Below are 144179 nucleotides of genomic sequence, written 5' to 3'. Positions count from 1 at the left end.
CTTCAAATCGCATTTGGAGACGTTTTAGACCATTTTGTGATTTTCGAAAAAACTTGTTAACATAAAAACACCAAAGTGCTTAGAATAGCTTCAAATCGCATTTGGAGACATTTTAGACCATTTTGTGATTTTCGAAAAAAGTTGTTAACATAAAAACATCAAATTGTACAGAAAAGCTTCAAATCGCATTTAGAGACGTTTTAGACCATTTTGTGATTTTCAAAAAAACTTGTTAACATAAAAACACCAAAGTGCTTAGAATAGCTTCAAATCGCATTTGGAGACGTTTTAGACAATTTTGTGATTTTCAAAAAACTTGGTTACACAAAAACATCAAAGTGCTTGAAATCACATTAGAAACCGTTTTAGACCATTTTGAGCATTTCGATAAAACATTTCACACAAAAACATCAAAGAGCACAAAGTAGCTTAATATCGTATTTAAAAACGTTTTTGACCATTTTGAGCATTTCGACAGAAAATTTTCACACAAAACATCAAAGTGTACAGAATAGCTTCAAATCGCATTTGGAAACGTTTTAGACCATTTTGTGATTTTCGAAAAAACTTGTTAACATAAAAGCATCAAAGTGTACAGAATAGCTTCAAATCGCATTTGTAGACGTTTTAGACCATTTTGTGATTTTCGAAAAAAGTTGTTAACATAAAAACATCAAATTGTACAGAAAAGCTTCAAATCGCATTTAGAGACGTTTTAGACCATTTTGTGATTTTCAAAAAAACTTGTTAACATAAAAACACCAAAGTGCTTAGAATAGCTTCAAATCGCATTTGGAGACGTTTTAGACAATTTTGTGATTTTCAAAAAACTTGGTTACACAAAAACATCAAAGTGCTTGAAATCACATTAGAAACCGTTTTAGACCATTTTGAGCATTTCGATAAAACATTTCACACAAAAACATCAAAGAGCACAAAGTAGCTTAATATCGTATTTAAAAACGTTTTTGACCATTTTGAGCATTTCGACAGAAAATTTTCACACAAAACATCAAAGTGTACAGAATAGCTTCAAATCGCATTTGGAAACGTTTTAGACCATTTTGTGATTTTCGAAAAAACTTGTTAACATAAAAGCATCAAAGTGTACAGAATAGCTTCAAATCGCATTTGTAGACGTTTTAGACCATTTTGTGATTTTCGAAAAAACTTGTTAACATAAAAACATCAAAGTGTACAGAATAGCTTCAAATCGCATTTGGAGACGTTTTAGACCATTTTGTGATTTTCGAAAAAACTTGTTAACATAAAAACACCAAAGTGTACAGAAAAGCTTCAAATCGCTATTGGAGACGTTTTAGACCATTTTGTGATTTTCGAAAAAAATTGTTTCCATAAAAACACCAAAGTGCTTAGAATAGCTTCAAATCGCATTTGGAGACATTTTAGACCATTTTGTGATTTTCGAAAAAAGTTGTTAAACATAAAAACATTAAAGTGTACAGAAAAGCTTAAAATTGCATTTAGAGACGTTTTAGACCATTTTGTGATTTTCAAAAAAACTTGTTAACATAAAAACATCAAAGTGTACAGAATAGCTTCAAATCGCATTTGGAGACGTTTTAGACAATTTTGTGATTTTCGAAAAACTTGGTTACACAAAAACATCAAAGTGCTTGAAATCACATTAGAAACCGTTTTAGACCATTTTGAGCATTTCGATAAAACATTTCACACAAAAACATCAAAGAGCACAAAGTAGCTTAATATCGTATTTAAAAACGTTTTTGACCATTTTGAGCATTTCGACAGAAAATTTTCACACAAAACATCAAAGTGTACAGAATAGCTTCAAATCGCATTTGGAAACGTTTTAGACCATTTTGTGATTTTCGAAAAAACTTGTTAACATAAAAACATCAAAGTGTACAGATTAGCTTCAAATCGCATTTGGAGACGTTTTAGACCATTTTGTGATTTTCGAAAAAACTTGTTAACATAAAAACACCAAAGTGTACAGAAAAGCTTCAAATCGCTATTGGAGACGTTTTAGACCATTTTGTGATTTTCGAAAAAAATTGTTTCCATAAAAACACCAAAGTGCTTAGAATAGCTTCAAATCGCATTTGGAGACATTTTAGACCATTTTGTGATTTTCGAAAAAAGTTGTTAAACATAAAAACATTAAAGTGTACAGAAAAGCTTCAAATCGCATTTAGAGACGTTTTAGACCATTTTGTGATTTTCAAAAAAACTTGTTAACATAAAAACACCAAAGTGCTTAGAATAGCTTCAAATCGCATTTGTAGACGTTTTAGACCATTTTGTGATTTTCGAAAAAACTTGTTAACCTAAAAACACCAAAGTGCTTTAAATAGCTTCAAATCGCATTTACAGACATTTTAGACCCTTTTGTGATTTTCGAAAAAACTTGGTTACACAAAAACACAAAAGTGCTTAAAATAGCTTTAAATCGCATTTGGAGATGTTTTAGACCATTTTGTGATTTTCGAAAAAACTTGTTAACATAAAAACACCAAAGTGTACAGAATAGCTTTAAATCGCATTTGGAGATGTTTTAGACCATTTTGTGATTTTCTAAAAAACTTGTTAACATAAAAACATCAAAGTGTACAGAATAGCTTCAAATCGCATTTGGAGACGTTTTAGACAATTTTGTGATTTTCGAAAAACTTGTTAACACAAAAACACCAAAGTGCTTAAAATAGCTTCAAATCACATTTGGAGACATTTTAGACCCTTTTGTGATTTTCAAAAAAAACTTGGTTACACAAAAGCACCTAAGTGCTTAAAATAGCTTCAAATCGCATTTGGAGACGTTTTAGACCATTTTGTGATTTTCGAAAAAACTAGTTAACATAAAAACATCAAAGTGCTTAAAATCACATTAGAAATCGTTTTAGACCATTTTGAGCATTTTGCTAAAACTTTTCACAAAAAAACATCAAAGAGTACAAAATAGCTTAATATCGTGTTTAAAAACGTTTTAGACCATTTTGAGCATTTCGAAAAACTTGTTAACACAAAAACACCAAAGTGCTTAAAATAGCTTCAAATCGCATTTGGAGACGTTTTAGACCATTTTGTGAGTTTCGAAAAAATTTGTTTAAATAAAAACACCAATGTGCTAAGAATAGTTTCAAATCGCATTTGCAGACGTTTTAGACCATTTTGTGATTTTCGAAAAAACTTGTTAACATAAAAACACAAAAGTGCTTAGAATAGCTTCAAATTGCATTTGTAGACGTTTTAGACCATTTTGTGATTTTCGAAAAAACTTAACATAAAAACATCAAAGTGTACAGAATAGCTTCAAATCGCATTTGGAGACGTTTTAGACCATTTTGTGATTTTCGAAAAAACTTGTTAACATAAAAACACCAAAGTGTAAAGAAAAGCTTCAAATCGCTATTGGAGACGTTTTAGACCATTTTGTGATTTTTGAAAAAAATTGTTTCCATAAATACACCAAAGTGCTTAGAATAGCTTCAAATCGCATTTGGAGACATTTTAGACCATTTTGTGATTTTCGAAAAAAGTTGTTAACATAAAAACATCAAAGTGTACAGAATAGCTTAAAATCGCTATTGGAGACGTTTTAGACCATTTTGTGATTTTCGAAAAAACTTGTTAACATAAAAACATCAAAGTGCTTAGAATAGCTTCAAATCGCATTTGGAGACATTTTAGACCATTTTGTGATTTTCGAAAAAAGTTGTTAACATAAAAACATCAAAGTGTACAGAAAAGCTTCAAATCGCATTTAGAGACGTTTTAGACCATTTTGTGATTTTCAAAAAAACTTGTTAACATAAAAACACCAAAGTGCTTAGAATAGCTTAAAATCGCATTTGGAGACGTTTTAGACCATTTTATGATTTTCGAAAAACTTGTTAACATAAAAACATCAAAGTGTACAGAATAGCTTCAAATCGCATTTGGAGACGTTTTAGACAATTTTGTGATTTTCGAAAAACTTGGTTACACAAAAACATCAAAGTGCTTGAAATCACATTAGAAACCGTTTTAGACCATTTTGAGCATTTCGATAAAACATTTCACACAAAAACATCAAAGAGCACAAAGTAGCTTAATATCGTATTTAAAAACGTTTTTGACCATTTTGAGCATTTCGACAGAAAATTTTCACACAAAACATCAAAGTGTACAGAATAGCTTCAAATCGCATTTGGAAACGTTTTAGACCATTTTGTGATTTTTGAAAAAACTTGTTAACATAAAAGCATCAAAGTGTACAGTATAGCTTCAAATCGCATTTGTAGACGTTTTAGACCACTTTGTGATTTTCGAAAAAACTTGTTAACATAAAAACATCAAAGTGTACAGAATAGCTTCAAATCGCATTTGGAGACGTTTTAGACCATTTTGTGATTTTCGAAAAAACTTGTTAACATAAAAACACCAAAGTGTACAGAAAAGCTTCAAATCGCTATTGGAGACGTTTTAGACCATTTTGTGATTTTCGAAAAAAATTGTTTCCATAAAAACACCAAAGTGTACAGAAAAGCTTCAAATCGCATTTAGAGACGTTTTAGACCATTTTGTGATTTTCAAAAAAACTTGTTAACATAAAAACACCAAAGTGCTTAGAATAGCTTAAAATCGCATTTGGAGACGTTTTAGACCATTTTGTGATTTTCGAAAAACTTGTTAACATAAAAACATCAAAGTGTACAGAATAGCTTCAAATCGCATTTGGAGACGTTTTAGACAATTTTGTGATTTTCGAAAAACTTGGTTACACAAAAACATCAAAGTGCTTGAAATCACATTAGAAACCGTTTTAGACCATTTTGAGCATTTCGATAAAACATTTCACACAAAAACATCAAAGAGCACAAAGTAGCTTAATATCGTATTTAAAAACGTTTTTGACCATTTTGAGCATTTCGACAGAAAATTTTCACACAAAACATCAAAGTGTACAGAATAGCTTCAAATCGCATTTGGAAACGTTTTAGACCATTTTGAGCATTTCGAAAAACTTGTTAACACAAAAACACCAAAGTGCTTAAAATAGCTTCAAATCGCATTTGGAGACGTTTTAGACCATTTTGTGAGTTTCGAAAAAATTTGTTTAAATAAAAACACCAATGTGCTAAGAATAGTTTAAAATCGCATTTGCAGACGTTTTAGACCATTTTGTGATTTTCGAAAAAAACTTGTTAACATAAAAACACAAAAGTGCTTAGAATAGCTTCAAATTGCATTTGTAGACGTTTTAGACCATTTTGTGATCTTCGAAAAAACTTGTTAACATAAAAACATCAAAGTGTACAGAATAGCTTCAAATCGCATTTGGAGACGTTTTAGACCATTTTGTGATTTTCGAAAAAACTTGTTAACATAAAAACACCAAAGTGTAAAGAAAAGCTTCAAATCGCATTTTGAAACGTTTTAGACCATTTTGTGATTTTCGAAAAAACTTGTTAACATAAAAACATCAAAGTGTACAGATTAGCTTCAAATCGCATTTGGAGACGTTTTAGACCATTTTGTGATTTTCGAAAAAACTTGTTAACATAAAAACACCAAAGTGTACAGAAAAGCTTCAAATCGCTATTGGAGACGTTTTAGACCATTTTGTGATTTTCGAAAAAAATTGTTTCCATAAAAACACCAAAGTGCTTAGAATAGCTTCAAATCGCATTTGGAGACATTTTAGACCATTTTGTGATTTTCGAAAAAAGTTGTTAACATAAAAACATCAAAGTGTACAGAAAAGCTTCAAATCGCATTTAGAGACGTTTTAGACCATTTTGTGATTTTCAAAAAAACTTGTTAACATAAAAACACCAAAGTGCTTAGAATAGCTTAAAATCGCATTTGGAGACGTTTTAGACCATTTTGTGATTTTCGAAAAACTTGTTAACATAAAAACATCAAAGTGTACAGAATAGCTTAAAATCGCTATTGGAGACGTTTTAGACCATTTTGTGATTTTCGAAAAAACTTGTTAACATAAAAACATCAAAGTGCTTAGAATAGCTTCAAATCGCATTTGGAGAAAATTTAGACCATTTTGTGATTTTCGAAAAAAGTTGTTAACATAAAAACATTAAAGTGTACAGAAAAGCTTCAAATCGCATTTAGAGACGTTTTAGACCATTTTGTGATTTTCGAAAAACTTGTTAACATAAAAACATCAAAGTGTACAGAATAGCTTCAAATCGCATTTGGAGACGTTTTAGACCATTTTGTGATTTTCGAAAAACTTGTTAACATAAAAACATCAAAGTGTACAGAATAGCTTCAAATCGCATTTGGAGACGTTTTAGACAATTTTGTGATTTTCGAAAAACTTGGTTACACAAAAACATCAAAGTGCTTGAAATCACATTAGAAACCGTTTTAGACCATTTTGAGCATTTCGATAAAACATTTCACACAAAAACATCAAAGAGCACAAAGTAGCTTAATATCGTATTTAAAAACGTTTTTGACCATTTTGAGCATTTCGAAAGAAAATTTTCACACAAAACATCAAAGTGTACAGAATAGCTTCAAATCGCATTTGGAAACGTTTTAGACCATTTTGTGATTTTCGAAAAACTTGTTAACATAAAAACATCAAAGTGTACAGAATAGCTTCAAATCGCATTTGGAGACGTTTTAGACCATTTTGTGATTTTCGAAAAACTTGTTAACATAAAAACATCAAAGTGTACAGAATAGCTTCAAATCGCATTTGGAGACGTTTTAGACAATTTTGTGATTTTCGAAAAACTTGGTTACACAAAAACATCAAAGTGCTTGAAATCACATTAGAAACCGTTTTAGACCATTTTGAGCATTTCGATAAAACATTTCACACAAAAACATCAAAGAGCACAAAGTAGCTTAATATCGTATTTAAAAACGTTTTTGACCATTTTGAGCATTTCGAAAGAAAATTTTCACACAAAACATCAAAGTGTACAGAATAGCTTCAAATCGCATTTGGAAACGTTTTAGACCATTTTGTGATTTTCGAAAAACTTGTTAACACAAAAACACCAAAGTGCTTAAAATAGCTTCAAATCGCATTTGGAGACGTTTTAGACCATTTTGTGATTTTCGAAAAAACTTGTTAACATAAAAACACAAAAGTGCTTTAAATAGCTTCAAATCGCATTTACAGACATTTTAGACCCTTTTGTGATTTTCGAAAAAACTTGTTAACCTAAAAACACCAAAGTGCTTTAAATAGCTTCAAATAGCATTTACAGACATTTTAGACCCTTTTGTGATTTTCGAAAAAACTTGTTAACATAAAAACATCAAAGTGTACAGATTAGCTTCAAATCGCATTTGTAGACGTTTTAGACCATTTTGTGATTTTCGAAAAAACTTGCTAACATAAAAACATCAAAGTGTACAGAATAGCTTCAAATCACATTTGGAGACGTTTTAGACCATTTTGTGATTTTCGAAAAAAATTGTTTCCATAAAAACACCAAAGTGCTTAGAATAGCTTCAAATCGCATTTGGAGACATTTTAGACCATTTTGTGATTTTCGAAAAAACTTGTTAACATAAAAACATCAAAATGTACAGAAAAGCTTCAAATCTCATTTAGAGACGTTTTAGACCATTTTGTGATTTCAAAAAAACTTGTTAACATAAAAACACCAAAGTGCTTAGAATAGCTTAAAATCGCATTTGGAGACGTTTTAGACCATTTTGTGATTTTCGAAAAACTTGTTAACATAAAAACATCAAAGAGTACAGAATAGCTTCAAATCGCATTTGGAGACGTTTTAGACAATTTTGTGATTTTCGAAAAACTTGGTTACACAAAAACATCAAAGTGCTTGAAATCACATTAGAAACCGTTTTAGACCATTTTGAGCATTTCGATAAAACATTTCACACAAAAACATCAAAGAGCACAAAGTAGCTTAATATCGTATTTAAAAACGTTTTTGACCATTTTGAGCATTTCGACAGAAAATTTTCACACAAAACATCAAAGTGTACAGAATAGCTTCAAATCGCATTTGGAAACGTTTTAGACCATTTTGAGCATTTCGAAAAACTTGTTAACACAAAAACACCAAAGTGCTTAAAATAGCTTCAAATCGCATTTGGAGACGTTTTAGACCATTTTGTGATTTTCGAAAAAACTTGTTAACATAAAAACACCAAAGTGCTTAAAATAGCTTTAAATCGCATTTGGAGATGTTTTAGACCATTTTGTGATTTTCTAAAAAACTTGTTAACATAAAAACATCAAAGTGTACAGAATAGCTTCAAATCGCATTTGGAGACGTTTTAGACAATTTGGTGATTTCCGAAAAACTTGTTAACACAAAAACACCAAAGTGCTTAAAATAGCTTCAAATCACATTTGGAGACATTTTAGACCCTTTTGTGATTTTCAAAAAAACTTGGTTACACAAAAGCACCTAAGTGCTTAAAATAGCTTCAAATCGCATTTGGAGACGTTTTAGACCATTTGGTGATTTTCGAAAAAACTAGTTAACATAAAAACATCAAAGTGCTTAAAATCACATTAGAAATCGTTTTAGACCATTTTGAGCATTTTGATAAAACTTTTCACAAAAAAACATCAAAGAGCACAAAATAGCTTAATATCGTGTTTAAAAACGTTTTAGACCATTTTGAGCATTTCGAAAAACTTGTTAACACAAAAACACCAAAGTGCTTAAAATAGCTTCAAATCGCATTTGGAGACGTTTTAGACCATTTTGTGAGTTTCGAAAAAATTTGTTTAAATAAAAACACCAATGTGCTAAGAATAGTTTAAAATCGCATTTGCAGACGTTTTAGACCATTTTGTGATTTTCGAAAAAAACTTGTTAACATAAAAACACAAAAGTGTTTAGAATAGCTTCAAATTGCATTTGTAGACGTTTTAGACCATTTTGTGATCTTCGAAAAAACTTGTTAACATAAAAACATCAAAGTGTACAGAATAGCTTCAAATCGCATTTGGAGACGTTTTAGACCATTTTGTGATTTTCGAAAAAACTTGTTAACATAAAAACACCAAAGTGTAAAGAAAAGCTTCAAATCGCATTTTGAAACGTTTTAGACCATTTTGTGATTTTCGAAAAAACTTATTAACATAAAAACATCAAAGTGTACAGATTAGCTTCAAATCGCATTTGGAGACGTTTTAGACCATTTTGTGATTTTCGAAAAAACTTGTTAACATAAAAACACCAAAGTGTACAGAAAAGCTTCAAATCGCTATTGGAGACGTTTTAGACCATTTTGTGATTTTCGAAAAAAATTGTTTCCATAAAAACACCAAAGTGCTTAGAATAGCTTCAAATCGCATTTGGAGACATTTTAGACCATTTTGTGATTTTCGAAAAAAGTTGTTAACATAAAAACATCAAAGTGTACAGAAAAGCTTCAAATCGCATTTAGAGACGTTTTAGACCATTTTGTGATTTTCAAAAAAACTTGTTAACATAAAAACACCAAAGTGCTTAGAATAGCTTAAAATCGCATTTGGAGACGTTTTAGACCATTTTGTGATTTTCGAAAAACTTGTTAACATAAAAACATCAAAGTGTACAGAATAGCTTAAAATCGCTATTGGAGACGTTTTAGACCATTTTGTGATTTTCGAAAAAACTTGTTAACATAAAAACATCAAAGTGCTTAGAATAGCTTCAAATCGCATTTGGAGAAAATTTAGACCATTTTGTGATTTTCGAAAAAAGTTAACATAAAAACATTAAAGTGTACAGAAAAGCTTCAAATCGCATTTAGAGACGTTTTAGACCATTTTGTGATTTTCGAAAAACTTGTTAACATAAAAACATCAAAGTGTACAGAATAGCTTCAAATCGCATTTGGAGACGTTTTAGACCATTTTGTGATTTTCGAAAAACTTGTTAACATAAAAACATCAAAGTGTACAGAATAGCTTCAAATCGCATTTGGAGACGTTTTAGACAATTTTGTGATTTTCGAAAAACTTGGTTACACAAAAACATCAAAGTGCTTGAAATCACATTAGAAACCGTTTTAGACCATTTTGAGCATTTCGATAAAACATTTCACACAAAAACATCAAAGAGCACAAAGTAGCTTAATATCGTATTTAAAAACGTTTTTGACCATTTTGAGCATTTCGAAAGAAAATTTTCACACAAAACATCAAAGTGTACAGAATAGCTTCAAATCGCATTTGGAAACGTTTTAGACCATTTTGTGATTTTCGAAAAACTTGTTAACACAAAAACACCAAAGTGCTTAAAATAGCTTCAAATCGCATTTGGAGACGTTTTAGACCATTTTGTGATTTTCGAAAAAACTTGTTAACATAAAAACACAAAAGTGCTTAGAATAGCTTCAAATCGCATTTGTAGACGTTTTAGACCATTTTGTGATTTTCGAAAAAACTTGTTAATCTAAAAACACCAAAGTGCTTTAAATAGCTTCAAATCGCATTTACAGACATTTTAGACCCTTTTGTGATTTTCGAAAAAACTTGTTAACATAAAAACATCAAAGTGTACAGATTAGCTTCAAATCGCATTTGTAGACGTTTTAGACCATTTTGTGATTTTCGAAAAAACTTGCTAACATAAAAACATCAAAGTGTACAGAATAGCTTCAAATCACATTTGGAGACGTTTTAGACGATTTTGTGATTTTCGAAAAAAATTGTTTCCATAAAAACACCAAAGTGCTTAGAATAGCTTCAAATCGCATTTGGAGACATTTTAGACCATTTTGTGATTTTCGAAAAAACTTGTTAACATAAAAACACAAAAGTGCTTAGAATAGCTTCAAATCGCATTTGTAGACGTTTTAGACCATTTTGTGATTTTCGAAAAAACTTGGTAACATAAAAACATCAAAGTGCTTAGAATAGCTTCAAATCGCATTTACAGACATTTTAGACCCTTTTGTGATTTTCGAAAAAAGTTGTTAACATAAAAACATCAAAGTGTACAGAAAAGCTTCAAATCGCATTTAGAGACGTTTTAGACCATTTTGTGATTTTCGAAAAAACTTGTTAACATAAAAACATCAAAGTTTACAGAATAGCTTCAAATCGCATTTGGAGACGTTTTAGACCATTTTGTGATTTTCGAAAAACTTGTTAACATAAAAACATCAAAGTGTACAGAATAGCTTCAAATCGCATTTGGAGACGTTTTAGACAATTTTGTGATTTTCGAAAAAAATTGTTTCCATAAAAACACCAAAGTGCTTAGAATAGCTTCAAATCGCATTTGGAGACATTTTAGACCATTTTGTGATTTTCGAAAAAACTTGTTAACATAAAAACATCAAAATGTACAGAAAAGCTTCAAATCTCATTTAGAGACGTTTTAGACCATTTTGTGATTTCAAAAAAACTTGTTAACATAAAAACACCAAAGTGCTTAGAATAGCTTAAAATCGCATTTGGAGACGTTTTAGACCATTTTGTGATTTTCGAAAAACTTGTTAACATAAAAACATCAAAGAGTACAGAATAGCTTCAAATCGCATTTGGAGACGTTTTAGACAATTTTGTGATTTTCGAAAAACTTGGTTACACAAAAACATCAAAGTGCTTGAAATCACATTAGAAACCGTTTTAGACCATTTTGAGCATTTCGATAAAACATTTCACACAAAAACATCAAAGAGCACAAAGTAGCTTAATATCGTATTTAAAAACGTTTTTGACCATTTTGAGCATTTCGACAGAAAATTTTCACACAAAACATCAAAGTGTACAGAATAGCTTCAAATCGCATTTGGAAACGTTTTAGACCATTTTGAGCATTTCGAAAAACTTGTTAACACAAAAACACCAAAGTGCTTAAAATAGCTTCAAATCGCATTTGGAGACGTTTTAGACCATTTTGTGATTTTCGAAAAAACTTGTTAACATAAAAACACCAAAGTGCTTAAAATAGCTTTAAATCGCATTTGGAGATGTTTTAGACCATTTTGTGATTTTCTAAAAAACTTGTTAACATAAAAACATCAAAGTGTACAGAATAGCTTCAAATCGCATTTGGAGACGTTTTAGACAATTTGGTGATTTCCGAAAAACTTGTTAACACAAAAACACCAAAGTGCTTAAAATAGCTTCAAATCACATTTGGAGACATTTTAGACCCTTTTGTGATTTTCAAAAAAACTTGGTTACACAAAAGCACTTAAGTGCTTAAAATAGCTTCAAATCGCATTTGGAGACGTTTTAGACCATTTTGTGATTTTCGAAAAAACTAGTTAACATAAAAACATCAAAGTGCTTAAAATCACATTAGAAATCGTTTTAGACCATTTTGAGCATTTTGCTAAAACTTTTCACAAAAAAACACCAAAGAGCACAAAATAGCTTAATATCGTGTTTAAAAACGTTTTAGACCATTTTGAGCATTTCGAAAAACTTGTTAACACAAAAACACCAAAGTGCTTAAAATAGCTTCAAATCGCATTTGGAGACGTTTTAGACCATTTTGTGAGTTTCGAAAAAATTTGTTTAAATAAAAACACCCATGTGCTAAGAATAGTTTAAAATCGCATTTGCAGACGTTTTAGACCATTTTGTGATTTTCGAAAAAACTTGTTAACATAAAAACACAAAAGTGCTTAGAATAGCTTCAAATTGCATTTGTAGACGTTTTAGACCATTTTGTGATCTTCGAAAAAACTTGTTAACATAAAAACATCAAAGTGTACAGAATAGCTTCAAATCGCATTTGGAGACGTTTTAGACCATTTTGTGATTTTCGAAAAAACTTGTTAACATAAAAACACCAAAGTGTAAAGAAAAGCTTCAAATCGCATTTGGAAACGTTTTAGACCATTTTGTGATTTTCGAAAAAACTTGTTAACATAAAAACATCAAAGTGTACAGATTAGCTTCAAATCGCATTTGGAGACGTTTTAGACCATTTTGTGATTTTCGAAAAAACTTGTTAACATAAAAACACCAAAGTGTACAGAAAAGCTTCAAATCGCTATTGGAGACGTTTTAGACCATTTTGTGATTTTCGAAAAAAATTGTTTCCATAAAAACACCAAAGTGCTTAGAATAGCTTCAAATCGCATTTGGAGACATTTTAGACCATTTTGTGATTTTCGAAAAAAGTTGTTAACATAAAAACATCAAAGTGTACAGAAAAGCTTCAAATCGCATTTAGAGACGTTTTAGACCATTTTGTGATTTTCAAAAAAACTTGTTAACATAAAAACACCAAAGTGCTTAGAATAGCTTAAAATCGCATTTGGAGACGTTTTAGACCATTTTGTGATTTTCGAAAAACTTGTTAACATAAAAACATCAAAGTGTACAGAATAGCTTAAAATCGCTATTGGAGACGTTTTAGACCATTTTGTGATTTTCGAAAAAACTTGGTAACATAAAAACATCAAAGTGCTTAGAATAGCTTCAAATCGCATTTGGAGACATTTTAGACCATTTTGTGATTTTCGAAAAAAGTTGTTAACATAAAAACATCAAAGTGTACAGAAAAGTTTCAAATCGCATTTAGAGACGTTTTAGACCATTTTGTGATTTTCGAAAAACTTGTTAACATAAAAACATCAAAGTGTACAGAATAGCTTCAAATCGCATTTGGAGACGTTTTAGACCATTTTGTGATTTTCGAAAAACTTGTTAACATAAAAACATCAAAGTGTACAGAATAGCTTCAAATCGCATTTGGAGACGTTTTAGATAATTTTGTGATTTTCGAAAAACTTGGTTACACAAAAACATCAAAGTGCTTGAAATCACATTAGAAACCGTTTTAGACCATTTTGAGCATTTCGATAAAACATTTCACACAAAAACATCAAAGAGCACAAAGTAGCTTAATATCGTATTTAAAAACGTTTTTGACCATTTTGAGCATTTCGAAAGAAAATTTTCACACAAAACATCAAAGTGTACAGAATAGCTTCAAATCGCATTTGGAAACGTTTTAGACCATTTTGTGATTTTCGAAAAACTTGTTAACACAAAAACACCAAAGTGCTTAAAATAGCTTCAAATCGCATTTGGAGACGTTTTAGACCATTTTGTGATTTTCGAAAAAACTTGTTAACATAAAAACACAAAAGTGCTTAGAATAGCTTCAAATCGCATTTGGAGACATTTTAGACCATTTTGTGATTTTCGAAAAAAGTTGTTAACATAAAAACATCAAAGTGTACAGAAAAGCTTCAAATCGCATTTAGAGACGTTTTAGACCATTTTGTGATTTTCAAAAAAACTTGTTAACATAAAAACACCAAAGTGCTTAGAATAGCTTAAAATCGCATTTGGAGACGTTTTAGACCATTTTGTGATTTTCGAAAAACTTGTTAACATAAAAACATCAAAGTGTACAGAATAGCTTAAAATCGCTATTGGAGACGTTTTAGACCATTTTGTGATTTTCGAAAAAACTTGTTAACATAAAAACATCAAAGTGCTTAGAATAGCTTCAAATCGCATTTGGAGACATTTTAGACCATTTTGTGATTTTCGAAAAAAGTTGTTAACATAAAAACATTAAAGTGTACAGAAAAGCTTCAAATCACATTTAGAGACGTTTTAGACCATTTTGTGATTTTCGAAGAACTTGTTAACATAAAAACATCAAAGTGTACAGAATAGCTTCAAATCGCATTTGGAGACGTTTTAGACCATTTTGTGATTTTCGAAAAACTTGTTAACATAAAAACATCAAAGTGTACAGAATAGCTTCAAATCGCATTTGGAGACGTTTTAGACAATTTTGTGATTTTCGAAAAACTTGGTTACACAAAAACATCAAAGTGCTTGAAATCACATTAGAAACCGTTTTAGACCATTTTGAGCATTTCGATAAAACATTTCACACAAAAACATCAAAGAGCACAAAGTAGCTTAATATCGTATTTAAAAACGTTTTTGACCATTTTGAGCATTTCGAAAGAAAATTTTCACACAAAACATCAAAGTGTACAGAATAGCTTCAAATCGCATTTGGAAACGTTTTAGACCATTTTGTGATTTTCGAAAAACTTGTTAACACAAAAACACCAAAGTGCTTAAAATAGCTTCAAATCGCATTTGGAGACGTTTTAGACCATTTTGTGATTTTCGAAAAAACTTGTTAACATAAAAACACAAAAGTGCTTAGAATAGCTTCAAATCGCATTTGTAGACGTTTTAGACCATTTTGTGATTTTCGAAAAAACTTGTTAATCTAAAAACACCAAAGTGCTTTAAATAGCTTCAAATCGCATTTACAGACATTTTAGACCCTTTTGTGATTTTCGAAAAAACTTGTTAACATAAAAACATCAAAGTGTACAGATTAGCTTCAAATCGCATTTGTAGACGTTTTAGACCATTTTGTGATTTTCGAAAAAACTTGCTAACATAAAAACATCAAAGTGTACAGAATAGCTTCAAATCACATTTGGAGACGTTTTAGACCATTTTGTGATTTTCGAAAAAAATTGTTTCCATAAAAACACCAAAGTGCTTAGAATAGCTTCAAATCGCATTTGGAGACATTTTAGACCATTTTGTGATTTTCGAAAAAACTTGTTAACATAAAAACACAAAAGTGCTTAGAATAGCTTCAAATCGCATTTGTAGACGTTTTAGACCATTTTGTGATTTTCGAAAAAACTTGTTAACCTAAAAACACCAAAGTGCTTTAAATAGCTTCAAATCGCATTTACAGACATTTTAGACCCTTTTGTGATTTTCGAAAAAACTTGTTAACATAAAAACATCAAAGTGTACAGATTAGCTTCAAATCGCATTTGTAGACGTTTTAGACCATTTTGTAATTTTCGAAAAAACTTGCTAACATAAAAACATCAAAGTGTACAGAATAGCTTCAAATCACATTTGGAGACGTTTTAGACCATTTTGTGATTTTCGAAAAAAATTGTTTCCATAAAAACACCAAAGTGCTTAGAATAGCTTCAAATCGCATTTGGAGACATTTTAGACCATTTTGTGATTTTCGAAAAAACTTGTTAACATAAAAACATCAAAATGTACAGAAAAGCTTCAAATCTCATTTAGAGACGTTTTAGACCATTTTGTGATTTCAAAAAAACTTGTTAACATAAAAACACCAAAGTGCTTAGAATAGCTTAAAATCGCATTTGGAGACGTTTTAGACCATTTTGTGATTTTCGAAAAACTTGTTAACATAAAAACATCAAAGAGTACAGAATAGCTTCAAATCGCATTTGGAGACGTTTTAGACAATTTTGTGATTTTCGAAAAACTTGGTTACACAAAAACATCAAAGTGCTTGAAATCACATTAGAAACCGTTTTAGACCATTTTGAGCATTTCGATAAAACATTTCACACAAAAACATCAAAGAGCACAAAGTAGCTTAATATCGTTTTTAAAAACGTTTTTGACCATTTTGAGCATTTCGACAGAAAATTTTCACACAAAACATCAAAGTGTACAGAATAGCTTCAAATCGCATTTGGAAACGTTTTAGACCATTTTGAGCATTTCGAAAAACTTGTTAACACAAAAACACCCAAGTGCTTAAAATAGCTTCAAATCGCATTTGGAGACGTTTTAGACCATTTTGTGATTTTCGAAAAAACTTGTTAACATAAAAACACCAAAGTGCTTAAAATAGCTTTAAATCGCATTTGGAGATGTTTTAGACCATTTTGTGATTTTCTAAAAAACTTGTTAACATAAAAACATCAAAGTGTACAGAATAGCTTCAAATCGCATTTGGAGACGTTTTAGACAATTTGGTGATTTCCGAAAAACTTGTTAACACAAAAACACCAAAGTGCTTAAAATAGCTTCAAATCACATTTGGAGACATTTTAGACCCTTTTGTGATTTTCAAAAAAACTTGGTTACACAAAAGCACTTAAGTGCTTAAAATAGCTTCAAATCGCATTTGGAGACGTTTTAGACCATTTTGTGATTTTCGAAAAAACTAGTTAACATAAAAACATCAAAGTGCTTAAAATCACATTAGAAATCGTTTTAGACCATTTTGAGCATTTTGCTAAAACTTTTCACAAAAAAACACCAAAGAGCACAAAATAGCTTAATATCGTGTTTAAAAACGTTTTAGACCATTTTGAGCATTTCGAAAAACTTGTTAACACAAAAACACCAAAGTGCTTAAAATAGCTTCAAATCGCATTTGGAGACGTTTTAGACCATTTTGTGAGTTTCGAAAAAATTTGTTTAAATAAAAACACCCATGTGCTAAGAATAGTTTAAAATCGCATTTGCAGACGTTTTAGACCATTTTGTGATTTTCGAAAAAACTTGTTAACATAAAAACACAAAAGTGCTTAGAATAGCTTCAAATTGCATTTGTAGACGTTTTAGACCATTTTGTGATCTTCGAAAAAACTTGTTAACATAAAAACATCAAAGTGTACAGAATAGCTTCAAATCGCATTTGGAGACGTTTTAGACCATTTTGTGATTTTCGAAAAAACTTGTTAACATAAAAACACCAAAGTGTAAAGAAAAGCTTCAAATCGCATTTGGAAACGTTTTAGACCATTTTGTGATTTTCGAAAAAACTTGTTAACATAAAAACATCAAAGTGTACAGATTAGCTTCAAATCGCATTTGGAGACGTTTTAGACCATTTTGTGATTTTCGAAAAAACTTGTTAACATAAAAACACCAAAGTGTACAGAAAAGCTTCAAATCGCTATTGGAGACGTTTTAGACCATTTTGTGATTTTCGAAAAAAATTGTTTCCATAAAAACACCAAAGTGCTTAGAATAGCTTCAAATCGCATTTGGAGACATTTTAGACCATTTTGTGATTTTCGAAAAAAGTTGTTAACATAAAAACATCAAAGTGTACAGAAAAGCTTCAAATCGCATTTAGAGACGTTTTAGACCATTTTGTGATTTTCAAAAAAACTTGTTAACATAAAAACACCAAAGTGCTTAGAATAGCTTAAAATCGCATTTGGAGACGTTTTAGACCATTTTGTGATTTTCGAAAAACTTGTTAACATAAAAACATCAAAGTGTACAGAATAGCTTAAAATCGCTATTGGAGACGTTTTAGACCATTTTGTGATTTTCGAAAAAACTTGGTAACATAAAAACATCAAAGTGCTTAGAATAGCTTCAAATCGCATTTGGAGACATTTTAGACCATTTTGTGATTTTCGAAAAAAGTTGTTAACATAAAAACATCAAAGTGTACAGAAAAGTTTCAAATCGCATTTAGAGACGTTTTAGACCATTTTGTGATTTTCGAAAAACTTGTTAACATAAAAACATCAAAGTGTACAGAATAGCTTCAAATCGCATTTGGAGACGTTTTAGACCATTTTGTGATTTTCGAAAAACTTGTTAACATAAAAACATCAAAGTGTACAGAATAGCTTCAAATCGCATTTGGAGACGTTTTAGATAATTTTGTGATTTTCGAAAAACTTGGTTACACAAAAACATCAAAGTGCTTGAAATCACATTAGAAACCGTTTTAGACCATTTTGAGCATTTCGATAAAACATTTCACACAAAAACATCAAAGAGCACAAAGTAGCTTAATATCGTATTTAAAAACGTTTTTGACCATTTTGAGCATTTCGAAAGAAAATTTTCACACAAAACATCAAAGTGTACAGAATAGCTTCAAATCGCATTTGGAAACGTTTTAGACCATTTTGTGATTTTCGAAAAACTTGTTAACACAAAAACACCAAAGTGCTTAAAATAGCTTCAAATCGCATTTGGAGACGTTTTAGACCATTTTGTGATTTTCGAAAAAACTTGTTAACATAAAAACACAAAAGTGCTTAGAATAGCTTCAAATCGCATTTGGAGACATTTTAGACCATTTTGTGATTTTCGAAAAAAGTTGTTAACATAAAAACATCAAAGTGTACAGAAAAGCTTCAAATCGCATTTAGAGACGTTTTAGACCATTTTGTGATTTTCAAAAAAACTTGTTAACATAAAAACACCAAAGTGCTTAGAATAGCTTAAAATCGCATTTGGAGACGTTTTAGACCATTTTGTGATTTTCGAAAAACTTGTTAACATAAAAACATCAAAGTGTACAGAATAGCTTAAAATCGCTATTGGAGACGTTTTAGACCATTTTGTGATTTTCGAAAAAACTTGTTAACATAAAAACATCAAAGTGCTTAGAATAGCTTCAAATCGCATTTGGAGACATTTTAGACCATTTTGTGATTTTCGAAAAAAGTTGTTAACATAAAAACATTAAAGTGTACAGAAAAGCTTCAAATCACATTTAGAGACGTTTTAGACCATTTTGTGATTTTCGAAGAACTTGTTAACATAAAAACATCAAAGTGTACAGAATAGCTTCAAATCGCATTTGGAGACGTTTTAGACCATTTTGTGATTTTCGAAAAACTTGTTAACATAAAAACATCAAAGTGTACAGAATAGCTTCAAATCGCATTTGGAGACGTTTTAGACAATTTTGTGATTTTCGAAAAACTTGGTTACACAAAAACATCAAAGTGCTTGAAATCACATTAGAAACCGTTTTAGACCATTTTGAGCATTTCGATAAAACATTTCACACAAAAACATCAAAGAGCACAAAGTAGCTTAATATCGTATTTAAAAACGTTTTTGACCATTTTGAGCATTTCGAAAGAAAATTTTCACACAAAACATCAAAGTGTACAGAATAGCTTCAAATCGCATTTGGAAACGTTTTAGACCATTTTGTGATTTTCGAAAAACTTGTTAACACAAAAACACCAAAGTGCTTAAAATAGCTTCAAATCGCATTTGGAGACGTTTTAGACCATTTTGTGATTTTCGAAAAAACTTGTTAACATAAAAACACAAAAGTGCTTAGAATAGCTTCAAATCGCATTTGTAGACGTTTTAGACCATTTTGTGATTTTCGAAAAAACTTGTTAATCTAAAAACACCAAAGTGCTTTAAATAGCTTCAAATCGCATTTACAGACATTTTAGACCCTTTTGTGATTTTCGAAAAAACTTGTTAACATAAAAACATCAAAGTGTACAGATTAGCTTCAAATCGCATTTGTAGACGTTTTAGACCATTTTGTGATTTTCGAAAAAACTTGCTAACATAAAAACATCAAAGTGTACAGAATAGCTTCAAATCACATTTGGAGACGTTTTAGACCATTTTGTGATTTTCGAAAAAAATTGTTTCCATAAAAACACCAAAGTGCTTAGAATAGCTTCAAATCGCATTTGGAGACATTTTAGACCATTTTGTGATTTTCGAAAAAACTTGTTAACATAAAAACACAAAAGTGCTTAGAATAGCTTCAAATCGCATTTGTAGACGTTTTAGACCATTTTGTGATTTTCGAAAAAACTTGTTAACCTAAAAACACCAAAGTGCTTTAAATAGCTTCAAATCGCATTTACAGACATTTTAGACCCTTTTGTGATTTTCGAAAAAACTTGTTAACATAAAAACATCAAAGTGTACAGATTAGCTTCAAATCGCATTTGTAGACGTTTTAGACCATTTTGTAATTTTCGAAAAAACTTGCTAACATAAAAACATCAAAGTGTACAGAATAGCTTCAAATCACATTTGGAGACGTTTTAGACCATTTTGTGATTTTCGAAAAAAATTGTTTCCATAAAAACACCAAAGTGCTTAGAATAGCTTCAAATCGCATTTGGAGACATTTTAGACCATTTTGTGATTTTCGAAAAAACTTGTTAACATAAAAACATCAAAATGTACAGAAAAGCTTCAAATCTCATTTAGAGACGTTTTAGACCATTTTGTGATTTCAAAAAAACTTGTTAACATAAAAACACCAAAGTGCTTAGAATAGCTTAAAATCGCATTTGGAGACGTTTTAGACCATTTTGTGATTTTCGAAAAACTTGTTAACATAAAAACATCAAAGAGTACAGAATAGCTTCAAATCGCATTTGGAGACGTTTTAGACAATTTTGTGATTTTCGAAAAACTTGGTTACACAAAAACATCAAAGTGCTTGAAATCACATTAGAAACCGTTTTAGACCATTTTGAGCATTTCGATAAAACATTTCACACAAAAACATCAAAGAGCACAAAGTAGCTTAATATCGTTTTTAAAAACGTTTTTGACCATTTTGAGCATTTCGACAGAAAATTTTCACACAAAACATCAAAGTGTACAGAATAGCTTCAAATCGCATTTGGAAACGTTTTAGACCATTTTGAGCATTTCGAAAAACTTGTTAACACAAAAACACCCAAGTGCTTAAAATAGCTTCAAATCGCATTTGGAGACGTTTTAGACCATTTTGTGATTTTCGAAAAAACTTGTTAACATAAAAACACCAAAGTGCTTAAAATAGCTTTAAATCGCATTTGGAGATGTTTTAGACCATTTTGTGATTTTCTAAAAAACTTGTTAACATAAAAACATCAAAGTGTACAGAATAGCTTCAAATCGCATTTGGAGACGTTTTAGACAATTTTGTGATTTCCGAAAAACTTGTTAACACAAAAACACCAAAGTGCTTAAAATAGCTTCAAATCACATTTGGAGACATTTTAGACCCTTTTGTGATTTTCAAAAAAACTTGGTTACACAAAAGCACCTAAGTGCTTAAAATAGCTTCAAATCGCATTTGGAGACGTTTTAGACCATTTTGTGATTTTCGAAAAAACTAGTTAACATAAAAACATCAAAGTGCTTAAAATCACATTAGAAATCGTTTTAGACCATTTTGAGCATTTTGCTAAAACTTTTCACAAAAAAACACCAAAGAGCACAAAATAGCTTAATATCGTGTTTAAAAACGTTTTAGACCATTTTGAGCATTTCGAAAAACTTGTTAACACAAAAACACCAAAGTGCTTAAAATAGCTTCAAATCGCATTTGGAGACGTTTTAGACCATTTTGTGAGTTTCGAAAAAATTTGTTTAAATAAAAACACCAATGTGCTAAGAATAGTTTAAAATCGCATTTGCAGACGTTTTAGACCATTTTGTGATTTTCGAAAAAACTTGTTAACATAAAAACACAAAAGTGCTTAGAATAGCTTCAAATTGCATTTGTAGACGTTTTAGACCATTTTGTGATCTTCGAAAAAACTTGTTAACATAAAAACATCAAAGTGTACAGAATAGCTTCAAATCGCATTTGGAGACGTTTTAGACCATTTTGTGATTTTCGAAAAAACTTGTTAACATAAAAACACCAAAGTGTAAAGAAAAGCTTCAAATCGCATTTGGAAACGTTTTAGACCATTTTGTGATTTTCGAAAAAACTTGTTAACATAAAAACATCAAAGTGTACAGATTAGCTTCAAATCGCATTTGGAGACGTTTTAGACCATTTTGTGATTTTCGAAAAAACTTGTTAACATAAAAACACCAAAGTGTACAGAAAAGCTTCAAATCGCTATTGGAGACGTTTTAGACCATTTTGTGATTTTCGAAAAAAATTGTTTCCATAAAAACACCAAAGTGCTTAGAATAGCTTCAAATCGCATTTGGAGACATTTTAGACCATTTTGTGATTTTCGAAAAAAGTTGTTAACATAAAAACATCAAAGTGTACAGAAAAGCTTCAAATCGCATTTAGAGACGTTTTAGACCATTTTGTGATTTTCAAAAAAACTTGTTAACATAAAAACACCAAAGTGCTTAGAATAGCTTAAAATCGCATTTGGAGACGTTTTAGACCATTTTGTGATTTTCGAAAAACTTGTTAACATAAAAACATCAAAGTGTACAGAATAGCTTAAAATCGCTATTGGAGACATTTTAGACCATTTTGTGATTTTCGAAAAAACTTGGTAACATAAAAACATCAAAGTGCTTAGAATAGCTTCAAATCGCATTTGGAGACATTTTAGACCATTTTGTGATTTTCGAAAAAAGTTGTTAACATAAAAACATCAAAGTGTACAGAAAAGCTTCAAATCGCATTTAGAGACGTTTTAGACCATTTTGTGATTTTCGAAAAACTTGTTAACATAAAAACATCAAAGTGTACAGAATAGCTTCAAATCGCATTTGGAGACGTTTTAGACCATTTTGTGATTTTCGAAAAACTTGTTAACATAAAAACATCAAAGTGTACAGAATAGCTTCAAATCGCATTTGGAGACGTTTTAGACAATTTTGTGATTTTCGAAAAACTTGGTTACACAAAAACATCAAAGTGCTTGAAATCACATTAGAAACCGTTTTAGACCATTTTGAGCATTTCGATAAAACATTTCACACAAAAACATCAAAGAGCACAAAGTAGCTTAATATCGTATTTAAAAACGTTTTTGACCATTTTGAGCATTTCGAAAGAAAATTTTCACACAAAACATCAAAGTGTACAGAATAGCTTCAAATCGCATTTGGAAACGTTTTAGACCATTTTGTGATTTTCGAAAAACTTGTTAACACAAAAACACCAAAGTGCTTAAAATAGCTTCAAATCGCATTTGGAGACGTTTTAGACCATTTTGTGATTTTCGAAAAAACTTGTTAACATAAAAACACAAAAGTGCTTAGAATAGCTTCAAATCGCATTTGTAGACGTTTTAGACCATTTTGTGATTTTCGAAAAAACTTGTTAATCTAAAAACACCAAAGTGCTTTAAATAGCTTCAAATCGCATTTACAGACATTTTAGACCCTTTTGTGATTTTCGAAAAAACTTGTTAACATAAAAACATCAAAGTGTACAGATTAGCTTCAAATCGCATTTGTAGACGTTTTAGACCATTTTGTGATTTTCGAAAAAACTTGCTAACATAAAAACATCAAAGTGTACAGAATAGCTTCAAATCACATTTGGAGACGTTTTAGACCATTTTGTGATTTTCGAAAAAAATTGTTTCCATAAAAACACCAAAGTGCTTAGAATAGCTTCAAATCGCATTTGGAGACATTTTAGACCATTTTGTGATTTTCGAAAAAACTTGTTAACATAAAAACACAAAAGTGCTTAGAATAGCTTCAAATCGCATTTGTAGACGTTTTAGACCATTTTGTGATTTTCGAAAAAACTTGTTAACCTAAAAACACCAAAGTGCTTTAAATAGCTTCAAATCGCATTTACAGACATTTTAGACCCTTTTGTGATTTTCGAAAAAACTTGTTAACATAAAAACATCAAAGTGTACAGATTAGCTTCAAATCGCATTTGTAGACGTTTTAGACCATTTTGTAATTTTCGAAAAAACTTGCTAACATAAAAACATCAAAGTGTACAGAATAGCTTCAAATCACATTTGGAGACGTTTTAGACCATTTTGTGATTTTCGAAAAAAATTGTTTCCATAAAAACACCAAAGTGCTTAGAATAGCTTCAAATCGCATTTGGAGACATTTTAGACCATTTTGTGATTTTCGAAAAAACTTGTTAACATAAAAACATCAAAATGTACAGAAAAGCTTCAAATCTCATTTAGAGACGTTTTAGACCATTTTGTGATTTCAAAAAAACTTGTTAACATAAAAACACCAAAGTGCTTAGAATAGCTTAAAATCGCATTTGGAGACGTTTTAGACCATTTTGTGATTTTCGAAAAACTTGTTAACATAAAAACATCAAAGAGTACAGAATAGCTTCAAATCGCATTTGGAGACGTTTTAGACAATTTTGTGATTTTCGAAAAACTTGGTTACACAAAAACATCAAAGTGCTTGAAATCACATTAGAAACCGTTTTAGACCATTTTGAGCATTTCGATAAAACATTTCACACAAAAACATCAAAGAGCACAAAGTAGCTTAATATCGTTTTTAAAAACGTTTTTGACCATTTTGAGCATTTCGACAGAAAATTTTCACACAAAACATCAAAGTGTACAGAATAGCTTCAAATCGCATTTGGAAACGTTTTAGACCATTTTGAGCATTTCGAAAAACTTGTTAACACAAAAACACCCAAGTGCTTAAAATAGCTTCAAATCGCATTTGGAGACGTTTTAGACCATTTTGTGATTTTCGAAAAAACTTGTTAACATAAAAACACCAAAGTGCTTAAAATAGCTTTAAATCGCATTTGGAGATGTTTTAGACCATTTTGTGATTTTCTAAAAAACTTGTTAACATAAAAACATCAAAGTGTACAGAATAGCTTCAAATCGCATTTGGAGACGTTTTAGACAATTTTGTGATTTCCGAAAAACTTGTTAACACAAAAACACCAAAGTGCTTAAAATAGCTTCAAATCACATTTGGAGACATTTTAGACCCTTTTGTGATTTTCAAAAAAACTTGGTTACACAAAAGCACCTAAGTGCTTAAAATAGCTTCAAATCGCATTTGGAGACGTTTTAGACCATTTTGTGATTTTCGAAAAAACTAGTTAACATAAAAACATCAAAGTGCTTAAAATCACATTAGAAATCGTTTTAGACCATTTTGAGCATTTTGCTAAAACTTTTCACAAAAAAACACCAAAGAGCACAAAATAGCTTAATATCGTGTTTAAAAACGTTTTAGACCATTTTGAGCATTTCGAAAAACTTGTTAACACAAAAACACCAAAGTGCTTAAAATAGCTTCAAATCGCATTTGGAGACGTTTTAGACCATTTTGTGAGTTTCGAAAAAATTTGTTTAAATAAAAACACCAATGTGCTAAGAATAGTTTAAAATCGCATTTGCAGACGTTTTAGACCATTTTGTGATTTAAAAAAAACTTGTTAACATAAAAACACCAAAGTGCTTAGAATAGCTTAAAATCGCATTTGGAGACGTTTTAGACCATTTTGTGATTTTCGAAAAACTTGTTAACATAAAAACATCAAAGAGTACAGAATAGCTTCAAATCGCATTTGGAGACGTTTTAGACAATTTTGTGATTTTCGAAAAACTTGGTTACACAAAAACATCAAAGTGCTTGAAATCACATTAGAAACCGTTTTAGACCATTTTGAGCATTTCGATAAAACATTTCACACAAAAACATCAAAGAGCACAAAGTAGCTTAATATCGTTTTTAAAAACGTTTTTGACCATTTTGAGCATTTCGACAGAAAATTTTCACACAAAACATCAAAGTGTACAGAATAGCTTCAAATCGCATTTGGAAACGTTTTAGACCATTTTGAGCATTTCGAAAAACTTGTTAACACAAAAACACCCAAGTGCTTAAAATAGCTTCAAATCGCATTTGGAGACGTTTTAGACCATTTTGTGATTTTCGAAAAAACTTGTTAACATAAAAACACCAAAGTGCTTAAAATAGCTTTAAATCGCATTTGGAGATGTTTTAGACCATTTTGTGATTTTCTAAAAAACTTGTTAACATAAAAACATCAAAGTGTACAGAATAGCTTCAAATCGCATTTGGAGACGTTTTAGACAATTTTGTGATTTCCGAAAAACTTGTTAACACAAAAACACCAAAGTGCTTAAAATAGCTTCAAATCACATTTGGAGACATTTTAGACCCTTTTGTGATTTTCAAAAAAACTTGGTTACACAAAAGCACCTAAGTGCTTAAAATAGCTTCAAATCGCATTTGGAGACGTTTTAGACCATTTTGTGATTTTCGAAAAAACTAGTTAACATAAAAACATCAAAGTGCTTAAAATCACATTAGAAATCGTTTTAGACCATTTTGAGCATTTTGCTAAAACTTTTCACAAAAAAACACCAAAGAGCACAAAATAGCTTAATATCGTGTTTAAAAACGTTTTAGACCATTTTGAGCATTTCGAAAAACTTGTTAACACAAAAACACCAAAGTGCTTAAAATAGCTTCAAATCGCATTTGGAGACGTTTTAGACCATTTTGTGAGTTTCGAAAAAATTTGTTTAAATAAAAACACCAATGTGCTAAGAATAGTTTAAAATCGCATTTGCAGACGTTTTAGACCATTTTGTGATTTTCGAAAAAACTTGTTAACATAAAAACACAAAAGTGCTTAGAATAGCTTCAAATTGCATTTGTAGACGTTTTAGACCATTTTGTGATCTTCGAAAAAACTTGTTAACATAAAAACATCAAAGTGTACAGAATAGCTTCAAATCGCATTTGGAGACGTTTTAGACCATTTTGTGATTTTCGAAAAAACTTGTTAACATAAAAACACCAAAGTGTAAAGAAAAGCTTCAAATCGCATTTGGAAACGTTTTAGACCATTTTGTGATTTTCGAAAAAACTTGTTAACATAAAAACATCAAAGTGTACAGATTAGCTTCAAATCGCATTTGGAGACGTTTTAGACCATTTTGTGATTTTCGAAAAAACTTGTTAACATAAAAACACCAAAGTGTACAGAAAAGCTTCAAATCGCTATTGGAGACGTTTTAGACCATTTTGTGATTTTCGAAAAAAATTGTTTCCATAAAAACACCAAAGTGCTTAGAATAGCTTCAAATCGCATTTGGAGACATTTTAGACCATTTTGTGATTTTCGAAAAAAGTTGTTAACATAAAAACATCAAAGTGTACAGAAAAGCTTCAAATCGCATTTAGAGACGTTTTAGACCATTTTGTGATTTTCAAAAAAACTTGTTAACATAAAAACACCAAAAGTGCTTAGAATAGCTTAAAATCGCATTTGGAGACGTTTTAGACCATTTTGTGATTTTCGAAAAACTTGTTAACATAAAAACATCAAAGTGTACAGAATAGCTTAAAATCGCTATTGGAGACATTTTAGACCATTTTGTGATTTTCGAAAAAACTTGGTAACATAAAAACATCAAAGTGCTTAGAATAGCTTCAAATCGCATTTGGAGACATTTTAGCCCATTTTGTGATTTTCGAAAAAAGTTGTTAACATAAAAACATCAAAGTGTACAGAAAAGCTTCAAATCGCATTTAGAGACGTTTTAGACCATTTTGTGATTTTCGAAAAACTTGTTAACATAAAAACATCAAAGTGTACAGAATAGCTTCAAATCGCATTTGGAGACGTTTTAGACCATTTTGTGATTTTCGAAAAACTTGTTAACATAAAAACATCAAAGTGTACAGAATAGCTTCAAATCGCAATTGGAGACGTTTTAGACAATTTTGTGATTTTCGAAAAACTTGGTTACACAAAAACATCAAAGTGCTTGAAATCACATTAGAAACCGTTTTAGACCATTTTGAGCATTTCGATAAAACATTTCACACAAAAACATCAAAGAGCACAAAGTAGCTTAATATCGTATTTAAAAACGTTTTTGACCATTTTGAGCATTTACACAAAACATCAAAGTGTACAGAATAGCTTCAAATCGCATTTGGAAACGTTTTAGACCATTTTGTGATTTTCGAAAAACTTGTTAACACAAAAACACAAAAGTGCTTAAAATAGCTTTAAATCGCATTTGGAGACGTTTTAGACCATTTTGTGATTTTCGAAAAAACTTGTTAACATAAAAACACCAAAGTGTACAGAATAGCTTCAAATCGCATTTGGAGACGTTTTAGACAATTTTGTGATTTTCGAAAAACTTGGTTACACAAAAACATCAAAGTGCTTGAAATCACATTAGAAACCGTTTTAAACCATTTTGAGCATTTCGATAAAACATTTCACACAAAAACATCAAAGAGCACAAAGTAGCTTAATATCGTATTTAAAAACGTTTTTGACCATTTTGAGCATTTCGACAGAAAATTTTCACACAAAACATCAAAGTGTACAGAATAGCTTCAAATCGCATTTGGAAACGTTTTAGACCATTTTGAGCATTTCGAAAAACTTGTTAACACAAAAACACCAAAGTGCTTAAAATAGCTTCAAATCGCATTTGCAGACGTTTTAGACCATTTTGTTATTTTCGAAAAAACTTGTTAACATAAAAACACAAAAGTGCTTAGAATAGCTTCAAATCGCATTTGTAGACGTTTTAGACCATTTTGTGATTTTCGAAAAAACTTGTTAACATAAAAACATCAAAGTGTACAGAAAAGCTTCAAATCGCATTTGGAGACATTTTAGACCATTTTGTGATTTTTGAAAAAACTTGTTAACATAAAAACACCAAAGTGTACAGAAAAGCTTCAAATCGCTATTGGAGACGTTTTAGACCATTTTCTGATTTTCGAAAAAAATTGTTTCCATAAAAACACCAAAGTGCTTAGAATAGCTTCAAATCGCATTTGGAGACATTTTAGACCATTTTGTGATTTTCGAAAAAAGTTGTTAACATAAAAACATCAAAGTGTACAGAAAAGCTTCAAATCGCATTTAGAGACGTTTTAGACCATTTTGTGATTTTCAAAAAAACTTGTTAACATAAAAACACCAAAGTGCTTAGAATAGCTTAAAATCGCATTTGGAGACGTTTTAGACCATTTTGTGATTTTCGAAAAACTTGTTAACATAAAAACATCAAAGTGTACAGAATAGCTTAAAATCGCTATTGGAGACGTTTTAGACCATTTTGTGATTTTCGAAAAAACTTGTTAACATAAAAACACCAAAGTGTAAAGAAAAGCTTCAAATCGCATTTGGAAACGTTTTAGACCATTTTGTGATTTTCGAAAAAACTTGTTAACATAAAAACATCAAAGTGTACAGATTAGCTTCAAATCGCATTTGGAGACGTTTTAGACCATTTTGTGATTTTCGAAAAAACTTGTTAACATAAAAACACCAAAGTGTACAGAAAAGCTTCAAATCGCTATTGGAGACGTTTTAGACCATTTTGTGATTTTCGAAAAAAATTGTTTCCATAAAAACACCAAAGTGCTTAGAATAGCTTCAAATCGCATTTGGAGACATTTTAGACCATTTTGTGATTTTCGAAAAAAGTTGTTAACATAAAAACATCAAAGTGTACAGAAAAGCTTCAAATCGCATTTAGAGACGTTTTAGACCATTTTGTGATTTTCAAAAAAACTTGTTAACATAAAAACACCAAAGTGCTTAGAATAGCTTAAAATCGCATTTGGAGACGTTTTAGACCATTTTGTGATTTTCGAAAAACTTGTTAACATAAAAACATCAAAGTGTACAGAATAGCTTAAAATCGCTATTAGAGACATTTTAGACCATTTTGTGATTTTCGAAAAAACTTGGTAACATAAAAACACCAAAGTGCTTAAAATAGCTTCAAATCGCATTTGGAGACGTTTTAGACCATTTTGTGATTTTCGAAAAAACTTGTTAACATAAAAACACAAAAGTGCTTAGAATAGCTTCAAATCGCATTTGTAGACGTTTTAGACCATTTTGTGATTTTCGAAAAAACTTGTTAATCTAAAAACACCAAAGTGCTTTAAATAGCTTCAAATCGCATTTACAGACATTTTAGACCCTTTTGTGATTTTCGAAAAAACTTGTTAACATAAAAACATCAAAGTGTACAGATTAGCTTCAAATCGCATTTGTAGACGTTTTAGACCATTTTGTGATTTTCGAAAAAACTTGCTAACATAAAAACATCAAAGTGTACAGAATAGCTTCAAATCACATTTGGAGACGTTTTAGACCATTTTGTGATTTTCGAAAAAAATTGTTTCCATAAAAACACCAAAGTGCTTAGAATAGCTTCAAATCGCATTTGGAGACATTTTAGACCATTTTGTGATTTTCGAAAAAACTTGTTAACATAAAAACACAAAAGTGCTTAGAATAGCTTCAAATCGCATTTGTAGACGTTTTAGACCATTTTGTGATTTTCGAAAAAACTTGTTAACCTAAAAACACCAAAGTGCTTTAAATAGCTTCAAATCGCATTTACAGACATTTTAGACCCTTTTGTGATTTTCGAAAAAACTTGTTAACATAAAAACATCAAAGTGTACCGATTAGCTTCAAATCGCATTTGTAGACGTTTTAGACCATTTTGTGATTTTCGAAAAAACTTGCTAACATAAAAACATCAAAGTGTACAGAATAGCTTCAAATCACATTTGGAGACGTTTTAGACCATTTTGTGATTTTCGAAAAAAATTGTTTCCATAAAAACACCAAAGTGCTTAGAATAGCTTCAAATCGCATTTGGAGACATTTTAGACCATTTTGTGATTTTCGAAAAAACTTGTTAACATAAAAACATCAAAATGTACAGAAAAGCTTCAAATCTCATTTAGAGACGTTTTAGACCATTTTGTGATTTCAAAAAAACTTGTTAACATAAAAACACCAAAGTGCTTAGAATAGCTTAAAATCGCATTTGGAGACGTTTTAGACCATTTTGTGATTTTCGAAAAACTTGTTAACATAAAAACATCAAAGAGTACAGAATAGCTTCAAATCGCATTTGGAGACGTTTTAGACAATTTTGTGATTTTCGAAAAACTTGGTTACACAAAAACATCAAAGTGCTTGAAATCACATTAGAAACCGTTTTAGACCATTTTGAGCATTTCGATAAAACATTTCACACAAAAACATCAAAGAGCACAAAGTAGCTTAATATCGTATTTAAAAACGTTTTTGACCATTTTGAGCATTTCGACAGAAAATTTTCACACAAAACATCAAAGTGTACAGAATAGCTTCAAATCGCATTTGGAAACGTTTTAGACCATTTTGAGCATTTCGAAAAACTTGTTAACACAAAAACACCCAAGTGCTTAAAATAGCTTCAAATCGCATTTGGAGACGTTTTAGACCATTTTGTGATTTTCGAAAAAACTTGTTAACATAAAAACACCAAAGTGCTTAAAATAGCTTTAAATCGCATTTGGAGATGTTTTAGACCATTTTGTGATTTTCTAAAAAACTTGTTAACATAAAAACATCAAAGTGTACAGAATAGCTTCAAATCGCATTTGGAGACGTTTTAGACAATTTTGTGATTTCCGAAAAACTTGTTAACACAAAAACACCAAAGTGCTTAAAATAGCTTCAAATCACATTTGGAGACATTTTAGACCCTTTTGTGATTTTCTAAAAAACTTGGTTACACAAAAGCACCTAAGTGCTTAAAATAGCTTCAAATCGCATTTGGAGACGTTTTAGACCATTTTGTGATTTTCGAAAAAACTAGTTAACATAAAAACATCAAAGTGCTTAAAATCACATTAGAAATCGTTTTAGACCATTTTGAGCATTTTGCTAAAACTTTTCACAAAAAAACACCAAAGAGCACAAAATAGCTTCAAATCGCATTTGGAGACGTTTTAGACAATTTTGTGATTTTCGAAAAACTTGGTTACACAAAAACATCAAAGTGCTTAAAATAGCTTCAAATCGCATTTGGAGACGTTTTAGACCATTTTGTGAGTTTCGAAAAAATTTGTTTAAATAAAAACACCAATGTACTAAGAATAGTTTAAAATCGCATTTGCAGACGTTTTAGACCATTTTGTGATTTTCGAAAAAACTTGTTAACATAAAAACACAAAAGTGCTTAGAATAGCTTCAAATTGCATTTGTAGACGTTTTAGACCATTTTGTGATCTTCGAAAAAACTTGTTAACATAAAAACATCAAAGTGTACAGAATAGCTTCAAATCGCATTTGGAGACGTTTTAGACCATTTTGTGATTTTCGAAAAAACTTGTTAACATAAAAACATCAAAGTGTACAGATTAGCTTCAAATCGCATTTGGAGACGTTTTAGACCATTTTGTGATTTTCGAAAAAACTTGTTAACATAAAAACACCAAAGTGTACAGAAAAGCTTCAAATCGCTATTGGAGACGTTTTAGACCATTTTGTGATTTTCGAAAAAAATTGTTTCCATAAAAACACCAAAGTGCTTAGAATAGCTTCAAATCGCATTTGGAGACATTTTAGACCATTTTGTGATTTTCGAAAAAAGTTGTTAACATAAAAACATCAAAGTGTACAGAAAAGCTTCAAATCGCATTTAGAGACGTTTTAGACCATTTTGTGATTTTCAAAAAAACTTGTTAACATAAAAACACCAAAGTGCTTAGAATAGCTTAAAATCGCATTTGGAGACGTTTTAGACCATTTTGTGATTTTCGAAAAACTTGTTAACATAAAAACATCAAAGTGTACAGAATAGCTTAAAATCGCTATTGGAGACATTTTAGACCATTTTGTGATTTTCGAAAAAACTTGGTAACATAAAAACATCAAAGTGCTTAGAATAGCTTCAAATCGCATTTGGAGACATTTTAGACCATTTTGTGATTTTCGAAAAAAGTTGTTAACATAAAAACATCAAAGTGTACAGAAAAGCTTCAAATCGCATTTAGAGACGTTTTAGACCATTTTGTGATTTTCGAAAAACTTGTTAACATAAAAACATCAAAGTGTACAGAATAGCTTCAAATCGCATTTGGAGACGTTTTAGACCATTTTGTGATTTTCGAAAAACTTGTTAACATAAAAACATCAAAGTGTACAGAATAGCTTCAAATCGCATTTGGAGACGTTTTAGACAATTTTGTGATTTTCGAAAAACTTGGTTACACAAAAACATCAAAGTGCTTGAAATCACATTAGAAACCGTTTTAGACCATTTTGAGCATTTCGATAAAACATTTCACACAAAAACATCAAAGAGCACAAAGTAGCTTAATATCGTATTTAAAAACGTTTTTGACCATTTTGAGCATTTCGAAAGAAAATTTTCACACAAAACATCAAAGTGTACAGAATAGCTTCAAATCGCATTTGGAAACGTTTTAGACCATTTTGTGATTTTCGAAAAAACTTGTTAACATAAAAACATCAAAGTGTACAGAATAGCTTCAAATCGCATTTGTAGACGTTTTAGACCATTTTGTGATTTTCGAAAAAACTTGTTAACATAAAAACATCAAAGTGTACAGAATAGCTTCAAATCGCATTTGGAGACGTTTTAGACCATTTTGTGATTTTCGAAAAAACTTGTTAACATAAAAACACCAAAGTGCTTAGAATAGCTTCAAATCGCATTTGGAGACATTTTAGACCATTTTGTGATTTTCGAAAAAAGTTGTTAACATAAAAACATGAAAGTGTACAGAAAAGCTTCAAATCGCATTTAGAGACGTTTTAGACCATTTTGTGATTTTCAAAAAAACTTGTTAACATAAAAACACCAAAGTGCTTAGAATAGCTTAAAATCGCATTTGGAGACACGTTTTAGACCATTTTGTGATTTTCGAAAAACTTGTTAACATAAAAACATCAAAGTGTACAGAATAGCTTCAAATCGCATTTGGAGACGTTTTAGACAATTTTGTGATTTTCAAAAAACTTGGTTACACAAAAACATCAAAGTGCTTGAAATCACATTAGAAACCGTTTTAGACCATTTTGAGCATTTCGATAAAACATTTCACACAAAAACATCAAAGAGCACAAAGTAGCTTAATATCGTATTTAAAAACGTTTTTGACCATTTTGAGCATTTCGACAGAAAATTTTCACACAAAACATCAAAGTGTACAGAATAGCTTCAAATCGCATTTGGAAACGTTTTAGACCATTTTGTGATTTTCGAAAAAAATTGTTTCCATAAAAACACCAAAGTGCTTAGAATAGCTTCAAATCGCATTTGTAGACGTTTTAGACCATTTTGTGATTTTCGAAAAAACTTGTTAACATAAAAACATCAAAGTGTACAGAATAGCTTCAAATCGCATTTAGAGACGTTTTAGACCATTTTGTGATTTTCAAAAAAACTTGTTAACATAAAAACACCAAAGTGCTTAGAATAGCTTAAAATCGCATTTGGAGACGTTTTAGACCATTTTGTGATTTTCGAAAAACTTGTTAACATAAAAACATCAAAGTGTACAGAATAGCTTCAAATCGCATTTGGAGACGTTTTAGACAATTTTGTGATTTTCGAAAAACTTGGTTACACAAAAACATCAAAGTGCTTGAAATCACATTAGAAACCGTTTTAGACCATTTTGAGCATTTCGATAAAACATTTCACACAAAAACATCAAAGAGCACAAAGTAGCTTAATATCGTATTTAAAAACGTTTTTGACCATTTTGAGCATTTCGAAAGAAAATTTTCACACAAAACATCAAAGTGTACAGAATAGCTTCAAATCGCATTTGGAAACGTTTTAGACCATTTTGTGATTTTCGAAAAAACTTGTTAACATAAAAACATCAAAGTGTACAGAATAGCTTCAAATCGCATTTGTAGACGTTTTAGACCATTTTGTGATTTTCGAAAAAACTTGTTAACATAAAAACATCAAAGTGTACAGAATAGCTTCAAATCGCATTTGGAGACGTTTTAGACCATTTTGTGATTTTCGAAAAAACTTGTTAACATAAAAACACCAAAGTGCTTAGAATAGCTTCAAATCGCATTTGGAGACATTTTAGACCATTTTGTGATTTTCGAAAAAAGTTGTTAACATAAAAACATCAAAGTGTACAGAAAAGCTTCAAATCGCATTTAGAGACGTTTTAGACCATTTTGTGATTTTCGAAAAACTTGTTAACATAAAAACATCAAAGTGTACAGAATAGCTTCAAATCGCATTTGGAGACGTTTTAGACCATTTTGTGATTTTCGAAAAACTTGTTAACATAAAAACATCAAAGTGTACAGAATAGCTTCAAATCGCATTTGGAGACGTTTTAGACAATTTTGTGATTTTCGAAAAACTTGGTTACACAAAAACATCAAAGTGCTTGAAATCACATTAGAAACCGTTTTAGACCATTTTGAGCATTTCGATAAAACATTTCACACAAAAACATCAAAGAGCACAAAGTAGCTTAATATCGTATTTAAAAACGTTTTTGACCATTTTGAGCATTTCGACAGAAAATTTTCACACAAAACATCAAAGTGTACAGAATAGCTTCAAATCGCATTTGGAAACGTTTTAGACCATTTTGTGATTTTCGAAAAAACTTGTTAACATAAAAGCATCAAAGTGTACAGTATAGCTTCAAATCGCATTTGTAGACGTTTTAGACCATTTTGTGATTTTCGAAAAAACTTGTTAACATAAAAACATCAAAGTGTACAGAATAGCTTCAAATCACATTTGGAGACGTTTTAGACCATTTTGTGATTTTCGAAAAAAATTGTTTCCATAAAAACACCAAAGTGCTTAGAATAGCTTCAAATCGCATTTGGAGACATTTTAGACCATTTTGTGATTTTCGAAAAAACTTGTTAACATAAAAACATCAAAGTGTACAGAAAAGCTTCAAATCTCATTTAGAGACGTTTTAGACCATTTTGTGATTTTCAAAAAAACTTGTTAACATAAAAACACCAAAGTGCTTAGAATAGCTTAAAATCGCATTTGGAGACGTTTTAGACCATTTTGTGATTTTCGAAAAACTTGTTAAAATAAAAAAATCAAAGAGTACAGAATAGCTTCAAATCGCATTTGGAGACGTTTTAGACAATTTTGTGATTTTCGAAAAACTTGGTTACACAAAAACATCAAAGTGCTTGAAATCACATTAGAAACCGTTTTAGACCATTTTGAGCATTTCGATAAAACATTTCACACAAAAACATCAAAGAGCACAAAGTAGCTTAATATCGTATTTAAAAACGTTTTTGACCATTTTGAGCATTTCGACAGAAAATTTTCACACAAAACATCAAAGTGTACAGAATAGCTTCAAATCGCATTTGGAAACGTTTTAGACCATTTTGAGCATTTCGAAAAACTTGTTAACACAAAAACACCAAAGTGCTTAAAATAGCTTCAAATCGCATTTGGAGACGTTTTAGACCATTTTGTGATTTTCGAAAAAACTTGTTAACATAAAAACACCAAAGTGCTTAAAATAGCTTTAAATCGCATTTGGAGATGTTTTAGACCATTTTGTGATTTTCTAAAAAACTTGTTAACATAAAAACATCAAAGTGTACAGAATAGCTTCAAATCGCATTTGGAGACGTTTTAGACAATTTTGTGATTTCCGAAAAACTTGTTAACACAAAAACACCAAAGTGCTTAAAATAGCTTCAAATCACATTTGGAGACATTTTAGACCCTTTTGTGATTTTCAAAAAAACTTGGTTACACAAAAGCACCTAAGTGCTTAAAATAGCTTCAAATCGCATTTGGAGACGTTTTAGACCATTTGGTGATTTTCGAAAAAACTAGTTAACATAAAAACATCAAAGTGCTTAAAATCACATTAGAAATCGTTTTAGACCATTTTGAGCATTTTGCTAAAACTTTTCACAAAAAAACATCAAAGAGCACAAAATAGCTTAATATCGTGTTTAAAAACGTTTTAGACCATTTTGAGCATTTCGAAAAACTTGTTAACACAAAAACACCAAAGTGCTTAAAATAGCTTCAAATCGCATTTGGAGACGTTTTAGACCATTTTGTGAGTTTCGAAAAAATTTGTTTAAATAAAAACACCAATGTGCTAAGAATAGTTTAAAATCGCATTTGCAGACGTTTTAGACCATTTTGTGATTTTCGAAAAAAACTTGTTAACATAAAAACACAAAAGTGTTTAGAATAGCTTCAAATTGCATTTGTAGACGTTTTAGACCATTTTGTGATCTTCGAAAAAACTTGTTAACATAAAAACATCAAAGTGTACAGAATAGCTTCAAATCGCATTTGGAGACGTTTTAGACCATTTTGTGATTTTCGAAAAAACTTGTTAACATAAAAACACCAAAGTGTAAAGAAAAGCTTCAAATCGCATTTTGAAACGTTTTAGACCATTTTGTGATTTTCGAAAAAACTTATTAACATAAAAACATCAAAGTGTACAGATTAGCTTCAAATCGCATTTGGAGACGTTTTAGACCATTTTGTGATTTTCGAAAAAACTTGTTAACATAAAAACACCAAAGTGTACAGAAAAGCTTCAAATCGCTATTGGAGACGTTTTAGACCATTTTGTGATTTTCGAAAAAAATTGTTTCCATAAAAACACCAAAGTGCTTAGAATAGCTTCAAATCGCATTTGGAGACATTTTAGACCATTTTGTGATTTTCGAAAAAAGTTGTTAACATAAAAACATCAAAGTGTACAGAAAAGCTTCAAATCGCATTTAGAGACGTTTTAGACCATTTTGTGATTTTCAAAAAAACTTGTTAACATAAAAACACCAAAGTGCTTAGAATAGCTTAAAATCGCATTTGGAGACGTTTTAGACCATTTTGTGATTTTCGAAAAACTTGTTAACATAAAAACATCAAAGTGTACAGAATAGCTTAAAATCGCTATTGGAGACGTTTTAGACCATTTTGTGATTTTCGAAAAAACTTGTTAACATAAAAACATCAAAGTGCTTAGAATAGCTTCAAATCGCATTTGGAGAAAATTTAGACCATTTTGTGATTTTCGAAAAAAGTTAACATAAAAACATTAAAGTGTACAGAAAAGCTTCAAATCGCATTTAGAGACGTTTTAGACCATTTTGTGATTTTCGAAAAACTTGTTAACATAAAAACATCAAAGTGTACAGAATAGCTTCAAATCGCATTTGGAGACGTTTTAGACCATTTTGTGATTTTCGAAAAACTTGTTAACATAAAAACATCAAAGTGTACAGAATAGCTTCAAATCGCATTTGGAGACGTTTTAGACAATTTTGTGATTTTCGAAAAACTTGGTTACACAAAAACATCAAAGTGCTTGAAATCACATTAGAAACCGTTTTAGACCATTTTGTGCATTTCGATAAAACATTTCACACAAAAACATCAAAGAGCACAAAGTAGCTTAATATCGTATTTAAAAACGTTTTTGACCATTTTGAGCATTTCGAAAGAAAATTTTCACACAAAACATCAAAGTGTACAGAATAGCTTCAAATCGCATTTGGAAACGTTTTAGACCATTTTGTGATTTTCGAAAAACTTGTTAACACAAAAACACCAAAGTGCTTAAAATAGCTTCAAATCGCATTTGGAGACGTTTTAGACCATTTTGTGATTTTCGAAAAAACTTGTTAACATAAAAACACAAAAGTGCTTAGAATAGCTTCAAATCGCATTTGTAGACGTTTTAGACCATTTTGTGATTTTCGAAAAAACTTGTTAATCTAAAAACACCAAAGTGCTTTAAATAGCTTCAAATCGCATTTACAGACATTTTAGACCCTTTTGTGATTTTCGAAAAAACTTGTTAACATAAAAACATCAAAGTGTACAGATTAGCTTCAAATCGCATTTGTAGACGTTTTAGACCATTTTGTGATTTTCGAAAAAACTTGCTAACATAAAAACATCAAAGTGTACAGAATAGCTTCAAATCACATTTGGAGACGTTTTAGACCATTTTGTGATTTTCGAAAAAAATTGTTTCCATAAAAACACCAAAGTGCTTAGAATAGCTTCAAATCGCATTTGGAGACATTTTAGACCATTTTGTGATTTTCGAAAAAACTTGTTAACATAAAAACACAAAAGTGCTTAGAATAGCTTCAAATCGCATTTGTAGACGTTTTAGACCATTTTGTGATTTTCGAAAAAACTTGGTAACATAAAAACATCAAAGTGCTTAGAATAGCTTCAAATCGCATTTACAGACATTTTAGACCCTTTTGTGATTTTCGAAAAAAGTTGTTAACATAAAAACATCAAAGTGTACAGAAAAGCTTCAAATCGCATTTAGAGACGTTTTAGACCATTTTGTGATTTTCGAAAAAACTTGTTAACATAAAAACATCAAAGTTTACAGAATAGCTTCAAATCGCATTTGGAGACGTTTTAGACCATTTTGTGATTTTCGAAAAACTTGTTAACATAAAAACATCAAAGTGTACAGAATAGCTTCAAATCGCATTTGGAGACGTTTTAGACAATTTTGTGATTTTCGAAAAAAATTGTTTCCATAAAAACACCAAAGTGCTTAGAATAGCTTCAAATCGCATTTGGAGACATTTTAGACCATTTTGTGATTTTCGAAAAAACTTGTTAACATAAAAACATCAAAATGTACAGAAAAGCTTCAAATCTCATTTAGAGACGTTTTAGACCATTTTGTGATTTCAAAAAAACTTGTTAACATAAAAACACCAAAGTGCTTAGAATAGCTTAAAATCGCATTTGGAGACGTTTTAGACCATTTTGTGATTTTCGAAAAACTTGTTAACATAAAAACATCAAAGAGTACAGAATAGCTTCAAATCGCATTTGGAGACGTTTTAGACAATTTTGTGATTTTCGAAAAACTTGGTTACACAAAAACATCAAAGTGCTTGAAATCACATTAGAAACCGTTTTAGACCATTTTGAGCATTTCGATAAAACATTTCACACAAAAACATCAAAGAGCACAAAGTAGCTTAATATCGTATTTAAAAACGTTTTTGACCATTTTGAGCATTTCGACAGAAAATTTTCACACAAAACATCAAAGTGTACAGAATAGCTTCAAATCGCATTTGGAAACGTTTTAGACCATTTTGAGCATTTCGAAAAACTTGTTAACACAAAAACACCAAAGTGCTTAAAATAGCTTCAAATCGCATTTGGAGACGTTTTAGACCATTTTGTGATTTTCGAAAAAACTTGTTAACATAAAAACACCAAAGTGCTTAAAATAGCTTTAAATCGCATTTGGAGATGTTTTAGACCATTTTGTGATTTTCTAAAAAACTTGTTAACATAAAAACATCAAAGTGTACAGAATAGCTTCAAATCGCATTTGGAGACGTTTTAGACAATTTGGTGATTTCCGAAAAACTTGTTAACACAAAAACACCAAAGTGCTTAAAATAGCTTCAAATCACATTTGGAGACATTTTAGACCCTTTTGTGATTTTCAAAAAAACTTGGTTACACAAAAGCACTTAAGTGCTTAAAATAGCTTCAAATCGCATTTGGAGACGTTTTAGACCATTTTGTGATTTTCGAAAAAACTAGTTAACATAAAAACATCAAAGTGCTTAAAATCACATTAGAAATCGTTTTAGACCATTTTGAGCATTTTGCTAAAACTTTTCACAAAAAAACACCAAAGAGCACAAAATAGCTTAATATCGTGTTTAAAAACGTTTTAGACCATTTTGAGCATTTCGAAAAACTTGTTAACACAAAAACACCAAAGTGCTTAAAATAGCTTCAAATCGCATTTGGAGACGTTTTAGACCATTTTGTGAGTTTCGAAAAAATTTGTTTAAATAAAAACACCCATGTGCTAAGAATAGTTTAAAATCGCATTTGCAGACGTTTTAGACCATTTTGTGATTTTCGAAAAAACTTGTTAACATAAAAACACAAAAGTGCTTAGAATAGCTTCAAATTGCATTTGTAGACGTTTTAGACCATTTTGTGATCTTCGAAAAAACTTGTTAACATAAAAACATCAAAGTGTACAGAATAGCTTCAAATCGCATTTGGAGACGTTTTAGACCATTTTGTGATTTTCGAAAAAACTTGTTAACATAAAAACACCAAAGTGTAAAGAAAAGCTTCAAATCGCATTTGGAAACGTTTTAGACCATTTTGTGATTTTCGAAAAAACTTGTTAACATAAAAACATCAAAGTGTACAGATTAGCTTCAAATCGCATTTGGAGACGTTTTAGACCATTTTGTGATTTTCGAAAAAACTTGTTAACATAAAAACACCAAAGTGTACAGAAAAGCTTCAAATCGCTATTGGAGACGTTTTAGACCATTTTGTGATTTTCGAAAAAAATTGTTTCCATAAAAACACCAAAGTGCTTAGAATAGCTTCAAATCGCATTTGGAGACATTTTAGACCATTTTGTGATTTTCGAAAAAAGTTGTTAACATAAAAACATCAAAGTGTACAGAAAAGCTTCAAATCGCATTTAGAGACGTTTTAGACCATTTTGTGATTTTCAAAAAAACTTGTTAACATAAAAACACCAAAGTGCTTAGAATAGCTTAAAATCGCATTTGGAGACGTTTTAGACCATTTTGTGATTTTCGAAAAACTTGTTAACATAAAAACATCAAAGTGTACAGAATAGCTTAAAATCGCTATTGGAGACGTTTTAGACCATTTTGTGATTTTCGAAAAAACTTGGTAACATAAAAACATCAAAGTGCTTAGAATAGCTTCAAATCGCATTTGGAGACATTTTAGACCATTTTGTGATTTTCGAAAAAAGTTGTTAACATAAAAACATCAAAGTGTACAGAAAAGTTTCAAATCGCATTTAGAGACGTTTTAGACCATTTTGTGATTTTCGAAAAACTTGTTAACATAAAAACATCAAAGTGTACAGAATAGCTTCAAATCGCATTTGGAGACGTTTTAGACCATTTTGTGATTTTCGAAAAACTTGTTAACATAAAAACATCAAAGTGTACAGAATAGCTTCAAATCGCATTTGGAGACGTTTTAGATAATTTTGTGATTTTCGAAAAACTTGGTTACACAAAAACATCAAAGTGCTTGAAATCACATTAGAAACCGTTTTAGACCATTTTGAGCATTTCGATAAAACATTTCACACCAAAACATCAAAGAGCACAAAGTAGCTTAATATCGTATTTAAAAACGTTTTTGACCATTTTGAGCATTTCGAAAGAAAATTTTCACACAAAACATCAAAGTGTACAGAATAGCTTCAAATCGCATTTGGAAACGTTTTAGACCATTTTGTGATTTTCGAAAAACTTGTTAACACAAAAACACCAAAGTGCTTAAAATAGCTTCAAATCGCATTTGGAGACGTTTTAGACCATTTTGTGATTTTCGAAAAAACTTGTTAACATAAAAACACAAAAGTGCTTAGAATAGCTTCAAATCGCATTTGGAGACATTTTAGACCATTTTGTGATTTTCGAAAAAAGTTGTTAACATAAAAACATCAAAGTGTACAGAAAAGCTTCAAATCGCATTTAGAGACGTTTTAGACCATTTTGTGATTTTCAAAAAAACTTGTTAACATAAAAACACCAAAGTGCTTAGAATAGCTTAAAATCGCATTTGGAGACGTTTTAGACCATTTTGTGATTTTCGAAAAACTTGTTAACATAAAAACATCAAAGTGTACAGAATAGCTTAAAATCGCTATTGGAGACGTTTTAGACCATTTTGTGATTTTCGAAAAAACTTGTTAACATAAAAACATCAAAGTGCTTAGAATAGCTTCAAATCGCATTTGGAGACATTTTAGACCATTTTGTGATTTTCGAAAAAAGTTGTTAACATAAAAACATTAAAGTGTACAGAAAAGCTTCAAATCACATTTAGAGACGTTTTAGACCATTTTGTGATTTTCGAAGAACTTGTTAACATAAAAACATCAAAGTGTACAGAATAGCTTCAAATCGCATTTGGAGACGTTTTAGACCATTTTGTGATTTTCGAAAAACTTGTTAACATAAAAACATCAAAGTGTACAGAATAGCTTCAAATCGCATTTGGAGACGTTTTAGACAATTTTGTGATTTTCGAAAAACTTGGTTACACAAAAACATCAAAGTGCTTGAAATCACATTAGAAACCGTTTTAGACCATTTTGAGCATTTCGATAAAACATTTCACACAAAAACATCAAAGAGCACAAAGTAGCTTAATATCGTATTTAAAAACGTTTTTGACCATTTTGAGCATTTCGAAAGAAAATTTTCACACAAAACATCAAAGTGTACAGAATAGCTTCAAATCGCATTTGGAAACGTTTTAGACCATTTTGTGATTTTCGAAAAACTTGTTAACACAAAAACACCAAAGTGCTTAAAATAGCTTCAAATCGCATTTGGAGACGTTTTAGACCATTTTGTGATTTTCGAAAAAACTTGTTAACATAAAAACACAAAAGTGCTTAGAATAGCTTCAAATCGCATTTGTAGACGTTTTAGACCATTTTGTGATTTTCGAAAAAACTTGTTAATCTAAAAACACCAAAGTGCTTTAAATAGCTTCAAATCGCATTTACAGACATTTTAGACCCTTTTGTGATTTTCGAAAAAACTTGTTAACATAAAAACATCAAAGTGTACAGATTAGCTTCAAATCGCATTTGTAGACGTTTTAGACCATTTTGTGATTTTCGAAAAAACTTGCTAACATAAAAACATCAAAGTGTACAGAATAGCTTCAAATCACATTTGGAGACGTTTTAGACCATTTTGTGATTTTCGAAAAAAATTGTTTCCATAAAAACACCAAAGTGCTTAGAATAGCTTCAAATCGCATTTGGAGACATTTTAGACCATTTTGTGATTTTCGAAAAAACTTGTTAACATAAAAACACAAAAGTGCTTAGAATAGCTTCAAATCGCATTTGTAGACGTTTTAGACCATTTTGTGATTTTCGAAAAAACTTGTTAACCTAAAAACACCAAAGTGCTTTAAATAGCTTCAAATCGCATTTACAGACATTTTAGACCCTTTTGTGATTTTCGAAAAAACTTGTTAACATAAAAACATCAAAGTGTACAGATTAGCTTCAAATCGCATTTGTAGACGTTTTAGACCATTTTGTAATTTTCGAAAAAACTTGCTAACATAAAAACATCAAAGTGTACAGAATAGCTTCAAATCACATTTGGAGACGTTTTAGACCATTTTGTGATTTTCGAAAAAAATTGTTTCCATAAAAACACCAAAGTGCTTAGAATAGCTTCAAATCGCATTTGGAGACATTTTAGACCATTTTGTGATTTTCGAAAAAACTTGTTAACATAAAAACATCAAAATGTACAGAAAAGCTTCAAATCTCATTTAGAGACGTTTTAGACCATTTTGTGATTTCAAAAAAACTTGTTAACATAAAAACACCAAAGTGCTTAGAATAGCTTAAAATCGCATTTGGAGACGTTTTAGACCATTTTGTGATTTTCGAAAAACTTGTTAACATAAAAACATCAAAGAGTACAGAATAGCTTCAAATCGCATTTGGAGACGTTTTAGACAATTTTGTGATTTTCGAAAAACTTGGTTACACAAAAACATCAAAGTGCTTGAAATCACATTAGAAACCGTTTTAGACCATTTTGAGCATTTCGATAAAACATTTCACACAAAAACATCAAAGAGCACAAAGTAGCTTAATATCGTTTTTAAAAACGTTTTTGACCATTTTGAGCATTTCGACAGAAAATTTTCACACAAAACATCAAAGTGTACAGAATAGCTTCAAATCGCATTTGGAAACGTTTTAGACCATTTTGAGCATTTCGAAAAACTTGTTAACACAAAAACACCCAAGTGCTTAAAATAGCTTCAAATCGCATTTGGAGACGTTTTAGACCATTTTGTGATTTTCGAAAAAACTTGTTAACATAAAAACACCAAAGTGCTTAAAATAGCTTTAAATCGCATTTGGAGATGTTTTAGACCATTTTGTGATTTTCTAAAAAACTTGTTAACATAAAAACATCAAAGTGTACAGAATAGCTTCAAATCGCATTTGGAGACGTTTTAGACAATTTGGTGATTTCCGAAAAACTTGTTAACACAAAAACACCAAAGTGCTTAAAATAGCTTCAAATCACATTTGGAGACATTTTAGACCCTTTTGTGATTTTCAAAAAAACTTGGTTACACAAAAGCACTTAAGTGCTTAAAATAGCTTCAAATCGCATTTGGAGACGTTTTAGACCATTTTGTGATTTTCGAAAAAACTAGTTAACATAAAAACATCAAAGTGCTTAAAATCACATTAGAAATCGTTTTAGACCATTTTGAGCATTTTGCTAAAACTTTTCACAAAAAAACACCAAAGAGCACAAAATAGCTTAATATCGTGTTTAAAAACGTTTTAGACCATTTTGAGCATTTCGAAAAACTTGTTAACACAAAAACACCAAAGTGCTTAAAATAGCTTCAAATCGCATTTGGAGACGTTTTAGACCATTTTGTGAGTTTCGAAAAAATTTGTTTAAATAAAAACACCCATGTGCTAAGAATAGTTTAAAATCGCATTTGCAGACGTTTTAGACCATTTTGTGATTTTCGAAAAAACTTGTTAACATAAAAACACAAAAGTGCTTAGAATAGCTTCAAATTGCATTTGTAGACGTTTTAGACCATTTTGTGATCTTCGAAAAAACTTGTTAACATAAAAACATCAAAGTGTACAGAATAGCTTCAAATCGCATTTGGAGACGTTTTAGACCATTTTGTGATTTTCGAAAAAACTTGTTAACATAAAAACACCAAAGTGTAAAGAAAAGCTTCAAATCGCATTTGGAAACGTTTTAGACCATTTTGTGATTTTCGAAAAAACTTGTTAACATAAAAACATCAAAGTGTACAGATTAGCTTCAAATCGCATTTGGAGACGTTTTAGACCATTTTGTGATTTTCGAAAAAACTTGTTAACATAAAAACACCAAAGTGTACAGAAAAGCTTCAAATCGCTATTGGAGACGTTTTAGACCATTTTGTGATTTTCGAAAAAAATTGTTTCCATAAAAACACCAAAGTGCTTAGAATAGCTTCAAATCGCATTTGGAGACATTTTAGACCATTTTGTGATTTTCGAAAAAAGTTGTTAACATAAAAACATCAAAGTGTACAGAAAAGCTTCAAATCGCATTTAGAGACGTTTTAGACCATTTTGTGATTTTCAAAAAAACTTGTTAACATAAAAACACCAAAGTGCTTAGAATAGCTTAAAATCGCATTTGGAGACGTTTTAGACCATTTTGTGATTTTCGAAAAACTTGTTAACATAAAAACATCAAAGTGTACAGAATAGCTTAAAATCGCTATTGGAGACGTTTTAGACCATTTTGTGATTTTCGAAAAAACTTGGTAACATAAAAACATCAAAGTGCTTAGAATAGCTTCAAATCGCATTTGGAGACATTTTAGACCATTTTGTGATTTTCGAAAAAAGTTGTTAACATAAAAACATCAAAGTGTACAGAAAAGTTTCAAATCGCATTTAGAGACGTTTTAGACCATTTTGTGATTTTCGAAAAACTTGTTAACATAAAAACATCAAAGTGTACAGAATAGCTTCAAATCGCATTTGGAGACGTTTTAGACCATTTTGTGATTTTCGAAAAACTTGTTAACATAAAAACATCAAAGTGTACAGAATAGCTTCAAATCGCATTTGGAGACGTTTTAGATAATTTTGTGATTTTCGAAAAACTTGGTTACACAAAAACATCAAAGTGCTTGAAATCACATTAGAAACCGTTTTAGACCATTTTGAGCATTTCGATAAAACATTTCACACAAAAACATCAAAGAGCACAAAGTAGCTTAATATCGTATTTAAAAACGTTTTTGACCATTTTGAGCATTTCGAAAGAAAATTTTCACACAAAACATCAAAGTGTACAGAATAGCTTCAAATCGCATTTGGAAACGTTTTAGACCATTTTGTGATTTTCGAAAAACTTGTTAACACAAAAACACCAAAGTGCTTAAAATAGCTTCAAATCGCATTTGGAGACGTTTTAGACCATTTTGTGATTTTCGAAAAAACTTGTTAACATAAAAACACAAAAGTGCTTAGAATAGCTTCAAATCGCATTTGGAGACATTTTAGACCATTTTGTGATTTTCGAAAAAAGTTGTTAACATAAAAACATCAAAGTGTACAGAAAAGCTTCAAATCGCATTTAGAGACGTTTTAGACCATTTTGTGATTTTCAAAAAAACTTGTTAACATAAAAACACCAAAGTGCTTAGAATAGCTTAAAATCGCATTTGGAGACGTTTTAGACCATTTTGTGATTTTCGAAAAACTTGTTAACATAAAAACATCAAAGTGTACAGAATAGCTTAAAATCGCTATTGGAGACGTTTTAGACCATTTTGTGATTTTCGAAAAAACTTGTTAACATAAAAACATCAAAGTGCTTAGAATAGCTTCAAATCGCATTTGGAGACATTTTAGACCATTTTGTGATTTTCGAAAAAAGTTGTTAACATAAAAACATTAAAGTGTACAGAAAAGCTTCAAATCACATTTAGAGACGTTTTAGACCATTTTGTGATTTTCGAAGAACTTGTTAACATAAAAACATCAAAGTGTACAGAATAGCTTCAAATCGCATTTGGAGACGTTTTAGACCATTTTGTGATTTTCGAAAAACTTGTTAACATAAAAACATCAAAGTGTACAGAATAGCTTCAAATCGAATTTGGAGACGTTTTAGACAATTTTGTGATTTTCGAAAAACTTGGTTACACAAAAACATCAAAGTGCTTGAAATCACATTAGAAACCGTTTTAGACCATTTTGAGCATTTCGATAAAACATTTCACACAAAAACATCAAAGAGCACAAAGTAGCTTAATATCGTATTTAAAAACGTTTTTGACCATTTTGAGCATTTCGAAAGAAAATTTTCACACAAAACATCAAAGTGTACAGAATAGCTTCAAATCGCATTTGGAAACGTTTTAGACCATTTTGTGATTTTCGAAAAACTTGTTAACACAAAAACACCAAAGTGCTTAAAATAGCTTCAAATCGCATTTGGAGACGTTTTAGACCATTTTGTGATTTTCGAAAAAACTTGTTAACATAAAAACACAAAAGTGCTTAGAATAGCTTCAAATCGCATTTGTAGACGTTTTAGACCATTTTGTGATTTTCGAAAAAACTTGTTAATCTAAAAACACCAAAGTGCTTTAAATAGCTTCAAATCGCATTTACAGACATTTTAGACCCTTTTGTGATTTTCGAAAAAACTTGTTAACATAAAAACATCAAAGTGTACAGATTAGCTTCAAATCGCATTTGTAGACGTTTTAGACCATTTTGTGATTTTCGAAAAAACTTGCTAACATAAAAACATCAAAGTGTACAGAATAGCTTCAAATCACATTTGGAGACGTTTTAGACCATTTTGTGATTTTCGAAAAAAATTGTTTCCATAAAAACACCAAAGTGCTTAGAATAGCTTCAAATCGCATTTGGAGACATTTTAGACCATTTTGTGATTTTCGAAAAAACTTGTTAACATAAAAACACAAAAGTGCTTAGAATAGCTTCAAATCGCATTTGTAGACGTTTTAGACCATTTTGTGATTTTCGAAAAAACTTGTTAACCTAAAAACACCAAAGTGCTTTAAATAGCTTCAAATCGCATTTACAGACATTTTAGACCCTTTTGTGATTTTCGAAAAAACTTGTTAACATAAAAACATCAAAGTGTACAGATTAGCTTCAAATCGCATTTGTAGACGTTTTAGACCATTTTGTAATTTTCGAAAAAACTTGCTAACATAAAAACATCAAAGTGTACAGAATAGCTTCAAATCACATTTGGAGACGTTTTAGACCATTTTGTGATTTTCGAAAAAAATTGTTTCCATAAAAACACCAAAGTGCTTAGAATAGCTTCAAATCGCATTTGGAGACATTTTAGACCATTTTGTGATTTTCGAAAAAACTTGTTAACATAAAAACATCAAAATGTACAGAAAAGCTTCAAATCTCATTTAGAGACGTTTTAGACCATTTTGTGATTTCAAAAAAACTTGTTAACATAAAAACACCAAAGTGCTTAGAATAGCTTAAAATCGCATTTGGAGACGTTTTAGACCATTTTGTGATTTTCGAAAAACTTGTTAACATAAAAACATCAAAGAGTACAGAATAGCTTCAAATCGCATTTGGAGACGTTTTAGACAATTTTGTGATTTTCGAAAAACTTGGTTACACAAAAACATCAAAGTGCTTGAAATCACATTAGAAACCGTTTTAGACCATTTTGAGCATTTCGATAAAACATTTCACACAAAAACATCAAAGAGCACAAAGTAGCTTAATATCGTTTTTAAAAACGTTTTTGACCATTTTGAGCATTTCGACAGAAAATTTTCACACAAAACATCAAAGTGTACAGAATAGCTTCAAATCGCATTTGGAAACGTTTTAGACCATTTTGAGCATTTCGAAAAACTTGTTAACACAAAAACACCCAAGTGCTTAAAATAGCTTCAAATCGCATTTGGAGACGTTTTAGACCATTTTGTGATTTTCGAAAAAACTTGTTAACATAAAAACACCAAAGTGCTTAAAATAGCTTTAAATCGCATTTGGAGATGTTTTAGACCATTTTGTGATTTTCTAAAAAACTTGTTAACATAAAAACATCAAAGTGTACAGAATAGCTTCAAATCGCATTTGGAGACGTTTTAGACAATTTTGTGATTTCCGAAAAACTTGTTAACACAAAAACACCAAAGTGCTTAAAATAGCTTCAAATCACATTTGGAGACATTTTAGACCCTTTTGTGATTTTCAAAAAAACTTGGTTACACAAAAGCACCTAAGTGCTTAAAATAGCTTCAAATCGCATTTGGAGACGTTTTAGACCATTTTGTGATTTTCGAAAAAACTAGTTAACATAAAAACATCAAAGTGCTTAAAATCACATTAGAAATCGTTTTAGACCATTTTGAGCATTTTGCTAAAACTTTTCACAAAAAAACACCAAAGAGCACAAAATAGCTTAATATCGTGTTTAAAAACGTTTTAGACCATTTTGAGCATTTCGAAAAACTTGTTAACACAAAAACACCAAAGTGCTTAAAATAGCTTCAAATCGCATTTGGAGACGTTTTAGACCATTTTGTGAGTTTCGAAAAAATTTGTTTAAATAAAAACACCAATGTGCTAAGAATAGTTTAAAATCGCATTTGCAGACGTTTTAGACCATTTTGTGATTTTCGAAAAAACTTGTTAACATAAAAACACAAAAGTGCTTAGAATAGCTTCAAATTGCATTTGTAGACGTTTTAGACCATTTTGTGATCTTCGAAAAAACTTGTTAACATAAAAACATCAAAGTGTACAGAATAGCTTCAAATCGCATTTGGAGACGTTTTAGACCATTTTGTGATTTTCGAAAAAACTTGTTAACATAAAAACACCAAAGTGTAAAGAAAAGCTTCAAATCGCATTTGGAAACGTTTTAGACCATTTTGTGATTTTCGAAAAAACTTGTTAACATAAAAACATCAAAGTGTACAGATTAGCTTCAAATCGCATTTGGAGACGTTTTAGACCATTTTGTGATTTTCGAAAAAACTTGTTAACATAAAAACACCAAAGTGTACAGAAAAGCTTCAAATCGCTATTGGAGACGTTTTAGACCATTTTGTGATTTTCGAAAAAAATTGTTTCCATAAAAACACCAAAGTGCTTAGAATAGCTTCAAATCGCATTTGGAGACATTTTAGACCATTTTGTGATTTTCGAAAAAAGTTGTTAACATAAAAACATCAAAGTGTACAGAAAAGCTTCAAATCGCATTTAGAGACGTTTTAGACCATTTTGTGATTTTCAAAAAAACTTGTTAACATAAAAACACCAAAGTGCTTAGAATAGCTTAAAATCGCATTTGGAGACGTTTTAGACCATTTTGTGATTTTCGAAAAACTTGTTAACATAAAAACATCAAAGTGTACAGAATAGCTTAAAATCGCTATTGGAGACATTTTAGACCATTTTGTGATTTTCGAAAAAACTTGGTAACATAAAAACATCAAAGTGCTTAGAATAGCTTCAAATCGCATTTGGAGACATTTTAGACCATTTTGTGATTTTCGAAAAAAGTTGTTAACATAAAAACATCAAAGTGTACAGAAAAGCTTCAAATCGCATTTAGAGACGTTTTAGACCATTTTGTGATTTTCGAAAAACTTGTTAACATAAAAACATCAAAGTGTACAGAATAGCTTCAAATCGCATTTGGAGACGTTTTAGACCATTTTGTGATTTTCGAAAAACTTGTTAACATAAAAACATCAAAGTGTACAGAATAGCTTCAAATCGCATTTGGAGACGTTTTAGACAATTTTGTGATTTTCGAAAAACTTGGTTACACAAAAACATCAAAGTGCTTGAAATCACATTAGAAACCGTTTTAGACCATTTTGAGCATTTCGATAAAACATTTCACACAAAAACATCAAAGAGCACAAAGTAGCTTAATATCGTATTTAAAAACGTTTTTGACCATTTTGAGCATTTCGAAAGAAAATTTTCACACAAAACATCAAAGTGTACAGAATAGCTTCAAATCGCATTTGGAAACGTTTTAGACCATTTTGTGATTTTCGAAAAACTTGTTAACACAAAAACACCAAAGTGCTTAAAATAGCTTCAAATCGCATTTGGAGACGTTTTAGACCATTTTGTGATTTTCGAAAAAACTTGTTAACATAAAAACACAAAAGTGCTTAGAATAGCTTCAAATCGCATTTGTAGACGTTTTAGACCATTTTGTGATTTTCGAAAAAACTTGTTAATCTAAAAACACCAAAGTGCTTTAAATAGCTTCAAATCGCATTTACAGACATTTTAGACCCTTTTGTGATTTTCGAAAAAACTTGTTAACATAAAAACATCAAAGTGTACAGATTAGCTTCAAATCGCATTTGTAGACGTTTTAGACCATTTTGTGATTTTCGAAAAAACTTGCTAACATAAAAACATCAAAGTGTACAGAATAGCTTCAAATCACATTTGGAGACGTTTTAGACCATTTTGTGATTTTCGAAAAAAATTGTTTCCATAAAAACACCAAAGTGCTTAGAATAGCTTCAAATCGCATTTGGAGACATTTTAGACCATTTTGTGATTTTCGAAAAAACTTGTTAACATAAAAACACAAAAGTGCTTAGAATAGCTTCAAATCGCATTTGTAGACGTTTTAGACCATTTTGTGATTTTCGAAAAAACTTGTTAACCTAAAAACACCAAAGTGCTTTAAATAGCTTCAAATCGCATTTACAGACATTTTAGACCCTTTTGTGATTTTCGAAAAAACTTGTTAACATAAAAACATCAAAGTGTACAGATTGGCTTCAAATCGCATTTGTAGACGTTTTAGACCATTTTGTAATTTTCGAAAAAACTTGCTAACATAAAAACATCAAAGTGTACAGAATAGCTTCAAATCACATTTGGAGACGTTTTAGACCATTTTGTGATTTTCGAAAAAAATTGTTTCCATAAAAACACCAAAGTGCTTAGAATAGCTTCAAATCGCATTTGGAGACATTTTAGACCATTTTGTGATTTTCGAAAAAACTTGTTAACATAAAAACATCAAAATGTACAGAAAAGCTTCAAATCTCATTTAGAGACGTTTTAGACCATTTTGTGATTTCAAAAAAACTTGTTAACATAAAAACACCAAAGTGCTTAGAATAGCTTAAAATCGCATTTGGAGACGTTTTAGACCATTTTGTGATTTTCGAAAAACTTGTTAACATAAAAACATCAAAGAGTACAGAATAGCTTCAAATCGCATTTGGAGACGTTTTAGACAATTTTGTGATTTTCGAAAAACTTGGTTACACAAAAACATCAAAGTGCTTGAAATCACATTAGAAACCGTTTTAGACCATTTTGAGCATTTCGATAAAACATTTCACACAAAAACATCAAAGAGCACAAAGTAGCTTAATATCGTTTTTAAAAACGTTTTTGACCATTTTGAGCATTTCGACAGAAAATTTTCACACAAAACATCAAAGTGTACAGAATAGCTTCAAATCGCATTTGGAAACGTTTTAGACCATTTTGAGCATTTCGAAAAACTTGTTAACACAAAAACACCCAAGTGCTTAAAATAGCTTCAAATCGCATTTGGAGACGTTTTAGACCATTTTGTGATTTTCGAAAAAACTTGTTAACATAAAAACACCAAAGTGCTTAAAATAGCTTTAAATCGCATTTGGAGATGTTTTAGACCATTTTGTGATTTTCTAAAAAACTTGTTAACATAAAAACATCAAAGTGTACAGAATAGCTTCAAATCGCATTTGGAGACGTTTTAGACAATTTTGTGATTTCCGAAAAACTTGTTAACACAAAAACACCAAAGTGCTTAAAATAGCTTCAAATCACATTTGGAGACATTTTAGACCCTTTTGTGATTTTCAAAAAAACTTGGTTACACAAAAGCACCTAAGTGCTTAAAATAGCTTCAAATCGCATTTGGAGACGTTTTAGACCATTTTGTGATTTTCGAAAAAACTAGTTAACATAAAAACATCAAAGTGCTTAAAATCACATTAGAAATCGTTTTAGACCATTTTGAGCATTTTGCTAAAACTTTTCACAAAAAAACACCAAAGAGCACAAAATAGCTTAATATCGTGTTTAAAAACGTTTTAGACCATTTTGAGCATTTCGAAAAACTTGTTAACACAAAAACACCAAAGTGCTTAAAATAGCTTCAAATCGCATTTGGAGACGTTTTAGACCATTTTGTGAGTTTCGAAAAAATTTGTTTAAATAAAAACACCAATGTGCTAAGAATAGTTTAAAATCGCATTTGCAGACGTTTTAGACCATTTTGTGATTTTCGAAAAAACTTGTTAACATAAAAACACAAAAGTGCTTAGAATAGCTTCAAATTGCATTTGTAGACGTTTTAGACCATTTTGTGATCTTCGAAAAAACTTGTTAACATAAAAACATCAAAGTGTACAGAATAGCTTCAAATCGCATTTGGAGACGTTTTAGACCATTTTGTGATTTTCGAAAAAACTTGTTAACATAAAAACACCAAAGTGTAAAGAAAAGCTTCAAATCGCATTTGGAAACGTTTTAGACCATTTTGTGATTTTCGAAAAAACTTGTTAACATAAAAACATCAAAGTGTACAGATTAGCTTCAAATCGCATTTGGAGACGTTTTAGACCATTTTGTGATTTTCGAAAAAACTTGTTAACATAAAAACACCAAAGTGTACAGAAAAGCTTCAAATCGCTATTGGAGACGTTTTAGACCATTTTGTGATTTTCGAAAAAAATTGTTTCCATAAAAACACCAAAGTGCTTAGAATAGCTTCAAATCGCATTTGGAGACATTTTAGACCATTTTGTGATTTTCGAAAAAAGTTGTTAACATAAAAACATCAAAGTGTACAGAAAAGCTTCAAATCGCATTTAGAGACGTTTTAGACCATTTTGTGATTTTCAAAAAAACTTGTTAACATAAAAACACCAAAGTGCTTAGAATAGCTTAAAATCGCATTTGGAGACGTTTTAGACCATTTTGTGATTTTCGAAAAACTTGTTAACATAAAAACATCAAAGTGTACAGAATAGCTTAAAATCGCTATTGGAGACATTTTAGACCATTTTGTGATTTTCGAAAAAACTTGGTAACATAAAAACATCAAAGTGCTTAGAATAGCTTCAAATCGCATTTGGAGACATTTTAGACCATTTTGTGATTTTCGAAAAAAGTTGTTAACATAAAAACATCAAAGTGTACAGAAAAGCTTCAAATCGCATTTAGAGACGTTTTAGACCATTTTGTGATTTTCGAAAAACTTGTTAACATAAAAACATCAAAGTGTACAGAATAGCTTCAAATCGCATTTGGAGACGTTTTAGACCATTTTGTGATTTTCGAAAAACTTGTTAACATAAAAACATCAAAGTGTACAGAATAGCTTCAAATCGCATTTGGAGACGTTTTAGACAATTTTGTGATTTTCGAAAAACTTGGTTACACAAAAACATCAAAGTGCTTGAAATCACATTAGAAACCGTTTTAGACCATTTTGAGCATTTCGATAAAACATTTCACACAAAAACATCAAAGAGCACAAAGTAGCTTAATATCGTATTTAAAAACGTTTTTGACCATTTTGAGCATTTCGAAAGAAAATTTTCACACAAAACATCAAAGTGTACAGAATAGCTTCAAATCGCATTTGGAAACGTTTTAGACCATTTTGTGATTTTCGAAAAACTTGTTAACACAAAAACACCAAAGTGCTTAAAATAGCTTCAAATCGCATTTGGAGACGTTTTAGACCATTTTGTGATTTTCGAAAAAACTTGTTAACATAAAAACACAAAAGTGCTTAGAATAGCTTCAAATCGCATTTGTAGACGTTTTAGACCATTTTGTGATTTTCGAAAAAACTTGTTAATCTAAAAACACCAAAGTGCTTTAAATAGCTTCAAATCGCATTTACAGACATTTTAGACCCTTTTGTGATTTTCGAAAAAACTTGTTAACATAAAAACATCAAAGTGTACAGATTAGCTTCAAATCGCATTTGTAGACGTTTTAGACCATTTTGTGATTTTCGAAAAAACTTGCTAACATAAAAACATCAAAGTGTACAGAATAGCTTCAAATCACATTTGGAGACGTTTTAGACCATTTTGTGATTTTCGAAAAAAATTGTTTCCATAAAAACACCAAAGTGCTTAGAATAGCTTCAAATCGCATTTGGAGACATTTTAGACCATTTTGTGATTTTCGAAAAAACTTGTTAACATAAAAACACAAAAGTGCTTAGAATAGCTTCAAATCGCATTTGTAGACGTTTTAGACCATTTTGTGATTTTCGAAAAAACTTGTTAACCTAAAAACACCAAAGTGCTTTAAATAGCTTCAAATCGCATTTACAGACATTTTAGACCCTTTTGTGATTTTCGAAAAAACTTGTTAACATAAAAACATCAAAGTGTACAGATTAGCTTCAAATCGCATTTGTAGACGTTTTAGACCATTTTGTAATTTTCGAAAAAACTTGCTAACATAAAAACATCAAAGTGTACAGAATAGCTTCAAATCACATTTGGAGACGTTTTAGACCATTTTGTGATTTTCGAAAAAAATTGTTTCCATAAAAACACCAAAGTGCTTAGAATAGCTTCAAATCGCATTTGGAGACATTTTAGACCATTTTGTGATTTTCGAAAAAACTTGTTAACATAAAAACATCAAAATGTACAGAAAAGCTTCAAATCTCATTTAGAGACGTTTTAGACCATTTTGTGATTTCAAAAAAACTTGTTAACATAAAAACACCAAAGTGCTTAGAATAGCTTAAAATCGCATTTGGAGACGTTTTAGACCATTTTGTGATTTTCGAAAAACTTGTTAACATAAAAACATCAAAGAGTACAGAATAGCTTCAAATCGCATTTGGAGACGTTTTAGACAATTTTGTGATTTTCGAAAAACTTGGTTACACAAAAACATCAAAGTGCTTGAAATCACATTAGAAACCGTTTTAGACCATTTTGAGCATTTCGATAAAACATTTCACACAAAAACATCAAAGAGCACAAAGTAGCTTAATATCGTTTTTAAAAACGTTTTTGACCATTTTGAGCATTTCGACAGAAAATTTTCACACAAAACATCAAAGTGTACAGAATAGCTTCAAATCGCATTTGGAAACGTTTTAGACCATTTTGAGCATTTCGAAAAACTTGTTAACACAAAAACACCCAAGTGCTTAAAATAGCTTCAAATCGCATTTGGAGACGTTTTAGACCATTTTGTGATTTTCGAAAAAACTTGTTAACATAAAAACACCAAAGTGCTTAAAATAGCTTTAAATCGCATTTGGAGATGTTTTAGACCATTTTGTGATTTTCTAAAAAACTTGTTAACATAAAAACATCAAAGTGTACAGAATAGCTTCAAATCGCATTTGGAGACGTTTTAGACAATTTTGTGATTTCCGAAAAACTTGTTAACACAAAAACACCAAAGTGCTTAAAATAGCTTCAAATCACATTTGGAGACATTTTAGACCCTTTTGTGATTTTCAAAAAAACTTGGTTACACAAAAGCACCTAAGTGCTTAAAATAGCTTCAAATCGCATTTGGAGACGTTTTAGACCATTTTGTGATTTTCGAAAAAACTAGTTAACATAAAAACATCAAAGTGCTTAAAATCACATTAGAAATCGTTTTAGACCATTTTGAGCATTTTGCTAAAACTTTTCACAAAAAAACACCAAAGAGCACAAAATAGCTTAATATCGTGTTTAAAAACGTTTTAGACCATTTTGAGCATTTCGAAAAACTTGTTAACACAAAAACACCAAAGTGCTTAAAATAGCTTCAAATCGCATTTGGAGACGTTTTAGACCATTTTGTGAGTTTCGAAAAAATTTGTTTAAATAAAAACACCAATGTGCTAAGAATAGTTTAAAATCGCATTTGCAGACGTTTTAGACCATTTTGTGATTTCAAAAAAACTTGTTAACATAAAAACACCAAAGTGCTTAGAATAGCTTAAAATCGCATTTGGAGACGTTTTAGACCATTTTGTGATTTTCGAAAAACTTGTTAACATAAAAACATCAAAGAGTACAGAATAGCTTCAAATCGCATTTGGAGACGTTTTAGACAATTTTGTGATTTTCGAAAAACTTGGTTACACAAAAACATCAAAGTGCTTGAAATCACATTAGAAACCGTTTTAGACCATTTTGAGCATTTCGATAAAACATTTCACACAAAAACATCAAAGAGCACAAAGTAGCTTAATATCGTTTTTAAAAACGTTTTTGACCATTTTGAGCATTTCGACAGAAAATTTTCAAACAAAACATCAAAGTGTACAGAATAGCTTCAAATCGCATTTGGAAACGTTTTAGACCATTTTGAGCATTTCGAAAAACTTGTTAACACAAAAACACCCAAGTGCTTAAAATAGCTTCAAATCGCATTTGGAGACGTTTTAGACCATTTTGTGATTTTCGAAAAAACTTGTTAACATAAAAACACCAAAGTGCTTAAAATAGCTTTAAATCGCATTTGGAGATGTTTTAGACCATTTTGTGATTTTCTAAAAAACTTGTTAACATAAAAACATCAAAGTGTACAGAATAGCTTCAAATCGCATTTGGAGACGTTTTAGACAATTTTGTGATTTCCGAAAAACTTGTTAACACAAAAACACCAAAGTGCTTAAAATAGCTTCAAATCACATTTGGAGACATTTTAGACCCTTTTGTGATTTTCAAAAAAACTTGGTTACACAAAAGCACCTAAGTGCTTAAAATAGCTTCAAATCGCATTTGGAGACGTTTTAGACCATTTTGTGATTTTCGAAAAAACTAGTTAACATAAAAACATCAAAGTGCTTAAAATCACATTAGAAATCGTTTTAGACCATTTTGAGCATTTTGCTAAAACTTTTCACAAAAAAACACCAAAGAGCACAAAATAGCTTAATATCGTGTTTAAAAACGTTTTAGACCATTTTGAGCATTTCGAAAAACTTGTTAACACAAAAACACCAAAGTGCTTAAAATAGCTTCAAATCGCATTTGGAGACGTTTTAGACCATTTTGTGAGTTTCGAAAAAATTTGTTTAAATAAAAACACCAATGTGCTAAGAATAGTTTAAAATCGCATTTGCAGACGTTTTAGACCATTTTGTGATTTTCGAAAAAACTTGTTAACATAAAAACACAAAAGTGCTTAGAATAGCTTCAAATTGCATTTGTAGACGTTTTAGACCATTTTGTGATCTTCGAAAAAACTTGTTAACATAAAAACATCAAAGTGTACAGAATAGCTTCAAATCGCATTTGGAGACGTTTTAGACCATTTTGTGATTTTCGAAAAAACTTGTTAACATAAAAACACCAAAGTGTAAAGAAAAGCTTCAAATCGCATTTGGAAACGTTTTAGACCATTTTGTGATTTTCGAAAAAACTTGTTAACATAAAAACATCAAAGTGTACAGATTAGCTTCAAATCGCATTTGGAGACGTTTTAGACCATTTTGTGATTTTCGAAAAAACTTGTTAACATAAAAACACCAAAGTGTACAGAAAAGCTTCAAATCGCTATTGGAGACGTTTTAGACCATTTTGTGATTTTCGAAAAAAATTGTTTCCATAAAAACACCAAAGTGCTTAGAATAGCTTCAAATCGCATTTGGAGACATTTTAGACCATTTTGTGATTTTCGAAAAAACTTGTTAACATAAAAACACCAAAGTGCTTAGAATAGCTTAAAATCGCATTTGGAGACGTTTTAGACCATTTTGTGATTTTCGAAAAACTTGTTAACATAAAAACATCAAAGTGTACAGAATAGCTTAAAATCGCTATTGGAGACATTTTAGACCATTTTGTGATTTTCGAAAAAACTTGGTAACATAAAAACATCAAAGTGCTTAGAATAGCTTCAAATCGCATTTGGAGACATTTTAGACCATTTTGTGATTTTCGAAAAAAGTTGTTAACATAAAAACATCAAAGTGTACAGAAAAGCTTCAAATCGCATTTAGAGACGTTTTAGACCATTTTGTGATTTTCGAAAAACTTGTTAACATAAAAACATCAAAGTGTACAGAATAGCTTCAAATCGCATTTGGAGACGTTTTAGACCATTTTGTGATTTTCGAAAAACTTGTTAACATAAAAACATCAAAGTGTACAGAATAGCTTCAAATCGCATTTGGAGACGTTTTAGACAATTTTGTGATTTTCGAAAAACTTGGTTACACAAAAACATCAAAGTGCTTGAAATCACATTAGAAACCGTTTTAGACCATTTTGAGCATTTCGATAAAACATTTCACACAAAAACATCAAAGAGCACAAAGTAGCTTAATATCGTATTTAAAAACGTTTTTGACCATTTTGAGCATTTCGAAAGAAAATTTTCACACAAAACATCAAAGTGTACAGAATAGCTTCAAATCGCATTTGGAAACGTTTTAGACCATTTTGTGATTTTCGAAAAACTTGTTAACACAAAAACACAAAAGTGCTTAAAATAGCTTTAAATCGCATTTGGAGACGTTTTAGACCATTTTGTGATTTTCGAAAAAACTTGTTAACATAAAAACACCAAAGTGTAAAGAATAGCTTCAAATCGCATTTGGAGACGTTTTAGACAATTTTGTGATTTTCGAAAAACTTGGTTACACAAAAACATCAAAGTGCTTGAAATCACATTAGAAACCGTTTTAAACCATTTTGAGCATTTCGATAAAACATTTCACACAAAAACATCAAAGAGCACAAAGTAGCTTAATATCGTATTTAAAAACGTTTTTGACCATTTTGAGCATTTCGACAGAAAATTTTCACACAAAACATCAAAGTGTACAGAATAGCTTCAAATCGCATTTGGAAACGTTTTAGACCATTTTGAGCATTTCGAAAAACTTGTTAACACAAAAACACCAAAGTGCTTAAAATAGCTTCAAATCGCATTTGCAGACGTTTTAGACCATTTTGTTATTTTCGAAAAAACTTGTTAACATAAAAACACAAAAGTGCTTAGAATAGCTTCAAATCGCATTTGTAGACGTTTTAGACCATTTTGTGATTTTCGAAAAAACTTGTTAACATAAAAACATCAAAGTGTACAGAAAAGCTTCAAATCGCATTTGGAGACATTTTAGACCATTTTGTGATTTTTGAAAAAACTTGTTAACATAAAAACACCAAAGTGTACAGAAAAGCTTCAAATCGCTATTGGAGACGTTTTAGACCATTTTCTGATTTTCGAAAAAAATTGTTTCCATAAAAACACCAAAGTGCTTAGAATAGCTTCAAATCGCATTTGGAGACATTTTAGACCATTTTGTGATTTTCGAAAAAAGTTGTTAACATAAAAACATCAAAGTGTACAGAAAAGCTTCAAATCGCATTTAGAGACGTTTTAGACCATTTTGTGATTTTCAAAAAAACTTGTTAACATAAAAACACCAAAGTGCTTAGAATAGCTTAAAATCGCATTTGGAGACGTTTTAGACCATTTTGTGATTTTCGAAAAACTTGTTAACATAAAAACATCAAAGTGTACAGAATAGCTTCAAATCGCATTTGGAGACGTTTTAGACAATTTTGTGATTTTCGAAAATCTTGGTTACACAAAAACATAAAAGTTCTTGAAATCACATTAGAAACCGTTTTAGACCATTTTGAGCATTTCGATAAAACATTTCACAAAAAAACATCAAAGAGCACAAAGTAGCTTAATATCGTATTTAAAAACGTTTTTGACCATTTTGAGCATTTCGACAGAAAATTTTCACACAAAACATCAAAGTGTACAGAATAGCTTCAAATCGCATTTGGAAACGTTTTAGACCATTTTGTGATTTTCGAAAAAACTTGTTAACATAAAAACATCAAAGTGTACAGAATAGCTCCAAATCGCATTTGGAGACGTTTTAGACCATTTTGTGATTTTCGAAAAAACTTGTTAACATAAAAACATCAAAGTGTACAGAAAAGCTTCAAATCGCTATTGGAGACGTTTTAGACCATTTTGTGATTTTCGAAAAAAATTGTTTCCATAAAAACACCAAAGTGCTTAGAATAGCTTCAAATCGCATTTGGAGACATTTTAGACCATTTTGTGATTTTCGAAAAAAGTTGTTAACATAAAAACATCAAAGTGTACAGAAAAGTTTCAAATCGCATTTAGAGACGTTTTAGACCATTTTGTGATTTTCAAAAAAACTTGTTAACATAAAAACACAAAAGTGCTTAGAATAGCTTAAAATCGCATTAGAAACCGTTTTAGACCATTTTGAGCATTTCGATAAAACATTTCACACAAAAACATCAAAGAGCACAAAGTAGCTTAATATCGTATTTAAAAACGTTTTTGACCATTTTGAGCATTTCAAAAGAAAATTTTCACACAAAACATCAAAGTGTACAGAATAGCTTCAAATCGCATTTGGAGACGTTTTAGACCATTTTGTGATTTTCGAAAAAAATTGTTAACATAAAAACACCAAAGTGTACAGAAAAGCTTCAAATCGCTATTGGAGACGTTTTAGACCATTTTGTGATTTTCGAAAAAAATTGTTTCCATAAAGACACCAAAGTGCTTAGAATAGCTTCAAATCGCATTTGGAGACATTTTAGACCATTTTGTGATTTTCGAAAAAAGTTGTTAACATAAAAACATCAAAGTGTACAGAAAAGCTTCAAATCGCATTTAGAGACGTTTTAGACCATTTTGTGATTTTCAAAAAAACTTGTTAACATAAAAACACCAAAGTGCTTAGAATAGCTTAAAATCGCATTTGGAGACGTTTTAGACCATTTTGTGATTTTCGAAAAACTTGTTAACATAAAAACATCAAAGTGTACAGAATAGCTTCAAATCGCATTTGGAGACGTTTTAGACAATTTTGTGATTTTCGAAAAACTTGGTTACACAAAAACATCAAAGTGCTTGAAATCACATTAGAAACCGTTTTAGACCATTTTGAGCATTTTGATAAAACATTTCACACAAAAACATCAAAGAGCACAAAGTAGCTTAATATCGTATTTAAAAACGTTTTTGACCATTTTGAGCATTTCGACAGAAAATTTTCACACAAAACATCAAAGTGTACAGAATAGCTTCAAATCGCATTTGGAAACGTTTTAGACCATTTTGAGCATTTCGAAAAACTTGTTAACACAAAAACACCAAAGTGCTTAAAATAGCTTCAAATCGCATTTGGAGACGTTTTAGACCATTTTGTGATTTTCGAAAAAACTTGTTAACATAAAAACACCAAAGTGCTTAAAATAGCTTTAAATCGCATTTGGAGATGTTTTAGACCATTTTGTGATTTTCTAAAAAACTTGTTAACATAAAAACATCAAAGTGTACAGAATAGCTTCAAATCGCATTTGGAGACGTTTTAGACAATTTTGTGATTTTCGAAAAACTTGTTAACACAAAAACACCAAACTGCTTAAAATAGCTTCAAATCACATTTGGAGACATTTTAGACCCTTTTGTGATTTTCAAAAAAACTTGGTTACACAAAAGCACCTAAGTGCTTAAAATAGCTTCAAATCGCATTTGGAGACGTTTTAGACCATTTTGTGATTTTCAAAAAAACTAGTTAACATAAAAACATCAAAGTGCTTAAAATCACATTAGAAATCGTTTTAGACCATTTTGAGCATTTTGCTAAAACTTTTCACAAAAAAACATCAAAGAGCACAAAATAGCTTAATATCGTGTTTAAAAACGTTTTAGACCATTTTGAGCATTTCGAAAAACTTGTTAACACAAAAACACCAAAGTGCTTAAAATAGCTTCAAATCGCATTTGGAGACGTTTTAGACCATTTTGTGAGTTTCGAAAAAATTTGTTTAAATAAAAACACAAAAGTGCTTAGAATAGCTTCAAATCGCATTTGTAGACGTTTTAGACCATTTTGTGATTTTCGAAAAAACTTTTTAACATAAAAACACCAAAGTGCTTAGAATAGCTTCAAATCGCATTTGGAGACATTTTAGACCATTTTGTGATTTTCGAAAAAACTTGTTAACATAAAAACATCAAAGTGTACAGAAAAGCTTCAAATCGCATTTAGAGACGTTTTAGACCATTTTGTGATTTTCAAAAAAACTTGTTAACATAAAAACACCAAAGTGCTTAGAATAGCTTAAAATCGCATTTGGAGACGTTTTAGACCATTTTGTGATTTTCGAAAAACTTGTTAACATAAAAACATCAAAGAGTACAGAATAGCTTCAAATCGCATTTGGAGACGTTTTAGACAATTTTGTGATTTTCGAAAAACTTGGTTACACAAAAACATCAAAGTGCTTGAAATCACATTAGAAACCGTTTTAGACCATTTTGAGCATTTCGATAAAACATTTCAGACAAAAACATCAAAGAGCACAAAGTAGCTTAATATCGTATTTAAAAACGTTTTTGACCATTTTGAGCATTTCGACAGAAAATTTTCACACAAAACATCAAAGGGTACAGAATAGCTTCAAATCGCATTTGGAAACGTTTTAGACCATTTTGAGCATTTCGAAAAACTTGTTAACACAAAAACACCAAAGTGCTTAAAATAGCTTCAAATCGCATTTGGAGACGTTTTAGACCATTTTGTGATTTTCGAAAAAACATGTTAACATAAAAACACTAAAGTGCTTAAAATAGCTTTAAATCGCATTTGGAGATGTTTTAGACCATTTTGTGATTTTCTAAAAAACTTGTTAACATAAAAACATCAAAGTGTACAGAATAGCTTCAAATCGCATTTGGAGACGTTTTAGACAATTTTGTGATTTTCGAAAAACTTGTTAACACAAAAACACCAAAGTGCTTAAAATAGCTTCAAATCACATTTGGAGACATTTTAGACCCTTTTGTGATTTTCAAAAAAACTTGGTTACACAAAAGCACCTAAGTGCTTAAAATAGCTTCAAATCGCATTTGGAGACGTTTTAGACCATTTTGTGATTTTCGAAAAAACTAGTTAACATAAAAACATCAAAGTGCTTAAAATCACATTAGAAATCGTTTTAGACCATTTTGTGATTTTCGAAAAAACTTGTTAACATAAAAACACCAAAGTGTAAAGAAAAACTTGTTAACATAAAAACATCAAAGTGTACAGAATAGCTTCAAATCGCATTTGGAGACGTTTTGTGAGCTTAATATCGTGTTTAAAAACGTTTTAGACCATTTTGAGCATTTCGAAAAACTTGTTAACACAAAAACACTAAAGTGCTTAAAATAGCTTCAAATCGCATTTGGAGACGTTTTAGACCATTTTGTGAGTTTCGAAAAAATTTGTTTAAATAAAAACACCAATGTGCTAAGAATAGTTTCAAATCGCATTTGCAGACGTTTTAGACCATTTTGTGATTTTCGAAAAAACTTGTTAACATAAAAACACAAAAGTGCTTAGAATAGCTTCAAATCGCATTTGTAGACGTTTTAGACCATTTTGTGATTTTCGAAAAAACTTGTTAACATAAAAACATCAAAGTGTACAGAATAGCTTCAAATCGAATTTGGAGACGTTTTAGACAATTTTGTGATTTTCGAAAAAACTTAACATAAAAACACCAAAGTGTAAAGAAAAGCTTCAAATCACTATTGGAGACGTTTTAGACCATTTTGTGATTTTCGAAAAAAAATGTTTCCATAAAAACACCAAAGTGCTTAGAATAGCTTCAAATCGCATTTGGAGACATTTTAGACCATTTTGTGATTTTCGAAAAAACTTGTTAACATAAAAACATCAAAGTGTACAGAATAGCTTCAAATCGCATTTGGAGACGTTTTAGACCATTTTGTGATTTTCGAAAAAACTTGTTAACATAAAAACACCAAAGTGTAAAGAAAAGCTTCAAATCGCTATTGGAGACGTTTTAGACCATTTTGTGATTTTCGAAAAAAATTGTTTCCATAAAAACACCAAAGTGCTTAGAATAGCTTCAAATCGCATTTGGAGACATTTTAGACCATTTTGTGATTTTCGAAAAAACTTGTTAACATAAAAACATCAAAGTGTACAGAAAAGCTTCAAATCGCATTTAGAGACGTTTTAGACCATTTTGTGATTTTCAAAAAAACTTGTTAACATAAAAACACCAAAGTGCTTAGAATAGCTTAAAATCGCATTTGGAGACGTTTTAGACCATTTTGTGATTTTCGAAAAAAGTTGTTAACATAAAAACATCAAAGTGTACAGAAAAGCTTCAAATCGCATTTAGAGACGTTTTAGACCATTTTGTGATTTTCAAAAAAACTTGTTAACATAAAAACACAAAAGTGCTTAGAATAGCTTAAAATCGCATTAGAAACCGTTTTAGACCATTTTGAGCATTTCGATAAAACATTTCACACAAAAACATCAAAGAGCACAAAGTAGCTTAATATCGTATTTAAAAACGTTTTTGACCATTTTGAGCATTTCAAAAGAAAATTTTCACACAAAACATCAAAGTGTACAGAATAGCTTCAAATCGCATTTGGAAACGTTTTAGACCATTTTGTGATTTTCGAAAAAACTTGTTAACATAAAAACACCAAAGTGCTTAGAAAAACTTCAAATCGCATTTGGAGACGTTTTATACCATTTTGTGATTTTCGAAAAAACTTGTTAACATAAAAACACCAAAGTGCTTAGAATAGCTTCAAATCGCATTTGGAGACGTTTTAGACCATTTTGAGCATTTCGAAAAACTTGTTAACACAAAAACACCAAAGTGCTTAAAATAGCTTCAAATCGCATTTGGAGACGTTTTAGACCATTTTGTGATTTTCGAAAAAACTTGTTAACATAAAAACACAAAAGTGCTTAGAATAGCTTCAAATCGCATTTGTAGACGTTTTAGACCATTTTGTGATTTTCGAAAAAACTTGTTAACCTAAAAACACCAAAGTGCTTTAAATAGCTTCAAATCGCATTTACAGACATTTTAGACCCTTTTGTGATTTTCGAAAAAACTTGGTTACACAAAAACACAAAAGTGCTTAAAATAGCTTTAAATCGTATTTGGAGACGTTTTAGACCATTTTGTGATTTTCGAAAAAACTTGTTAACATAAAAACACCAAAGTGTACAGAATAGCTTCAAATCGCATTTGGAGACGTTTTAGACAATTTTGTGATTTTCGAAAAACTTGGTTACACAAAAACATCAAAGTGCTTGAAATCACATTAGAAACCGTTTTAGACCATTTTGAGCATTTCGATAAAACATTTCACACAAAAACATCAAAGAGCACAAAGTAGCTTAATATCGTATTTAAAAACGTTTTTGACCATTTTGAGCATTTCGACAGAAAATTTTCACACAAAACATCAAAGTGTACAGAATAGCTTCAAATCGCATTTGGAAACGTTTTAGACCATTTTGTGATTTTCGAAAAAACTTGTTAACATAAAAACATCAAAGTGTACAGAATAGCTTCAAATCGCATTTGGAGACGTTTTAGACCATTTTGTGATTTTCGAAAAAAATTGTTAACATAAAAACACCAAAGTGTACAGAAAAGCTTCAAATCGCTATTGGAGACGTTTTAGACCATTTTGTGATTTTCGAAAAAAATTGTTTCCATAAAGACACCAAAGTGCTTAGAATAGCTTCAAATCGCATTTGGAGACATTTTAGACCATTTTGTGATTTTCGAAAAAAGTTGTTAACATAAAAACATCAAAGTGTACAGAAAAGCTTCAAATCGCATTTAGAGACGTTTTAGACCATTTTGTGATTTTCAAAAAAACTTGTTAACATAAAAACACCAAAGTGCTTAGAATAGCTTAAAATCGCATTTGGAGACGTTTTAGACCATTTTGTGATTTTCGAAAAACTTGTTAACATAAAAACATCAAAGTGTACAGAATAGCTTCAAATCGCATTTGGAGACGTTTTAGACAATTTTGTGATTTTCGAAAAACTTGGTTACACAAAAACATCAAAGTGCTTGAAATCACATTAGAAACCGTTTTAGACCATTTTGAGCATTTTGATAAAACATTTCACACAAAAACATCAAAGAGCACAAAGTAGCTTAATATCGTATTTAAAAACGTTTTTGACCATTTTGAGCATTTCGACAGAAAATTTTCACACAAAACATCAAAGTGTACAGAATAGCTTCAAATCGCATTTGGAAACGTTTTAGACCATTTTGAGCATTTCGAAAAACTTGTTAACACAAAAACACCAAAGTGCTTAAAATAGCTTCAAATCGCATTTGGAGACGTTTTAGACCATTTTGTGATTTTCGAAAAAACTTGTTAACATAAAAACACCAAAGTGCTTAAAATAGCTTTAAATCGCATTTGGAGATGTTTTAGACCATTTTGTGATTTTCTAAAAAACTTGTTAACATAAAAACATCAAAGTGTACAGAATAGCTTCAAATCGCATTTGGAGACGTTTTAGACAATTTTGTGATTTTCGAAAAACTTGTTAACACAAAAACACCAAACTGCTTAAAATAGCTTCAAATCACATTTGGAGACATTTTAGACCCTTTTGTGATTTTCAAAAAAACTTGGTTACACAAAAGCACCTAAGTGCTTAAAATAGCTTCAAATCGCATTTGGAGACGTTTTAGACCATTTTGTGATTTTCGAAAAAACTAGTTAACATAAAAACATCAAAGTGCTTAAAATCACATTAGAAATCGTTTTAGACCATTTTGTGATTTTCGAAAAAACTTGTTAACATAAAAACACCAAAGTGTAAAGAAAAACTTGTTAACATAAAAACATCAAAGTGTACAGAATAGCTTCAAATCGCATTTGGAGACGTTTTGTGAGCTTAATATCGTGTTTAAAAACGTTTTAGACCATTTTGAGCATTTCGAAAAACTTGTTAACACAAAAACACTAAAGTGCTTAAAATAGCTTCAAATCGCATTTGGAGACGTTTTAGACCATTTTGTGAGTTTCGAAAAAATTTGTTTAAATAAAAACACCAATGTGCTAAGAATAGTTTCAAATCGCATTTGCAGACGTTTTAGACCATTTTGTGATTTTCGAAAAAACTTGTTAACATAAAAACACAAAAGTGCTTAGAATAGCTTCAAATCGCATTTGTAGACGTTTTAGACCATTTTGTGATTTTCGAAAAAACTTGTTAACATAAAAACATCAAAGTGTACAGAATAGCTTCAAATCGAATTTGGAGACGTTTTAGACCATTTTGTGATTTTCGAAAAAACTTAACATAAAAACACCAAAGTGTAAAGAAAAGCTTCAAATCACTATTGGAGACGTTTTAGACCATTTTGTGATTTTCGAAAAAAAATGTTTCCATAAAAACACCAAAGTGCTTAGAATAGCTTCAAATCGCATTTGGAGACATTTTAGACCATTTTGTGATTTTCGAAAAAACTTGTTAACATAAAAACATCAAAGTGTACAGAATAGCTTCAAATCGCATTTGGAGACGTTTTAGACCATTTTGTGATTTTCGAAAAAACTTGTTAACATAAAAACACCAAAGTGTAAAGAAAAGCTTCAAATCGCTATTGGAGACGTTTTAGACCATTTTGTGATTTTCGAAAAAAATTGTTTCCATAAAAACACCAAAGTGCTTAGAATAGCTTCAAATCGCATTTGGAGACATTTTAGACCATTTTGTGATTTTCGAAAAAACTTGTTAACATAAAAACATCAAAGTGTACAGAAAAGCTTCAAATCGCATTTAGAGACGTTTTAGACCATTTTGTGATTTTCAAAAAAACTTGTTAACATAAAAACACCAAAGTGCTTAGAATAGCTTAAAATCGCATTTGGAGACGTTTTAGACCATTTTGTGATTTTCGAAAAAAGTTGTTAACATAAAAACATCAAAGTGTACAGAAAAGCTTCAAATCGCATTTAGAGACGTTTTAGACCATTTTGTGATTTTCAAAAAAACTTGTTAACATAAAAACACAAAAGTGCTTAGAATAGCTTAAAATCGCATTAGAAACCGTTTTAGACCATTTTGAGCATTTCGATAAAACATTTCACACAAAAACATCAAAGAGCACAAAGTAGCTTAATATCGTATTTAAAAACGTTTTTGACCATTTTGAGCATTTCAAAAGAAAATTTTCACACAAAACATCAAAGTGTACAGAATAGCTTCAAATCGCATTTGGAAACGTTTTAGACCATTTTGTGATTTTCGAAAAAACTTGTTAACATAAAAACACCAAAGTGCTTAGAAAAACTTCAAATCGCATTTGGAGACGTTTTATACCATTTTGTGATTTTCGAAAAAACTTGTTAACATAAAAACACCAAAGTGCTTAGAATAGCTTCAAATCGCATTTGGAGACGTTTTAGACCATTTTGAGCATTTCGAAAAACTTGTTAACACAAAAACACCAAAGTGCTTAAAATAGCTTCAAATCGCATTTGGAGACGTTTTAGACCATTTTGTGATTTTCGAAAAAACTTGTTAACATAAAAACACAAAAGTGCTTAGAATAGCTTCAAATCGCATTTGTAGACGTTTTAGACCATTTTGTGATTTTCGAAAAAACTTGTTAACCTAAAAACACCAAAGTGCTTTAAATAGCTTCAAATCGCATTTACAGACATTTTAGACCCTTTTGTGATTTTCGAAAAAACTTGGTTACACAAAAACACAAAAGTGCTTAAAATAGCTTTAAATCGTATTTGGAGACGTTTTAGACCATTTTGTGATTTTCGAAAAAACTTGTTAACATAAAAACACCAAAGTGTACAGAATAGCTTCAAATCGCATTTGGAGACGTTTTAGACAATTTTGTGATTTTCGAAAAACTTGGTTACACAAAAACATCAAAGTGCTTGAAATCACATTAGAAACCGTTTTAGACCATTTTGAGCATTTCGATAAAACATTTCACACAAAAACATCAAAGAGCACAAAGTAGCTTAATATCGTATTTAAAAACGTTTTTGACCATTTTGAGCATTTCGACAGAAAATTTTCACACAAAACATCAAAGTGTACAGAATAGCTTCAAATCGCATTTGGAAACGTTTTAGACCATTTTGTGAATTTCGAAAAAACTTGTTAACATAAAAACATCAAAGTGTACAGAATAGCTTCAAATCGCATTTGGAGACGTTTTAGACCATTTTGTGATTTTCGAAAAAAATTGTTAACATAAAAACACCAAAGTGTACAGAAAAGCTTCAAATCGCTATTGGAGACGTTTTAGACCATTTTGTGATTTTCGAAAAAAATTGTTTCCATAAAGACACCAAAGTGCTTAAAATAGCTTCAAATCGCATTTGGAGACATTTTAGACCATTTTGTGATTTTCGAAAAAAGTTGTTAACATAAAAACATCAAAGTGTACAGAAAAGCTTCAAATCGCATTTAGAGACGTTTTAGACCATTTTGTGATTTTCAAAAAAACTTGTTAACATAAAAACACCAAAGTGCTTAGAATAGCTTAAAATCGCATTTGGAAACGTTTTAGACCATTTTGTGATTTTCGAAAAACTTGTTAACATAAAAACATCAAAGTGTACAGAATAGCTTCAAATCGCATTTGGAGACGTTTTAGACAATTTTGTGATTTTCGAAAAACTTGGTTACACAAAAACATCAAAGTGCTTGAAATCACATTAGAAACCGTTTTAGACCATTTTGAGCATTTTGATAAAACATTTCACACAAAAACATCAAAGAGCACAAAGTAGCTTAATATCGTATTTAAAAACGTTTTTGACCATTTTGAGCATTTCGACAGAAAATTTTCACACAAAACATCAAAGTGTACAGAATAGCTTCAAATCGCATTTGGAAACGTTTTAGACCATTTTGAGCATTTCGAAAAACTTGTTAACACAAAAACACCAAAGTGCTTAAAATAGCTTCAAATCGCATTTGGAGACGTTTTAGACCATTTTGTGATTTTCGAAAAAACTTGTTAACATAAAAACACCAAAGTGCTTAAAATAGCTTTAAATCGCATTTGGAGATGTTTTAGACCATTTTGTGATTTTCTAAAAAACTTGTTAACATAAAAACATCAAAGTGTACAGAATAGCTTCAAATCGCATTTGGAGACGTTTTAGACAATTTTGTGATTTTCAAAAAACTTGTTAACACAAAAACACCAAACTGCTTAAAATAGCTTCAAATCGCATTTGGAGACGTTTTAGACCATTTTGTGATTTTCGAAAAAACTAGTTAACATAAAAACATCAAAGTGCTTAAAATCACATTAGAAATCGTTTTAGACCATTTTGAGCATTTTGCTAAAACTTTTCACAAAAAAACATCAAAGAGCACAAAATAGCTTAATATCGTGTTTAAAAACGTTTTAGACCATTTTGAGCATTTCGAAAAACTTGTTAACACAAAAACACCAAAGTGCTTAAAATAGCTTCAAATCGCATTTGGAGACGTTTTAGACCATTTTGTGAGTTTCGAAAAAATTTGTTTAAATAAAAACACAAAAGTGCTTAGAATAGCTTCAAATCGCATTTGTAGACGTTTTAGACCATTTTGTGATTTTCGAAAAAACTTTTTAACATAAAAACACCAAAGTGCTTAGAATAGCTTCAAATCGCATTTGGAGACATTTTAGACCATTTTGTGATTTTCGAAAAAACTTGTTAACATAAAAACATCAAAGTGTACAGAAAAGCTTCAAATCGCATTTAGAGACGTTTTAGACCATTTTGTGATTTTCAAAAAAACTTGTTAACATAAAAACACCAAAGTGCTTAGAATAGCTTAAAATCGCATTTGGAGACGTTTTAGACCATTTTGTGATTTTCGAAAAACTTGTTAACATAAAAACATCAAAGAGTACAGAATAGCTTCAAATCGCATTTGGAGACGTTTTAGACAATTTTGTGATTTTCGAAAAACTTGGTTACACAAAAACATCAAAGTGCTTGAAATCACATTAGAAACCGTTTTAGACCATTTTGAGCATTTCGATAAAACATTTCAGACAAAAACATCGAAGAGCACAAAGTAGCTTAATATCGTATTTAAAAACGTTTTTGACCATTTTGAGCATTTCGACAGAAAATTTTCACACAAAACATCAAAGTGTACAGAATAGCTTCAAATCGCATTTGGAAACGTTTTAGACCATTTTGAGCATTTCGAAAAACTTGTTAACACAAAAACACCAAAGTGCTTAAAATAGCTTCAAATCGCATTTGGAGACGTTTTAGACCATTTTGTGATTTTCGAAAAAACATGTTAACATAAAAACACTAAAGTGCTTAAAATAGCTTTAAATCGCATTTGGAGATGTTTTAGACCATTTTGTGATTTTCTAAAAAACTTGTTAACATAAAAACATCAAAGTGTACAGAATAGCTTCAAATCGCATTTGGAGACGTTTTAGACCATTTTGTGATTTTCGAAAAAAATTGTTAACATAAAAACACCAAAGTGTACAGAAAAGCTTCAAATCGCTATTGGAGACGTTTTAGACCATTTTGTGATTTTCGAAAAAAATTGTTTCCATAAAGACACCAAAGTGCTTAGAATAGCTTCAAATCGCATTTGGAGACATTTTAGACCATTTTGTGATTTTCGAAAAAAGTTGTTAACATAAAAACATCAAAGTGTACAGAAAAGCTTCAAATCGCATTTAGAGACGTTTTAGACCATTTTGTGATTTTCAAAAAAACTTGTTAACATAAAAACACCAAAGTGCTTAGAATAGCTTAAAATCGCATTTGGAGACGTTTTAGACCATTTTGTGATTTTCGAAAAACTTGTTAACATAAAAACATCAAAGTGTACAGAATAGCTTCAAATCGCATTTGGAGACGTTTTAGACAATTTTGTGATTTTCGAAAAACTTGGTTACACAAAAACATCAAAGTGCTTGAAATCACATTAGAAACCGTTTTAGACCATTTTGAGCATTTTGATAAAACATTTCACACAAAAACATCAAAGAGCACAAAGTAGCTTAATATCGTATTTAAAAACGTTTTTGACCATTTTGAGCATTTCGACAGAAAATTTTCACACAAAACATCAAAGTGTACAGAATAGCTTCAAATCGCATTTGGAAACGTTTTAGACCATTTTGAGCATTTCGAAAAACTTGTTAACACAAAAACACCAAAGTGCTTAAAATAGCTTCAAATCGCATTTGGAGACGTTTTAGACCATTTTGTGATTTTCGAAAAAACTTGTTAACATAAAAACACCAAAGTGCTTAAAATAGCTTTAAATCGCATTTGGAGATGTTTTAGACCATTTTGTGATTTTCTAAAAAACTTGTTAACATAAAAACATCAAAGTGTACAGAATAGCTTCAAATCGCATTTGGAGACGTTTTAGACAATTTTGTGATTTTCGAAAAACTTGTTAACACAAAAACACCAAACTGCTTAAAATAGCTTCAAATCACATTTGGAGACATTTTAGACCCTTTTGTGATTTTCAAAAAAACTTGGTTACACAAAAGCACCTAAGTGCTTAAAATAGCTTCAAATCGCATTTGGAGACGTTTTAGACCATTTTGTGATTTTCGAAAAAACTAGTTAACATAAAAACATCAAAGTGCTTAAAATCACATTAGAAATCGTTTTAGACCATTTTGAGCATTTTGCTAAAACTTTTCACAAAAAAACATCAAAGAGCACAAAATAGCTTAATATCGTGTTTAAAAACGTTTTAGACCATTTTGAGCATTTCGAAAAACTTGTTAACACAAAAACACCAAAGTGCTTAAAATAGCTTCAAATCGCATTTGGAGACGTTTTAGACCATTTTGTGAGTTTCGAAAAAATTTGTTTAAATAAAAACACAAAAGTGCTTAGAATAGCTTCAAATCGCATTTGTAGACGTTTTAGACCATTTTGTGATTTTCGAAAAAACTTTTTAACATAAAAACACCAAAGTGCTTAGAATAGCTTCAAATCGCATTTGGAGACATTTTAGACCATTTTGTGATTTTCGAAAAAACTTGTTAACATAAAAACATCAAAGTGTACAGAAAATCTTCAAATCGCATTTAGAGACGTTTTAGACCATTTTGTGATTTTCAAAAAAACTTGTTAACATAAAAACACCAAAGTGCTTAGAATAGCTTAAAATCGCATTTGGAGACGTTTTAGACCATTTTGTGATTTTCGAAAAACTTGTTAACATAAAAACATCAAAGAGTACAGAATAGCTTCAAATCGCATTTGGAGACGTTTTAGACAATTTTGTGATTTTCGAAAAACTTGGTTACACAAAAACATCAAAGTGCTTGAAATCACATTAGAAACCGTTTTAGACCATTTTGAGCATTTCGATAAAACATTTCAGACAAAAACATCAAAGAGCACAAAGTAGCTTAATATCGTATTTAAAAACGTTTTTGACCATTTTGAGCATTTCGACAGAAAATTTTCACACAAAACATCAAAGTGTACAGAATAGCTTCAAATCGCATTTGGAAACGTTTTAGACCATTTTGAGCATTTCGAAAAACTTGTTAACACAAAAACACCAAAGTGCTTAAAATAGCTTCAAATCGCATTTGGAGACGTTTTAGACCATTTTGTGATTTTCGAAAAAACATGTTAACATAAAAACACTAAAGTGCTTAAAATAGCTTTAAATCGCATTTGGAGATGTTTTAGACCATTTTGTGATTTTCTAAAAAACTTGTTAACATAAAAACATCAAAGTGTACAGAATAGCTTCAAATCGCATTTGGAGACGTTTTAGACAATTTTGTGATTTTCGAAAAACTTGTTAACACAAAAACACCAAAGTGCTTAAAATAGCTTCAAATCACATTTGGAGACATTTTAGACCCTTTTGTGATTTTCAAAAAAACTTGGTTACACAAAAGCACCTAAGTGCTTAAAATAGCTTCAAATCGCATTTGGAGACGTTTTAGACCATTTTGTGATTTTCGAAAAAACTAGTTAACATAAAAACATCAAAGTGCTTAAAATCACATTAGAAATCGTTTTAGACCATTTTGTGATTTTCGAAAAAACTTGTTAACATAAAAACACCAAAGTGTAAAGAAAAACTTGTTAACATAAAAACATCAAAGTGTACAGAATAGCTTCAAATCGCATTTGGAGACGTTTTGTGAGCTTTATATCGTGTTTTAAAACGTTTTAGACCATTTTGAGCATTTCGAAAAACTTGTTAACACAAAAACACTAAAGTGCTTAAAATAGCTTCAAATCGCATTTGGAGACGTTTTAGACCATTTTGTGAGTTTCGAAAAAATTTGTTTCAAATAAAAACACCAATGTGCTAAGAATAGTTTCAAATCGCATTTGCAGACGTTTTAGACCATTTTGTGATTTTCGAAAAAACTTGTTAACATAAAAACACAAAAGTGCTTAGAATAGCTTCAAATCGCATTTGTAGACGTTTTTGACCATTTTGTGATTTTCGAAAAAACTTGTTAACATAAAAACATCAAAGTGTACAGAATAGCTTCAAATCGAATTTGGAGACGTTTTAGACCATTTTGTGATTTTCGAAAAAACTTAACATAAAAACACCAAAGTGTAAAGAAAAGCTTCAAATCACTATTGGAGACGTTTTAGACCATTTTGTGATTTTCGAAAAAAAATGTTTCCATAAAAACACCAAAGTGCTTAGAATAGCTTCAAATCGCATTTGGAGACATTTTAGACCATTTTGTGATTTTCGAAAAAACTTGTTAACATAAAAACATCAAAGTGTACAGAATAGCTTCAAATCGCATTTGGAGACGTTTTAGACCATTTTGTGATTTTCGAAAAAACTTGTTAACATAAAAACACCAAAGTGTAAAGAAAAGCTTCAAATCGCTATTGGAGACGTTTTAGACCATTTTGTGATTTTCGAAAAAAAATGTTTCCATAAAAACACCAAAGTGCTTAGAATAGCTTCAAATCGCATTTGGAGACATTTTAGACCATTTTGTGATTTTCGAAAAAAGTTGTTAACATAAAAACATCAAAGTGTACAGAAAAGCTTCAAATCGCATTTGGAGACGTTTTAGACCATTTTGTGAGTTTCGAAAAAATTTGTTTAAATAAAAACACCAATGGGCTAAGAATAGTTTCAAATCGCATTTGCAGACGTTTTAGACCATTTTGTGATTTTCGAAAAAACTTGTTAACATAAAAACACAAAAGTGCTTAGAATAGCTACAAATTGCATTTGTAGACGTTTTAGACCATTTTGTGATTTTCGAAAAAACTTGTTAACATAAAAACATCAAAGTGTACAGAATAGCTTCAAATCGCATTTGGAGACGTTTTAGACCATTTTGTGATTTTCGAAAAAACTTGTTAACATAAAAACACCAAAGTGTACAGAATAGCTTAAAATCGCTATTGGAGACGTTTTAGACCATTTTGTGATTTTCGAAAAAACTTGTTAACATAAAAACATCAAAGTGCTTAGAATAGCTTCAAATCGCATTTGGAGACATTTTAGACCATTTTGTGATTTTCGAAAAAAGTTGTTAACATAAAAACATCAAAGTGTACAGAAAAGCTTCAAATCGCATTTAGAGACGTTTTAGACCATTTTGTGATTTTCGAAAAACTTTATCAAAGTGCTTAAAATAGCTTAAAATCGCATTTGGAGACGTTTTAGACCATTTTGTGATTTTCGAAAAACTTGTTAACATAAAAACATCAAAGTGTACAGAATAGCTTCAAATCGCATTTGGAGACGTTTTAGACAATTTTGTGATTTTCGAAAAACTTGGTTACACAAAAACATCAAAGTGCTTGAAATCACATTAGAAACCGTTTTAGACCATTTTGAGCATTTCGATAAAACATTTCACACAAAAACATCAAAGAGCACAAAGTAGCTTAATATCGTATTTAAAAACGTTTTTGACCATTTTGAGCATTTCAAAAGAAAATTTTCACACAAAACATCAAAGTGTACAGAATAGCTTCAAATCGCGGTTGGAAACGTTTTAGACCATTTTGTGATTTTCGAAAAAACTTGTTAACATAAAAACACCAAAGTGCTTAGAATAGCTTCAAATCGCATTTGGAGACGTTTTATACCATTTTGTGATTTTCGAAAAAACTTGTTAACATAAAAACACCAAAGTGCTTAGAATAGCTTCAAATCGCATTTGGAGACGTTTTAGACCATTTTGAGCATTTCGAAAAACTTGTTAACACAAAAACACCAAAGTGCTTAAAATAGCTTCAAATCGCATTTGGAGACGTTTTAGACCATTTTGTGATTTTCGAAAAAACTTGTTAACATAAAAACATCAAAGTGTACAGAAAAGCTTCAAATCGCATTTAGAGACGTTTTAGACCATTTTGTGATTTTCAAAAAAACTTGTTAACATAAAAACACCAAAGTGCTTAGAATAGCTTAAAATCGCAGTTGGAGACGTTTTAGACCATTTTGTGATTTTCGAAAAACTTGTTAACATAAAAACATCAAAGTGTACAGAATAGCTTCAAATCGCATTTGGAGACGTTTTAGACAATTTTGTGATTTTCGAAAAACTTGGTTACACAAAAACATCAAAGTGCTTGAAATCACATTAGAAACCGTTTTAGACCATTTTGAGCATTTCGATAAAACATTTCACACAAAAACATCAAAGAGCACAAAGTAGCTTAATATCGTATTTAAAAACGTTTTTGACCATTTTGAGCATTTCAAAAGAAAATTTTCACACAAAACATCAAAGTGTACAGAATAGCTTCAAATCGCATTTGGAAACGTTTTAGACCATTTTGTGATTTTCGAAAAAACTTGTTAACATAAAAACACCAAAGTGCTTAGAATAGCTTCAAATCGCATTTGGAGACGTTTTATACCATTTTGTGATTTTCGAAAAAACTTGTTAACATAAAAACACCAAAGTGCTTAGAATAGCTTCAAATCGCATTTAGAGACGTTTTAGACCATTTTGTGCATTTCGAAAAACTTGTTAACACAAAAACACCAAAGTGCTTAAAATAGCTTCAAATCGCATTTGGAGACGTTTTAGACCATTTTGTGATTTTCGAAAAAACTTGTTAACATAAAAACACAAAAGTGCTTAGAATAACTTCAAATCGCATTTGTAGACGTTTTAGACCATTTTGTGATTTTCGAAAAAACTTGTTAACCTAAAAACACCAAAGTGCTTTAAATAGCTTCAAATCGCATTTACAGACATTTTAGACCCTTTTGTGATTTTCGAAAAAACTTGGTTACACAAAAACACAAAAGTGCTTAAAATAGCTTTAAATCGCATTTGGAGACGTTTTAGACCATTTTGTGATTTTCGAAAAAACTTGTTAACATAAAAACACCAAAGTGTACAGAATAGCTTCAAATCTCATTTGGAGACGTTTTAGACAATTTTGTGATTTTCGAAAAACTTGGTTACACAAAAACATCAAAGTGCTTGAAATCACATTAGAAACCGTTTTAGACCATTTTGAGCATTTCGATAAAACATTTCACACAAAAACATCAAAGAGCACAAAGTAGCTTAATATCGTATTTAAAAACGTTTTTGACCATTTTGAGCATTTCGACAGAAAATTTTCACACAAAACATCAAAGTGTACAGAATAGCTTCAAATCGCATTTGGAAACGTTTTAGACCATTTTGAGAATTTCGAAAAACTTGTTAACACAAAAACACCAAAGTGCTTAAAATAGCTTCAAATCGCATTTGGAGACGTTTTAGACCATTTTGTGATTTTCGAAAAAACATGTTAACATAAAAACACTAAAGTGCTTAAAATAGCTTTAAATCGCATTTGGAGATGTTTTAGACCATTTTGTGATTTTCTAAAAAACTTGTTAACATAAAAACATCAAAGTGTACAGAATAGCTTCAAATCGCATTTGGAGACGTTTTAGACAATTTTGTGATTTTCGAAAAACTTGTTAACACAAAAACACCAAAGTGCTTAAAATAGCTTCAAATCACATTTGGAGACATTTTAGACCCTTTTGTGATTTTCAAAAAAACTTGGTTACACAAAAGCACCTAAGTGCTTAAAATAGCTTCAAATCGCATTTGGAGACGTTTTAGACCATTTTGTGATTTTCGAAAAAACTAGTTAACATAAAAACATCAAAGTGCTTAAAATCACATTAGAAATCGTTTTAGACCATTTTGTGATTTTCGAAAAAACTTGTTAACATAAAAACACAAAAGTGCTTAGAATAGCTTCAAATCGCATTTGTAGACGTTTTAGACCATTTTGTGATTTTCGAAAAAACTTGTTAACCTAAAAACACCAAAGTGCTTTAAATAGCTTCAAATCGCATTTACAGACATTTTAGACCCCTTTGTGATTTTCGAAAAAACTTGGTTACACAAAAACACAAAAGTGCTTAAAATAGCTTTAAATCGTATTTGGAGACGTTTTAGACCATTTTGTGATTTTCGAAAAAACTTGTTAACATAAAAACACCAAAGTGTACAGAATAGCTTCAAATCGCATTTGGAGACGTTTTAGACAATTTTGTGATTTTCGAAAAACTTGGTTACACAAAAACATCAAAGTGCTTGAAATCACATTAGAAACCGTTTTAGACCATTTTGAGCATTTCGATAAAACATTTCACACAAAAACATCAAAGAGCACAAAGTAGCTTAATATCGTATTTAAAAACGTTTTTGACCATTTTGAGCATTTCGACAGAAAATTTTCACACAAAACATCAAAGTGTACAGAATAGCTTCAAATCGCATTTGGAAACGTTTTAGACCATTTTGTGATTTTCGAAAAAACTTGTTAACATAAAAACATCAAAGTGTACAGAATAGCTTAAAATCGCATTTGGAGACGTTTTAGACCATTTTGTGATTTTCGAAAAAAATTGTTAACATAAAAACACCAAAGTGTACAGAAAAGCTTCAAATCGCTATTGGAGACGTTTTAGACCATTTTGTGATTTTCGAAAAAAATTGTTTCCATAAAGACACCAAAGTGCTTAGAATAGCTTCAAATCGCATTTGGAGACATTTTAGACCATTTTGTGATTTTCGAAAAAAGTTGTTAACATAAAAACATCAAAGTGTACAGAAAAGCTTCAAATCGCATTTAGAGACGTTTTAGACCATTTTGTGATTTTCAAAAAAACTTGTTAACATAAAAACACCAAAGTGCTTAGAATAGCTTAAAATCGCATTTGGAGACGTTTTAGACCATTTTGTGATTTTCGAAAAACTTGTTAACATAAAAACATCAAAGTGTACAGAATAGCTTCAAATCGCATTTGGAGACGTTTTAGACAATTTTGTGATTTTCGAAAAACTTGGTTACACAAAAACATCAAAGTGCTTGAAATCACATTAGAAACCGTTTTAGACCATTTTGAGCATTTTGATAAAACATTTCACACAAAAACATCAAAGAGCACAAAGTAGCTTAATATCGTATTTAAAAACGTTTTTGACCATTTTGAGCATTTCGACAGAAAATTTTCACACAAAACATCAAAGTGTACAGAATAGCTTCAAATCGCATTTGGAAACGTTTTAGACCATTTTGAGCATTTCGAAAAACTTGTTAACACAAAAACACCAAAGTGCTTAAAATAGCTTCAAATCGCATTTGGAGACGTTTTAGACCATTTTGTGATTTTCGAAAAAACTTGTTAACATAAAAACACCAAAGTGCTTAAAATAGCTTTAAATCGCATTTGGAGATGTTTTAGACCATTTTGTGATTTTCTAAAAAACTTGTTAACATAAAAACATCAAAGTGTACAGAATAGCTTCAAATCGCATTTGGAGACGTTTTAGACAATTTTGTGATTTTCGAAAAACTTGTTAACACAAAAACACCAAACTGCTTAAAATAGCTTCAAATCACATTTGGAGACATTTTAGACCCTTTTGTGATTTTCAAAAAAACTTGGTTACACAAAAGCACCTAAGTGCTTAAAATAGCTTCAAATCGCATTTGGAGACGTTTTAGACCATTTTGTGATTTTCGAAAAAACTAGTTAACATAAAAACATCAAAGTGCTTAAAATCACATTAGAAATCGTTTTAGACCATTTTGAGCATTTTGCTAAAACTTTTCACAAAAAAACATCAAAGAGCACAAAATAGCTTAATATCGTGTTTAAAAACGTTTTAGACCATTTTGAGCATTTCGAAAAACTTGTTAACACAAAAACACCAAAGTGCTTAAAATAGCTTCAAATCGCATTTGGAGACGTTTTAGACCATTTTGTGAGTTTCGAAAAAATTTGTTTAAATAAAAACACAAAAGTGCTTAGAATAGCTTCAAATCGCATTTGTAGACGTTTTAGACCATTTTGTGATTTTCGAAAAAACTTTTTAACATAAAAACACCAAAGTGCTTAGAATAGCTTCAAATCGCATTTGGAGACATTTTAGACCATTTTGTGATTTTCGAAAAAACTTGTTAACATAAAAACATCAAAGTGTACAGAAAAGCTTCAAATCGCATTTAGAGACGTTTTAGACCATTTTGTGATTTTCAAAAAAACTTGTTAACATAAAAACACCAAAGTGCTTAGAATAGCTTAAAATCGCATTTGGAGACGTTTTAGACCATTTTGTGATTTTCGAAAAACTTGTTAACATAAAAACATCAAAGAGTACAGAATAGCTTCAAATCGCATTTGGAGACGTTTTAGACAATTTTGTGATTTTCGAAAAACTTGGTTACACAAAAACATCAAAGTGCTTGAAATCACATTAGAAACCGTTTTAGACCATTTTGAGCATTTCGATAAAACATTTCAGACAAAAACATCAAAGAGCACAAAGTAGCTTAATATCGTATTTAAAAACGTTTTTGACCATTTTGAGCATTTCGACAGAAAATTTTCACACAAAACATCAAAGTGTACAGAATAGCTTCAAATCGCATTTGGAAACGTTTTAGACCATTTTGAGCATTTCGAAAAACTTGTTAACACAAAAACACCAAAGTGCTTAAAATAGCTTCAAATCGCATTTGGAGACGTTTTAGACCATTTTGTGATTTTCGAAAAAACATGTTAACATAAAAACACTAAAGTGCTTAAAATAGCTTTAAATCGCATTTGGAGATGTTTTAGACCATTTTGTGATTTTCTAAAAAACTTGTTAACATAAAAACATCAAAGTGTACAGAATAGCTTCAAATCGCATTTGGAGACGTTTTAGACAATTTTGTGATTTTCGAAAAACTTGTTAACACAAAAACACCAAAGTGCTTAAAATAGCTTCAAATCACATTTGGAGACATTTTAGACCCTTTTGTGATTTTCAAAAAAACTTGGTTACACAAAAGCACCTAAGTGCTTAAAATAGCTTCAAATCGCATTTGGAGACGTTTTAGACCATTTTGTGATTTTCGAAAAAACTAGTTAACATAAAAACATCAAAGTGCTTAAAATCACATTAGAAATCGTTTTAGACCATTTTGTGATTTTCGAAAAAACTTGTTAACATAAAAACACCAAAGTGTAAAGAAAAACTTGTTAACATAAAAACATCAAAGTGTACAGAATAGCTTCAAATCGCATTTGGAGACGTTTTGTGAGCTTAATATCGTGTTTAAAAACGTTTTAGACCATTTTGAGCATTTCGAAAAACTTGTTAACACAAAAACACTAAAGTGCTTAAAATAGCTTCAAATCGCATTTGGAGACGTTTTAGACCATTTTGTGAGTTTCGAAAAAATTTGTTTAAATAAAAACACCAATGTGCTAAGAATAGTTTCAAATCGCATTTGCAGACGTTTTAGACCATTTTGTGATTTTCGAAAAAACTTGTTAACATAAAAACACAAAAGTGCTTAGAATAGCTTCAAATCGCATTTGTAGACGTTTTAGACCATTTTGTGATTTTCGAAAAAACTTGTTAACATAAAAACATCAAAGTGTACAGAATAGCTTCAAATCGAATTTGGAGACGTTTTAGACCATTTTGTGATTTTCGAAAAAACTTAACATAAAAACACCAAAGTGTAAAGAAAAGCTTCAAATCACTATTGGAGACGTTTTAGACCATTTTGTGATTTTCGAAAAAAAATGTTTCCATAAAAACACCAAAGTGCTTAGAATAGCTTCAAATCGCATTTGGAGACATTTTAGACCATTTTGTGATTTTCGAAAAAACTTGTTAACATAAAAACATCAAAGTGTACAGAATAGCTTCAAATCGCATTTGGAGACGTTTTAGACCATTTTGTGATTTTCGAAAAAACTTGTTAACATAAAAACACCAAAGTGTAAAGAAAAGCTTCAAATCGCTATTGGAGACGTTTTAGACCATTTTGTGATTTTCGAAAAAAATTGTTTCCATAAAAACACCAAAGTGCTTAGAATAGCTTCAAATCGCATTTGGAGACATTTTAGACCATTTTGTGATTTTCGAAAAAACTTGTTAACATAAAAACATCAAAGTGTACAGAAAAGCTTCAAATCGCATTTAGAGACGTTTTAGACCATTTTGTGATTTTCAAAAAAACTTGTTAACATAAAAACACCAAAGTGCTTAGAATAGCTTAAAATCGCAGTTGGAGACGTTTTAGACCATTTTGTGATTTTCGAAAAACTTGTTAACATAAAAACATCAAAGTGTACAGAATAGCTTCAAATCGCATTTGGAGACGTTTTAGACAATTTTGTGATTTTCGAAAAACTTGGTTACACAAAAACATCAAAGTGCTTGAAATCACATTAGAAACCGTTTTAGACCATTTTGAGCATTTCGATAAAACATTTCACACAAAAACATCAAAGAGCACAAAGTAGCTTAATATCGTATTTAAAAACGTTTTTGACCATTTTGAGCATTTCAAAAGAAAATTTTCACACAAAACATCAAAGTGTACAGAATAGCTTCAAATCGCATTTGGAAACGTTTTAGACCATTTTGTGATTTTCGAAAAAACTTGTTAACATAAAAACACCAAAGTGCTTAGAATAGCTTCAAATCGCATTTGGAGACGTTTTATACCATTTTGTGATTTTCGAAAAAACTTGTTAACATAAAAACACCAAAGTGCTTAGAATAGCTTCAAATCGCATTTGGAGACGTTTTAGACCATTTTGAGCATTTCGAAAAACTTGTTAACACAAAAACACCAAAGTGCTTAAAATAGCTTCAAATCGCATTTGGAGACGTTTTAGACCATTTTGTGATTTTCGAAAAAACTTGTTAACATAAAAACACAAAAGTGCTTAGAATAGCTTCAAATCGCATTTGTAGACGTTTTAGACCATTTTGTGATTTTCGAAAAAACTTGTTAACCTAAAAACACCAAAGTGCTTTAAATAGCTTCAAATCGCATTTACAGACATTTTAGACCCTTTTGTGATTTTCGAAAAAACTTGGTTACACAAAAACACAAAAGTGCTTAAAATAGCTTTAAATCGCATTTGGAGACGTTTTAGACCATTTTGTGATTTTCGAAAAAACTTGTTAACATAAAAACACCAAAGTGTACAGAATAGCTTCAAATCTCATTTGGAGACGTTTTAGACAATTTTGTGATTTTCGAAAAACTTGGTTACACAAAAACATCAAAGTGCTTGAAATCACATTAGAAACCGTTTTAGACCATTTTGAGCATTTCGATAAAACATTTCACACAAAAACATCAAAGAGCACAAAGTAGCTTAATATCGTATTTAAAAACGTTTTTGACCATTTTGAGCATTTCGACAGAAAATTTTCACACAAAACATCAAAGTGTACAGAATAGCTTTAAATCGCATTTGGAAACGTTTTAGACCATTTTATGATTTTCGAAAAAACTTGTTAACATAAAAACATCAAAGTGTACAGAATAGCTTCAAATCGCATTTGGAGACGTTTTAGACCATTTTGTGATTTTCGAAAAAAATTGTTAACATAAAAACACCAAAGTGTACAGAAAAGCTTCAAATCGCTATTGGAGACGTTTTAGACCATTTTGTGATTTTCGAAAAAAATTGTTTCCATAAAAACACCAAAGTGCTTAGAATAGCTTCAAATCGCATTTGGAGACATTTTAGACCATTTTGTGATTTTCGAAAAAAGTTGTTAACATAAAAACATCAAAGTGTACAGAAAAGCTTCAAATCGCATTTAGAGACGTTTTAGACCATTTTGTGATTTTCAAAAAAACTTGTTAACATAAAAACACCAAAGTGCTTAGAATAGCTTAAAATCGCATTTGGAAACGTTTTAGACCATTTTGTGATTTTCGAAAAACTTGTTAACATAAAAACATCAAAGTGTACAGAATAGCTTCAAATCGCATTTGGAGACGTTTTAGACAATTTTGTGATTTTCGAAAAACTTGGTTACACAAAAACATCAAAGTGCTTGAAATCACATTAGAAACCGTTTTAGACCATTTTGAGCATTTCGATAAAACATTTCACACAAAAACATCAAAGAGCACAAAGTAGCTTAATATCGTATTTAAAAACGTTTTTGACCATTTTGAGCATTTCGACAGAAAATTTTCACACAAAACATCAAAGTGTACAGAATAGCTTCAAATCGCATTTGGAGACGTTTTAGACCATTTTGTGATTTTCGAAAAAACTTAACATAAAAACACCAAAGTGTAAAGAAAAGCTTCAAATCACTATTGGAGACGTTTTAGACCATTTTGTGATTTTCGAAAAAAAATGTTTCCATAAAAACACCAAAGTGCTTAGAATAGCTTCAAATCGCATTTGGAGACATTTTAGACCATTTTGTGATTTTCGAAAAAACTTGTTAACATAAAAACATCAAAGTGTACAGAATAGCTTCAAATCGCATTTGGAGACGTTTTAGACCATTTTGTGATTTTCGAAAAAACTTGTTAACATAAAAACACCAAAGTGTAAAGAAAAGCTTCAAATCACTATTGGAGACGTTTTAGACCATTTTGTGATTTTCGAAAAAAATTGTTTCCATAAAAACACCAAAGTGCTTAGAATAGCTTCAAATCGCATTTGGAGACATTTTAGACCATTTTGTGATTTTCGAAAAAAGTTGTTAACATAAAAACATCAAAGTGTACAGAAAAGCTTCAAATCGCATTTAGAGACGTTTTAGACCATTTTGTGATTTTCGAAAAAACTTGTTAACATAAAAACACAAAAGTGCTTAGAATAGCTTCAAATCGCATTTGTAGACGTTTTAGACCATTTTGTGATTTTCGAAAAAACTTGTTAACCTAAAAACACCAAAGTGCTTTAAATAGCTTCAAATCGCATTTACAGACATTTTAGACCCTTTTGTGATTTTCGAAAAAACTTGGTTACACAAAAACACAAAAGTGCTTAAAATAGCTTTAAATCGCATTTGGAGACGTTTTAGACCATTTTGTGATTTTCGAAAAAACTTGTTAACATAAAAACACCAAAGTGTACAGAATAGCTTCAAATCTCATTTGGAGACGTTTTAGACAATTTTGTGATTTTCGAAAAACTTGGTTACACAAAAACATCAAAGTGCTTGAAATCACATTAGAAACCGTTTTAGACCATTTTGAGCATTTCGATAAAACATTTCACACAAAAACATCAAAGAGCACAAAGTAGCTTAATATCGTATTTAAAAACGTTTTTGACCATTTTGAGCATTTCGACAGAAAATTTTCACACAAAACATCAAAGTGTACAGAATAGCTTTAAATCGCATTTGGAAACGTTTTAGACCATTTTATGATTTTCGAAAAAACTTGTTAACATAAAAACATCAAAGTGTACAGAATAGCTTCAAATCGCATTTGGAGACGTTTTAGACCATTTTGTGATTTTCGAAAAAAATTGTTAACATAAAAACACCAAAGTGTACAGAAAAGCTTCAAATCGCTATTGGAGACGTTTTAGACCATTTTGTGATTTTCGAAAAAAATTGTTTCCATAAAAACACCAAAGTGCTTAGAATAGCTTCAAATCGCATTTGGAGACATTTTAGACCATTTTGTGATTTTCGAAAAAAGTTGTTAACATAAAAACATCAAAGTGTACAGAAAAGCTTCAAATCGCATTTAGAGACGTTTTAGACCATTTTGTGATTTTCAAAAAAACTTGTTAACATAAAAACACCAAAGTGCTTAGAATAGCTTAAAATCGCATTTGGAAACGTTTTAGACCATTTTGTGATTTTCGAAAAACTTGTTAACATAAAAACATCAAAGTGTACAGAATAGCTTCAAATCGCATTTGGAGACGTTTTAGACAATTTTGTGATTTTCGAAAAACTTGGTTACACAAAAACATCAAAGTGCTTGAAATCACATTAGAAACCGTTTTAGACCATTTTGAGCATTTCGATAAAACATTTCACACAAAAACATCAAAGAGCACAAAGTAGCTTAATATCGTATTTAAAAACGTTTTTGACCATTTTGAGCATTTCGACAGAAAATTTTCACACAAAACATCAAAGTGTACAGAATAGCTTCAAATCGCATTTGGAGACGTTTTAGACCATTTTGTGATTTTCGAAAAAACTTAACATAAAAACACCAAAGTGTAAAGAAAAGCTTCAAATCACTATTGGAGACGTTTTAGACCATTTTGTGATTTTCGAAAAAAAATGTTTCCATAAAAACACCAAAGTGCTTAGAATAGCTTCAAATCGCATTTGGAGACATTTTAGACCATTTTGTGATTTTCGAAAAAACTTGTTAACATAAAAACATCAAAGTGTACAGAATAGCTTCAAATCGCATTTGGAGACGTTTTAGACCATTTTGTGATTTTCGAAAAAACTTGTTAACATAAAAACACCAAAGTGTAAAGAAAAGCTTCAAATCGCTATTGGAGACGTTTTAGACCATTTTGTGATTTTCGAAAAAAATTGTTTCCATAAAAACACCAAAGTGCTTAGAATAGCTTCAAATCGCATTTGGAGACATTTTAGACCATTTTGTGATTTTCGAAAAAAGTTGTTAACATAAAAACATCAAAGTGTACAGAAAAGCTTCAAATCGCATTTAGAGACGTTTTAGACCATTTTGTGATTTTCAAAAAAACTTGTTAACATAAAAACACCAAAGTGCTTAGAATAGCTTAAAATCGCATTTGGAGACGTTTTAGACCATTTTGTGATTTTCGAAAAACTTGTTAACATAAAAACATCAAAGTGTACAGAATAGCTTCAAATCGCATTTGGAGACGTTTTAGACAATTTTGTGATTTTCGAAAAACTTGGTTACACAAAAACATCAAAGTGCTTGAAATCACATTAGAAACCGTTTTAGACCATTTTGAGCATTTCGATAAAACATTTCACACAAAAACATCAAAGAGCACAAAGTAGCTTAATATCGTATTTAAAAACGTTTTTGACCATTTTGAGCATTTCAAAAGAAAATTTTCACACAAAACATCAAAGTGTACAGAATAGCTTCAAATCGCATTTGGAAACGTTTTAGACCATTTTGAGCATTTCGAAAAACTTGTTAACACAAAAACACCAAAGTGCTTCAAATAGCTTCAAATCGCATTTGGAGACGTTTTAGACCATTTTGTGATTTTCGAAAAAACTTGTTAACATAAAAACACCAAAGTGCTTAAAATAGCTTTAAATCGCATTTGGAGATGTTTTAGACCATTTTGTGATTTTCTAAAAAACTTGTTAACATAAAAACATCAAAGTGTACAGAATAGCTTCAAATCGCATTTGGAGACGTTTTAGACAATTTTGTGATTTTCGAAAAACTTGTTAACACAAAAACACCAAAGTGCTTAAAATAGCTTCAAATCACATTTGGAGACATTTTAGACCCTTTTGTGATTTTCAAAAAAACTTGGTTACACAAAAGCACCTAAGTGCTTAAAATAGCTTCAAATCGCATTTGGAGACGTTTTAGACCATTTTGTGATTTTCGAAAAAACTAGTTAACATAAAAACATCAAAGTGCTTAAAATCACATTAGAAATCGTTTTAGACCATTTTGAGCATTTTGCTAAAACTTTTCACAAAAAAACATCAAAGAGCACAAAATAGCTTAATATCGTATTTAAAAACGTTTTAGACCATTTTGAGCATTTCGAAAAACTTGTTAACACAAAAACACTAAAGTGCTTAAAATAGCTTCAAATCGCATTTGGAGACGTTTTAGACCATTTTGTGAGTTTCGAAAAAATTTGTTTCAAATAAAAACACCAATGTGCTAAGAATAGTTTCAAATCGCATTTGCAGACGTTTTAGACCATTTTGTGATTTTCGAAAAAACTTGTTAACATAAAAACACAAAAGTGCTTAGAATAGCTTCAAATCGCATTTGTAGACGTTTTTGACCATTTTGTGATTTTCGAAAAAACTTGTTAACATAAAAACATCAAAGTGTACAGAATAGCTTCAAATCGAATTTGGAGACGTTTTAGACCATTTTGTGATTTTCGAAAAAACTTAACATAAAAACACCAAAGTGTAAAGAAAAGCTTCAAATCACTATTGGAGACGTTTTAGACCATTTTGTGATTTTCGAAAAAAAATGTTTCCATAAAAACACCAAAGGGCTTAGAATAGCTTCAAATCGCATTTGGAGACATTTTAGACCATTTTGTGATTTTCGAAAAAACTTGTTAACATAAAAACATCAAAGTGTACAGAATAGCTTCAAATCTCATTTGGAGACGTTTTAGACAATTTTGTGATTTTCGAAAAACTTGGTTACACAAAAACATCAAAGTGCTTGAAATCACATTAGAAACCGTTTTAGACCATTTTGAGCATTTCGATAAAACATTTCACACAAAAACATCAAAGAGCACAAAGCAGCTTAATATCGTATTTAAAAACGTTTTTGACCATTTTGAGCATTTCGACAGAAAATTTTCACACAAAACATCAAAGTGTACAGAATAGCTTTAAATCGCATTTGGAAACGTTTTAGACCATTTTATGATTTTCGAAAAACTTGTTAACACAAAAACACCAAAGTGCTTAAAATAGCTTCAAATCACATTTGGAGACATTTTAGACCCTTTTGTGATTTTCAAAAAAAATTGGTTACACAAAAGCACCTAAGTGCTTAAAATAGCTTCAAATCGCATTTGGAGACGTTTTAGACCATTTTGTGATTTTCGAAAAAACTAGTTAACATAAAAACATCAAAGTGCTTAAAATCACATTAGAAATCGTTTTAGACCATTTTGTGATTTTCGAAAAAACTTGTTAACATAAAAACACCAAAGTGTAAAGAAAAACTTATTAACATAAAAACATCAAAGTGTACAGAATAGCTTCAAATCGCATTTGGAGACGTTTTGTGAGCTTAATATCGTGTTTAAAAACGTTTTAGACCATTTTGAGCATTTCGAAAAACTTGTTAACACAAAAACACTAAAGTGCTTAAAATAGCTTCAAATCGCATTTGGAGACGTTTTAGACCATTTTGTGAGTTTCGAAAAAATTTGTTTAAATAAAAACACCAATGTGCTAAGAATAGTTTCAAATCGCATTTGCAGACGTTTTAGACCATTTTGTGATTTTCGAAAAAACTTGTTAACATAAAAACACAAAAGTGCTTAGAATAGCTTCAAATCGCATTTGTAAACGTTTTAGACCATTTTGTGATTTTCGAAAAAACTTGTTAACATAAAAACACCAAAGTGTAAAGAAAAGCTTCAAATCGCTATTGGAGACGTTTTAGACCATTTTGTGATTTTCGAAAAAAATTGTTTCCATAAAAACACCAAAGTGCTTAGAATAGCTTCAAATCGCATTTGGAGACATTTTAGACCATTTTGTGATTTTCGAAAAAACTTGTTAACATAAAAACATCAAAGTGTACAGAAAAGCTTCAAATCGCATTTAGAGACGTTTTAGACCATTTTGTGATTTTCAAAAAAACTTGTTAACATAAAAACACCAAAGTGCTTAGAATAGCTTAAAATCGCAGTTGGAAACGTTTTAGACCATTTTGTGATTTTCGAAAAACTTGTTAACATAAAAACATCAAAGTGTACAGAATAGCTTCAAATCGCATTTGGAGACGTTTTAGACAATTTTGTGATTTTCGAAAAACTTGGTTACACAAAAACATCAAAGTGCTTGAAATCACATTAGAAACCGTTTTAGACCATTTTGAGCATTTCGATAAAACATTTCACACAAAAACATCAAAGAGCACAAAGTAGCTTAATATCGTATTTAAAAACGTTTTTGACCATTTTGAGCATTTCAAAAGAAAATTTTCACACAAAACATCAAAGTGTACAGAATAGCTTCAAATCGCATTTGGAAACGTTTTAGACCATTTTGTGATTTTCGAAAAAACTTGTTAACATAAAAACACCAAAGTGCTTAGAATAGCTTCAAATCGCATTTGGAGACGTTTTATACCATTTTGTGATTTTCGAAAAAACTTGTTAACATAAAAACACCAAAGTGCTTAGAATAGCTTCAAATCGCATTTGGAGACGTTTTAGACCATTTTGAGCATTTCGAAAAACTTGTTAACACAAAAACACCAAAGTGCTTAAAATAGCTTCAAATCGCATTTGGAGACGTTTTAGACCATTTTGTGATTTTCGAAAAAACTTGTTAACATAAAAACACAAAAGTGCTTTAAATAGCTTCAAATCGCATTTACAGACATTTTAGACCCTTTTGTGATTTTCGAAAAAACTTGGTTACACAAAAACACAAAAGTGCTTAAAATAGCTTTAAATCGCATTTGGAGACGTTTTAGACCATTTTGTGATTTTCGAAAAAACTTGTTAACATAAAAACACCAAAGTGTACAGAATAGCTTCAAATCTCATTTGGAGACGTTTTAGACAATTTTGTGATTTTCGAAAAACTTGGTTACACAAAAACATCAAAGTGCTTGAAATCACATTAGAAACCGTTTTAGACCATTTTGAGCATTTCGATAAAACATTTCACACAAAAACATCAAAGAGCACAAAGCAGCTTAATATCGTATTTAAAAACGTTTTTGACCATTTTGAGCATTTCGACAGAAAATTTTCACACAAAACATCAAAGTGTACAGAATAGCTTTAAATCGCATTTGGAAACGTTTTAGACCATTTTATGATTTTCGAAAAAACTTGTTAACATAAAAACATCAAAGTGTACAGAATAGCTTCAAATCGCATTTGGAGACGTTTTAGACCATTTTGTGATTTTCGAAAAAAATTGTTAACATAAAAACACCAAAGTGTACAGAAAAGCTTCAAATCGCTATTGGAGACGTTTTAGACCATTTTGTGATTTTCGAAAAAAATTGTTTCCATAAAAACACCAAAGTGCTTAGAATAGCTTCAAATCGCATTTGGAGACATTTTAGACCATTTTGTGATTTTCGAAAAAAGTTGTTAACATAAAAACATCAAAGTGTACAGAAAAGCTTCAAATCGCATTTAGAGACGTTTTAGACCATTTTGTGATTTTCAAAAAAACTTGTTAACATAAAAACACCAAAGTGCTTAGAATAGCTTAAAATCGCATTTGGAAACGTTTTAGACCATTTTGTGATTTTCGAAAAACTTGTTAACATAAAAACATCAAAGTGTACAGAATAGCTTCAAATCGCATTTGGAGACGTTTTAGACAATTTTGTGATTTTCGAAAAACTTGGTTACACAAAAACATCAAAGTGCTTGAAATCACATTAGAAACCGTTTTAGACCATTTTGAGCATTTCGATAAAACATTTCACACAAAAACATCAAAGAGCACAAAGTAGCTTAATATCGTATTTAAAAACGTTTTTGACCATTTTGAGCATTTCAAAAGAAAATTTTCACACAAAACATCAAAGTGTACAGAATAGCTTCAAATCGCATTTGGAAACGTTTTAGACCATTTTGAGCATTTCGAAAAACTTGTTAACACAAAAACACCAAAGTGCTTAAAATAGCTTCAAATCGCATTTGGAGACGTTTTAGACCATTTTGTGATTTTCGAAAAAACTTGTTAACATAAAAACACCAAAGTGCTTAAAATAGCTTTAAATCGCATTTGGAGATGTTTTAGACCATTTTGTGATTTTCTAAAAAACTTGTTAACATAAAAACATCAAAGTGTACAGAATAGCTTCAAATCGCATTTGGAGACGTTTTAGACAATTTTGTGATTTTCGAAAAACTTGTTAACACAAAAACACCAAAGTGCTTAAAATAGCTTCAAATCACATTTGGAGACATTTTAGACCCTTTTGTGATTTTCAAAAAAACTTGGTTACACAAAAGCACCTAAGTGCTTAAAATAGCTTCAAATCGCATTTGGAGACGTTTTAGACCATTTTGTGATTTTCGAAAAAACTAGTTAACATAAAAACATCAAAGTGCTTAAAATCACATTAGAAATCGTTTTAGACCATTTTGAGCATTTTGCTAAAACTTTTCACAAAAAAACATCAAAGAGCACAAAATAGCTTAATATCGTATTTAAAAACGTTTTAGACCATTTTGAGCATTTCGAAAAACTTGTTAACACAAAAACACTAAAGTGCTTAAAATAGCTTCAAATCGCATTTGGAGACGTTTTAGACCATTTTGTGAGTTTCGAAAAAATTTGTTTCAAATAAAAACACCAATGTGCTAAGAATAGTTTCAAATCGCATTTGCAGACGTTTTAGACCATTTTGTGATTTTCGAAAAAACTTGTTAACATAAAAACACAAAAGTGCTTAGAATAGCTTCAAATCGCATTTGTAGACGTTTTTGACCATTTTGTGATTTTCGAAAAAACTTGTTAACATAAAAACATCAAAGTGTACAGAATAGCTTCAAATCGAATTTGGAGACGTTTTAGACCATTTTGTGATTTTCGAAAAAACTTAACATAAAAACACCAAAGTGTAAAGAAAAGCTTCAAATCACTATTGGAGACGTTTTAGACCATTTTGTGATTTTCGAAAAAAAATGTTTCCATAAAAACACCAAAGTGCTTAGAATAGCTTCAAATCGCATTTGGAGACATTTTAGACCATTTTGTGATTTTCGAAAAAACTTGTTAACATAAAAACATCAAAGTGTACAGAATAGCTTCAAATCGCATTTGGAGACGTTTTAGACCATTTTGTGATTTTCGAAAAAACTTGTTAACATAAAAACACCAAAGTGTAAAGAAAAGCTTCAAATCGCTGTTGGAGACGTTTTAGACCATTTTGTGATTTTCGAAAAAAATTGTTTCCATAAAAACACCAAAGTGCTTAGAATAGCTTCAAATCGCATTTGGAGACATTTTAGACCATTTTGTGATTTTCGAAAAAAGTTGTTAACATAAAAACATCAAAGTGTACAGAAAAGCTTCAAATCGCATTTAGAGACGTTTTAGACCATTTTGTGATTTTCAAAAAAACTTGTTAACATAAAAACACCAAAGTGCTTAGAATAGCTTAAAATCGCATTTGGAGACGTTTTAGACCATTTTGTGATTTTCGAAAAACTTGTTAACATAAAAACATCAAAGTGTACAGAATAGCTTCAAATCGCATTTGGAGACGTTTTAGACAATTTTGTGATTTTCGAAAAACTTGGTTACACAAAAACATCAAAGTGCTTGAAATCACATTAGAAACCGTTTTAGACCATTTTGAGCATTTCGATAAAACATTTCACACAAAAACATCAAAGAGCACAAAGTAGCTTAATATCGTATTTAAAAACGTTTTTGACCATTTTGAGCATTTCAAAAGAAAATTTTCACACAAAACATCAAAGTGTACAGAATAGCTTCAAATCGCATTTGGAAACGTTTTAGACCATTTTGAGCATTTCGAAAAACTTGTTAACACAAAAACACCAAAGTGCTTAAAATAGCTTCAAATCGCATTTGGAGACGTTTTAGACCATTTTGTGATTTTCGAAAAAACATGTTAACATAAAAACACTAAAGTGCTTAAAATAGCTTTAAATCGCATTTGGAGATGTTTTAGACCATTTTGTGATTTTCTAAAAAACTTGTTAACATAAAAACATCAAAGTGTACAGAATAGCTTCAAATCGCATTTGGAGACGTTTTAGACAATTTTGTGATTTTCGAAAAACTTGTTAACACAAAAACACCAAAGTGCTTAAAATAGCTTCAAATCACATTTGGAGACATTTTAGACCCTTTTGTGATTTTCAAAAAAACTTGGTTACACAAAAGCACCTAAGTGCTTAAAATAGCTTCAAATCGCATTTGGAGACGTTTTAGACCATTTTGTGATTTTCGAAAAAACTAGTTAACATAAAAACATCAAAGTGCTTAAAATCACATTAGAAATCGTTTTAGACCATTTTGAGCATTTTGCTAAAACTTTTCACAAAAAAACATCAAAGAGCACAAAATAGCTTAATATCGTATTTAAAAACGTTTTAGACCATTTTGAGCATTTCGAAAAACTTGTTAACACAAAAACACTAAAGTGCTTAAAATAGCTTCAAATCGCATTTGGAGACGTTTTAGACCATTTTGTGAGTTTCGAAAAAATTTGTTTCAAATAAAAACACCAATGTGCTAAGAATAGTTTCAAATCGCATTTGCAGACGTTTTAGACCATTTTGTGATTTTCGAAAAAACTTGTTAACATAAAAACACAAAAGTGCTTAGAATAGCTTCAAATCGCATTTGTAGACGTTTTTGACCATTTTGTGATTTTCGAAAAAACTTGTTAACATAAAAACATCAAAGTGTACAGAATAGCTTCAAATCGAATTTGGAGACGTTTTAGACCATTTTGTGATTTTCGAAAAAACTTAACATAAAAACACCAAAGTGTAAAGAAAAGCTTCAAATCACTATTGGAGACGTTTTAGACCATTTTGTGATTTTCGAAAAAAAATGTTTCCATAAAAACACCAAAGTGCTTAGAATAGCTTCAAATCGCATTTGGAGACATTTTAGACCATTTTGTGATTTTCGAAAAAACTTGTTAACATAAAAACATCAAAGTGTACAGAATAGCTTCAAATCGCATTTGGAGACGTTTTAGACCATTTTGTGATTTTCGAAAAAACTTGTTAACATAAAAACACCAAAGTGTAAAGAAAAGCTTCAAATCGCTATTGGAGACGTTTTAGACCATTTTGTGATTTTCGAAAAAAATTGTTTCCATAAAAACACCAAAGTGCTTAGAATAGCTTCAAATCGCATTTGGAGACATTTTAGACCATTTTGTGATTTTCGAAAAAAGTTGTTAACATAAAAACATCAAAGTGTACAGAAAAGCTTGAAATCGCATTTAGAGACGTTTTAGACCATTTTGTGATTTTCAAAAAAACTTGTTAACATAAAAACACCAAAGTGCTTAGAATAGCTTAAAATCGCATTTGGAGACGTTTTAGACCATTTTGTGATTTTCGAAAAACTTGTTAACATAAAAACATCAAAGTGTACAGAATAGCTTCAAATCGCATTTGGAGACGTTTTAGACAATTTTGTGATTTTCGAAAAACTTGGTTACACAAAAACATCAAAGTGCTTGAAATCACATTAGAAACCGTTTTAGACCATTTTGAGCATTTCGATAAAACATTTCACACAAAAACATCAAAGAGCACAAAGTAGCTTAATATCGTATTTAAAAACGTTTTTGACCATTTTGAGCATTTCAAAACAAAATTTTCACACAAAACATCAAAGTGTACAGAATAGCTTCAAATCGCATTTGGAAACATTTTAGACCATTTTGAGCATTTCGAAAAACTTGTTAACACAAAAACACCAAAGTGCTTAAAATAGCTTCAAATCGCATTTGGAGACGTTTTAGACCATTTTGTGATTTTCGAAAAAACTTGTTAACATAAAAACACCAAAGTGCTTAAAATAGCTTTAAATCGCATTTGGAGATGTTTTAGACCATTTTGTGATTTTCTAAAAAACTTGTTAACATAAAAACATCAAAGTGTACAGAATAGCTTCAAATCGCATTTGGAGACGTTTTAGACAATTTTGTGATTTTCGAAAAACTTGTTAACACAAAAACACCAAAGTGCTTAAAATAGCTTCAAATCACATTTGGAGACATTTTAGACCCTTTTGTGATTTTCAAAAAAACTTGGTTACACAAAAGCACCTAAGTGCTTAAAATAGCTTCAAATCGCATTTGGAGACGTTTTAGACCATTTTGTGATTTTCGAAAAAACTAGTTAACATAAAAACATCAAAGTGCTTAAAATCACATTAGAAATCGTTTTAGACCATTTTGAGCATTTTGCTAAAACTTTTCACAAAAAAACATCAAAGAGCACAAAATAGCTTAATATCGTATTTAAAAACGTTTTAGACCATTTTGAGCATTTCGAAAAACTTGTTAACACAAAAACACTAAAGTGCTTAAAATAGCTTCAAATCGCATTTGGAGACGTTTTAGACCATTTTGTGAGTTTCGAAAAAATTTGTTTCAAATAAAAACACCAATGTGCTAAGAATAGTTTCAAATCGCATTTGCAGACGTTTTAGACCATTTTGTGATTTTCGAAAAAACTTGTTAACATAAAAACACAAAAGTGCTTAGAATAGCTTCAAATCGCATTTGTAGACGTTTTTGACCATTTTGTGATTTTCGAAAAAACTTGTTAACATAAAAACATCAAAGTGTACAGAATAGCTTCAAATCGAATTTGGAGACGTTTTAGACCATTTTGTGATTTTCGAAAAAACTTAACATAAAAACACCAAAGTGTAAAGAAAAGCTTCAAATCACTATTGGAGACGTTTTAGACCATTTTGTGATTTTCGAAAAAAAATGTTTCCATAAAAACACCAAAGTGCTTAGAATAGCTTCAAATCGCATTTGGAGACATTTTAGACCATTTTGTGATTTTCGAAAAAACTTGTTAACATAAAAACATCAAAGTGTACAGAATAGCTTCAAATCGCATTTGGAGACGTTTTAGACCATTTTGTGATTTTCGAAAAAACTTGTTAACATAAAAACACCAAAGTGTAAAGAAAAGCTTCAAATCGCTATTGGAGACGTTTTAGACCATTTTGTGATTTTCGAAAAAAATTGTTTCCATAAAAACACCAAAGTGCTTAGAATAGCTTCAAATCGCATTTGGAGACATTTTAGACCATTTTGTGATTTTCGAAAAAAGTTGTTAACATAAAAACATCAAAGTGTACAGAAAAGCTTCAAATCGCATTTAGAGACGTTTTAGACCATTTTGTGATTTTCAAAAAAACTTGTTAACATAAAAACACCAAAGTGCTTAGAATAGCTTAAAATCGCATTTGGAGACGTTTTAGACCATTTTGTGATTTTCGAAAAACTTGTTAACATAAAAACATCAAAGTGTACAGAATAGCTTCAAATCGCATTTGGAGACGTTTTAGACAATTTTGTGATTTTCGAAAAACTTGGTTACACAAAAACATCAAAGTGCTTGAAATCACATTAGAAACCGTTTTAGACCATTTTGAGCATTTCGATAAAACATTTCACACAAAAACATCAAAGAGCACAAAGTAGCTTAATATCGTATTTAAAAACGTTTTTGACCATTTTGAGCATTTCGACAGAAAATTTTCACACAAAACATCAAAGTGTACAGAATAGCTTCAAATCGCATTTGGAAACGTTTTAGACCATTTTGTGATTTTCGAAAAAACTTGTTAACATAAAAGCATCAAAGTGTACAGAATAGCTTCAAATCGCATTTGTAGACGTTTTAGACCATTTTGTGATTTTCGAAAAAACTTGTTAACATAAAAACACCAAAGTGCTTAGAATAGCTTCAAATCGCATTTGGAGACGTTTTAGACCATTTTGAGCATTTCGAAAAACTTGTTAACACAAAAACACCAAAGTGCTTAAAATAGCTTCAAATCGCATTTGGAGACGTTTTAGACCATTTTGTGATTTTCGAAAAAACTTGTTAACATAAAAACACAAAAGTGCTTAGAATAGCTTCAAATCGCATTTGTAGACGTTTTAGACCATTTTGTGATTTTCGAAAAAACTTGTTAACCTAAAAACACCAAAGTGCTTTAAATAGCTTCAAATCGCATTTACAGACATTTTAGACCCTTTTGTGATTTTCGAAAAAACTTGGTTACACAAAAACACAAAAGTGCTTAAAATAGCTTTAAATCGCATTTGGAGACGTTTTAGACCATTTTGTGATTTTCGAAAAAACTTGTTAACATAAAAACACCAAAGTGTACAGAATAGCTTCAAATCTCATTTGGAGACGTTTTAGACAATTTTGTGATTTTCGAAAAACTTGGTTACACAAAAACATCAAAGTGCTTGAAATCACATTAGAAACCGTTTTAGACCATTTTGAGCATTTCGATAAAACATTTCACACAAAAACATCAAAGAGCACAAAGTAGCTTAATATCGTATTTAAAAACGTTTTTGACCATTTTGAGCATTTCGACAGAAAATTTTCACACAAAACATCAAAGTGTACAGAATAGCTTTAAATCGCATTTGGAAACGTTTTAGACCATTTTATGATTTTCGAAAAAACTTGTTAACATAAAAACATCAAAGTGTACAGAATAGCTTCAAATCGCATTTGGAGACGTTTTAGACCATTTTGTGATTTTCGAAAAAAATTGTTAACATAAAAACACCAAAGTGTACAGAAAAGCTTCAAATCGCTATTGGAGACGTTTTAGACCATTTTGTGATTTTCGAAAAAAATTGTTTCCATAAAAACACCAAAGTGCTTAGAATAGCTTCAAATCGCATTTGGAGACATTTTAGACCATTTTGTGATTTTCGAAAAAAGTTGTTAACATAAAAACATCAAAGTGTACAGAAAAGCTTCAAATCGCATTTAGAGACGTTTTAGACCATTTTGTGATTTTCAAAAAAACTTGTTAACATAAAAACACCAAAGTGCTTAGAATAGCTTAAAATCGCATTTGGAAACGTTTTAGACCATTTTGTGATTTTCGAAAAACTTGTTAACATAAAAACATCAAAGTGTACAGAATAGCTTCAAATCGCATTTGGAGACGTTTTAGACAATTTTGTGATTTTCGAAAAACTTGGTTACACAAAAACATCAAAGTGCTTGAAATCACATTAGAAACCGTTTTAGACCATTTTGAGCATTTCGATAAAACATTTCACACAAAAACATCAAAGAGCACAAAGTAGCTTAATATCGTATTTAAAAACGTTTTTGACCATTTTGAGCATTTCGACAGAAAATTTTCACACAAAACATCAAAGTGTACAGAATAGCTTCAAATCGCATTTGGAGACGTTTTAGACCATTTTGTGATTTTCGAAAAAACTTAACATAAAAACACCAAAGTGTAAAGAAAAGCTTCAAATCACTATTGGAGACGTTTTAGACCATTTTGTGATTTTCGAAAAAAAATGTTTCCATAAAAACACCAAAGTGCTTAGAATAGCTTCAAATCGCATTTGGAGACATTTTAGACCATTTTGTGATTTTCGAAAAAACTTGTTAACATAAAAACATCAAAGTGTACAGAATAGCTTCAAATCGCATTTGGAGACGTTTTAGACCATTTTGTGATTTTCGAAAAAACTTGTTAACATAAAAACACCAAAGTGTAAAGAAAAGCTTCAAATCGCTATTGGAGACGTTTTAGACCATTTTGTGATTTTCGAAAAAAATTGTTTCCATAAAAACACCAAAGTGCTTAGAATAGCTTCAAATCGCATTTGGAGACATTTTAGACCATTTTGTGATTTTCGAAAAAAGTTGTTAACATAAAAACATCAAAGTGTACAGAAAAGCTTCAAATCGCATTTAGAGACGTTTTAGACCATTTTGTGATTTTCAAAAAAACTTGTTAACATAAAAACACCAAAGTGCTTAGAATAGCTTAAAATCGCATTTGGAGACGTTTTAGACCATTTTGTGATTTTCGAAAAACTTGTTAACATAAAAACATCAAAGTGTACAGAATAGCTTCAAATCGCATTTGGAGACGTTTTAGACAATTTTGTGATTTTCGAAAAACTTGGTTACACAAAAACATCAAAGTGCTTGAAATCACATTAGAAACCGTTTTAGACCATTTTGAGCATTTCGATAAAACATTTCACACAAAAACATCAAAGAGCACAAAGTAGCTTAATATCGTATTTAAAAACGTTTTTGACCATTTTGAGCATTTCAAAAGAAAATTTTCACACAAAACATCAAAGTGTACAGAATAGCTTCAAATCGCATTTGGAAACGTTTTAGACCATTTTGAGCATTTCGAAAAACTTGTTAACACAAAAACACCAAAGTGCTTAAAATAGCTTCAAATCGCATTTGGAGACGTTTTAGACCATTTTGTGATTTTCGAAAAAACTTGTTAACATAAAAACACCAAAGTGCTTAAAATAGCTTTAAATCGCATTTGGAGATGTTTTAGACCATTTTGTGATTTTCTAAAAAACTTGTTAACATAAAAACATCAAAGTGTACAGAATAGCTTCAAATCGCATTTGGAGACGTTTTAGACAATTTTGTGATTTTCGAAAAACTTGTTAACACAAAAACACCAAAGTGCTTAAAATAGCTTCAAATCACATTTGGAGACATTTTAGACCCTTTTGTGATTTTCAAAAAAACTTGGTTACACAAAAGCACCTAAGTGCTTAAAATAGCTTCAAATCGCATTTGGAGACGTTTTAGACCATTTTGTGATTTTCGAAAAAACTAGTTAACATAAAAACATCAAAGTGCTTAAAATCACATTAGAAATCGTTTTAGACCATTTTGAGCATTTTGCTAAAACTTTTCACAAAAAAACATCAAAGAGCACAAAATAGCTTAATATCGTATTTAAAAACGTTTTAGACCATTTTGAGCATTTCGAAAAACTTGTTAACACAAAAACACTAAAGTGCTTAAAATAGCTTCAAATCGCATTTGGAGACGTTTTAGACCATTTTGTGAGTTTCGAAAAAATTTGTTTCAAATAAAAACACCAATGTGCTAAGAATAGTTTCAAATCGCATTTGCAGACGTTTTAGACCATTTTGTGATTTTCGAAAAAACTTGTTAACATAAAAACACAAAAGTGCTTAGAATAGCTTCAAATCGCATTTGTAGACGTTTTTGACCATTTTGTGATTTTCGAAAAAACTTGTTAACATAAAAACATCAAAGTGTACAGAATAGCTTCAAATCGAATTTGGAGACGTTTTAGACCATTTTGTGATTTTCGAAAAAACTTAACATAAAAACACCAAAGTGTAAAGAAAAGCTTCAAATCACTATTGGAGACGTTTTAGACCATTTTGTGATTTTCGAAAAAAAATGTTTCCATAAAAACACCAAAGTGCTTAGAATAGCTTCAAATCGCATTTGGAGACATTTTAGACCATTTTGTGATTTTCGAAAAAACTTGTTAACATAAAAACATCAAAGTGTACAGAATAGCTTCAAATCGCATTTGGAGACGTTTTAGACCATTTTGTGATTTTCGAAAAAACTTGTTAACATAAAAACACCAAAGTGTAAAGAAAAGCTTCAAATCGCTATTGGAGACGTTTTAGACCATTTTGTGATTTTCGAAAAAAATTGTTTCCATAAAAACACCAAAGTGCTTAGAATAGCTTCAAATCGCATTTGGAGACATTTTAGACCATTTTGTGATTTTCGAAAAAAGTTTTTAACATAAAAACATCAAAGTGTACAGAAAAGCTTCAAATCGCATTTAGAGACGTTTTAGACCATTTTGTGATTTTCAAAAAAACTTGTTAACATAAAAACACCAAAGTGCTTAGAATAGCTTAAAATCGCATTTGGAGACGTTTTAGACCATTTTGTGATTTTCGAAAAACTTGTTAACATAAAAACATCAAAGTGTACAGAATAGCTTCAAATCGCATTTGGAGACGTTTTAGACAATTTTGTGATTTTCGAAAAACTTGGTTACACAAAAACATCAAAGTGCTTGAAATCACATTAGAAACCGTTTTAGACCATTTTGAGCATTTCGATAAAACATTTCACACAAAAACATCAAAGAGCACAAAGTAGCTTAATATCGTATTTAAAAACGTTTTTGACCATTTTGAGCATTTCAAAAGAAAATTTTCACACAAAACATCAAAGTGTACAGAATAGCTTCAAATCGCATTTGGAAACGTTTTAGACCATTTTGAGCATTTCGAAAAACTTGTTAACACAAAAACACCAAAGTGCTTAAAATAGCTTCAAATCGCATTTGGAGACGTTTTAGACCATTTTGTGATTTTCGAAAAAACTTGTTAACATAAAAACACCAAAGTGCTTAAAATAGCTTTAAATCGCATTTGGAGATGTTTTAGACCATTTTGTGATTTTCTAAAAAACTTGTTAACATAAAAACATCAAAGTGTACAGAATAGCTTCAAATCGCATTTGGAGACGTTTTAGACAATTTTGTGATTTTCGAAAAACTTGTTAACACAAAAACACCAAAGTGCTTAAAATAGCTTCAAATCACATTTGGAGACATTTTAGACCCTTTTGTGATTTTCAAAAAAACTTGGTTACACAAAAGCACCTAAGTGCTTAAAATAGCTTCAAATCGCATTTGGAGACGTTTTAGACCATTTTGTGATTTTCGAAAAAACTAGTTAACATAAAAACATCAAAGTGCTTAAAATCACATTAGAAATCGTTTTAGACCATTTTGAGCATTTTGCTAAAACTTTTCACAAAAAAACATCAAAGAGCACAAAATAGCTTAATATCGTATTTAAAAACGTTTTAGACCATTTTGAGCATTTCGAAAAACTTGTTAACACAAAAACACTAAAGTGCTTAAAATAGCTTCAAATCGCATTTGGAGACGTTTTAGACCATTTTGTGAGTTTCGAAAAAATTTGTTTCAAATAAAAACACCAATGTGCTAAGAATAGTTTCAAATCGCATTTGCAGACGTTTTAGACCATTTTGTGATTTTCGAAAAAACTTGTTAACATAAAAACACAAAAGTGCTTAGAATAGCTTCAAATCGCATTTGTAGACGTTTTTGACCATTTTGTGATTTTCGAAAAAACTTGTTAACATAAAAACATCAAAGTGTACAGAATAGCTTCAAATCGAATTTGGAGACGTTTTAGACCATTTTGTGATTTTCGAAAAAACTTAACATAAAAACACCAAAGTGTAAAGAAAAGCTTCAAATCACTATTGGAGACGTTTTAGACCATTTTGTGATTTTCGAAAAAAAATGTTTCCATAAAAACACCAAAGTGCTTAGAATAGCTTCAAATCGCATTTGGAGACATTTTAGACCATTTTGTGATTTTCGAAAAAACTTGTTAACATAAAAACATCAAAGTGTACAGAATAGCTTCAAATCGCATTTGGAGACGTTTTAGACCATTTTGTGATTTGCGAAAAAACTTGTTAACATAAAAACACCAAAGTGTAAAGAAAAGCTTCAAATCGCTATTGGAGACGTTTTAGACCATTTTGTGATTTTCGAAAAAAATTGTTTCCATAAAAACACCAAAGTGCTTAGAATAGCTTCAAATCGCATTTGGAGACATTTTAGACCATTTTGTGATTTTCGAAAAAAGTTGTTAACATAAAAACATCAAAGTGTACAGAAAAGCTTCAAATCGCATTTAGAGACGTTTTAGACCATTTTGTGATTTTCAAAAAAACTTGTTAACATAAAAACACCAAAGTGCTTAGAATAGCTTAAAATCGCATTTGGAGACGTTTTAGACCATTTTGTGATTTTCGAAAAACTTGTTAACATAAAAACATCAAAGTGTACAGAATAGCTTCAAATCGCATTTGGAGACGTTTTAGACAATTTTGTGATTTTCGAAAAACTTGGTTACACAAAAACATCAAAGTGCTTGAAATCACATTAGAAACCGTTTTAGACCATTTTGAGCATTTCGATAAAACATTTCACACAAAAACATCAAAGAGCACAAAGTAGCTTAATATCGTATTTAAAAACGTTTTTGACCATTTTGAGCATTTCGACAGAAAATTTTCACACAAAACATCAAAGTGTACAGAATAGCTTCAAATCGCATTTGGAAACGTTTTAGACCATTTTGTGATTTTCGAAAAAACTTGTTAACATAAAAGCATCAAAGTGTACAGAATAGCTTCAAATCGCATTTGTAGACGTTTTAGACCATTTTGTGATTTTCGAAAAAACTTGTTAACATAAAAACATCAAAGTGTACAGAATAGCTTCAAATCGCATTTGGAGACGTTTTAGACCATTTTGTGATTTTCGAAAAAACTTGTTAACATAAAAACACCAAAGTGTACAGAAAAGCTTCAAATCGCTATTGGAGACGTTTTAGACCATTTTGTGATTTTCGAAAAAAATTGTTTCCATAAAAACACCAAAGTGCTTAGAATAGCTTCAAATCGCATTTGGAGACATTTTAGACCATTTTGTGATTTTCGAAAAAAGTTGTTAACATAAAAACATCAAAGTGTACAGAAAAGCTTCAAATCGCATTTAGAGACGTTTTAGACCATTTTGTGATTTTCAAAAAAACTTGGTTACACAAAAACACAAAAGTGCTTAAAATAGCTTAAAATCGCATTTGGAGACGTTTTAGACCATTTTGTGATTTTCGAAAAACTTGTTAACATAAAAACATCAAAGTGTACAGAATAGCTTCAAATCGCATTTGGAGACGTTTTAGACAATTTTGTGATTTTCAAAAAACTTGGTTACACAAAAACATCAAAGTGCTTGAAATCACATTAGAAACCGTTTTAGACCATTTTGAGCATTTCGATAAAACATTTCACACAAAAACATCAAAGAGCACAAAGTAGCTTAATATCGTATTTAAAAACGTTTTTGACCATTTTGAGCATTTCAAAAGAAAATTTTCACACAAAACATCAAAGTGTACAGAATAGCTTCAAATCGCATTTGGAAAAGTTTTAGACCATTTTGTGATTTTCGAAAAAACTTGTTAACATAAAAACACCAAAGTGCTTAGAATAGCTTCAAATCGCATTTGGAGACGTTTTATACCATTTTGTGATTTTCGAAAAAACTTGTTAACATAAAAACACCAAAGTGCTTAGAATAGCTTCAAATCGCATTTGGAGACGTTTTAGACCATTTTGAGCATTTCGAAAAACTTGTTAACACAAAAACACCAAAGTGCTTAAAATAGCTTCAAATCGCATTTGGAGACGTTTTAGACCATTTTGTGATTTTCGAAAAAACTTGTTAACATAAAAACACAAAAGTGCTTAGAATAGCTTCAAATCGCATTTGTAGACGTTTTAGACCATTTTGTGATTTTCGAAAAAACTTGTTAACCTAAAAACACCAAAGTGCTTTAAATAGCTTCAAATCGCATTTACAGACATTTTAGACCCTTTTGTGATTTTCGAAAAAACTTGGTTACACAAAAACACAAAAGTGCTTAAAATAGCTTTAAATCGCATTTGGAGACGTTTTAGACCATTTTGTGATTTTCGAAAAAACTTGTTAACATAAAAACACCAAAGTGTACAGAATAGCTTCAAATCTAATTTGGAGACGTTTTAGACAATTTTGTGATTTTCGAAAAACTTGGTTACACAAAAACATCAAAGTGCTTGAAATCACATTAGAAACCGTTTTAGACCATTTTGAGCATTTCGATAAAACATTTCACACAAAAACATCAAAGAGCACAAAGTAGCTTAATATCGTATTTAAAAACGTTTTTGACCATTTTGAGCATTTCGACAGAAAATTTTCACACAAAACATCAAAGTGTACAGAATAGCTTTAAATCGCATTTGGAAACGTTTTAGACCATTTTATGATTTTCGAAAAAACTTGTTAACATAAAAACATCAAAGTGTACAGAATAGCTTCAAATCGCATTTGGAGACGTTTTAGACCATTTTGTGATTTTCGAAAAAAATTGTTAACATAAAAACACCAAAGTGTACAGAAAAGCTTCAAATCGCTATTGGAGACGTTTTAGACCATTTTGTGATTTTCGAAAAAAATTGTTTCCATAAAAACACCAAAGTGCTTAGAATAGCTTCAAATCGCATTTGGAGACATTTTAGACCATTTTGTGATTTTCGAAAAAAGTGGTTAACATAAAAACATCAAAGTGTACAGAAAAGCTTCAAATCGCATTTAGAGACGTTTTAGACCATTTTGTGATTTTCAAAAAAACTTGTTAACATAAAAACACCAAAGTGCTTAGAATAGCTTAAAATCGCATTTGGAAACGTTTTAGACCATTTTGTGATTTTCGAAAAACTTGTTAACATAAAAACATCAAAGTGTACAGAATAGCTTCAAATCGCATTTGGAGACGTTTTAGACAATTTTGTGATTTTCGAAAAACTTGGTTACACAAAAACATCAAAGTGCTTGAAATCACATTAGAAACCGTTTTAGACCATTTTGAGCATTTCGATAAAACATTTCACACAAAAACATCAAAGAGCACAAAGTAGCTTAATATCGTATTTAAAAACGTTTTTGACCATTTTGAGCATTTCGACAGAAAATTTTCACACAAAACATCAAAGTGTACAGAATAGCTTCAAATCGCATTTGGAGACGTTTTAGACCATTTTGTGATTTTCGAAAAAACTTGTTAACATAAAAACACCAAAGTGTAAAGAAAAGCTTCAAATCACTATTGGAGACGTTTTAGACCATTTTGTGATTTTCGAAAAAAAATGTTTCCATAAAAACACCAAAGTGCTTAGAATAGCTTCAAATCGCATTTGGAGACATTTTAGACCATTTTGTGATTTTCGAAAAAACTTGTTAACATAAAAACATCAAAGTGTACAGAATAGCTTCAAATCGCATTTGGAGACGTTTTAGACCATTTTGTGATTTTCGAAAAAACTTGTTAACATAAAAACACCAAAGTGTAAAGAAAAGCTTCAAATCGCTATTGGAGACGTTTTAGACCATTTTGTGATTTTCGAAAAAAATTGTTTCCATAAAAACACCAAAGTGCTTAGAATAGCTTCAAATCGCATTTGGAGACATTTTAGACCATTTTGTGATTTTCGAAAAAAGTTGTTAACATAAAAACATCAAAGTGTACAGAAAAGCTTCAAATCGCATTTAGAGACGTTTTAGACCATTTTGTGATTTTCAAAAAAACTTGTTAACATAAAAACACCAAAGTGCTTAGAATAGCTTAAAATCGCATTTGGAGACGTTTTAGACCATTTTGTGATTTTCGAAAAACTTGTTAACATAAAAACATCAAAGTGTACAGAATAGCTTCAAATCGCATTTGGAGACGTTTTAGACAATTTTGTGATTTTCGAAAAACTTGGTTACACAAAAACATCAAAGTGCTTGAAATCACATTAGAAACCGTTTTAGACCATTTTGAGCATTTCGATAAAACATTTCACACAAAAACATCAAAGAGCACAAAGTAGCTTAATATCGTATTTAAAAACGTTTTTGACCATTTTGAGCATTTCAAAAGAAAATTTTCACACAAAACATCAAAGTGTACAGAATAGCTTCAAATCGCATTTGGAAACGTTTTAGACCATTTTGAGCATTTCGAAAAACTTGTTAACACAAAAACACCAAAGTGCTTAAAATAGCTTCAAATCGCATTTGGAGACGTTTTAGACCATTTTGTGATTTTCGAAAAAACTTGTTAACATAAAAACACCAAAGTGCTTAAAATAGCTTTAAATCGCATTTGGAGATGTTTTAGACCATTTTGTGATTTTCTAAAAAACTTGTTAACATAAAAACATCAAAGTGTACAGAATAGCTTCAAATCGCATTTGGAGACGTTTTAGACAATTTTGTGATTTTCGAAAAACTTGTTAACACAAAAACACCAAAGTGCTTAAAATAGCTTCAAATCACATTTGGAGACATTTTAGACCCTTTTGTGATTTTCAAAAAAACTTGGTTACACAAAAGCACCTAAGTGCTTAAAATAGCTTCAAATCGCATTTGGAGACGTTTTAGACCATTTTGTGATTTTCGAAAAAACTAGTTAACATAAAAACATCAAAGTGCTTAAAATCACATTAGAAATCGTTTTAGACCATTTTGAGCATTTTGCTAAAACTTTTCACAAAAAAACATCAAAGAGCACAAAATAGCTTAATATCGTATTTAAAAACGTTTTAGACCATTTTGAGCATTTCGAAAAACTTGTTAACACAAAAACACTAAAGTGCTTAAAATAGCTTCAAATCGCATTTGGAGACGTTTTAGACCATTTTGTGAGTTTCGAAAAAATTTGTTTCAAATAAAAACACCAATGTGCTAAGAATAGTTTCAAATCGCATTTGCAGACGTTTTAGACCATTTTGTGATTTTCGAAAAAACTTGTTAACATAAAAACACAAAAGTGCTTAGAATAGCTTCAAATCGCATTTGTAGACGTTTTTGACCATTTTGTGATTTTCGAAAAAACTTGTTAACATAAAAACATCAAAGTGTACAGAATAGCTTCAAATCGAATTTGGAGACGTTTTAGACCATTTTGTGATTTTCGAAAAAACTTAACATAAAAACACCAAAGTGTAAAGAAAAGCTTCAAATCACTATTGGAGACGTTTTAGACCATTTTGTGATTTTCGAAAAAAAATGTTTCCATAAAAACACCAAAGTGCTTAGAATAGCTTCAAATCGCATTTGGAGACATTTTAGACCATTTTGTGATTTTCGAAAAAACTTGTTAACATAAAAACATCAAAGTGTACAGAATAGCTTCAAATCGCATTTGGAGACGTTTTAGACCATTTTGTGATTTTCGAAAAAACTTGTTAACATAAAAACACCAAAGTGTAAAGAAAAGCTTCAAATCGCTATTGGAGACGTTTTAGACCATTTTGTGATTTTCGAAAAAAATTGTTTCCATAAAAACACCAAAGTGCTTAGAATAGCTTCAAATCGCATTTGGAGACATTTTAGACCATTTTGTGATTTTCGAAAAAAGTTTTTAACATAAAAACATCAAAGTGTACAGAAAAGCTTCAAATCGCATTTAGAGACGTTTTAGACCATTTTGTGATTTTCAAAAAAACTTGTTAACATAAAAACACCAAAGTGCTTAGAATAGCTTAAAATCGCATTTGGAGACGTTTTAGACCATTTTGTGATTTTCGAAAAACTTGTTAACATAAAAACATCAAAGTGTACAGAATAGCTTCAAATCGCATTTGGAGACGTTTTAGACAATTTTGTGATTTTCGAAAAACTTGGTTACACAAAAACATCAAAGTGCTTGAAATCACATTAGAAACCGTTTTAGACCATTTTGAGCATTTCGATAAAACATTTCACACAAAAACATCAAAGAGCACAAAGTAGCTTAATATCGTATTTAAAAACGTTTTTGACCATTTTGAGCATTTCGACAGAAAATTTTCACACAAAACATCAAAGTGTACAGAATAGCTTCAAATCGCATTTGGAAACGTTTTAGACCATTTTGTGATTTTCGAAAAAACTTGTTAACATAAAAGCATCAAAGTGTACAGAATAGCTTCAAATCGCATTTGTAGACGTTTTAGACCATTTTGTGATTTTCGAAAAAACTTGTTAACATAAAAACATCAAAGTGTACAGAATAGCTTCAAATCGCATTTGGAGACGTTTTAGACCATTTTGTGATTTTCGAAAAAACTTGTTAACATAAAAACACCAAAGTGTACAGAAAAGCTTCAAATCGCTATTGGAGACGTTTTAGACCATTTTGTGATTTTCGAAAAAAATTGTTTCCATAAAAACACCAAAGTGCTTAGAATAGCTTCAAATCGCATTTGGAGACATTTTAGACCATTTTGTGATTTTCGAAAAAAGTTGTTAACATAAAAACATCAAAGTGTACAGAAAAGCTTCAAATCGCATTTAGAGACGTTTTAGACCATTTTGTGATTTTCAAAAAAACTTGGTTACACAAAAACACAAAAGTGCTTAAAATAGCTTAAAATCGCATTTGGAGACGTTTTAGACCATTTTGTGATTTTCGAAAAACTTGTTAACATAAAAACATCAAAGTGTACAGAATAGCTTCAAATCGCATTTGGAGACGTTTTAGACAATTTTGTGATTTTCAAAAAACTTGGTTACACAAAAACATCAAAGTGCTTGAAATCACATTAGAAACCGTTTTAGACCATTTTGAGCATTTCGATAAAACATTTCACACAAAAACATCAAAGAGCACAAAGTAGCTTAATATCGTATTTAAAAACGTTTTTGACCATTTTGAGCATTTCAAAAGAAAATTTTCACACAAAACATCAAAGTGTACAGAATAGCTTCAAATCGCGGTTGGAAACGTTTTAGACCATTTTGTGATTTTCGAAAAAACTTGTTAACATAAAAACACCAAAGTGCTTAGAATAGCTTCAAATCGCATTTGGAGACGTTTTATACCATTTTGTGATTTTCGAAAAAACTTGTTAACATAAAAACACCAAAGTGCTTAGAATAGCTTCAAATCGCATTTGGAGACGTTTTAGACCATTTTGAGCATTTCGAAAAACTTGTTAACACAAAAACACCAAAGTGCTTAAAATAGCTTCAAATCGCATTTGGAGACGTTTTAGACCATTTTGTGATTTTCGAAAAAACTTGTTAACATAAAAACACAAAAGTGCTTAGAATAGCTTCAAATCGCATTTGTAGACGTTTTAGACCATTTTGTGATTTTCGAAAAAACTTGTTAACCTAAAAACACCAAAGTGCTTTAAATAGCTTCAAATCGCATTTACAGACATTTTAGACCCTTTTGTGATTTTCGAAAAAACTTGGTTACACAAAAACACAAAAGTGCTTAAAATAGCTTTAAATCGTATTTGGAGACGTTTTAGACCATTTTGTGATTTTCGAAAAAACTTGTTAACATAAAAACACCAAAGTGTACAGAATAGCTTCAAATCGCATTTGGAGACGTTTTAGACAATTTTGTGATTTTCGAAAAACTTGGTTACACAAAAACATCAAAGTGCTTGAAATCACATTAGAAACCGTTTTAGACCATTTTGAGCATTTCGATAAAACATTTCACACAAAAACATCAAAGAGCACAAAGTAGCTTAATATCGTATTTAAAAACGTTTTTGACCATTTTGAGCACTTCGACAGAAAATTTTCACACAAAACATCAAAGTGTACAGAATAGCTTCAAATCGCATTTGGAAACGTTTTAGACCATTTTGTGATTTTCGAAAAAACTTGTTAACATAAAAACATCAAAGTGTACAGAATAGCTTCAAATCGCATTTGGAGACGTTTTAGACCATTTTGTGATTTTCGAAAAAAATTGTTAACATAAAAACACCAAAGTGTACAGAAAAGCTTCAAATCGCTATTGGAGACGTTTTAGACCATTTTGTGATTTTCGAAAAAAATTGTTTCCATATAGACACCAAAGTGCTTAGAATAGCTTCAAATCGCATTTGGAGACATTTTAGACCATTTTGTGATTTTCGAAAAAAGTTGTTAACATAAAAACATCAAAGTGTACAGAAAAGCTTCAAATCGCATTTAGAGACGTTTTAGACCATTTTGTGATTTTCAAAAAAACTTGTTAACATAAAAACACCAAAGTGCTTAGAATAGCTTAAAATCGCATTTGGAGACGTTTTAGACCATTTTGTGATTTTCGAAAAACTTGTTAACATAAAAACATCAAAGTGTACAGAATAGCTTCAAATCGCATTTGGAGACGTTTTAGACAATTTTGTGATTTTCGAAAAACTTGGTTACACAAAAACATCAAAGTGCTTGAAATCACATTAGAAACCGTTTTAGACCATTTTGAGCATTTTGATAAAACATTTCACACAAAAACATCAAAGAGCACAAAGTAGCTTAATATCGTATTTAAAAACGTTTTTGACCATTTTGAGCATTTCGACAGAAAATTTTCAAACAAAACATCAAAGTGTACAGAATAGCTTCAAATCGCATTTGGAAACGTTTTAGACCATTTTGAGCATTTCGAAAAACTTGTTAACACAAAAACACCAAAGTGCTTAAAATAGCTTCAAATCGCATTTGGAGACGTTTTAGACCATTTTGTGAGTTTCGAAAAAATTTGTTTAAATAAAAACACAAAAGTGCTTAGAATAGCTTCAAATCGCATTTGTAGACGTTTTAGACCATTTTGTGATTTTCGAAAAAACTTTTTAACATAAAAACACCAAAGTGCTTAGAATAGCTTCAAATCGCATTTGGAGACATTTTAGACCATTTTGTGATTTTCGAAAAAACTTGTTAACATAAAAACATCAAAGTGTACAGAAAAGCTTCAAATCGCATTTAGAGACGTTTTAGACCATTTTGTGATTTTCAAAAAAACTTGTTAACATAAAAACACCAAAGTGCTTAGAATAGCTTAAAATCGCATTTGGAGACGTTTTAGACCATTTTGTGATTTTCGAAAAACTTGTTAACATAAAAACATCAAAGAGTACAGAATAGCTTCAAATCGCATTTGGAGACGTTTTAGACAATTTTGTGATTTTCGAAAAACTTGGTTACACAAAAACATCAAAGTGCTTGAAATCACATTAGAAACCGTTTTAGACCATTTTGAGCATTTCGATAAAACATTTCAGACAAAAACATCAAAGAGCACAAAGTAGCTTAATATCGTATTTAAAAACGTTTTTGACCATTTTGAGCATTTCGACAGAAAATTTTCACACAAAACATCAAAGTGTACAGAATAGCTTCAAATCGCATTTTGAAACGTTTTAGACCATTTTGAGCATTTCGAAAAACTTGTTAACACAAAAACACCAAAGTGCTTAAAATAGCTTCAAATCGCATTTGGAGACGTTTTAGACCATTTTGTGATTTTCGAAAAAACATGTTAACATAAAAACACTAAAGTGCTTAAAATAGCTTTAAATCGCATTTGGAGATGTTTTAGACCATTTTGTGATTTTCTAAAAAACTTGTTAACATAAAAACATCAAAGTGTACAGAATAGCTTCAAATCGCATTTGGAGACGTTTTAGACAATTTTGTGATTTTCGAAAAACTTGTTAACACAAAAACACCAAAGTGCTTAAAATAGCTTCAAATCACATTTGGAGACATTTTAGACCCTTTTGTGATTTTCAAAAAAAATTGGTTACACAAAAGCACCTAAGTGCTTAAAATAGCTTCAAATCGCATTTGGAGACGTTTTAGACCATTTTGTGATTTTCGAAAAAACTAGTTAACATAAAAACATCAAAGTGCTTAAAATCACATTAGAAATCGTTTTAGACCATTTTGTGATTTTCGAAAAAACTTGTTAACATAAAAACACCAAAGTGTAAAGAAAAACTTATTAACATAAAAACATCAAAGTGTACAGAATAGCTTCAAATCGCATTTGGAGACGTTTTGTGAGCTTAATATCGTGTTTAAAAACGTTTTAGACCATTTTGAGCATTTCGAAAAACTTGTTAACACAAAAACACTAAAGTGCTTAAAATAGCTTCAAATCGCATTTGGAGACGTTTTAGACCATTTTGTGAGTTTCGAAAAAATTTGTTTAAATAAAAACACCAATGTGCTAAGAATAGTTTCAAATCGCATTTGCAGACGTTTTAGACCATTTTGTGATTTTCGAAAAAACTTGTTAACATAAAAACACAAAAGTGCTTAGAATAGCTTCAAATCGCATTTGTAGACGTTTTAGACCATTTTGTGATTTTTGAAAAAACTTGTTAACATAAAAACATCAAAGTGTACAGAATAGCTTCAAATCGAATTTGGAGACGTTTTAGACCATTTTGTGATTTTCGAAAAAACTTAACATAAAAACACCAAAGTGTAAAGAAAAGCTTCAAATCACTATTGGAGACGTTTTAGACCATTTTGTGATTTTCGAAAAAAAATGTTTCCATAAAAACACCAAAGTGCTTAGAATAGCTTCAAATCGCATTTGGAGACATTTTAGACCATTTTGTGATTTTCGAAAAAACTTGTTAACATAAAAACACCAAAGTGTAAAGAAAAGCTTCAAATCGCTATTGGAGACGTTTTAGACCATTTTGTGATTTTCGAAAAAAATTGTTTCCATAAAAACACCAAAGTGCTTAGAATAGCTTCAAATCGCATTTGGAGACATTTTAGACCATTTTGTGATTTTCGAAAAAAGTTGTTAACATAAAAACATCAAAGTGTACAGAAAAGCTTCAAATCGCATTTAGAGACGTTTTAGACCATTTTGTGATTTTCAAAAAAACTTGTTAACATAAAAACACCAAAGTGCTTAGAATAGCTTAAAATCGCATTTGGAAACGTTTTAGACCATTTTGTGATTTTCGAAAAACTTGTTAACATAAAAACATCAAAGTGTACAGAATAGCTTCAAATCGCATTTGGAGACGTTTTAGACAATTTTGTGATTTTCGAAAAACTTGGTTACACAAAAACATCAAAGTGCTTGAAATCACATTAGAAACCGTTTTAGACCATTTTGAGCATTTCGATAAAACATTTCACACAAAAACATCAAAGAGCACAAAGTAGCTTAATATCGTATTTAAAAACGTTTTTGACCATTTTGAGCATTTCGACAGAAAATTTTCACACAAAACATCAAAGTGTACAGAATAGCTTCAAATCGCATTTGGAGACGTTTTAGACCATTTTGTGATTTTCGAAAAAACTTAACATAAAAACACCAAAGTGTAAAGAAAAGCTTCAAATCACTATTGGAGACGTTTTAGACCATTTTGTGATTTTCGAAAAAAAATGTTTCCATAAAAACACCAAAGTGCTTAGAATAGCTTCAAATCGCATTTGGAGACATTTTAGACCATTTTGTGATTTTCGAAAAAACTTGTTAACATAAAAACATCAAAGTGTACAGAATAGCTTCAAATCGCATTTGGAGACGTTTTAGACCATTTTGTGATTTTCGAAAAAACTTGTTAACATAAAAACACCAAAGTGTAAAGAAAAGCTTCAAATCGCTATTGGAGACGTTTTAGACCATTTTGTGATTTTCGAAAAAAATTGTTTCCATAAAAACACCAAAGTGCTTAGAATAGCTTCAAATCGCATTTGGAGACATTTTAGACCATTTTGTGATTTTCGAAAAAAGTTGTTAACATAAAAACATCAAAGTGTACAGAAAAGCTTCAAATCGCATTTAGAGACGTTTTAGACCATTTTGTGATTTTCAAAAAAACTTGTTAACATAAAAACACCAAAGTGCTTAGAATAGCTTAAAATCGCATTTGGAGACGTTTTAGACCATTTTGTGATTTTCGAAAAACTTGTTAACATAAAAACATCAAAGTGTACAGAATAGCTTCAAATCGCATTTGGAGACGTTTTAGACAATTTTGTGATTTTCGAAAAACTTGGTTACACAAAAACATCAAAGTGCTTGAAATCACATTAGAAACCGGTTTAGACCATTTTGAGCATTTCGATAAAACATTTCACACAAAAACATCAAAGAGCACAAAGTAGCTTAATATCGTATTTAAAAACGTTTTTGACCATTTTGAGCATTTCAAAAGAAAATTTTCACACAAAACATCAAAGTGTACAGAATAGCTTCAAATCGCATTTGGAAACGTTTTAGACCATTTTGAGCATTTCGAAAAACTTGTTAACACAAAAACACCAAAGTGCTTAAAATAGCTTCAAATCGCATTTGGAGACGTTTTAGACCATTTTGTGATTTTCGAAAAAACTTGTTAACATAAAAACACCAAAGTGCTTAAAATAGCTTTAAATCGCATTTGGAGATGTTTTAGACCATTTTGTGATTTTCTAAAAAACTTGTTAACATAAAAACATCAAAGTGTACAGAATAGCTTCAAATCGCATTTGGAGACGTTTTAGACAATTTTGTGATTTTCGAAAAACTTGTTAACACAAAAACACCAAAGTGCTTAAAATAGCTTCAAATCACATTTGGAGACATTTTAGACCCTTTTGTGATTTTCAAAAAAACTTGGTTACACAAAAGCACCTAAGTGCTTAAAATAGCTTCAAATCGCATTTGGAGACGTTTTAGACCATTTTGTGATTTTCGAAAAAACTAGTTAACATAAAAACATCAAAGTGCTTAAAATCACATTAGAAATCGTTTTAGACCATTTTGAGCATTTTGCTAAAACTTTTCACAAAAAAACATCAAAGAGCACAAAATAGCTTAATATCGTATTTAAAAACGTTTTAGACCATTTTGAGCATTTCGAAAAACTTGTTAACACAAAAACACTAAAGTGCTTAAAATAGCTTCAAATCGCATTTGGAGACGTTTTAGACCATTTTGTGAGTTTCGAAAAAATTTGTTTCAAATAAAAACACCAATGTGCTAAGAATAGTTTCAAATCGCATTTGCAGACGTTTTAGACCATTTTGTGATTTTCGAAAAAACTTGTTAACATAAAAACACAAAAGTGCTTAGAATAGCTTCAAATCGCATTTGTAGACGTTTTTGACCATTTTGTGATTTTCGAAAAAACTTGTTAACATAAAAACATCAAAGTGTACAGAATAGCTTCAAATCGAATTTGGAGACGTTTTAGACCATTTTGTGATTTTCGAAAAAACTTAACATAAAAACACCAAAGTGTAAAGAAAAGCTTCAAATCACTATTGGAGACGTTTTAGACCATTTTGTGATTTTCGAAAAAAAATGTTTCCATAAAAACACCAAAGTGCTTAGAATAGCTTCAAATCGCATTTGGAGACATTTTAGACCATTTTGTGATTTTCGAAAAAACTTGTTAACATAAAAACATCAAAGTGTACAGAATAGCTTCAAATCGCATTTGGAGACGTTTTAGACCATTTTGTGATTTTCGAAAAAACTTGTTAACATAAAAACACCAAAGTGTAAAGAAAAGCTTCAAATCGCTATTGGAGACGTTTTAGACCATTTTGTGATTTTCGAAAAAAATTGTTTCCATAAAAACACCAAAGTGATTAGAATAGCTTCAAATCGCATTTGGAGACATTTTAGACCATTTTGTGATTTTCGAAAAAAGTTGTTAACATAAAAACATCAAAGTGTACAGAAAAGCTTCAAATCGCATTTAGAGACGTTTTAGACCATTTTGTGATTTTCAAAAAAACTTGTTAACATAAAAACACCAAAGTGCTTAGAATAGCTTAAAATCGCATTTGGAGACGTTTTAGACCATTTTGTGATTTTCGAAAAACTTGTTAACATAAAAACATCAAAGTGTACAGAATAGCTTCAAATCGCATTTGGAGACGTTTTAGACAATTTTGTGATTTTCGAAAAACTTGGTTACACAAAAACATCAAAGTGCTTGAAATCACATTAGAAACCGTTTTAGAACATTTTGAGCATTTCGATAAAACATTTCACACAAAAACATCAAAGAGCACAAAGTAGCTTAATATCGTATTTAAAAACGTTTTTGACCATTTTGAGCATTTCGAAAGAAAATTTTCACACAAAACATCAAAGTGTACAGAATAGCTTGAAATCGCATTTGGAAACGTTTTAGACCATTTTATGATTTTCGAAAAAACTTGTTAACATAAAAACACCAAAGTGCTTAGAATAGCTTCAAATCGCATTTGGAGACGTTTTATACCATTTTGTGATTTTCGAAAAAACTTGTTAACATAAAAACACCAAAGTGCTTAGAATAGCTTCAAATCGCATTTGGAGACGTTTTAGACCATTTTGAGCATTTCGAAAAACTTGTTAACACAAAAACACCAAAGTGCTTAAAATAGCTTCAAATCGCATTTGGAGACGTTTTAGACCATTTTGTGATTCTCGAAAAAACTTGTTAACATAAAAACACAAAAGTGCTTAGAATAGCTTCAAATCGCATTTGTAGACGTTTTAGACCATTTTGTGATTTTCGAAAAAACTTGTTAACATAAAAACACCAAAGTGTACAGAAAAGCTTCAAATCGCTATTGGAGACGTTTTAGACCATTTTGTGATTTTCGAAAAAAATTGTTTCCATAAAAACACCAAAGTGATTAGAATAGCTTCAAATCGCATTTGGAGACATTTTAGACCATTTTGTGATTTTCGAAAAAAGTTGTTAACATAAAAACATCAAAGTGTACAGAAAAGCTTCAAATCGCATTTAGAGACGTTTTAGACCATTTTGTGATTTTCAAAAAAACTTGTTAACATAAAAACACCAAAGTGCTTAGAATAGCTTAAAATCGCATTTGGAGACGTTTTAGACCATTTTGTGATTTTCGAAAAACTTGTTAACATAAAAACATCAAAGTGTACAGAATAGCTTCAAATCGCATTTGGAGACGTTTTAGACAATTTTGTGATTTTCGAAAAACTTGGTTACACAAAAACATCAAAGTGCTTGAAATCACATTAGAAACCGTTTTAGAACATTTTGAGCATTTCGATAAAACATTTCACACAAAAACATCAAAGAGCACAAAGTAGCTTAATATCGTATTTAAAAACGTTTTTGACCATTTTGAGCATTTCGAAAGAAAATTTTCACACAAAACATCAAAGTGTACAGAATAGCTTGAAATCGCATTTGGAAACGTTTTAGACCATTTTATGATTTTCGAAAAAACTTGTTAACATAAAAACACCAAAGTGCTTAGAATAGCTTCAAATCGCATTTGGAGACGTTTTATACCATTTTGTGATTTTCGAAAAAACTTGTTAACATAAAAACACCAAAGTGCTTAGAATAGCTTCAAATCGCATTTGGAGACGTTTTAGACCATTTTGAGCATTTCGAAAAACTTGTTAACACAAAAACACCAAAGTTCTTAAAATAGCTTCAAATCGCATTTGGAGACGTTTTAGACCATTTTGTGATTCTCGAAAAAACTTGTTAACATAAAAACACAAAAGTGCTTAGAATAGCTTCAAATCGCATTTGTAGACGTTTTAGACCATTTTGTGATTTTCGAAAAAACTTGTTAACCTAAAAACACCAAAGTGCTTTAAATAGCTTTAAATCGCATTTACAGAAATTTTAGACCCTTTTGTGATTTTCGAAAAAACTTGGTTACACAAAAACACAAAAGTGCTTAAAATAGCTTTAAATCGCATTTGGAGACGTTTTAGACCATTTTGTGATTTTCGAAAAAACTTGTTAACATAAAAACATCAAAGTGTACAGAATAGCTTCAAATCGCATTTGGAGACGTTTTAGACCATTTTGTGATTTTCGAAAAAACTTGTTAACGTAAAAACACCAAAGTGCTTAGAATAGCTTCAAATCGCATTTGGAGACGTTTTAGACCATTTCGTGATTTTCGAAAAAACTTGGTTACACAAAAGCACCAAAGTGCTTAAAATAGCTTCAAATCGCATTTGGAGACGTTTTAGACCATTTTGTGATTTTCGAAAAAACTTGGTTACACAAAAACATCAAAGTGCTTGAAATCACATTAGAAACCGTTTTAGACCATTTTGAGCATTTCGATAAAACATTTCACACAAAAACATCAAAGAGCACAAAGTAGCTTAATATCGTATTTAAAAACGTTTTTGACCATTTTGAGCATTTCGACAGAAAATTTTCACACAAAACATCAAAGTGTACAGAATAGCTTCAAATCGCATTTGGAAACGTTTTAGACCATTTTGTGATTTTCGAAAAAACTTGTTAACATAAAAACATCAAAGTGTACAGAATAGCTTCAAATCGCATTTGGAGACGTTTTAGACCATTTTGTGATTTTCGAAAAAACTTGTTAACATAAAAACATCAAAGTGTACAGAATAGCTTCAAATCGCATTTGGAGACGTTTTAGACCATTTTGTGATTTTCGAAAAAACTTGGTTATACAAAAACATCAAAGTGCTTGAAATCACATTAGAAACCGTTTTAGACCATTTTGAGCATTTCGATAAAACATTTCACACAAAAACATCAAAGAGCACAAAGTAGCTTAATATCGTATTTAAAAACGTTTTTCACCATTTTGAGCATTTCGACATAAAATTTTCACACAAAACATCAAAGTGTACAGAATAGCTTCAAATCGCATTTGGAAACGTTTTAGACCATTTTGTGATTTTCGAAAAAACTTGTTAACATAAAAACATCAAAGTGTACAGAATAGCTTCAAATCGCATTTGTAGACGTTTTAGACCATTTTGTGATTTTCGAAAAAACTAGTTAACATAAAAACATCAAAGTGTACAGAATAGCTTCAAATCGCATTTGGAGACGTTTTAGACCATTTTGTGATTTTCGAAAAAACTTGTTAACATAAAAACACCAAAGTATACAGAATAGCTTCAAATCGCATTTGGAGTCGTTTTAGACCATTTTGTGATTTTCGAAAAAACTTGTTAACATAAAAACACCAATGTGCTAAGATTAGCTTCAAATCGCATTTCGAGATATTTTAGACTCTTTTGTGATTTTCGAAAAAACTTGTTAACATAAAAACATCAAAGTGTACAGAATAGCTTCAAATCGCATTTGGAGACGTTTTAGACAATTTTGTGATTTTCGAAAAACTTGGTTACACAAAAACATCAAAGTGCTTGAAATCACATTAGCAACCGTTTTAGACCATTTTGAGCATTTCGGTAAAACTTTTCACACAAAAACATCAAAGAGCACAAAGTAGCTTAATATCGTATTTAAAAACGTTTTTGACCATTTTGAGCATTTCGACAGAAAATTTTCACACAAAACATCAAATGCTATTTGAATAGCTTCAAATCGCATTTGGAAACGTTTTAGACCATTTTGTGATTTTTGAAAAAACTTGTTAACATAAAAACATCAAAGTGTACAGAATAGCTTCAAATCGCATTTGGAGACGTTTTAGACCGTTTTGTGATTTTTGAAAAAACTTGTTAACATAAAAACACCAAAGTGCTTAGAATAGCTTCAAATCGCATTTGGAGACGTTTTAGACCATTTTGTGATTTTCGAAAAAACTTGTTAAGATAAAAACACCAAAGTGCTTAAAATAGCTTCAAATCGCATTTGGAGACGTTTTAGACCATTTTGTGATTTTCGAAAAAACTTGTTAACATAAAAACACCAAAGTGTACAGAAAAGCTTCAAATCGCTATTGTAGACGTTTTAGACCATTTTGTGATTTTCGAAAAAAATTGTTTCCATAAAAACACCAAAGTGCTTAGAATAGCTTCAAATCGCATTTGGAGACATTTTAGACCATTTTGTGATTTTCGAAAAAAGTTGTTAACATAAAAACATCAAAGTGTACAGAAAAGCTTCAAATCGCATTTAGAGACGTTTTAGACCATTTTGTGATTTTCAAAAAAACTTTTTAACATAAAAACACCAAAGTGCTTAGAATAGCTTAAAATCGCATTTGGAGACGTTTTAGACCATTTTGTGATTTTCGAAAAACTTGTTAACATAAAAACATCAAAGTGTACAGAATAGCTTCAAATCGCATTTGGAGACGTTTTAGACAATTTTGTGATTTTCGAAAAACTTGGTTACACAAAAACATCAAAGTGCTTGAAATCACATTAGAAACCGTTTTAGACCATTTTGAGCATTTTGATAAAACATTTCACACAAAAACATCAAAGAGCACAAAGTAGCTTAATATCGTATTTAAAAACGTTTTTGACCATTTTGAGCATTTCGACAGAAAATTTTCACACAAAACATCAAAGTGTACAGAATAGCTTCAAATCGCATTTGGAAACGTTTTAGACCATTTTGAGCATTTCGAAAAACTTGTTAACACAAAAACACCAAAGTGCTTAAAATAGCTTCAAATCGCATTTGGAGACGTTTTAGACCATTTTGTGATTTTCGAAAAAACTTGTTAACATAAAAACACCAAAGTGCTTAAAATAGCTTTAAATCGCATTTGGAGATGTTTTAGACCATTTTGTGATTTTCTAAAAAACTTGTTAACATAAAAACATCAAAGTGTACAGAATAGCTTCAAATCGCATTTGGAGACGTTTTAGACAATTTTGTGATTTTCGAAAAACTTGTTAACACAAAAACACCAAACTGCTTAAAATAGCTTCAAATCACATTTGGAGACATTTTAGACCCTTTTGTGATTTTCAAAAAAACTTGGTTACACAAAAGCACCTAAGTGCTTAAAATAGCTTCAAATCGCATTTGGAGACGTTTTAGACCATTTTGTGATTTTCGAAAAAACTAGTTAACATAAAAACATCAAAGTGCTTAAAATCACATTAGAAATCGTTTTAGACCATTTTGAGCATTTTGCTAAAACTTTTCACAAAAAAACATCAAAGAGCACAAAATAGCTTAATATCGTGTTTAAAAACGTTTTAGACCATTTTGAGAATTTCGAAAAACTTGTTAACACAAAAACACCAAAGTGCTTAAAATAGCTTCAAATCGCATTTGGAGACGTTTTAGACCATTTTGTGAGTTTCGAAAAAATTTGTTTAAATAAAAACACAAAAGTGCTTAGAATAGCTTCAAATCGCATTTGTAGACGTTTTAGACCATTTTGTGATTTTCGAAAAAACTTTTTAACATAAAAACACCAAAGTGCTTAGAATAGCTTCAAATCGCATTTGGAGACATTTTAGACCATTTTGTGATTTTCGAAAAAACTTGTTAACATAAAAACATCAAAGTGTACAGAAAATCTTCAAATCGCATTTAGAGACGTTTTAGACCATTTTGTGATTTTCAAAAAAACTTGTTAACATAAAAACACCAAAGTGCTTAGAATAGCTTAAAATCGCATTTGGAGACGTTTTAGACCATTTTGTGATTTTCGAAAAACTTGTTAACATAAAAACATCAAAGAGTACAGAATAGCTTCAAATCGCATTTGGAGACGTTTTAGACAATTTTGTGATTTTCGAAAAACTTGGTTACACAAAAACATCAAAGTGCTTGAAATCACATTAGAAACCGTTTTAGACCATTTTGAGCATTTCGATAAAACATTTCAGACAAAAACATCAAAGAGCACAAAGTAGCTTAATATCGTATTTAAAAACGTTTTTGACCATTTTGAGCATTTCGACAGAAAATTTTCACACAAAACATCAAAGTGTACAGAATAGCTTCAAATCGCATTTGGAAACGTTTTAGACCATTTTGAGCATTTCGAAAAACTTGTTAACACAAAAACACCAAAGTGCTTAAAATAGCTTCAAATCGCATTTGGAGACGTTTTAGACCATTTTGTGATTTTCGAAAAAACATGTTAACATAAAAACACTAAAGTGCTTAAAATAGCTTTAAATCGCATTTGGAGATGTTTTAGACCATTTTGTGATTTTCTAAAAAACTTGTTAACATAAAAACATCAAAGTGTACAGAATAGCTTCAAATCGCATTTGGAGACGTTTTAGACAATTTTGTGATTTTCGAAAAACTTGTTAACACAAAAACACCAAAGTGCTTAAAATAGCTTCAAATCACATTTGGAGACATTTTAGACCCTTTTGTGATTTTCAAAAAAACTTGGTTACACAAAAGCACCTAAGTGCTTAAAATAGCTTCAAATCGCATTTGGAGACGTTTTAGACCATTTTGTGATTTTCGAAAAAACTAGTTAACATAAAAACATCAAAGTGCTTAAAATCACATTAGAAATCGTTTTAGACCATTTTGTGATTTTCGAAAAAACTTGTTAACATAAAAACACCAAAGTGTAAAGAAAAACTTGTTAACATAAAAACATCAAAGTGTACAGAATAGCTTCAAATCGCATTTGGAGACGTTTTGTGAGCTTAATATCGTGTTTTAAAACGTTTTAGACCATTTTGAGCATTTCGAAAAACTTGTTAACACAAAAACACTAAAGTGCTTAAAATAGCTTCAAATCGCATTTGGAGACGTTTTAGACCATTTTGTGAGTTTCGAAAAAATTTGTTTAAATAAAAACACCAATGTGCTAAGAATAGTTTCAAATCGCATTTGCAGACGTTTTAGACCATTTTGTGATTTTCGAAAAAACTTGTTAACATAAAAACACAAAAGTGCTTAGAATAGCTTCAAATCGCATTTGTAGACGTTTTAGACCATTTTGTGATTTTCGAAAAAACTTGTTAACATAAAAACATCAAAGTGTACAGAATAGCTTCAAATCGCATTTGGAGACGTTTTGTGAGCTTAATATCGTGTTTTAAAACGTTTTAGACCATTTTGAGCATTTCGAAAAACTTGTTAACACAAAAACACTAAAGTGCTTAAAATAGCTTCAAATCGCATTTGGAGACGTTTTAGACCATTTTGTGAGTTTCGAAAAAATTTGTTTAAATAAAAACACCAATGTGCTAAGAATAGTTTCAAATCGCATTTGCAGACGTTTTAGACCATTTTGTGATTTTCGAAAAAACTTGTTAACATAAAAACACAAAAGTGCTTAGAATAGCTTCAAATCGCATTTGTAGACGTTTTAGACCATTTTGTGATTTTCGAAAAAACTTGTTAACATAAAAACATCAAAGTGTACAGAATAGCTTCAAATCGAATTTGGAGACGTTTTAGACCATTTTGTGATTTTCGAAAAAACTTAACATAAAAACACCAAAGTGTAAAGAAAAGCTTCAAATCACTATTGGAGACGTTTTAGACCATTTTGTGATTTTCGAAAAAAAATGTTTCCATAAAAACACCAAAGTCCTTAGAATAGCTTCAAATCGCATTTGGAGACATTTTAGACCATTTTGTGATTTTCGAAAAAACTTGTTAACATAAAAACATCAAAGTGTACAGAATAGCTTCAAATCGCATTTGGAGACGTTTTAGACCATTTTGTGATTTTCGAAAAAACTTGTTAACATAAAAACACCAAAGTGTAAAGAAAAGCTTCAAATCGCTATTGGAGACGTTTTAGACCATTTTGTGATTTTCGAAAAAAATTGTTTCCATAAAAACACCAAAGTGCTTAGAATAGCTTCAAATCGCATTTGGAGACATTTTAGACCATTTTGTGATTTTCGAAAAAACTTGTTAACATAAAAACATCAAAGTGTACAGAAAAGCTTCAAATCGCATTTAGAGACGTTTTAGACCATTTTGTGATTTTCAAAAAAACTTGTTAACATAAAAACACCAAAGTGCTTAGAATAGCTTAAAATCGCAGTTGGAGACGTTTTAGACCATTTTGTGATTTTCGAAAAACTTGTTAACATAAAAACATCAAAGTGTACAGAATAGCTTCAAATCGCATTTGGAGACGTTTTAGACAATTTTGTGATTTTCGAAAAACTTGGTTACACAAAAACATCAAAGTGCTTGAAATCACATTAGAAACCGTTTTAGACCATTTTGAGCATTTCGATAAAACATTTCACACAAAAACATCAAAGAGCACAAAGTAGCTTAATATCGTATTTAAAAACGTTTTTGACCATTTTGAGCATTTCAAAAGAAAATTTTCACACAAAACATCAAAGTGTACAGAATAGCTTCAAATCGCATTTGGAAACGTTTTAGACCATTTTGTGATTTTCGAAAAAACTTGTTAACATAAAAACACCAAAGTGCTTAGAATAGCTTCAAATCGCATTTGGAGACGTTTTATACCATTTTGTGATTTTCGAAAAAACTTGTTAACATAAAAACACCAAAGTGCTTAGAATAGCTTCAAATCGCATTTGGAGACGTTTTAGACCATTTTGAGCATTTCGAAAAACTTGTTAACACAAAAACACCAAAGTGCTTAAAATAGCTTCAAATCGCATTTGGAGACGTTTTAGACCATTTTGTGATTTTCGAAAAAACTTGTTAACATAAAAACACAAAAGTGCTTAGAATAGCTTCAAATCGCATTTGTAGACGTTTTAGACCATTTTGTGATTTTCGAAAAAACTTGTTAACCTAAAAACACCAAAGTGCTTTAAATAGCTTCAAATCGCATTTACAGACATTTTAGACCCTTTTGTGATTTTCGAAAAAACTTGGTTACACAAAAACACAAAAGTGCTTAAAATAGCTTTAAATCGCATTTGGAGACGTTTTAGACCATTTTGTGATTTTCGAAAAAACTTGTTAACATAAAAACACCAAAGTGTACAGAATAGCTTCAAATCTCATTTGGAGACGTTTTAGACAATTTTGTGATTTTCGAAAAACTTGGTTACACAAAAACATCAAAGTGCTTGAAATCACATTAGAAACCGTTTTAGACCATTTTGAGCATTTCGATAAAACATTTCACACAAAAACATCAAAGAGCACAAAGTAGCTTAATATCGTATTTAAAAACGTTTTTGACCATTTTGAGCATTTCGACAGAAAATTTTCACACAAAACATCAAAGTGTACAGAATAGCTTTAAATCGCATTTGGAAACGTTTTAGACCATTTTATGATTTTCGAAAAAACTTGTTAACATAAAAACATCAAAGTGTACAGAATAGCTTCAAATCGCATTTGGAGACGTTTTAGACCATTTTGTGATTTTCGAAAAAAATTGTTAACATAAAAACACCAAAGTGTACAGAAAAGCTTCAAATCGCTATTGGAGACGTTTTAGACCATTTTGTGATTTTCGAAAAAAATTGTTTCCATAAAAACACCAAAGTGCTTAGAATAGCTTCAAATCGCATTTGGAGACATTTTAGACCATTTTGTGATTTTCGAAAAAAGTTGTTAACATAAAAACATCAAAGTGTACAGAAAAGCTTCAAATCGCATTTAGAGACGTTTTAGACCATTTTGTGATTTTCAAAAAAACTTGTTAACATAAAAACACCAAAGTGCTTAGAATAGCTTAAAATCGCATTTGGAAACGTTTTAGACCATTTTGTGATTTTCGAAAAACTTGTTAACATAAAAACATCAAAGTGTACAGAATAGCTTCAAATCGCATTTGGAGACGTTTTAGACAATTTTGTGATTTTCGAAAAACTTGGTTACACAAAAACATCAAAGTGCTTGAAATCACATTAGAAACCGTTTTAGACCATTTTGAGCATTTCGATAAAACATTTCACACAAAAACATCAAAGAGCACAAAGTAGCTTAATATCGTATTTAAAAACGTTTTTGACCATTTTGAGCATTTCGACAGAAAATTTTCACACAAAACATCAAAGTGTACAGAATAGCTTCAAATCGCATTTGGAGACGTTTTAGACCATTTTGTGATTTTCGAAAAAACTTAACATAAAAACACCAAAGTGTAAAGAAAAGCTTCAAATCACTATTGGAGACGTTTTAGACCATTTTGTGATTTTCGAAAAAAAATGTTTCCATAAAAACACCAAAGTGCTTAGAATAGCTTCAAATCGCATTTGGAGACATTTTAGACCATTTTGTGATTTTCGAAAAAACTTAACATAAAAACATCAAAGTGTACAGAATAGCTTCAAATCGCATTTGGAGACGTTTTAGACCATTTTGTGATTTTCGAAAAAACTTGTTAACATAAAAACACCAAAGTGTAAAGAAAAGCTTCAAATCGCTATTGGAGACGTTTTAGACCATTTTGTGATTTTCGAAAAAAATTGTTTCCATAAAAACACCAAAGTGCTTAGAATAGTTTCAAATCGCATTTGGAGACATTTTAGACCATTTTATGATTTTCGAAAAAAGTTGTTAACATAAAAACATCAAAGTGTACAGAAAAGCTTCAAATCGCATTTAGAGACGTTTTAGACCATTTTGTGATTTTCAAAAAAACTTGTTAACATAAAAACACCAAAGTGCTTAGAATAGCTTAAAATCGCATTTGGAGACGTTTTAGACCATTTTGTGATTTTCGAAAAACTTGTTAACATAAAAACATCAAAGTGTACAGAATAGCTTCAAATCGCATTTGGAGACGTTTTAGACAATTTTGTGATTTTCGAAAAACTTGGTTACACAAAAACATCAAAGTGCTTGAAATCACATTAGAAACCGTTTTAGACCATTTTGAGCATTTCGATAAAACATTTCACACAAAAACATCAAAGAGCACAAAGTAGCTTAATATCGTATTTAAAAACGTTTTTGACCATTTTGAGCATTTCAAAAGAAAATTTTCACACAAAACATCAAAGTGTACAGAATAGCTTCAAATCGCATTTGGAAACGTTTTAGACCATTTTGAGCATTTCGAAAAACTTGTTAACACAAAAACACCAAAGTGCTTAAAATAGCTTCAAATCGCATTTGGAGACGTTTTAGACCATTTTGTGATTTTCGAAAAAACTTGTTAACATAAAAACACCAAAGTGCTTAAAAGAGCTTTAAATCGCATTTGGAGATGTTTTAGACCATTTTGTGATTTTCTAAAAAACTTGTTAACATAAAAACATCAAAGTGTACAGAATAGCTTCAAATCGCATTTGGAGACGTTTTAGACAATTTTGTGATTTTCGAAAAACTTGTTAACACAAAAACACCAAAGTGCTTAAAATAGCTTCAAATCACATTTGGAGACATTTTAGACCCTTTTGTGATTTTCAAAAAAACTTGGTTACACAAAAGCACCTAAGTGCTTAAAATAGCTTCAAATCGCATTTGGAGACGTTTTAGACCATTTTGTGATTTTCGAAAAAACTAGTTAACATAAAAACATCAAAGTGCTTAAAATCACATTAGAAATCGTTTTAGACCATTTTGAGCATTTTGCTAAAACTTTTCACAAAAAAACATCAAAGAGCACAAAATAGCTTAATATCGTATTTAAAAACGTTTTAGACCATTTTGAGCATTTCGAAAAACTTGTTAACACAAAAACACTAAAGTGCTTAAAATAGCTTCAAATCGCATTTGGAGACGTTTTAGACCATTTTGTGAGTTTCGAAAAAATTTGTTTCAAATAAAAACACCAATGTGCTAAGAATAGTTTCAAATCGCATTTGCAGACGTTTTAGACCATTTTGTGATTTTCGAAAAAACTTGTTAACATAAAAACACAAAAGTGCTTAGAATAGCTTCAAATCGCATTTGTAGACGTTTTTGACCATTTTGTGTATTTCGAAAAAACTTGTTAACATAAAAACATCAAAGTGTACAGAATAGCTTCAAATCGAATTTGGAGACGTTTTAGACCATTTTGTGATTTTCGAAAAAACTTAACATAAAAACACCAAAGTGTAAAGAAAAGCTTCAAATCACTATTGGAGACGTTTTAGACCATTTTGTGATTTTCGAAAAAAAATGTTTCCATAAAAACACCAAAGTGCTTAGAATAGCTTCAAATCGCATTTGGAGACATTTTAGACCATTTTGTGATTTTCGAAAAAACTTGTTAACATAAAAACATCAAAGTGTACAGAATAGCTTCAAATCGCATTTGGAGACGTTTTAGACCATTTTGTGATTTTCGAAAAAACTTGTTAACATAAAAACACCAAAGTGTAAAGAAAAGCTTCAAATCGCTATTGGAGACGTTTTAGACCATTTTGTGATTTTCGAAAAAAATTGTTTCCATAAAAACACCAAAGTGCTTAGAATAGCTTCAAATCGCATTTGGAGACATTTTAGACCATTTTGTGATTTTCGAAAAAAGTTGTTAACATAAAAACATCAAAGTGTACAGAAAAGCTTCAAATCGCATTTAGAGACGTTTTAGACCATTTTGTGATTTTCAAAAAAACTTGTTAACATAAAAACACCAAAGTGCTTAGAATAGCTTAAAATCGCATTTGGAGACGTTTTAGACCATTTTGTGATTTTCGAAAAACTTGTTAACATAAAAACATCAAAGTGTACAGAATAGCTTCAAATCGCATTTGGAGACGTTTTAGACAATTTTGTGATTTTCGAAAAACTTGGTTACACAAAAACATCAAAGTGCTTGAAATCACATTAGAAACCGTTTTAGACCATTTTGAGCATTTCGATAAAACATTTCACACAAAAACATCAAAGAGCACAAAGTAGCTTAATATCGTATTTAAAAACGTTTTTGACCATTTTGAGCATTTCAAAAGAAAATTTTCACACAAAACATCAAAGTGTACAGAATAGCTTCAAATCGCATTTGGAAACGTTTTAGACCATTTTGAGCATTTCGAAAAACTTGTTAACACAAAAACACCAAAGTGCTTAAAATAGCTTCAAATCGCATTTGGAGACGTTTTAGACCATTTTGTGATTTTCGAAAAAACTTGTTAACATAAAAACATCAAAGTGTACAGAATAGCTTCAAATCGCATTTGGAGACGTTTTAGACAATTTTGTGATTTTCGAAAAACTTGTTAACACAAAAACACCAAAGTGCTTAAAATAGCTTCAAATCACATTTGGAGACATTTTAGACCCTTTTGTGATTTTCAAAAAAACTTGGTTACACAAAAGCACCTAAGTGCTTAAAATAGCTTCAAATCGCATTTGGAGACGTTTTAGACCATTTTGTGATTTTCGAAAAAACTAGTTAACATAAAAACATCAAAGTGCTTAAAATCACATTAGAAATCGTTTTAGACCATTTTGAGCATTTTGCTAAAACTTTTCACAAAAAAACATCAAAGAGCACAAAATAGCTTAATATCGTATTTAAAAACGTTTTAGACCATTTTGAGCATTTCGAAAAACTTGTTAACACAAAAACACTAAAGTGCTTAAAATAGCTTCAAATCGCATTTGGAGACGTTTTAGACCATTTTGTGAGTTTCGAAAAAATTTGTTTCAAATAAAAACACCAATGTGCTAAGAATAGTTTCAAATCGCATTTGCAGACGTTTTAGACCATTTTGTGATTTTCGAAAAAACTTGTTAACATAAAAACACAAAAGTGCTTAGAATAGCTTCAAATCGCATTTGTAGACGTTTTTGACCATTTTGTGATTTTCGAAAAAACTTGTTAACATAAAAACATCAAAGTGTACAGAATAGCTTCAAATCGAATTTGGAGACGTTTTAGACCATTTTGTGATTTTCGAAAAAACTTAACATAAAAACACCAAAGTGTAAAGAAAAGCTTCAAATCACTATTGGAGACGTTTTAGACCATTTTGTGATTTTCGAAAAAAAATGTTTCCATAAAAACACCAAAGTGCTTAGAATAGCTTTAAATCGTATTTGGAGACGTTTTAGACCATTTTGTGATTTTCGAAAAAACTTGTTAACATAAAAACACCAAAGTGTACAGAATAGCTTCAAATCGCATTTGGAGACGTTTTAGACAATTTTGTGATTTTCGAAAAACTTGGTTACACAAAAACATCAAAGTGCTTGAAATCACATTAGAAACCGTTTTAGACCATTTTGAGCATTTCGATAAAACATTTCACACAAAAACATCAAAGAGCACAAAGTAGCTTAATATCGTATTTAAAAACGTTTTTGACCATTTTGAGCATTTCGACAGAAAATTTTCACACAAAACATCAAAGTGTACAGAATAGCTTCAAATCGCATTTGGAAACGTTTTAGACCATTTTGTGATTTTCGAAAAAACTTGTTAACATAAAAACATCAAAGTGTACAGAATAGCTTCAAATCGCATTTGGAGACGTTTTAGACCATTTTGTGATTTTCGAAAAAAATTGTTAACATAAAAACACCAAAGTGTACAGAAAAGCTTCAAATCGCTATTGGAGACGTTTTAGACCATTTTGTGATTTTCGAAAAAAATTGTTTCCATAAAGACACCAAAGTGCTTAGAATAGCTTCAAATCGCATTTGGAGACATTTTAGACCATTTTGTGATTTTCGAAAAAAGTTGTTAACATAAAAACATCAAAGTGTACAGAAAAGCTTCAAATCGCATTTAGAGACGTTTTAGACCATTTTGTGATTTTCAAAAAAACTTGTTAACATAAAAACACCAAAGTGCTTAGAATAGCTTAAAATCGCATTTGGAGACGTTTTAGACCATTTTGTGATTTTCGAAAAACTTGTTAACATAAAAACATCAAAGTGTACAGAATAGCTTCAAATCGCATTTGGAGACGTTTTAGACAATTTTGTGATTTTCGAAAAACTTGGTTACACAAAAACATCAAAGTGCTTGAAATCACATTAGAAACCGTTTTAGACCATTTTGAGCATTTTGATAAAACATTTCACACAAAAACATCAAAGAGCACAAAGTAGCTTAATATCGTATTTAAAAACGTTTTTGACCATTTTGAGCATTTCGACAGAAAATTTTCAAACAAAACATCAAAGTGTACAGAATAGCTTCAAATCGCATTTGGAAACGTTTTAGACCATTTTGAGCATTTCGAAAAACTTGTTAACACAAAAACACCAAAGTGCTTAAAATAGCTTCAAATCGCATTTGGAGACGTTTTAGACCATTTTGTGAGTTTCGAAAAAATTTGTTTAAATAAAAACACAAAAGTGCTTAGAATAGCTTCAAATCGCATTTGTAGACGTTTTAGACCATTTTGTGATTTTCGAAAAAACTTTTTAACATAAAAACACCAAAGTGCTTAGAATAGCTTCAAATCGCATTTGGAGACATTTTAGACCATTTTGTGATTTTCGAAAAAACTTGTTAACATAAAAACATCAAAGTGTACAGAAAAGCTTCAAATCGCATTTAGAGACGTTTTAGACCATTTTGTGATTTTCAAAAAAACTTGTTAACATAAAAACACCAAAGTGCTTAGAATAGCTTAAAATCGCATTTGGAGACGTTTTAGACCATTTTGTGATTTTCGAAAAACTTGTTAACATAAAAACATCAAAGAGTACAGAATAGCTTCAAATCGCATTTGGAGACGTTTTAGACAATTTTGTGATTTTCGAAAAACTTGGTTACACAAAAACATCAAAGTGCTTGAAATCACATTAGAAACCGTTTTAGACCATTTTGAGCATTTCGATAAAACATTTCAGACAAAAACATCAAAGAGCACAAAGTAGCTTAATATCGTATTTAAAAACGTTTTTGACCATTTTGAGCATTTCGACAGAAAATTTTCACACAAAACATCAAAGTGTACAGAATAGCTTCAAATCGCATTTGGAAACGTTTTAGACCATTTTGAGCATTTCGAAAAACTTGTTAACACAAAAACACCAAAGTGCTTAAAATAGCTTCAAATCGCATTTGGAGACGTTTTAGACCATTTTGTGATTTTCGAAAAAACATGTTAACATAAAAACACTAAAGTGCTTAAAATAGCTTTAAATCGCATTTGGAGATGTTTTAGACCATTTTGTGATTTTCTAAAAAACTTGTTAACATAAAAACATCAAAGTGTACAGAATAGCTTCAAATCGCATTTGGAGACGTTTTAGACAATTTTGTGATTTTCGAAAAACTTGTTAACACAAAAACACCAAAGTGCTTAAAATAGCTTCAAATCACATTTGGAGACATTTTAGACCCTTTTGTGATTTTCAAAAAAACTTGGTTACACAAAAGCACCAGCTTCAAATCGCATTTGGAAACGTTTTAGACCATTTTGTGATTTTCGAAAAAACTTGTTAACATAAAAGCATCAAAGTGTACAGAATAGCTTCAAATCGCATTTGTAGACGTTTTAGACCATTTTGTGATTTTCGAAAAAACTTGTTAACATAAAAACATCAAAGTGTACAGAATAGCTTCAAATCGCATTTGGAGACGTTTTAGACCATTTTGTGATTTTCGAAAAAACTTGTTAACATAAAAACACCAAAGTGTACAGAAAAGCTTCAAATCGCTATTGGAGACGTTTTAGACCATTTTGTGATTTTCGAAAAAAATTGTTTCCATAAAAACACCAAAGTGCTTAGAATAGCTTCAAATCGCATTTGGAGACATTTTAGACCATTTTGTGATTTTCGAAAAAAGTTGTTAACATAAAAACATCAAAGTGTACAGAAAAGCTTCAAATCGCATTTAGAGACGTTTTAGACCATTTTGTGATTTTCAAAAAAACTTGGTTACACAAAAACACAAAAGTGCTTAAAATAGCTTAAAATCGCATTTGGAGACGTTTTAGACCATTTTGTGATTTTCGAAAAACTTGTTAACATAAAAACATCAAAGTGTACAGAATAGCTTCAAATCGCATTTGGAGACGTTTTAGACAATTTTGTGATTTTCAAAAAACTTGGTTACACAAAAACATCAAAGTGCTTGAAATCACATTAGAAACCGTTTTAGACCATTTTGAGCATTTCGATAAAACATTTCACACAAAAACATCAAAGAGCACAAAGTAGCTTAATATCGTATTTAAAAACGTTTTTGACCATTTTGAGCATTTCAAAAGAAAATTTTCACACAAAACATCAAAGTGTACAGAATAGCTTCAAATCGCGGTTGGAAACGTTTTAGACCATTTTGTGATTTTCGAAAAAACTTGTTAACATAAAAACACCAAAGTGCTTAGAATAGCTTCAAATCGCATTTGGAGACGTTTTATACCATTTTGTGATTTTCGAAAAAACTTGTTAACATAAAAACACCAAAGTGCTTAGAATAGCTTCAAATCGCATTTGGAGACGTTTTAGACCATTTTGAGCATTTCGAAAAACTTGTTAACACAAAAACACCAAAGTGCTTAAAATAGCTTCAAATCGCATTTGGAGACGTTTTAGACCATTTTGTGATTTTCGAAAAAACTTGTTAACATAAAAACACAAAAGTGCTTAGAATAGCTTCAAATCGCATTTGTAGACGTTTTAGACCATTTTGTGATTTTCGAAAAAACTTGTTAACCTAAAAACACCAAAGTGCTTTAAATAGCTTCAAATCGCATTTACAGACATTTTAGACCCTTTTGTGATTTTCGAAAAAACTTGGTTACACAAAAACACAAAAGTGCTTAAAATAGCTTTAAATCGTATTTGGAGACGTTTTAGACCATTTTGTGATTTTCGAAAAAACTTGTTAACATAAAAACACCAAAGTGTACAGAATAGCTTCAAATCGCATTTGGAGACGTTTTAGACAATTTTGTGATTTTCGAAAAACTTGGTTACACAAAAACATCAAAGTGCTTGAAATCACATTAGAAACCGTTTTAGACCATTTTGAGCATTTCGATAAAACATTTCACACAAAAACATCAAAGAGCACAAAGTAGCTTAATGTCGTATTTAAAAACGTTTTTGACCATTTTGAGCATTTCGACAGAAAATTTTCACACAAAACATCAAAGTGTACAGAATAGCTTCAAATCGCATTTGGAAACGTTTTAGACCATTTTGTGATTTTCGAAAAAACTTGTTAACATAAAAACATCAAAGTGTACAGAATAGCTTCAAATCGCATTTGGAGACGTTTTAGACCATTTTGTGATTTTCGAAAAAAATTGTTAACATAAAAACACCAAAGTGTACAGAAAAGCTTCAAATCGCTATTGGAGACGTTTTAGACCATTTTGTGATTTTCGAAAAAAATTGTTTCCATAAAGACACCAAAGTGCTTAGAATAGCTTCAAATCGCATTTGGAGACATTTTAGACCATTTTGTGATTTTCGAAAAAAGTTGTTAACATAAAAACATCAAAGTGTACAGAAAAGCTTCAAATCGCATTTAGAGACGTTTTAGACCATTTTGTGATTTTCAAAAAAACTTGTTAACATAAAAACACCAAAGTGCTTAGAATAGCTTAAAATCGCATTTGGAGACGTTTTAGACCATTTTGTGATTTTCGAAAAACTTGTTAACATAAAAACATCAAAGTGTACAGAATAGCTTCAAATCGCATTTGGAGACGTTTTAGACAATTTTGTGATTTTCGAAAAACTTGGTTACACAAAAACATCAAAGTGCTTGAAATCACATTAGAAACCGTTTTAGACCATTTTGAGCATTTTGATAAAACATTTCACACAAAAACATCAAAGAGCACAAAGTAGCTTAATATCGTATTTAAAAACGTTTTTGACCATTTTGAGCATTTCGACAGAAAATTTTCAAACAAAACATCAAAGTGTACAGAATAGCTTCAAATCGCATTTGGAAACGTTTTAGACCATTTTGAGCATTTCGAAAAACTTGTTAACACAAAAACACCAAAGTGCTTAAAATAGCTTCAAATCGCATTTGGAGACGTTTTAGACCATTTTGTGAGTTTCGAAAAAATTTGTTTAAATAAAAACACAAAAGTGCTTAGAATAGCTTCAAATCGCATTTGGAGACGTTTTAGACCATTTTGAGCATTTCGAAAAACTTGTTAACACAAAAACACCAAAGTGCTTAAAATAGCTTCAAATCGCATTTGGAGACGTTTTAGACCATTTTGTGATTTTCGAAAAAACTTGTTAACATAAAAACACAAAAGTGCTTAGAATAGCTTCAAATCGCATTTGTAGACGTTTTAGACCATTTTGTGATTTTCGAAAAAACTTGTTAACCTAAAAACACCAAAGTGCTTTAAATAGCTTCAAATCGCATTTACAGACATTTTAGACCCTTTTGTGATTTTCGAAAAAACTTGGTTACACAAAAACACAAAAGTGCTTAAAATAGCTTTAAATCGCATTTGGAGACGTTTTAGACCATTTTGTGATTTTCGAAAAAACTTGTTAACATAAAAACACCAAAGTGTACAGAATAGCTTCAAATCTCATTTGGAGACGTTTTAGACAATTTTGTGATTTTCGAAAAACTTGGTTACACAAAAACATCAAAGTGCTTGAAATCACATTAGAAACCGTTTTAGACCATTTTGAGCATTTCGATAAAACATTTCACACAAAAACATCAAAGAGCACAAAGTAGCTTAATATCGTATTTAAAAACGTTTTTGACCATTTTGAGCATTTCGACAGAAAATTTTCACACAAAACATCAAAGTGTACAGAATAGCTTTAAATCGCATTTGGAAACGTTTTAGACCATTTTATGATTTTCGAAAAAACTTGTTAACATAAAAACATCAAAGTGTACAGAATAGCTTCAAATCGCATTTGGAGACGTTTTAGACCATTTTGTGATTTTCGAAAAAAATTGTTAACATAAAAACACCAAAGTGTACAGAAAAGCTTCAAATCGCTATTGGAGACGTTTTAGACCATTTTGTGATTTTCGAAAAAAATTGTTTCCATAAAAACACCAAAGTGCTTAGAATAGCTTCAAATCGCATTTGGAGACATTTTAGACCATTTTGTGATTTTCGAAAAAAGTTGTTAACATAAAAACATCAAAGTGTACAGAAAAGCTTCAAATCGCATTTAGAGACGTTTTAGACCATTTTGTGATTTTCAAAAAAACTTGTTAACATAAAAACACCAAAGTGCTTAGAATAGCTTAAAATCGCATTTGGAAACGTTTTAGACCATTTTGTGATTTTCGAAAAACTTGTTAACACAAAAACATCAAAGTGCTTGAAATCACATTAGAAACCGTTTTAGACCATTTTGAGCATTTCGATAAAACATTTCACACAAAAACATCAAAGAGCAAAAAGTAGCTTAATATCGTATTTAAAAACGTTTTTGACCATTTTGAGCATTTCGACAGAAAATTTTCACACAAAACATCAAAGTGTACAGAATAGCTTCAAATCGAATTTGGAGACGTTTTAGACCATTTTGTGATTTTCGAAAAAACTTAACATAAAAACACCAAAGTGTAAAGAAAAGCTTCAAATCACTATTGGAGACGTTTTAGACCATTTTGTGATTTTCGAAAAAAAATGTTTCCATAAAAACACCAAAGTGCTTAGAATAGCTTCAAATCGCATTTGGAGACATTTTAGACCATTTTGTGATTTTCGAAAAAACTTGTTAACATAAAAACATCAAAGTGTACAGAATAGCTTCAAATCGCATTTGGAGACGTTTTAGACCATTTTGTGATTTTCGAAAAAACTTGTTAACATAAAAACACCAAAGTGTAAAGAAAAGCTTCAAATCGCTATTGGAGACGTTTTAGACCATTTTGTGATTTTCGAAAAAAATTGTTTCCATAAAAACACCAAAGTGCTTAGAATAGCTTCAAATCGCATTTGGAGACATTTTAGACCATTTTGTGATTTTCGAAAAAAGTTGTTAACATAAAAACATCAAAGTGTACAGAAAAGCTTCAAATCGCATTTAGAGACGTTTTAGACCATTTTGTGATTTTCAAAAAAACTTGTTAACATAAAAACACCAAAGTGCTTAGAATAGCTTAAAATCGCATTTGGAGACGTTTTAGACCATTTTGTGATTTTCGAAAAACTTGTTAACATAAAAACATCAAAGTGTACAGAATAGCTTCAAATCGCATTTGGAGACGTTTTAGACAATTTTGTGATTTTCGAAAAACTTGGTTACACAAAAACATCAAAGTGCTTGAAATCACATTAGAAACCGTTTTAGACCATTTTGAGCATTTCGATAAAACATTTCACACAAAAACATCAAAGAGCACAAAGTAGCTTAATATCGTATTTAAAAACGTTTTTGACCATTTTGAGCATTTCAAAAGAAAATTTTCACACAAAACATCAAAGTGTACAGAATAGCTTCAAATCGCATTTGGAAACGTTTTAGACCATTTTGAGCATTTCGAAAAACTTGTTAACACAAAAACACCAAAGTGCTTAAAATAGCTTCAAATCGCATTTGGAGACGTTTTAGACCATTTTGTGATTTTCGAAAAAACTTGTTAACATAAAAACACCAAAGTGCTTAAAATAGCTTTAAATCGCATTTGGAGATGTTTTAGACCATTTTGTGATTTTCTAAAAAACTTGTTAACATAAAAACATCAAAGTGTACAGAATAGCTTCAAATCGCATTTGGAGACGTTTTAGACCATTTTGTGATTTTCGAAAAAACTTGTTAACATAAAAACACCAAAGTGTAAAGAAAAGCTTCAAATCGCTATTGGAGACGTTTTAGACCATTTTGTGATTTTCGAAAAAAATTGTTTCCATAAAAACACCAAAGTGCTTAGAATAGCTTCAAATCGCATTTGGAGACATTTTAGACCATTTTGTGATTTTCGAAAAAAGTTGTTAACATAAAAACATCAAAGTGTACAGAAAAGCTTCAAATCGCATTTAGAGACGTTTTAGACCATTTTGTGATTTTCAAAAAAACTTGTTAACATAAAAACACCAAAGTGCTTAGAATAGCTTAAAATCGCATTTGGAGACGTTTTAGACCATTTTGTGATTTTCGAAAAACTTGTTAACATAAAAACATCAAAGTGTACAGAATAGCTTCAAATCGCATTTGGAGACGTTTTAGACAATTTTGTGATTTTCGAAAAACTTGGTTACACAAAAACATCAAAGTGCTTGAAATCACATTAGAAACCGTTTTAGACCATTTTGAGCATTTCGATAAAACATTTCACACAAAAACATCAAAGAGCACAAAGTAGCTTAATATCGTATTTAAAAACGTTTTTGACCATTTTGAGCATTTCGACAGAAAATTTTCACACAAAACATCAAAGTGTACAGAATAGCTTCAAATCGCATTTGGAAACGTTTTAGACCATTTTGTGATTTTCGAAAAAACTTGTTAACATAAAAGCATCAAAGTGTACAGAATAGCTTCAAATCGCATTTGTAGACGTTTTAGACCATTTTGTGATTTTCGAAAAAACTTGTTAACATAAAAACATCAAAGTGTACAGAATAGCTTCAAATCGCATTTGGAGACGTTTTAGACCATTTTGTGATTTTCGAAAAAACTTGTTAACATAAAAACACTAAAGTGTACAGAAAAGCTTCAAATCGCTATTGGAGACGTTTTAGACCATTTTGTGATTTTCGAAAAAAATTGTTTTCATAAAAACACCAAAGTGCTTAGAATAGCTTCAAATCGCATTTGGAGACATTTTAGACCATTTTGTGATTTTCGAAAAAAGTTGTTAACATAAAAACATCAAAGTGTACAGAAAAGCTTCAAATCGCATTTAGAGACGTTTTAGACCATTTTGTGATTTTCAAAAAAACTTGGTTACACAAAAACACAAAAGTGCTTAAAATAGCTTAAAATCGCATTTGGAGACGTTTTAGACCATTTTGTGATTTTCGAAAAACTTGTTAACATAAAAACATCAAAGTGTACAGAATAGCTTCAAATCGCATTTGGAGACGTTTTAGACAATTTTGTGATTTTCAAAAAACTTGGTTACACAAAAACATCAAAGTGCTTGAAATCACATTAGAAACCGTTTTAGACCATTTTGAGCATTTCGATAAAACATTTCACACAAAAACATCAAAGAGCACAAAGTAGCTTAATATCGTATTTAAAAACGTTTTTGACCATTTTGAGCATTTCAAAAGAAAATTTTCACACAAAACATCAAAGTGTACAGAATAGCTTCAAATCGCGGTTGGAAACGTTTTAGACCATTTTGTGATTTTCGAAAAAACTTGTTAACATAAAAACACCAAAGTGCTTAGAATAGCTTCAAATCGCATTTGGAGACGTTTTATACCATTTTGTGATTTTCGAAAAAACTTGTTAACATAAAAACACCAAAGTGCTTAGAATAGCTTCAAATCGCATTTGGAGACGTTTTAGACCATTTTGAGCATTTCGAAAAACTTGTTAACACAAAAACACCAAAGTGCTTAAAATAGCTTCAAATCGCATTTGGAGACGTTTTAGACCATTTTGTGATTTTCGAAAAAACTTGTTAACATAAAAACACAAAAGTGCTTAGAATAGCTTCAAATCGCATTTGTAGACGTTTTAGACCATTTTGTGATTTTCGAAAAAACTTGTTAACCTAAAAACACCAAAGTGCTTTAAATAGCTTCAAATCGCATTTACAGACATTTTAGACCCTTTTGTGATTTTCGAAAAAACTTGGTTACACAAAAACACAAAAGTGCTTAAAATAGCTTTAAATCGTATTTGGAGACGTTTTAGACCATTTTGTGATTTTCGAAAAAACTTGTTAACATAAAAACACCAAAGTGTACAGAATAGCTTCAAATCGCATTTGGAGACGTTTTAGACAATTTTGTGATTTTCGAAAAACTTGGTTACACAAAAACATCAAAGTGCTTGAAATCACATTAGAAACCGTTTTAGACCATTTTGAGCATTTCGATAAAACATTTCACACAAAAACATCAAAGAGCACAAAGTAGCTTAATATCGTATTTAAAAACGTTTTTGACCATTTTGAGCATTTCGACAGAAAATTTTCACACAAAACATCAAAGTGTACAGAATAGCTTCAAATCGCATTTGGAAACGTTTTAGACCATTTTGTGATTTTCGAAAAAACTTGTTAACATAAAAACATCAAAGTGTACAGAATAGCTTCAAATCGCATTTGGAGACGTTTTAGACCATTTTGTGATTTTCGAAAAAAATTGTTAACATAAAAACACCAAAGTGTACAGAAAAGCTTCAAATCGCTATTGGAGACGTTTTAGACCATTTTGTGATTTTCGAAAAAAATTGTTTCCATAAAGACACCAAAGTGCTTAGAATAGCTTCAAATCGCATTTGGAGACATTTTAGACCATTTTGTGATTTTCGAAAAAAGTTGTTAACATAAAAACATCAAAGTGTACAGAAAAGCTTCAAATCGCATTTAGAGACGTTTTAGACCATTTTGTGATTTTCAAAAAAACTTGTTAACATAAAAACACCAAAGTGCTTAGAATAGCTTAAAATCGCATTTGGAGACGTTTTAGACCATTTTGTGATTTTCGAAAAACTTGTTAACATAAAAACATCAAAGTGTACAGAATAGCTTCAAATCGCATTTGGAGACGTTTTAGACAATTTTGTGATTTTCGAAAAACTTGGTTACACAAAAACATCAAAGTGCTTGAAATCACATTAGAAACCGTTTTAGACCATTTTGAGCATTTTGATAAAACATTTCACACAAAAACATCAAAGAGCACAAAGTAGCTTAATATCGTATTTAAAAACGTTTTTGACCATTTTGAGCATTTCGACAGAAAATTTTCAAACAAAACATCAAAGTGTACAGAATAGCTTCAAATCGCATTTGGAAACGTTTTAGACCATTTTGAGCATTTCGAAAAACTTGTTAACACAAAAACACCAAAGTGCTTAAAATAGCTTCAAATCGCATTTGGAGACGTTTTAGACCATTTTGTGAGTTTCGAAAAAATTTGTTTAAATAAAAACACAAAAGTGCTTAGAATAGCTTCAAATCGCATTTGTAGACGTTTTAGACCATTTTGTGATTTTCGAAAAAACTTTTTAACATAAAAACACCAAAGTGCTTAGAATAGCTTCAAATCGCATTTGGAGACATTTTAGACCATTTTGTGATTTTCGAAAAAACTTGTTAACATAAAAACATCAAAGTGTACAGAAAAGCTTCAAATCGCATTTAGAGACGTTTTAGACCATTTTGTGATTTTCAAAAAAACTTGTTAACATAAAAACACCAAAGTGCTTAGAATAGCTTAAAATCGCATTTGGAGACGTTTTAGACCATTTTGTGATTTTCGAAAAACTTGTTAACATAAAAACATCAAAGAGTACAGAATAGCTTCAAATCGCATTTGGAGACGTTTTAGACAATTTTGTGATTTTCGAAAAACTTGGTTAAACAAAAACATCAAAGTGCTTGAAATCACATTAGAAACCGTTTTAGACCATTTTGAGCATTTCGATAAAACATTTCAGACAAAAACATCAAAGAGCACAAAGTAGCTTAATATCGTATTTAAAAACGTTTTTGACCATTTTGAGCATTTCGACAGAAAATTTTCACACAAAACATCAAAGTGTACAGAATAGCTTCAAATCGCATTTGGAAACGTTTTAGACCATTTTGAGCATTTCGAAAAACTTGTTAACACAAAAACACCAAAGTGCTTAAAATAGCTTCAAATCGCATTTGGAGACGTTTTAGACCATTTTGTGATTTTCGAAAAAACATGTTAACATAAAAATACTAAAGTGCTTAAAATAGCTTTAAATCGCATTTGGAGATGTTTTAGACCATTTTGTGATTTTCTAAAAAACTTGTTAACATAAAAACATCAAAGTGTACAGAATAGCTTCAAATCGCATTTGGAGACGTTTTAGACAATTTTGTGATTTTCGAAAAACTTGTTAACACAAAAACACCAAAGTGCTTAAAATAGCTTCAAATCACATTTGGAGACATTTTAGACCCTTTTGTGATTTTCAAAAAAACTT

The sequence above is a fragment of the Antedon mediterranea genome, chromosome 10 (genome assembly GCF_964355755.1).
Source record: "Antedon mediterranea chromosome 10, ecAntMedi1.1, whole genome shotgun sequence".
Classification (NCBI taxonomy): Eukaryota; Metazoa; Echinodermata; class Crinoidea; order Comatulida; family Antedonidae; genus Antedon; species Antedon mediterranea.
Note: the sequence above shows the minus strand (reverse complement) of the source record.